General features: G+C 51.6%; 4 protein-coding genes across 4 annotated transcripts; 1 reads left to right on the top strand and 3 right to left on the bottom strand.

The window, feature by feature from the left end:
- Positions 1–14693: 14693 nt before the first annotated feature.
- Positions 14694–30616, bottom strand: GP2 (glycoprotein 2). Its single transcript, XM_033101067.1, has 10 exons — positions 30509–30616; positions 28064–28504; positions 26590–26700; positions 24381–24592; positions 23771–23919; positions 22430–22675; positions 21403–21565; positions 20431–20515; positions 19125–19169; positions 14694–16399 (listed from the first exon to the last, which is right to left on the bottom strand). The coding sequence occupies exons 1-10, from the start codon at positions 30579–30581 to the stop codon at positions 16341–16343; spliced, it is 1584 nt and encodes a 527-aa protein (XP_032956958.1). The 5' UTR covers positions 30582–30616; the 3' UTR covers positions 14694–16340.
- A 6969-nt stretch (positions 30617–37585) lies between these two features.
- Positions 37586–49867, bottom strand: UMOD (uromodulin). The gene is made up of 11 exons (XM_033101060.1): positions 49647–49867; positions 47994–48185; positions 46097–46873; positions 45902–46015; positions 45046–45254; positions 44001–44149; positions 42014–42259; positions 40603–40765; positions 39969–40050; positions 39016–39057; positions 37586–37906 (listed from the first exon to the last, which is right to left on the bottom strand). Exons 2-11 carry the CDS (start codon positions 48088–48090, stop codon positions 37845–37847), a joined length of 1941 nt encoding a protein of 646 aa, XP_032956951.1. The 5' UTR covers positions 48091–48185; positions 49647–49867; the 3' UTR covers positions 37586–37844.
- Positions 49868–52983: 3116 nt separating this feature from the next.
- Positions 52984–86679, bottom strand: PDILT (protein disulfide isomerase like, testis expressed). Its single transcript, XM_033101072.1, has 13 exons — positions 86476–86679; positions 82792–83022; positions 82083–82300; positions 71121–71327; positions 65672–65805; positions 64204–64341; positions 63080–63190; positions 62870–62995; positions 61096–61293; positions 57862–57982; positions 55581–55759; positions 54172–54261; positions 52984–53329 (listed from the first exon to the last, which is right to left on the bottom strand). Exons 1-13 carry the CDS (start codon positions 86643–86645, stop codon positions 53096–53098), a joined length of 2157 nt encoding a protein of 718 aa, XP_032956963.1. The 5' UTR covers positions 86646–86679; the 3' UTR covers positions 52984–53095.
- LOC117019413 (acyl-coenzyme A synthetase ACSM5, mitochondrial-like) lies at positions 85598–100705 on the top strand. The gene is made up of 15 exons (XM_033101073.1): positions 85598–85719; positions 86011–86072; positions 87416–87634; positions 89227–89437; positions 90037–90244; positions 92188–92331; positions 94391–94544; positions 94717–94796; positions 95394–95517; positions 96080–96160; positions 96289–96390; positions 97076–97203; positions 97289–97388; positions 99542–99661; positions 100056–100705. Exons 3-15 carry the CDS (start codon positions 87431–87433, stop codon positions 100170–100172), a joined length of 1773 nt encoding a protein of 590 aa, XP_032956964.1. The 5' UTR covers positions 85598–85719; positions 86011–86072; positions 87416–87430; the 3' UTR covers positions 100173–100705.
- The last annotated feature ends 5184 nt before the right edge of the window (positions 100706–105889 follow it).

The raw sequence follows: 105889 nt of genomic DNA on the forward strand, positions 1-105889 counted from the left end.
AGCAGGGTGACTGAGGTTCATCATTGCCCCTTCCTGGTCCCTTTTCTCCTCGTCTGTACGGTGGCACCTTCAGTGGAACCTACTTTACAGAGCTGTTGTGAGACGTCAAAAAGCACCATGCCCAGGATAGACTACTCCATAAAAGGGTAACGTCGGTATTTTTCTTTAATTAAAGTTTATTGGGGTGACAATGGTTAGTAAAGTTACATAGGTTTCAGGTGTACAATCCAGTAATCCATTATCTATATCTCACAATGTGTGTTCACCACCCAGAGTCAGGTCTCTTTCCATCACCATGTATTTGCGTCGGTATTTTTCTTGTCAGCTCAGTTACACAGGAACCCCGGGGGGAAGGCATAGTCAGTACCCTTTGGAGAAATCGGGAAAAGTTTCATGATGGTGGTGAGACTCCTGCAAAATCTTGGGATGGCTGTTTGCCAGGCAGTCCAGGGAGGACAGGTCACTTAAGGCAAAGGATTCAGCTGGAGCGAAGGCATGGAGACGGTCTAGCGTGTGTGTGTGTGTGAGGAAGGACGCACAGCCAGAACCGCAGTAACTGGCATGGACAGAGTATTTACTGTGTGCCTGGCAGTGATTTAGGGCAGTGCTTCTCCCTCCTGGCTGCACAGGAGAAAACCCTGCGGAGGTTTGTGTTTGATCTGTTTCAATATGAATGCCGGGCCCTACCCTCAGACATTCTTATTTAATTGGTCTGCGGTGGCCCAGCCATCAGCATTTTTCAAAGCTCCTCAGGTGACCCAGGATTGCGAAGCCCTTGTCTAGGTGTTTCAGAAATATTAACTCATTTCCTCACCATGGCAACGCCGTGAAGTTGGTACCATGGCTCAGAGAGATTAAGTAACTTGTCAAAGACCACACAGCTCAGATTGTCAAGGTGAATCAAGGCAGATCGGACTCTGGGACTCACTTACCCGCAGCATGGTGGGTGGGTGGGTGGGTAGTAGATGCCCCTGAGGGCAGCTACTCGGATTTTCAGCGTTGTCTCCCGTCTGCTCTGGCACCAGGCGTGGTACCATCTTCCCACACATATCCCCCGCACGTGCCTCCAGGGATCAGGACCTGGGCCACCTCATCCCTGGCCCCCACCCTTCACTGAGTTGTGCACTCAAATTTTAACATATGCATAAACCATGCAGGGGGGGAGCTCAAGAAAATGCAGATTCTGAGTTGTAGGTCTGGGGTGGGGCCTGAGATTCTGCATTTCGAACAAGCTCTCAGGTGAAGCCAGCACTGCTGGTGCATTAATACAAACCACACTCGAGTAGCAGGTAGATGAAAAGGCAAGTGTGACATGCCCACTCTGTCTGTGGGGGCCCGTGTATTCTTGAACTTGGACAGAGCTCCCTTCCTTCTGCCCTCCGAGTGACTTCTGCCCCTGGCTGTAGAAATGACCTGCTTTGTTCATGCTTCCCTGAAGTGACCTCAGTAGTGGTTCTCAAACTTCAGTGTGCAGTAGAATCATCTGAAAGGTTTGTGAAAATGCAGATGGCTGGGCTTCATCCCAGGCTTCCTGATTCAGGAGGTCTGGCTTGGGGCCTGAGAATTTGCATTTTAAGCAAGTTCCTGGAGGTGCTGAGGTTGCTGGCCTGGGGACCCCAATTTGAGAAGGGCTGTCTTAGAGTAATATCTCCAGGACAGCGTTTCCTTAACCATGCTGATCCTAGCTTGCTTGTTTTCCCAGTAAAAGGGACATTCGATGTGGACCCAGGATCCCTGACGTCAAATCCTGGCTGTGCCACTCGCTCCATTAGTGACCATATCCCTCACGGATTGAGTTGGCTGTATGTAACAGAAAATCCAAATAACAATGGCTTATACAAAACGGGTTTATTTTCGTCTCATGTGACACAAAATGCAGAAGTAGGGGATCCAGGTCTAATGTGGTAGGTCCCGTATGTCGTCAATATTCCAGACTCCTAACTTGCTGCTATTCTCTTCCTAACCTGTGGCTTCTATCATTGAGATTGCCTCACGGGCACAAACTAGCCACCTCAGCTCTGGCTTTCATGCTTGCGTTCCAGAAAAGGAAAGTGGAAAAGCCCAAAGGGTAGGCCTGCTAAGTCAGACCCTTTTGTAAGATTTTCTAAAAGTCACACCTAACGACTTCTGCTTACACCTCATTGGCCAAAATGTAGTTACATGACCATTCCTCCCTGCAAAAGAGGCTGGGAAATGTAGTGTGTCTTTGTTTTGTTTTTTGTGCCTGGGCTAATCACCACCACCAACAAAATCTGGGTTCTGCTCGTGAGGACAAAGAAGAGAGTGGTTGTTGCTCAGCGACTCAGCCGTCTCTTCCACAGTGACCTTGGGCAAACGACTTCTACTCTTGGGCTCCATCTCTGCAAATATAAAATGAAGTTGGACTTAATGATCAGAGCGATCCCATTCACCTCCAAGGTTACATGATTCTGTACCTAAACGTACTTATTCGTGAAGCTCAGCGAAAAAGAAAGAGGCTCAGTTATAACCCTCATGCAGTACCCCAAGTGACGAAATGTCAGAACATATCCTGTGCCTGTCCATTCATCCATGCATCCAGACACCTATTAAATATATTGTTGAGTGCCTGCTATCTGCTAAGTACGAAGGCCAGAGCAGTGAATAAGACGGATGTCATCCCTGCTCTCCTGGCCCTCTTAGAGCTCGCAGTTTAGCAGAGGAGACAGACATTAACAAATAAAGCTGCATACATTATACAAAGTGCAATCATGAAAGTGGACGTACTACATGAGTGCTGTAACGAAGACGAGGGGGTGTGATTTCCCCGGGGGAGGCAGAGAAAAATCTCCCTGAGGACTTAGTTTGAAAATGAGACCTGAAGAAGGAGCCAGCTCTGCAAAGTCAGAGGAAGTGCATTCCAGGCACAGAGAACAGTAAGTTCAGACACCGGCCCCAACGCAGGAAAGAGCTGACTCCTTCTAGGAAGTGAAAGATGGTCAGGGTGTCCAACTGTCGTTGGGAGGAGGAAGCTGATGTAGAGCGAGGATGGAGTGGTCAGCAGATACCACGGCTGGCAGGCCCATGTATGCCCTGGGAAGAAATTTAGATTTTATTCTAAGGGCAGTGGGAAGTCCCTGGTGTGTTTTAGGCAGAGGTGGGGCAAGGCTGACATGATCAGATCTCCATCTTTACAGCATTCCGATGCAGGCTGTATGGATAACGTATTTGAGGGGGGTACAGAGTGGAGATGAAGGGCCCTTCAGGAGGCTGTGACATCTGTCTGAGTAGCAGCTAAACAGGGCTTGGATAGGGGTGGTGATGAAAAGTGGTAACTCTCGTTGAGAGGTATCTGGTACATTCACCCATCCATCCATGCATCCGTCCATCCATCTCTCCTCCATCCATCCACCCACCCATCCATCCATCCATCCATCCATCCATCCATTCACCCACCCACCCACCCAACCACCCATCTATCCATCCATCATCCATCAATCCACCCACCCAGCCAACCACCCATCCCTCTATCCATCAACCTGTCCATCCATCCATGCATCCATCCATGCATCCCTCCATCATATATCCATCCATCCATCCATCTATCCACCCACCCACTCACCTACTCATCCTACAAACATTTATAAAGCATCTTTAAGTGCCAGGTCCTACCCTAGTTATGTTGGGTGAATACGATGATTCATTCCCTCTAGGAGTTCACAAGTTAGAGGAGTAGAGGGAGACACAGAAACACATCCTCACAGTTCAGCACAGGCCATAATGACCGTGAGCTGCAAGAGGTGTGGGAAGAGAGACTGTTACCAGTGGTGATCTGTTTCCCTCATGCCGATGGGAGGTGAAAAGCCACAGTGTCATTCACTACTCTGGCTGCCAAGGGTGAGGATGTCTGTGGGCCCCAGTGAAGTAAACACATTGGAAGGCAACAGCCAGATGACAGCCTTGGCAGCAGCCATTGACAGCCTTGGGATTTAGCTTGGAGATAGGTGAAATCCCAGAAGATTCTCGGGAGGAGACACATCCACTTGGTCAGATGTAGCTGTCCCATGGCTCTGTCCTATAGGGTCTTCCTGCTTGAGTGTGAAGTCTCCTTGATGACAGCCCATTGGTAATCTATTGGCCGGACTCTCACAGCTCTCAGTGAGAGCAGGACTGGCTGTCTCTGCTCCAGGCACCTAGCGAACTGGTCAAACCAGGATGCCACGGCTCTGGGAGCAGAGGAGCCATGGGGCCAAGACAGGTGGGCTCAGACAGCATGACGGTCACGGAGGCAGGCTCTGGACCCAAGTGCCAGGGTTCAAATCCTGTCTCCGCTGCCTGCTAGCTGTGTGACTTGGCGAGTTATTTAACGTGTCTGTGACTTTGTTTCCCATCTTACAGGCAAGTACAATTGCCTGCAACCTAATTGACATTGTATGTGTGTTTGTTAGTAGAATCTGCCCTGTTGAGGGCCAGAAAGGCATAGAACATAATGGCTGAGAGTGTGGACGCAGGAATCTCGTCTCCTGGGCTTGAATCTTCCAGTTTTCTCTTCTCCTGTCTTCCATTTGCCCAAAGTCGTGACTCCACAGCCGGGCCAGTGCCAGCGGGTTCTCTGTGGACCATTGCTCTCCGACCTTCGGAGCGTGTGGTCAGGCTCTTCTCTCCGACAGACGAAGGACTGTCATCCTCCCTTAGAGTTGGTAACTGGGGCGCAAAGGAGGTAAGAACTTGGGCCAAGCAGGTCCAGCTGGTGCGTTCTGCCACAAAGTCGGCTGCTCACACAGGCCCACTCTGGGAAAGTGCCAGAATATTGGGGTTCACATCCCTTTGTCTAGTTTGTCTCGGGTACCTGGGTGGTAAGACGGAGCAGTGGGGCGCTCTGGGCAGCCGTGTCTGCACAGGTCTGAGTTTGAACACACCCCCTGCCCTCCTTTCACTATCTTGTCTTCTCAGCTGCTTCCCCCAAGACGGAATGACTCTTCTCTCCAGAAATGGGGGGTGTGCGATGGGCTGTGGGGGTCAGGCAAACCTGAATTCAAATATTGCCCGCGGCACCTACTCGCACATCTCATTGACGCTACGATAACTTTGATTATAAAACGCACCATTATTTTCAGTATCAACCAAGAATAAAAAGATGCTGCCTCCAGACTGTACCATGCCATCAATTATAAAACACGTAACATCTTCAGATATCATTAAATGTGGAAAGAAAAAGTGCTTTTAGAGTCGTGTTCCCTTTCTGAGGAACAAGGTGAGGAAACGAACATTTAGTAAGCACCTACCATGTGAAAGCCCCTGACGTCACATGTAATCTCACTTCATCTTCATCGCAATCCTGCGAGGTGAGTGTTCCCATCACCATGTCCACTTCACAGAATAAGAAATTGAGGCCCAGAAAAGTTGCGACTTTCCCAAAGTCACTTACAACCGACTGACCCAGATGTGCTACCTTCCTGGGCTGCCTTGTAGTGAGATCTCCATCACTGGAGGTAATCAAATGTAGGGTGGGTGGCCACACGGTGGCGATGTTGACAAGGACATCTAATCCACAGATGACTGGCACAGCCGTCTATATACTTGTAAAGTACAAGCGTGAATGAATCACTATTTTACACAGGGAGAAGCGGTCTCACACAATTTAAATAACTAAAGCCAGGTTATAACGCTAGTAAGTGGACCAGCTGGGACTCAAACCCGGCTCCAAAATCCTTCCTTTCACAGAGTTCTCCTGGGAGGCGGGGAGGCGTTGAAGCAGAAAATAAGTAAGTGGACAAGTAAATAAGCCGAATTACTATCAACATAATTATAAGAGCTGTTAGAGGAAATAAACTGGGTGCTGTGACAGGAAATGGGTGGAGAGAAGTCTCGTTCAATGGGGTGATTAGGAGAGGACTCCCAGAAGAGACGGAACAGTTGGACCCTCTCGGCCTCGCGGGTTTCAGGATTCAAGCTGACAATGCTTGCAATGCACGTAGCCTAGTATTTGGCACTAGGAGGTTGCCAGTGATTGGTAGCTCTTATTACGAAAAGTGAAATGCTTCCTCAAAGATCATTGCAGAATCAAAAGGACAATGTGTGCTTTGTCCGACCTCCAAAATCGAGATCCTTTCTCTCCTGGTGTAGGAAGACAGAAGGGGAAAACTCAGGGCAGGGAGGGGCTTGGCAAACATGGACCTTGGCAGAATCAAGGCTACAGCCCCTCCACTCCCTCTGGCAGCTGGCTCATTAGTGCTTGGCAACACCCCCGCAGAGTGGAGAATGCCAGGGGCTGAGAGTCGTCTCAGCGCGCCACGCACGCAGTCGCTGTGTGACCTTGGGCAAGTCACGTCTCCTGTCTGGGCATCTGTTTGCTCGCCTGTATAATGAAGGTTTGGGTGTTAAAAATGAAGATCCCTCCCGGCCCTAACTTTTCTGATTCTGACTGACCGGCTCCCTCCGTCTTTGGACATGTTCCCACAGCGCCCTCTATTGGCCATTCAGTAGAGAGCCGGGACCGCACAACCTCAGGACGATAGGCCCCTAAGGAAACCGGGCCTGCTAACTGCCCATCTCCCGACGGGGAATTTAGAACCCTTGGGGACATCTATGGATCAGCACACCAGGATAAGAGTCAGGAAATCCGACTTCCAGAATCACAGAATTTTGGAAAGAGCAACTTAAAGACTATTTATTGCGACAGCAGCGATATTAGCCAACATCTATTTAGTGCTAACCACGTCCGGGGCATGGGCTAGATGCTATGCGCGAAGGGGTAGCATAACAGGCGGGGAGGCCTTCTTGAAAGAGGCAGCACCTGCCCTGAGGCCTACAAGATGAGCACGTGCCCATCCTTCTGTTGGAAAGATTACGACCGGCCAAGAGAACATCCTGTGCAAAAGCCCTGACAGAGGACACGACCTTGGCATCCTTGAGGAAGCAGAGAGCCCTTAGTTACTAGGTACTGGGGGATGAAGAACCTTGGAATGTTAAAACCATGTGTCCGGTACAAGAACAACCACCTTGGAAAACTGCTTGGCTGTATCTACTGAAGCTGCATGGGCACACTTCCCCAGAACCTGCAGTCAACAAAAGCGTGTACGAGAAGGCAGCGTGCGTCACAGTAGCTGAACACTGGGAACAAGGTCGACCAATTAGGTCGTCTTCTTCCAGTAGAATAAGGTCAGCAAGTAGAATGATTCAACTATAATTAAACACACCGCGTGGATCAAGTTCAGAGAGAGAACACTGACAAGAAGCTGGGCTCAAAGGATAGATATCTTAAGATTCCTGTTATATCAAGTCCAAAACCAAAGAGAAGGGCTCCGTGGTGCTAGAAGCTGGGCCAGCGGTTGCCTTTGGGAGGTGTTGTAACTGGAGGGGCACCAAGGGAGCTGCTGGGGAGGGGCTGCCGTTGTGTTTCTTGAAGTGTGTGCTGATTGCACGGGAATGTTCATTTTGTTAAAAAGTCATCAACTCCTCTCGTAGATGTGAGATATGTGCATGATCTGTCGATAATATGCCCATAAAGCACCGTAAAAGCATTGTGTGGCTACAAAGGGATATCACCTTTTTCATCTCAGTTGCATTAATGTCATCATGCGCAGGACGACACAGCCATGACTGTTTTGAGGACGAGGCCCTACATGCTGCTTTTGCACCTGAGAAGTTGTAAGACGAGGGGAACACTTGATAAGGTCACCAGTTCCACTGAGTCCCCGAGGAGCAAGAAAGAGCTGGTGGAGGAGCTGGCTCGCCCGGGCTTTCCAGAAAACTCCAGAAGGAATCAAGGGAGGGAGAGTTTTCTCCCAATTCATCTCAGTTCCCAACTGCCCCTCTGCTTGCATTTCAGGGCCAGAGGCGCTGTCCTAGGTGCTGAACCATTGGAAGTTTCCGAGGCCAAGTTTACCAGTGGAAATCTGTCTTGAGACAGCCCCAGGCTGGGTACAAGAGGGCCACGCTGTGGCCGGAAGGTTTGACAGTCATAGATAACATTAAGTATTGTGGAGGGGTTGTCATTATCTTAATTTACAGATGGCCTGAGGGAAGCTAAGTGGCGTTCTCGAACTCGCACATCAGCAGCTGTCAGACTGAAATATGAATTTCTTGATTCCTGGTCCGGTGCACTCTGGGTGTCAGTTTCCTGTGGACACAGAGAGAGGGCAGGATTAGGTCATCTGTAAACCTCCGCTGGGCTTCCCACGTCCTCTGACTCCTCTGAGTTCCTTCTGGGTGTGAAAGGATCTTGAGGCTGTCTCAGTAAGAGTGGTTTTTATATCATTTAGCCTTGCCACAGTTAACTAGTGGCTGCCACCACACACACACACACACACGCAAACACCTGCACATGTCTTGCCACAATTCTGACGTAGGTTTTTAGTTGTCTTAAATTTAAGCAAACCTGAGGTCCAGCCTTGGTTTCTACCACTTCCTCACTGTTGTTGACCTTAAATACACAGCCAGCCAGGTACTCCTCCAGCAAAAATGGGTTTATTCAGGAACAACAAAGAATTGCAGTTTGGGAAATGTGATCTAAGGGTGAACCACATGTACTTTCTGGGAAACAGAGGAGAGGCTGCTTTTTTATGGAGAAGAGGAAGTTGGGACAGGGTTCTTCGTGTTGGGCTCGGACATCTCCGTAAGGCAGGAGAGCACCCCCTGCAGTAAACGATATTTCTGTTCATTGATTTTTTCGCGGTGCGACCTTAAGCAAGTCACCTGTTCCCGAATCTCAGCTTCCTCGTCTGTAAAATGTGGAAACTGAAGTGTTGACTTACCCAGAGGCACTAAATCAACAACAGACATGTGCTCTCTCACTGTGCCTCAGTTTCTCCGTCTGTGAAGTGGGACTAACAGCCCGTATCTCAAAGGATTTCTCTGAGGATGAAGTTAGATGGTAAATGCAGTGTTTGGCCCACGGGTTTGGACATAGCAAGTGTTCATAAAGCATTATTCCATGTGTTCAGGGAGGGGAAGCTTCCATTTTCTAGCAAATACAAGATACTGAAAAACGGTCTCCTTTTGGTCACATCTCGGAGGTAAGAGGGCAAATAAAGAGATGTGAGAAGCAGCTTAATACATTCCAATGGGAATAATAGCAGTAGTGATTATGCTTCAGGTGTCATCTGTACGATGTTTTATACACTGCAAAGTGACTTCATGTCCTGTATCTCTTTCCCTTCTCTCACAACCCTACTACTCCCATTTTACACACAGAAGACGGGAATGCTTGCATGGTGGTCTGGGACCCAGAAACCAAGGGTTCTACGCTTTACAATTGTAGCTCTTCCCAAGGAATTTGGAGCCAGTTTTAGGCATTGAAATAAAATATGTACCACCAGGCCTCTCCCACTTCCTCCCTGCCAACCCAAGTAAACATTCAAAAAATTCTAGGAAACAGAGCTAGTTCCTCTTTCAGACCCAGGCTCCCAGAATCCAGTGTTTTGGCTGAACTCCACAATAAATGCTTTCTCTAATTGGTGTGTGTTTGAAAGTTCCTCTTTGTGACTTTCTAAGATTTGATTGCTAGTTGACTGAAAAGAAGCAGAACTGGCCACCCCAAAACAGGCCTCTTTGACATAAGGATTATTTTGAGCTTGTTATTTTTTTTTTAAAGATTTTATTGGGGTAAGGGGAACAGGACTTTATTGGGGAACAGTGTGTACTTCCAGGATTTTTTCCAAGTCAAGTTGTTGTCCTTTCAATTGTAGTTGTGGAGGGTGCAGTTCAGCTCAAGTCTAGTTGCCATTGTTAGTTGCAGGGAGCACAGCCCACCGTCCCTTGCAGGAGTCGAACCAGCAACCTTGTGGTTGAGAGGACGCGCTCCAACCAACTGAGCCATCCGGGAGCTCAGCAGCAGCTCAGCTCAAGGTGCCGTGTTCAATCTTAGTTGCAGGGGGCGGAGCCCACCATCCCTTGTGGGACTCGAGGAGTAGAACCCGCAACCTTGTGGTTGAGAGCCCACTGGCCCATGTGGGAATGGAACCGGCAGCCTTCGGAGTTAGGAGCACGGAGCTCCAACCGCCTAAGCCACCGGGCCGGCCCGAGCTGGTTATTTTTAAGAAATAGCAGACATAGGAGAAACCCTGAAAATTGAGTAGAAGCTCTCCTTTTGTAAGAGACGTTTTAATTTGTAAGGGAAACCTCCATTTGTAAGGTGTCTCCCTCTCTGTACTAGGAAAAGGAGGATGACTGAATCTCTAGAAACTCCTATCCATGGAGATGGCAACAACTGAAATCTTTGTAACCGCCTTATCCGTGTTGACTGTGCTTTTCCTGGCCACCTCCTAGAACTGGCCTCTCTCGTCCGCCAACATCTTCTTTTGTCTTTAGCTGAAGATGGTATTTCAGGTGGTGGCTTGGGCCGTTTCCGGGAGCGTCTCCATTTTCCTGGGTCTCTCCCATGTATACAGGAGGGATACATGTCATTAAACATAGTATTAAAGTTCTGTTTGTGTTTCTCCTGTTACTCTTTTCTTTTTAATTACGCAGTGTTCTCAGCCTCTTGGGTGGAGGGAAAATTATTTTTCCTCCTCTACAGCTGCTACATTCATTTAATCTCCCAAACATTCTGCAGGCTTTGATTTTTGCTGCCGCCCCCGCCCGCCCCCCACCCCTGTTAAGTAGTAACAGCTCTTCAGCTCTCTCAATTTGTTCTCCACAAGTAACCACTCCATCAGTTGCATTACAGCTTTCCTCAATGAGTAAAAGGGGGGGAAAAAAGCACTCAAATTTCCAACCAACCTCCCAGAAGCCACAGAAGATGGGAACTAAGGGGGAAAGCAAGTGGCTTTCTGTAAGGTCAGCTGACAGTAGGGGAGGTGTGAGCATTTGGGGTAGAGCCCAGAATTCCTGTTTCACATTCTGACTTGGCTCTTTTACGTAACTACCCAAGTGAGACGGTCTCCTTTATTTCTGATATTAGGCTGTTTCTTTCCCTCCTGGTAGACACAGTACGGTGATTTAGAAAGTCAAGGAATAAAGAAGAAAGGATGCGGCTTATATCTTCATGTATTCAGCCAGTAATGTTTGTGTACGGCAAAGCCCCTGCCCGCAAGGAACTAACTGACACGTGTGACAATAAGGTGTTGTAGAGAAGGGGTCACCAAGGAGTGTGGTCAGCTCTAGACCAGGGAGGACGGTCAGGACAGCTTCACAGCAGACGTGACCCTAAAGCTGGTCAGAGTCGGTACAGGGGTGGAAGGGTCCTGCAGGTGGCAGTGCAGGGTGACATGGAACAGAGCAGGGAACTAACTGGGGGGAATTCAGAGCAGCCGGAATGTGGAGTGGGAAGGGCATGAGTATAAGATCTAAGGTGGAAGAGACAGGCAGGGCTTAGATGGGGGAGGATTTTATCTACCAGCTAGCAGGCCAACCTCATGCCAGAAAGGTGCTGGAGGGATTGAGAGAGACAATGAGTCTGCTTTAAATGCTCACTACCTGCAGAGCAGAGAATGGATTGGGAGTGGTGAGACTGGAGAAACACCAGTTGGCAAGCTATTATGCGGGTCCAAGTAAGATAGGACAGGAGATTAGAAAAGATCAAGGTCCGTGGGATTGAAGAAAATGCATCTTTTTAGTAGAGTTTTAGGTGGGAGAATCTACTGTGATAGAAGATAAACGGGCATTTCCAGCCCTTTATGGGAGAAAGAAGTTGGAGAAGAAGGAGGGGACGAGGAGAGATTATGAAATGCATCAGGTTAGCTGGAATTGATACTTTGGGGTCCCCATTCCAAATTTCCTTCAGGTGACCAGCTTTCGGGGACCACTTCCTCCCTGCCTCCTCTGGTTACAACACGTCTTATGGAATCCCTTATAGGGTGAAGAATGGACATCCCACCTCTCTTTTCCGGACTCCTTTTCCATCTGGAAAATAGAGGGGCCAAACTGCCTGGACGGACTCCTTCCCTCTGCCCCCCTCCACCCGGGCTGGGCTGTGCTCGCCCATCTCTGCATCCTGCCGTGGCATCTGTCTCGTCTTACACTGCGTAGCTTTGGCTGCCGGGTTTCCCAAGCAGACTCGAAGCTTCTGGAGGGCCAGGCTGCCCTACCTTCTCTGCATCCCCTACCCTCTGCTTCTAGATGCCCCTCTGAGTGGAGACGCCAGTTTTCCTGTGTGTGGGTCAGGTTCCTTCTCACATCTCCATCAGCTTTCTACCCCAGAACTTCCAGCCACTGGGTCCAGAGGCCATTTTCACAGTGGCCCCTCGGTTGGGATTCCTGTCCCAGTGCCCACTGGGCAGGACTTGGGGTGGAGGAGACGCAAGCTAACGGGAGAGAAGACGTGGCTGGAGTCCTGGCCTTGGGAACATGGCTGGGTCCTGTGTCTTGTAGGTATGGATGCATATGATTATATGTCCACAGGAGTCTGTGGACATATAGTGTGTGTGTGTGTGTGTGTGTGTGTGTGTGTGTGTGTGGCATAGGATGTCACGGAACTCACTGAAGTATACCTTCTGCATCTAACAGCCATGCAGAAGGCAGTGTGCAGCTGTTAGCATCTGTGTGTCATGAACATCATTGCCTGTGTGTGGGCGAGGGCCTGTGATGTGTGTCCACGTGTCGGTGCATAGGTGTTCCCACATGCTTTGTCTGCAGGTATGCATGATGGTACGTGTGTGAACATACAAGTGTCTCTGTGTGTGTGTGTTGTGTATAGACAGAGGCAGAATACGCCGTCCAGTTAGGAGCATGTGCTCCAAATTCAGGCTACCTGGAAGCAAGCTTTGAACTCAGCACTTCAAAGCTATAGCCCGTTGGGTGAGGAATTGACTTCTTTAAGGCTTGGTTTGCTCGTCTCTAAGCTGGGGGCTATAATGGTATACCTCCCTCAATAATAGCTAATGTGAGGGTGTGTGGGGACAGAGCGCCAAAAAGCAGTTTCCAGGCTCTCGGCCTCACGTGGAAAGGTGCTGGCTCAGGTAGTAAATGGCCATCGACTGTGATCAAATGGCCGTCAGCTGTGGCTAGTTGGCCGTCAGCTGTAACCAGTGAGCCGTTGGGCACTAATATAACTGCCGTGGCTAGGCTAGCAGAAAATGGGAGCTAGCAAGAAGATGGTGGCTGAGTCTGCAAGCGGCACAGTGAGGGGTGAGAATTGTGTTGCTCCTGGTTCCTGTGTCTCCAACCCAGCCGCCAGCGAGAGCATAGAGATATGACTCCCCTACTTATAGCTCCGTGGGTGTTCCTGTTTGGCTTCGCCATATCCTGCGTTCTTATGTGGGGAGCGGGTGCTGAGACCCCGCCGGCCACCCCACATGACAAATGGTGCAGCGAGCAGGGTCTCCTGCACGACAGGGTGGGATGGTATAATGCCCACAATCACGCCGGGCGCACAGGCTGTGTTTAAAATGTTAGCTGTTACTGAGTTATTCGTGGCAATAAACATGTAAGTGGTTGGGCTTGTGGGCCCAGGGGAGCTTCTCTGTGTGGAGAGGGGTCACTGGGCACATGGGCTGACAGGCCTGCCTGTTAGAGTGTGGCTCGTGGTGGCATGTGGGTTCGGGTCCTGTGTCCAGTGGGGTCTGCTTGGAAGTCTCTCTGTTCGTCTTCCACCAGATTGAACCTCTAAGGGCAGGTACAAGGGTGAACTTCAGGGAGTCAGGAACACAGACTTCGCTAGTTTGCAGTTTGACTCACCGCATACCTCGCTATCTCGCCACCTGAAATTAGACTTTGTTTGCAGTTTGATGAATATCAGGATGGATCGATTTTTCTGTTTCTCCCTCACTGAGAACTGAAGAACTGTTCCCTTTCTCAAGTAAACCCATACCTCGTTAATTAACAACATCCTAACCTGGGAAAGAGCCATTTCTTCTTAATCCTCAGGCGCCCGGACACTGGAATCCAATTTACAACTTCTGGCAGTTTTTACTGGTGATGCATTAAAGTCCCAGGCCTGGAGGGCCGAGGCCGAGTCTGGAGTCCGGACATAACATCATCTTCAAACAGACCAGACCCCAGGAAGGATGTCAGTCCCCAAACCTGCCTGCCTGACTCCCCCTTTCCCATACAAGAAAAAGCTAAGCTGAAGTTAGTGCAGCCATCAGACTCTGCTCCAGCCACCCCCACCCCTACCCCCACCGGTGTTTCTCTCCTTACTACCTGCAGCAGCTGTCCGCTCTCAGATTCTGGATTCTGCCCCCGTAACCCCTCGGTTTCTCTCCTTACTACCCAAGGCAGCCGTCTTCTTTAAACAGTGCCGTGGGCATTTTCTCTCTTCCTAACTTGAATAAACCCTCTTCTCTCTCTCCCACTTTGTGGAGTGTGTGAATGCTTTCACCTGTTGTGAGTGACCGGGGTTAATTCCGCGCCCCGGCAGCAGGGCCTGTTTCTCATTCATTACTTGAGCCAGGCCCTCGGACCTGGGATGTGACAACTGCTCAGCCGGTTAGTGTTTATCGAATGAATGAAGCAGACTGGACGTCCAGAGACTGTTCCTCACATAGCTGCCCATTTGTAGAAAATAAAAAGCTGTAACGAGCCAAATGATATATGTATAGGTAGATAGATGGAGCAAATAGGAACGAGAGATAGATAGCAGACAGACAGGCTTGCCCCTAGTTAAGTAGAAAGTCATGTATTTACACTGGAAGAGACAGTAGAGGCCGTGTATCCCGGGTTCGAGTAAAGCTTTGCCCTTGGTGACCCTGTGGGTTATCACGGAGTTTCTCTGAGGCCGGAGGCGACGGGAATCACAGAATGTGAGAGCTCAGCTTCCTACCCGACATCAAGAGTATTTGCTTTTAATCTCTGCATATGGGGTGTTCATGTAGAAGTGTATCTGAAGAAAGGATTCCCTGTAACTGGCAATCCGGTTCTAGCCCACCCCTGAGCCTTTCCCAGGAAGGAAGAAGGTTCGGACCTGCTGCCATCTCGTCCAGCCCCCTTCCCAGCTCACTGCCTCCCTTGGAATGTGGTAGGTGTGAATCCTCTAACCTACTGGGAAACTGGAAGTAGTTCTTCCCAGGGGCCTCTTTTTTACAGAAGCCACCCTCGCAGGGGCCTTTGGGAATGTGTACCCTCAGGTCAGACCCCTCGAGATGAGCCCACCCACCTGGCCTCAGACACCTGGACCAGGAGAAACACTTGGGCCCAAGCAGGGAAATCCGACTCCCCCAGGGGCAGTTTGGATGCCAGTTGGTCTCTGTGGTCCCCCAATTAGGAAGTGAATGTGCAGCTGCCATGCCCATATTCAATCAAGGGGTGATGAATAAACAGGAAAAGCGAGTTTCAGAGAGACAAGCACACGTGAAGGCTGTGTGGTTTCAGGAAGAGTGACAGATACACCGTGGTCTCCGGTGGTTTGTTTTGTGCATCCAGGCTGTCTTCTGTCCTGGGACTTGGTGCCCCTGTGTGATTTGGAATCCAGTTTTTGCCTAATTGGAGTGGGTTTCTGTTTCTTGCAACCACACCCTCTCTGAACAAGGCAGCAGGTTGGCAAGTTAGAAAGCGCCCTCCAGCAGATAAACAGGCTCTGTCCCCTCTACCCCCCCCCAGTGGCCTGACCCTGATCAGGTCATTTTCCTGAGGCTAACGTGGGGGGGGGCCAGGTATAGCTGTGGGAAAGGGAATATGCTCCGTATTTGGCATCTTTGCAGAGTGCTTTGCGAGGGCTCCTTAGCAGTTTCCAGAAAGGACCTTCACCCATCTCCCAGGCTCTGTTGCTGCATCCCCTGCGGAAACGATGCGGCATTTCTGCTGGGATTCCCTGTTGGGCCCTTCGGCGCAAGCACACCATTATTTACAGCTAGAGGTGTGCTCTGGGGGGACAATGTCTTTGTACCCAAATCGAGAGTTTCTCCCGCATCCAGGTCCCAGGGTAGGAGTTTGTATGGTTCTGGGCACATCAGAGCATGTCTGTGGTGTGGTGGGGGATGGGGGAGCAATGGGGACCAGTGTTTCCTGGAGCCGGGTCTCCGAAAGTGGCCCCTTTACAACGTGTACCCATGGCGATTATTGAGACCATGATGGAAATACGCCAGAGGAAGCCGGATGAAAGCAAGAGTCAATCTGTTCAATTCATCAGCAGTCAGACAGGGGTGCTTGGGAAGGAGCTGTGAGAGGGCCTCTCTGACGACCTCATCCCACTCCTTTCCCCCAGTGACATGGTCCTTCTTCCCTGGAGTTACAGAGGCACCTACCAAGTTTGCTTTCACGAAGCTGCTAAGGAATGAGAAAGTCAGCCCAGGCCAGGCCGACGGGGCCCCCACCATGAGACAAAGAGGCAAACAACAGCACGGAGAGTGTAAAGGGAAAGCTCTTTCCTTCCCCCAAACCTAGCTCAGCCTGGAGTCTGTTTATACCAAGGCTGAGTGGGAGGGAGCTCCAACACAGCTGAAGGGTGACTGGAAGCCATCGCCAGAGAAAGGACACGAGCTGCAAGGCCAGATGTCCAGCTGAGCTCAGAACAGCTCAGCCAGGAGAACAGGCAGGAGAAGCATAGGCCAGGCCACCAGGAACCCTGAAATGCAAGGGAGGTGACTGTCAGGTGTTGGGCTTTGGAACTGGGCAGCCAAAGTGAGCTGGCCTCTCTGTTTTCTGTGGCACAAAGATGACAAACGTAGGGTGCCCTTAATATCTCGTTTGGGTTGCAGCCCCTGCAAAGTGGCACAGGGGTCAGGGGGTAGAGGCAAAGCTATCTAATCACCAAACACTTTTTCATGGGTTTGGCACACTGAAAGACACTTTTCCCCAGCCTCCTTTGCAGGTAGGTGGGGTCCTGTGACTGAATCTGGCCAGTGAGACGTGGGTAGAAGTCATACATGCCATTTCTAGGATGTTCCGTGCTCTGTGATCCGCCATCTAGGGACCCAATACAGAGGACCCAGGAAAGAACTTGCAAGGGATAGTGGAGGTGCCAGAAGTTACCAGAAGGTAGGAACCCGAATTCCTAATGACTGCAAGGCACAGAACTCTACCGCCCCCAACCGCCCCCCCCACCACCAGTGACTAAGTGGGAAATAAACTACTGTGTAAGGGCACAGGAAGCTGGGGATTGTTTGTCACAGCAGCTAGCATTACTGACTCTGACTAATACCGAAGAGGCAGAAAGACAAAGAAGTTAATAAGCACCACCTCCCAGGCCCTATCTCGTAGCTTAGTATCCCAGCTCTACAACCAGCTGTGCAGGCCCAGGCAAGTTACTGAACCTCTCTGAGTTTCCCTGGGTGCAGACAGAAATGTTACTAGCAGCTGTTACCTTATGAGAGTAACATAACTTAACTTAAAAGTAACTTAAGTGAGCAAATTCCTATCACTTTGCATTTAGAACAGTGCATGGCACATGGTAAACACCACCAAGGGTTGCTTTTGAAAATCAGACTCTAAGATCTGGAAGGGTTGGGATTGTATCTCTTCTGGACATTACTGTATCCTCAGGGTAAATGGAGGACATGCATCATGGGTCATAGGTGCCTTGTATCCGGGGGCCTGGGAGAGGAATGTGCACCCTCTCCTGTCATACTACCAGAACGTCTTCCCAGCCCTCAAATTTCAAAGTCACTTGCTGATGTCATAAAAGGGAGGGGGAGAAGAATACCATAATTCTTAGAAATATTAGCGTATGACAACCAGGTTATAATTACGAAACAGAGGTTGATGTTCAGTTAATTCTCAAAGATCAAAGGCAGCCGTGGGCGCTACCAGCAAACAGTGAAAACTGTTAAGTGCCCACTTGGGGTGCCCTACTGGCATATAGGACTTCTGTGCATGTCCCAGTAGCCAGATTGATCCCCTCCTCTTCCAGAAGGCTCTAACGCCCATCCTAGAAATTAGTCAGTTGGGCACACTCTCCTGGGAAGCCAGGCTGTTCCAGGCTCTGTAGGAACCTGAAGTACTGGAAATAAATGGATGAGACTTGAGGTCCCTGCTCTCAAGCTGCCTTTAGTCTTTGCTTCATCTACCATCTACCCTCTTTGACGACCACTACTTTTCTCACCATTGTTCGAGCATTAGCACGGAGCATGGAGAGGCCATCTTGAGCTCAACTGGAAACTTTTAGACTGTTTTCTTGTTGGGGATTTGAAGGTGGGTAGAACTTTTTCATGGCCGAGTTCACCAATATAGGTCATTTGGGGGACGGGGTAGTAAAATCTTAATAGCATTGCTTTCCCTTTGGTCCAAAGTACATTTCTTGGATTTGTCTCCCCGTGGAACTCCAGTTCTTTCATCGAAACCCCATTCAGATGTTACCAGTTGCCGAAATTCTTTCCTGACCTTATCCAGTACAGTTAACTTCAGTGTGCTCCTTCTACGCTATCTACTTACTTGTGATTTATTTGTTTATGTGCCTGTCTCATTTTTGCAATTGTTCATTCTGCCAATAGGGCTTGTTCCTGTAATATTTGCACACGTGGCTCCTTTTTCTCATTGGACTCCAATATCACCGCCTATGAAATTTTTTCTGGCCATTGATCCATTCCGGTGTTCCTTCCTACTTTGTTAATAGAACCATCAAACATTGGCTGGAGATACAGCCACCTAGAATAAAGACTACATTTCCCAGCGTCCTTTGCGGCCAGGTGTGGCCATGTGACTGAGCACTGGCCAATGAGATGTAAGGAGAAGTATAAGACATTAGCTTCTGGGGATGTTCCCTAACACTCAGTGACTTCTCCCTTGTTCTCTCCATCCTGCTGCCTAGATGTGAAGATTGGTGCTCTGGCTGGCACCCTGGACCACGAGTGGTGGAGGAGTGAGCCTGGATTCTTGGTGACTGTGGTGCTGCCCTACTAGCTAGCCCTGGATTGCTCGCCTCTAGCCTTCATTTCTGTGTGAGACAGACACACTTCGATCTTCTTTAAGGTATTATTACCCGTGCTGGTAGTTTTCTATCCCATCACCCTCTCTCCTTTCTAAATTACCTCGTTACCTCGTGATTCCCACAATGGAACATAAGCTCCGTGAGGGCGGCCCCTGAACCATGTCCTTCATCCTTCCTTCTTTAGTGCCTAGAACAGTGCCTGGCACACAGCAGGCACTCGATAAATACTTGTTGTTAAATGACTGGCTCCCCTGCTAGACTGTGGGCCTCTCCAGAGCCAATCTTGGAACGGCTTCATTGCAGGGTCCGCCGTTCCCAGCCCAGGGCCGGCCCACCGAAGGGGCTGAATGAAGGTGCACGAATTGCAAGGAGAAAAGAGAGAGAGTTGGGAGGGAGGCTGTGGGAAAGGCAGGAGGAGAGGTACCTGCAGTACTGGGGGTTCCGTTCACGATACCAGCAGACGGGGCACCTGGAGACAAGAGCAGAAGGTGAGGGTTTCGTCAGCCATGCTCCAGTGGCTGTAGCATGGTGGCCTCAGTTGCTCCGAGTCCTTCTGGACCTGGCCACCACTGCTGGTGACCGTCCACATTGTGGAGGCATCTAGTATCTGACAGGTACCTTGCTAAACCCATTTCATGCGTTGGAAACGCATACATTTCATGCGTTAATCCTCCTAACAGACTCGTGAGGAAATTATTCTCATCCCCATTTGACAGATGAAAAGACTGAGGCTCAGCGACGTTAAGGGACTCGCCAAGTTGACCTTGCTAGTAAGGAGCAGAGCTCGGATTCGAACCCCCATCTGTCTGACTCCGAAATGGAGGTTCCTAACCCCTAGCTACCCTGTGACACCACATGAGGCTTCCAGCTGAGGGCTCAGTAAAGGGGCAGGGCAACTCAGGGCGAGAGCCTTCTTTATGAGACAGCCTCAGTTTACTTATCTGGAGAATGGAAGTGGTCATAGGGCTTAACTTCCTGAGGCTGTTGTGAGCACTCCATGTGATAATACATATAGATGTGTTTGGCACGCTGCCAGCCACAAAGTATGACTGTTGTTGCTGGTAACACTGTTACTATTACAACATTGCGGTATCCTTATTTTGGGGGGACCAAAAAAAATACTTTCATTCTTTTGGGTTTCTTAACTCGTCCAGCGGGAATAAAAACCACGACATAACTGCTAACCCATGGGGAGGATGGATGAAAATCTGAGGGGCAGTTGGAAAGCTTCCCCTCCGTCCTGCCCCACAGTGCTGTCGCCGGATTTTGAGAAACACAATCCATCACCAGAAAACAAAGTTGGGTTAGGATTTAGCCTTCCCCGCAGAGGGACTGTGTTGTGGGGACCTGGCAGGAGAAATAAGGAAAAGGACACTGCTTTGGAATCAGACCGAGATGCATTCAATATTAACGCCAGCCGCTCACGAGCCCGGCAATCTTGGGTGAGTCACTTAAACTCGCTGAGCTTTGGTTTCTCATCTGTATAATGGACACAGTCTGGGGAGGGTGAAGTGAGCCGATGGGTCCTGGGGTTTAGCCTGGTCCCCAGCACACAGGTGTCCCAGTACAGATAACAAATGCTGTTATTAGTACCCAGAGCACCTCATGGAAAGATTCATTCACTGAGGAGGCAGAAAAGGTTCCACCTTGTTAGGTTGGGGACCCCAGACATCTGTCATTATCTGTCAGCACTCAGCCACTGGGTTTGTCTCCAGGACTTGGCCACATACCTCTCCGAGTGATGGGTCCCAAATCCAGAACCAGGGCTGGGTCGATCTCCGCGGCTTCACTGCGGACTTCGCTTCTTGAGCAAGACTGGGGAGGGTAGAGAATTCTCACGCTGCCACAGTTCACAGGCACGTTTCCTTTCCACGTCTGGCCCGAGAATGAGGCCCACCCACTCAACGGCCCTAACTCTGAGGCTGCGGTTATCTCAGTCTAGAATATTCTCACTGTCCATGTCCAACAAACCTGGCTTAGAATCGCATTTCCGCTCTCTTTCAGCTGACTAACTTAAAACAAATGTCCTCACCTCTCCACTGTTATTAAATAGTACCTTCCTGGTTGGGAGGGTTAAAATGAGATCTGCAGCACGTAGGCACACAGCAAACACTCGGGAAGTGCCAACTCTTCGCAGGCAGTGCCAAAAAGGGGGCAAGAGCCACAGCCGGGCCACATCCAGGCCCTGAGACTTGCCAGCTGTGTGGCCCCGGGGCAAGAGACTTCTCTGAGCCTCGGTTTCCTCATCTGTGCAATGAGAGCGATCAAAGAATCTACAAGGGTTGTTGTGAGAAGTAAATTAGAGAAGGCACACGAATGCTTATCGTTCAGTGCTTGATGCAGATGGAGCATTGAAAAGGGCAACTATGATTATAATGATCTAAGATAAAGTCTTGTGCCAAGGAAACCTCGTGGGCAGCCTCCTTCAGCAGATCTGCCTCCTGGGACACAGCGATTGCTCATACGTACGTAGGCTTTTGGGAGGCTTAACGTCCATCCATTCATCCTTCTTTCTTTCTTTTCTTCCTCCCTTTGTCCTTCCCACCCTCCCATCCATCTCTTCATCCATCCAGCTTGCTTTCCCCTCCCTCCCTCCCAACCTCTTTCCCTTTCCCCCTTCCTTCTTTCCACCTGCTCATAATTCCGATAAATATATGTGGAGAGCCCACCAGGTCCCAAGGCCCATGCAAAGGCATACTCACCGGCTGGCACTGCTCATTAACCAAATCACAGAGGTGAACCTCACAGTGCAGGAAAACTAGGTCGTAGTTTCCGGCAAACATAAACATCTGAACTGAGAACCGGCCTTCGGCGGACACCCCATTCTCCTCCACGTAGATAGTGGAATCACGTTTGTTTGGGCAGCTGGGAGGGTGACAGGGGCAAGGAGCTAACTTCTAGAACAGCTCCGGGGCCTGAGGCCCTTGGCTGCACCTTTAATCTGTATCCGGTAGAAAACCAGCGTCAGAATTAAAGGGCCCCTCGGGTCCCCTCCATCCTGACAGCAGCGACTTTTCTTCCTCTGGGGTCCTCCGTGATATTATCCATTCGCCCACATGGCTTTGAGTTTTGGGGAGTGAGACAGACTGGTTTCAGATTCCAGCCGGACCCACGTCCCGGCCAAGTAAGCATGCGTGGATTACTTAAGCCCCACTTACTGAGCCCCACTTTTCCTGTCTGTACAGTGGAGATGGGAACATGCACTCCCCGGGGTTGGTGTGTACGTTTGACGTGATAACCCGTGTGCTCTGCTCAGCACACTGCCTGGCATGTGGCCAAACTCAGTGGTCAGTATTAGCTAATATTAATACCACGATCTGAATCACGATCTTCAGATCCACATGTTCCCTTTATGATGGCTAGTTATCGACGGTCAATAATGTTTGCCCCAGAACACTTGTCATAGTGACAAGTGTCACACGTGTCACAGCCCATCATTACTTAGCAGAGCCCCATTTTAAACAATGAACCCCCTGCCAAAGCCAGAAGGACACTGAAGTGGAAAATAATCGCCATTTCTTTCCCCTGCCCACCTACTCCGTATTAATGCTTTAGGCTAAAGTTCCAGGACTGATGTTCCCGGGTCAGTGGGTGTGCTTATGACATGTCACGCCCAGTTGTTGTCCAAAAGAGGCAAGTCAATTCACAGAGCTGCCAGGCAGGGGTGCGGTGATCCTTTTCTCCCCAAACCTCACTTCGGCCAAAAAGTAACCCAGAGCCGTCCGATACCTGTTTCTGATGATGAAGTATTTCACAGGGTCGGTCTTGTCTCTAGTGGGGGTGGCATAGCAGTTCCTCAGCAGCAGGTTAAACCGGGAGGTGTCCCCTCTCTCCAAGATGGCACCCACATAGAGCATGGACTCAACGGACAGCACGGCTGTGTCCCCTTCGTAAGGCCGCGTGTAGTTCTGGTCTTGGAAGAGGGCCATCCGGATGGTAAACTCGCCCTCCCCACCCAGACTGATGTTCAGGGAACTGAGACAAGAAAAAGCACAAGAGTGGAACCGTCAGGGGTCGATCCGGGAGAACAAAATGCATCAAACTCCCTTCCTGTGTGAAGTTGGGAAGGCAAATGTGCCTCTTTGAGCCCTAAGGAAGGTCTTGGAGCATTCCTGGAAATCAGCGTTGACTATCTTCTAGGCACTGCTCCTGACAGATAGACCAGCCTGCCCCCGGGGTTCCCACCCTCTTCCCCGGCGTCACGGATCCCCCCACGTGTGCACCTCCATCTTCTCACCTGCTGGGGACCAGGTCAGTGGGCTCCCAATTTTTATAGAACACCAATATTAACAAGATGAACGGCTTTCATTTTTATTTGTGATGAACCTTGGGCCCCAACACAGTACATTCTGAAAACCACCGAACGAGAAAATGTGAAATCCTTCTAATCCTGCCATTCTGGGAGCTCGGGAGGCAACGGGCGGATGGGAAGGGCACCCTGGATTTCTGACACCCTCAGAACGTCCCCTGGCACGACGAAGAGTGTGGAGGGCCTCGTTGCCAGCATGGCGGTACGGCAGGGGACAGCAGACAAAAGCCACTGCCCAGATGGAACCCCACCCAAAATGCTATTTGGTTCTATTTCTGATGAATTGAGGGGAGCTGTGGACCCAATCAAAGCCGACCCAGCTTAAATGCTTCATCTGCAGGGAAGCCTTCCTGCTCCCACCGTCCCCTCGCCCGCACAATGAGGTCAGGGACCTTGCTCTCCGACCCCACAGCACCCCCCCGTGTCCCTACATGGCATTCATCTCACTCGTAACTATTGATGGCATCAGTCGTTTGGTGCCTTTCTTCCTCAAAATAAGTGAGATTGGCATGCTTTTGTCCCTTAGCGTATTTCGTGCACCCTGTTTTCCCGTGGCTGCATTGCTTCGGAATACTAATCCTTACGACCCACAAAGGATTCTGCGTCTGCTTGGATGTTAATACACAATGGACACCTTTGTGGAATGAACGATCAAAAGAACGGAAGCTCCTGAAGGAGGCAGGCGGCGTCCTTGGACATCGTAAGTGAGTGTGACCAGTGTCGGATTAGGGTCAGAGGGCAAGGGTCAGTCAGTGCCGTACCTTACAATGGGCTGCAGGGCAGTTTGGAGACTGATTTTCATGTCCAGCGGGTAGGCACACTGGAAGTTGATGCTGAGTTTGGTGTCTCTGATGATGAAATCGTTGACCAGGGAGAGGGTGTTTTTGTAGATGGCATGGGTTCTGTTTCTCTTTGGCATAAAAACAAGACCACGTATATGTTTATGGGGACACACGCGTAGGTGTGCCCGGAAGCCAGGTGTGTCTGACTCACCTGCCTTCTGCTGTCAAGGTGGCAATTGGGCCCTCCGCCCCCGCCGCCCCTTCCCCCCCGCCCCAGGCACTGACACTTTACGGGAAGGGGAGCAAAACCTAGATCGAAAACTTCCCCTTGGGAAGAGTTAGGAGCCACTGTGCTTGCTCCTCTGTCGGCCCCTCCCTCCTCACCCCTAATGAACCGTAAGCACAGCTCACGTTTATTGAGCTCAAGCGTCAGACCTGTTCTGAGTTCTTGACGTGACCTAACAGGTAATGTCACATACGCCTAGAGACCCAGAGAGGTACGTGACTTGGCCACGGTCTCACAGCCCCTGACAGGGGCCCCTCCAGCCCGGCTCCCCACTCTGGCAGCGGTGGAGTGAACGCCTCTCACCTCCAGAACATTCCCGCAGGCGTGAGCCTGAGCGGGGCTGCTCACGGACATCCGGTTCTGCCCGTCTCTCTGCATGAAGTTGCTGCAGTTCCGGTCCCTCAGGTAAGCAATGACCTCGTCCCCAAAGCCCAGGCCTGCCAGCTGACACCTGTCCAGTGACACCGTGATCTCCCTGTCCCCACAGTCCAGCTGCGGCTGCAAACTGTGGATGTCTGGAAAGTCAAGAGGGGGTAGGTGGGGTGGCTAGGGGTCCAGAGGCACTGGGAAGAGTCCATGTTTCCTGCCCTTTGGAAGAACCGCCGTGCCCGCCACGAAGTAGGGTAGACACGAAGGTTCTAGGACCAGGTGGGATTCTCGCCCAGGCTTGCGGTAGGCGACGTTGGCAAAGAAGCCCCTGGCCTGAGATTGTCGGGTATCCTACGTGTGGGTTTGGCCGGGGCTTCCAGGTCTGGTTTCCCTCGGGGATTAGGGCGTCAGGACTGCAGCACATTCGGGCCAGAATCCAAGCTAGACACACACGACTCCTGCTTCCTGGTTTTGCCAGGCCCCACGTTGGACCTGGTTCAGAGGCACTGCATTCATCCATCCATCCATCCAATGTTCATTCAACAAATACTTCTTTAGCATCTGCTGTCTGCCAGGTACCGTTCTAGGCACCGGGGAGACAATGATTATAAAAGCGGACAAAATTCCCACCCTTCCAGAGCTAACCCTCCGATAAGGGTGATGGATAATCAGTTAAGAGAAATACAATTTCTATTCATGATTCAACATACATTCTTACTAGCTACCTTCTCCGTGTGTTGGGCACATTTAACCCCCAAATAAAGGAACCATGGACTCAGCTCACGAGGGTCTTGTGTAAAACCAACATGCCAGCGGCTTATTCTGATGCAATAGGATGGACGTGCTAACAGCTGTGTGTTGTATCGAGGTGCAGAGGAAGCACGTCAGAAGGGCTGTCCACGTGTCAGGTGAGCCACGGAAGAATGCACAGCGGGCGAAAGCTTGACGGGTGGGAGTTTTGCAGGTCAGCAAAGCAAGTGAGGGCACCCAGGCTAAGGGAGAGCAGAGGCAGAGTGTGGGATGGGGCTTCTGGAGAGGCACAGAGGTCAAAGGCTCAGGAACTTAGGAGGGGAGGGGAGCTGGGGGAGCCGGAGAAGCAAGCAAAGCCAGATCATGAAGGGATTGTGTCTGGGAGCGATGGGGACCCACTGAATAGCCGCTGATAAAGACATGCAGGGCCGCTGTCCACCTCGTCAGCCAAGAGGACCTGCCAAGGATGCCCTTAAAGCCCATCCAGGTCCAGGGAGGATGTCCTCAAAGCCGTGATGGCCCAGACCCCAAGAAACCACCCAGCTTCGAGGTGGGGCTCATCCACCCCACGGGCAGAGTCTCCGCAGGGAACAGGGCTGCTCCCTTCCTGTTCCTGCCCCTCATCCCCACGCCGTTCCTGCCAGGCACACACACTCCAGCCCCATTGTCCAAATGCATCCTGCCCCTCTGCCTAGAACACTCCTTCGTAAGGAATGGGAGTTTGCTCAGACGGCGGCAGCTTGTACCAAAAGCAAGAGCAGAGGCCCTCGTTAGAGTCGTAGGAGGGAAGGAAAGTCTCAGCGGGAAGCTCATCCACCACTCACCCAGGGCTTAGGGCCTGTCTATGGCCTTCCCACGGGTCATCTGTCTCTCCTTGCTTACCTCCTGGGACGAGAAGCTCCTCACCTGCAGAGCCTGCCCCTTCGGACTGCTCTGATTTAAGTCTCACAATAGCCCTGTACAGTGGTGATTTTTATTAATAGCTTCTCCCCATTTTATAGATGAGGACAGTAAGGTTCAGAGAAGTTAGGTGACCTGTCCCAGGCCCCAGGACTGGCCCAGGAGTCTGCCCATCCATCCTATGTCGCCTCTGCAGGTATTTGAACACAGTCCCCACGCTGGCAGAGTTCTCACCCTCAATACCTCTCCCTCGTGGGTCATGCCCACCCATGCCAGAGCCGCAACGTGAGGCGTGGTCCAGCGGCTGACCTGGACATTGGGTGCATCTCTGCCCTCCCATGCTTGCAAACCCATTGGCTTCGAGAAGTCACATTCCTGACCTCAGTTGCATCCCCACTGACTCTGGTCCACCATGTCCTGACCCCCGACACCCCCTCCCTCCTGCTGTGCCTGCTCAGGCCAGCTCCCACCCAGCACCGTCCCAATTGCTCACCAGACCCATTGACGTTCTGTCTGCAGATACATCTCCAGGTCCCGTCGACAAAGCTGCACTCCTCCTCTGGGCGGCAGGTCTTCTCACACCTGTCCTCCACAGTGGAGGGGTCTGGGGGTGAGGCACGGAGGAGGGGGATCAGGATGCAGAGCGGGGGGACCCCCTGGGCCAACCTGGTCACTCTGTCCGAGGTTGTGCAGTTCTTAGTGGAAGGATCAGGCCTCCACCTTGGATGTGCTGACTCCCCATCCAGGGAAGTGAAAAGCCTGAGGTCGCCATGTTAGTCCTCACCGCATGGCAGACCCCGTTCTGAGCACTCTCACTGTGTTAGTGCCTTCAGTTGTCATGGTAACTGTGTGAGACAGGGTAGCCTGGAGGTTAGGCGTATAGATCAGGGAGGTAGGCTGCTGGCTTCAAATCCCAGCTGTGTGATATTGGGAGCACTGCTGAACCTCTCTGTGCCCCAGACCCGGCATCCGAGTGATGATACAGTCCTCATCTCACAAAGTGGGCGAGAGGACCAAATGAGTCAGCAGTCTTGCGTGCTTAGGATGGAGGCAAGCACGTCACAAGCACCATCCGTTAGTCATTTTTACCATTCTCCTTTTTTTTTTTTGCAGATCAGCAGACTGAAGCTCAGAGAGGTCGAGCTAGCTGCCCCAATGGAACCGAAATCCGAAGGAGCCTGAGGTCTTCGTGTTACGCCGCACACGGGGAGCTATGCAGGTACCCCCCGCTTTTTGAAAGTTCGCGTTTCGCCACTTTTACGAAAGACCTACCTTAGTACCTGTTTTTGCTAACCGTGAGAAATCCGCTTCCTTTCGCCAAGGCGAAAAATCACAGATAGCACTGACATTTGTTTAGCTGCCAACAGTTAGGGAGGCAGCGGGCAGCGGGGCAGCACCTCCCGCCTCCCAGGGGGAACTACACTAGCATCTCAGCATATGAGGCCGCCATCGCTCTGAGCTGTGTCTGAACAACTGTGTTTTCTCTGCATCTGTTTTGTGCGTCCGTTAGCAAGATGTGTCCTAAGGTGTCAGGAGCGCCTACGGGAAGCCCATAAGGGTGTCCAGTTTAGCACAAAACTGGACGCCATGAAGTGCATTGGGTACGACGAGGTTGGTTACTTTTGGGGTCTGGGAACGCTCCCCAAATTTCCATATAAATAAAGGCAGTTGCTTCTGGGCTTTATGTCAGTTCAGCTTATGGAAGGTTTCCTAGGAACACTCTCCTTTTGGATAGCAGGGCATCCTGTGTATGTGAGGAGGTGTCGCCCTCGAATCTGAATGTCTGGCTTTCCTCTGGGGGATTGAAAGAGCTGGCAACCCCTGGGCGCGTTTCCCACTGGGCAGTCACTGGCAGGAGTGGGGGTGGCTGTTCCGCTTAGTGTCCTGCTCCACTTACTCTACTGAGCCCTGGGCGTTTCCCCGGGTAGGCCTGCCCCGCCGTTGCCTCCAGCGTCTCTGCCACTCACCTGTGCAGTATCGCAGGTTACACGAGGGGCTGCCATTCAGCTGGTACACGTGGTACCCTCCCGGGCAGGCCTTCACCCGCACCTCCGTCTTCCAGTAGCAGCAGTTGCCTGACCAGTGAGCACAAGCAGTGCGGGTGACACTGGCCTCCCCCAGGACCGGGTGGGTCCCATTCAGCCACATGGGGGCGTCCGTGTGGCAGCGGAACCCCGGCACACAGGTGTCCGACATCCTCACGCCACCTTCGCCCACAAAGCGGAACCAGCCACGCAGGTCCCTGTCACACTGATGGGCTTTTTCTGTGTTCTCTGAGCTCCGGGTGGGGTCGTCCAGGCGGGTATAATTCTGGCACGGATCAAAACAGCGTGGGGGTTCCGGGGCCCCAGGGGCTCCACACTCCAAGTCCAGCCCATAGGAGCTGGCGTCGCGGGGGTTCCTGTGACCTGGAAAGCGACAGTGTGCTTGGGTTACTGAGCGACCCAGAGCCTGCAGGATTTTTATGCCCTCACACACTGTTTCAGGTGTGCTAAGGAGCCTGGTGAGGCACGTAACCATGAAGCAAACATCAGCCCTCGTCCCCTCGGGGTCAGAATAATAATGAGGCTGCGGTGTGGTATTTTGAGGGCACTAAGAACATCACCTCTCCATCCTTCACATCCCCAGGGGGCACCGTTCACACTAAACTCAATCGCCCGCCCCCCTGCCCTGGACTTGTGCAGTGCTCCCCTGTGCAACCGTACATTGGGGTCCCGTCGGACCGGGATTTGTTTTGCTCATTATAAATGTGATTCAGACTCATTGGGAAAACCTCAAACGTCATTCCAATGAGTAAAGTAAGTGAAAGTTGCCGTAAGCCCGGTCCATCCTCAGAAGTAGCCATCAGTTTGCTGTGGAATCTTCAGACCCTTCCTACGCGTAGGTTTAAATATGGGGCTTTTTAAAAAATGCAAAAGGGTTTAATGCTGTACAGCACTTTTTCTCTGCCTGCATTTTTTTTCCTAATACCACAGACTTTTTTTTCCATTATCAGCCAATGCAGATCGACCACAAAAGTTCTCCACCTCGGCTAGTTTTGGGCTGGATGGTTGTATGCCGTGAGGACCGTCCTGTGTTTTGTAGGGTGTTTGGCAGCGTCCCTGGGCTCTTCTCACTAGCTGCCGGGAGCACCTTTCTCCCTGTACTTGGCTCCAGACATTTCCAAAGGGCCGGTGGGCGGCAAAATCACACCCCCCCCAACCCAGTCAAGAACCGCTGATCTAACAGGTCCCTTTCTGATGATGGAGCTCATGGTTTTTAACAGAATCAGGGACTGTGATGTGTGAAGAGACAGATGTGAAGGGGAGGGGACCAGAAGCTGGTCAGTCGGGGTGTAAATCCAACTTGACACCTGCTGGCTAGACGAGCTTGGCCGGTGGTTCATCTCCCCTGAGCCTCATCTACCTGTGCAGTGCTCCCCTGTGCAACAGCTCACACCACCTGTGAGCTGCCGGGGTTCCCAAACTTCATCCCTTCCCACGCCTGGGGTCGTGATGCCCACCACCCCGGTGCCCTCCTGTCATTTACTTAATATGTTTCTTTCAATGACTCTCTTTATAAATTCGTTGCATCCCAAGGAATAATACCAGTGATGCCATAGGTACGATGTACTAGTTATGTTTTTAATACACGTAACAAAACAGAGAGAGCGCCGCCAAAAAATTCTCTAAGCGTTTGCCACGCACCCCCACGGTCATCCTGGCACATGTAGGCCCCCATGTGGGGACATAAAGCCCTAAAGGATTGTTGGAGAATTAAATGAGCTAACGCCAAGCACAGTCCCTGGGTCCTCAGTGGGAGATCACATGCATATAGTACACAGGAGAGGGACTTTTCGAAAAAGAAATTTCCCAGCCTTGCTTACGTGTGTGCTCGTTTTAAGGAGTCGGCACACTTGTTCTTGGAGTATTTCCTTCACACGCTTCACTTTCCCAGGAGAGGCCCTCCCTCCCCGCCACTCCCGCCCACCGCTCCACAGGTGACATGGGCAGAAATTTTCACCCCAGTGTTGAGCCTGAGAACCCTTCCTACAAGCATCTAAGATGCCCGGCCGTGGATCTTTAGGACCACAGAGAGATCATAACATCTAGTCCTCTCCCTTTGCAAATGTGCAAACTGATAAGGGGAAAGGAGGCCAGAGCACGGGTCTGGGTGACTCGTGTCGTCATGCTCGTCCCTGTCTGGACGTGGGGGTACCTCACCGGCCCCATTGTCCTTGCAGGGGAATTTCTGTGTGGCTCTCTGAGGGCTAAAGATTGGACTCCAGTTTCTCTTCTTGTTCCCCTTGACTCTGGACTTCGGAGTCTTTGCTTTACACTATCCTCGCGCCTCCCGTTGACGTAGAACCACCTTCTCTGCACTTGCCCAGTCACTGAGACGCACCCGAGATGCCAGAAGAACAGAGCACTTACCTTCCGGCTCTGTAGAAGCCAGGGTCAGAAGGCAGGAGGCCACGACCAGCCATAGGACAGGAGCGCCGGCCATGGTTTGCAGAAGCTGAGACGTGCAGCTCACTGAGCATGCAGCTGGGGGGAGGGAAGGACCCAGGTACAGGTCAGAGGTCGTCCCCCTGGGTGCGAGGGTCAGAAGGGAACTCAGAGCAGCCCTAAGCCCCTTGCATACCTTAGCTCATTTAAGGCCTTGAACCCCCTCCAGGGAAGGTCCCGTCATTGCTCCCATTTTACAGATGAAGAAACTGAGATTCAGAGAACATTAACCACAGAAATACTGACTGAGCCCCTCCTGCGTTCCAGCATATGCAGGAAGTTAAATAGTTTGCTTAAAGCCACAGAAAGGCCGGGGAACTCCTTCATGAAGAGCTGTATTGTTCTAAAGCAGGTGTGACTCGCAGAAAGGTGATGGGATACTAGGAAAAGGAGACTTGCCAAGAGGAGGAAGTGGGCAGCAAGAAAGCAGAGGCCAGCTTCGAGCCAGCTGGCACTGCAGTGTCCTAGGAGGTGTCAGGCTGGTTCCTACTCAGGTGAAGGGAGAGGCTCTGGGAGATGGGTGGAGGGGAGCTGGCGGTGCTGTGAGAACCGACGGCCAAAGGTAACGCCTCGCCTTTCTTGGTTCTGGGAGGCAGGCGCTGTGCTAAGAGCCCCTGAGTGTTCTCTGCGTGTGGAGATTTCTGAGGGTGGGACCATGTCAGACTTGAGCCCATCGCTTGCTCTTAGCACAGGGTCTGTCACACGAGGGGTGCCCCCCAAGGTCTGGGGGAGGAATGAATACTAGGAGGGGCGGGGGTAGGACAGAGAGCTGTGAAGAGCCTGTCCACACTCCAGTTCATAACATTTTCTCTCCTGGGAAACCTTTCCTCCAATGGGCAGATCTTTGGATGGCTCCTCAGCCTGGGAAGACTTCAGTTAGATAGAGACCTGTTTCTGGAAGGGGGCTCGTGCTATCGGGATATGTCGAGAGAGCACTCAGGACTTAATTCTTAAAGATGAGACCCCAGGAGAGACCTGGCTTCCCAATGGGGTGCCCAGGGGCCGGGGTGAGGGGCCTCATTAGGTCCGGAGCAGCCAGCTGGTGCCTGGAGTCATGGTTGAGCCGGGCATGGTTGAGTGTATCTGGAGCATTTGACAAGGGTCGGGGTCCAAAGTGCTGGCTGGGTTCTGGAATTTTCCAGAAACAAATGACCCTAGCAGGTGCAGTGGGTCCAGGGTCGGGGGAGGCCTCCAGGCACTGGAGAAGCCGGGTGGGGCTTGCAGCAGGGCCTACCTGGTGGTGAGAACACAAAGCGTTTGTCGTCCTCTGGCCAGCCGTGGAATTGCAAGCCTGCTGTGGACCGTCCCTTTATTGCAGTGTCCTACCCATGTGGCTGTCCACGATTGGTGCTGAGGTATGCCTGGAGTTAATCTCCTGGGCATACACGGGGCTTGTTGGCTGTAGGAAAGATAAGCACTTTACCACAATGGATGGTGAAAGAAGGGCCCTTTGCCAGCCACCCTCCCTAGTGCAAACCCTTTCAGAAGCTTCTCCTTCATGCAAATGCTTCTCTGTCAGCAATGCAGCGAGTCCCTCATTATCCGCAGAGAATACGGTCCAAGACCCCCGGTGGATGCCTGAAACCGCGGATACTACTGGGCCCTGTACATACTATGTTTTTCCTACACGTACATGCCTGCGATCGAATTTAATTAGGCACCGTACGAGATTAGCAATAACTGTTTAATAATACAAAGAACAATTATAACAAGGTACTGTAATTAAAGTTACGCAAATAGGGTCTCTCTCTCTCCCTGTCTCAGAATACCTTATTGGACTGTACTCACTCCTCTCGTGATGGTAGGAGATGATACACTGCCGACGTGATGAGACGAAGCGAGGGAGTGACGTAGGCAGTGTGACGAGGCGTTCGGCTGCTCCTGACCTGCGGACACCCTGTCAGGAGGAGGACCGCTGAGCTATGGCAGTGTCATGTCTTCGTCCCACAAACTGAATCCCTTTTCCATAGTCCCTAAGCGCTTCTCACGCACGGTGGCCGTAACTTTTGCAGCTTGAGGTGTGACGGCAAAACTAGCATGGATTTCTTTTATCCTTTTCCATCATTTTACAGAGAGAAGATTTGTGCTGACCGTACGTAGATCGTGGCAACCCCAGCGTGCTAATTTTTTTGTTGTTTCTTTGCTTGTGAAGTCAAGAATTTGCCCTTTTGCACTTCAGGGAAGCACCTTAGCGATTCTCTTGGGCATATGTGAATCGCCAGCGTCACGACTCCTGCGCTTTGGGGCCATTCCTAAGGAAAATAAGGGTCACAAGCTTTGCGATGCTGCGACAGCTGACCGTAGCCAGATGGCTGCTAAGTATTAACTGGTGGTAGCACGGACACACTGGACAAAGGGATGAGTCACGTCCTGGGCCGGATGGAGCAGGATGGCGCAAGATTTCATCACGCTCCTCCGAATGGTGCAAAACTGACCCATTGTTTATTTCTGGAATTTTCCATGTAACGTTCCTGGGTCGTGGTTGACTGTGGGTGACTGAAACCTCGGAAAGCAAAACCGTAGATGAGGAGGGACTGCTGACCGTCGTAAATGCTGGACGCTGGGTACACCGGAGTGCTTTGCCCCCGTTCCTTCTCAGGTTTAATCCTCACAATAGACCAGTGAAGTTGCTGCCATGCTTATTACCGGAAACCAAACATTAGTCAAAAGGAAGCTTAATACCCAAGGGGAAGTGGAGAGAAATCAAACAGGCACTTGTTTGCACAGTGGACTTCCCACTGTACCTTTTGTTTCCAGCTAACCACCTTAGAACACTCCTGCTTCTGTCTGGATGCCTCTCAGCGCGGAGCCAGAGACAGCCAGGGGCTAAATAAAAAAGGGGGGGATGCGTGCTTCCCATTTGGGACCCTTCGAATCTTCCCAACTTCGGATACTCACTGTTGAGGCGTCTGGGAAGGGCGAATGGGATGTCAGTGAATCACAGGATGCAGAGGGTAGACACAGAGCCCCTGGACAAAGTAAGCATCACAACGCCCCCACCCCCTCCAATTCCTTTTGATATGTGGGCAACCCTAGCGACTGGCAGGTATGGAACTGAGAGGAGGCTGGCTGTCCATGCACTTTTAAATTCCAAGCTTGGACCTGACTTTTCATAAGAGAGTCCAAGCTTCTGCAGAGCAAATGGCCACTGCCTCTTCTGTGTCACGCTAGGGCTGTTGATGGAGCCAAGGCTCCTGGCGGTGGGGAGCCCTGGCATTCGTAGCAGCTTCTAGCAAAACCTCAACCTGGACAAAGAAAAGGTGCTACAAGGGGCCGGCCCGGTGGCTCAGGCGGGCCAGTGGGCTCTCAACCACAAGGTTGCAACTAAGATTGAACACGGCACCTTGAGCTGAGCTGTCGCTGAGCTCCCGGATGGCTCAGTTGGTTGGAGTGCGTCCTCTCAACCACAAGGTTGCCGGTTTGACTCCCGCAAGGGATAGTGGGCTGTGCCCCCTGCAACTAGAAAACGGCAACTGGACCTGGAGCTGAGCTGTGCCCTCCACAACTAAGACTGAAAGGACAACAACTTGACTTGGAAAAAAGGCCTGGAAGTACACACTGTTCCCCGATAAAGTCCTGTTCCCCTTCCCCAATAAAATCTTCAAAAAAAAAAAAAAAAAAAGGAAAACACAGAAAAGGTGCTACAAGCCATCTGCTCTACTCTTAGCACATTTGGAGAAAAATCCCCTAAATGCGGAACTTGTAACAGTCACAAATGCAGGATTCCAAAATTCCTGAGCCCACAAAATCGCCCAGTGATCCATTCACTTTGGCCAGGTGCCTACCCTCCTTTCCCCAGTGGCCCCGTCCTTGTAAAGTCTCTGCGGCCATCACTGCCCACTCACTCTGCCCCTCCCCCATTCTCAGCCAGTATCTGGCTTCCTGCTTCAAGATGTAGGCCACCACCCCTGCCCTCCCTCAGCTGTGTGTCTCCTTCCCCTAAAACGCCTCCATCCTCCACTTCGCCCCCCAACTTCTGATGAGGTGAGCTGCTACCTTCTCAAAGTCAGTTCCCGCGTCCCGCTTCTGACCTCTGCACCCCCCAGTCTGAGCCATGTGGCTACAGCTGCCCTGCTGAGGTCGCCACATAAGGAAGTGCACTGGGCGCGTTTTCTGGCCCCTTGTCACTGGACTGTTCTGGCTGCTTCTGCTCTGCATGTCCTGGACTCCCCTTTCCATGACTTTCCTGATTCTCCTCTACCCATTTTTATCCTCCCACTCCATCCTTAGCTTTCTTCTCCTCTGCCTCCAGCGAGCCTCGAGAATGCTGGTAGGTCCCATTTTTCTTGTCACCCCGTATACGCTCCCTGGGAAGCAAATCCCAGGGATTATCTCATGGTTTCCAGCACCATCCACAGGCTGGTGGGTTCCAGATCTGCAACCCCCTCCCTTGAACTTCGGGTCCATCTACCCAGCTGCCTGCTGGACCTGGGCGTGAGCTGTGATGCTGGTGGCACCTTAGCTCATCAGTTCCCCGAGTCTCTCCCTCATCGTCGCATCACGCCCTAATCGGTGGCTCCACTGCTTTTGTGAGCAAGGCTGCCCGGTCAGCTGGTCAGCCAAGCTGGAAACCTGGCCGCTTCCTTCCTCCCTCAGCCTCCCACTTCCCATAATCACCACAGCTTGCCACTCAGCCTTTCAGAGACTTCTGGAATCTATTTATCCTTCTTCACACCCACTTCACTGACCCTAGCTCAGGCCACCATCATCTCCTACGAGGGTGATTTCACAGTTGCCTAGTAGGTTTCCCTCCTTTCATTCTTGTCCCCTGCGAGTCCATTGTGTCCCCTGCAGCCAGATGCCACAGTGTCATCCGTCAGCGTCACCCCCCTCCCCTCCTATCCCTGGCTTCCTGGGACCTGACTGTCGTTCCCAGCTCCTACCTCATCCATAGCTTCTCCCCGCCACATTCTATGCTCCAGCCAATCTGTGGTTCTCTGCTCTCCTCCCACCTCCAAACCTTTGCATGTGTTATTCCCGCGGCCTGGATCACGCTACTCCCGGCCACCACGACTTATCCTTGATCCTTCAGGTTCGCCTCCTCCAAGAAGTCTTTCCTAAATCCCACAGGCTTGCCGGGCTTCTCTTCTCTGCTCCTGTGCCCCGCTGAAGGCTGTTTAAGATCTCTGTGGGCAGGGAGACCGTCTTTGCAGTTCTAAGCAGCACCTAGAAATTCTTGTTGAGTCAACAAATGGACAGAATCGCAGTACGCACGCCCCAGAACCTCTCCTGTGAGCAATGTCAAGCCTTGGGGGAAAGATACCCGGGTGCTGCCCCAGGGCCTTTGCACCTGCTGCTCCCACTGCCATTTCTGGTAATGTTCTTCCTCAGCTACCCCCCTGGTTCATTCTCTTACTTCTCTCAGTCTGTGCTTATCAGAGGGACCTTTCCCAGCCATCCTATATAAAATCATGCCCCATCACTCTGTCACCCGTGTGTTTTTAATCCCCAAAGTGCTCGTCGCCATCTGCCATGTCACAAGCGTATCCCCCTTTTAAACACAAGCTCCTCCGCAGCAGCAGCTCTGTTTGGCTTATTTGCTGTTTTCTCGCTGCCTATACAAGTGTCTGGCCTTGAATTGATGCTTAACATATCTAGTGACTCCTGAGCTGAATAACTGAGAGAAAACAGGGGGAAGAAAAGAAAGGAAAAGGAACAGAGAGACCAAAGGATTGATTCTGATGTGCTTTCTTCTCCCTGGCTCTTGTCTTTGGCCCTTCTTTTTATTTTCCTTTATGGTGTGTTGTACCTGAGTCAGAGGAGAGATGAGGCTGCATGTGGTCCAGACAGGCTCAGCTGACCCTAGATTGACCATGAACCGGACTGGGCTCAGCTTTACGTCCTCCGACGTAAAGCTCTTACGTAAACCTGTTACGCAAAGGCAGCAGGCATGGGGGTTCGGCCGTGTCTGCATGTGATAAGAGTTCCTAACTGTAGATAAGCTGTCCCTGCAGGCTCCGTTTGCTGATACACACGTGTGGTTTTCCCTGGCGACAGAAGGTTCTAGTAATGTGACAGGGCCTTGGGCTCCCCTGGAAAGCCACAGCTGGAGTCCAGGGAAGCACCTGGCGCCGGGGCAGACATTTCCCATTGGCACCGGCTTCCTTTGGCCCACTTGGGTAAAGACGCACAGAGAGACCTTTTGGATGCCTGGGTCTCCTGGCCCAGCAGCCCCTGGGTTTCTGGTGGTCCCTCCAAGAAGCCTCCTGGAGGGCCCCCTGGCAAAGCATCCCCTCCCGGTGGAGGTAATGGGTCTGCTCTCCGCCGCTGCTGCTTCTGTGGCTGTAGAAAGAGGTCTGCATCTTCCGGATCGGGAGGGAGACGTGCCGTGGAGGGCGGGGGCCCCGAGTATGTGCCAGGCACACCACCTGCAAGGGAGTGAGCCTCCCGAAGGCAGGAACTCGTCCTGTTCCCCAGTGTTTGCCCAGCAGCTAGCACCGTGCCTGGCACATACTGGGTGCTCAAATGTTTCTGGAAACCCGAATGAAGCCTGTGAGGGCGTCATGATTATCCCCATAATGCAGCGGCAGCAGCCCCTGCTGTACCTTCCGTTCCTGCAGTACCTGACACACTTGTAAATACCTGTTTGAGTTCTCCTTCCCCTGCCAGACCTTAAGCTCCAAGAAAGCAGGGAGTGTGTCTGATTTGTTCATTCTGTACCCCCGCTAGCACTGTGCCTGGCACATAGTTGGTGCTCAGCAAGTATTTCTTGAATGAATGAATGAATGAATGAATGAATGAATGAATGAATGGATGGATGGATGCTGGGATGATTACATGGATGGTTGAAGCTCAGAGACACTGTGTATTTTATCTAAGGTCACACAGCAGAATGAGAGTTGAACCTCATCTCTGTGACCAGACGGTGGGCTCCACAAGGGCAGGGAGGAAGCCTGGTTTTTCTCACCAGGGGAACCTCAGCACCACGAACAGTGCCTGCGTAGAGTAGCAGAGCAAATACTTGCTGAATGAATGAATGAATGACTTCACAGAATGAGCTTTTAAAATTACTATTATTTTGCCACCGTCTTTAAGGAGACAGGGGCCTCGTGTGCAGACACATCACAAGCCCCGTTTTGAGAGAAGGCAGCATTTAAAAGGACAGGCTGCTTTGGAGGAGCGGGAATGAAAGGGGAGAAAACAGGAGCAGGTTGATTCCAGTGTGAGCCCCCTTTCTGTGGCTGCAGCCCTGGCCTGCGTCGCCTCCCCAGCCAGTAGGAAGTGACTCACAGCCACGGAGCACAGGGTTTCCGTCTGCCGATCACTGCGCCATCAGGGGCAGGGTCGCCGAGAGCAGCAGAGGCAGCCAGACCTTCAGGAGCCCTGAAAGGAAAGCAATGACAGGGCCGCTGCTGGCACTGATGGCCCTTTGTGCAAAGCTCACATAAGATGCCTCCTCTGGAGTGACCAGTTAGGAAAGGACACCCTCTCTGCGTTGATCAGTTAGAAAAAGGAAACTTTGTCTTTATCTGCCCTGAAAACCAATTAGAAAAAGGTGCCACTGTGGGTGCAAGAATAGAAAAAGGTGCCTTCCCAGGTGGACCAATTTGAAGAAGACAGCCTTTGCCTCTGGTACTAGGCCTGGTGTCCCCTCAAAAGGGCCCTCTTGTGCAGTGCCCAACCTGCTCTACCATCCTTGGCACTTCGGGATATTCACAGAGGACAAGCCTCTCAGGAACCCTTGAGTCTCACTGGTGCTGGTTGAACTAGCTCAGGTCAAACTCTGGGTTGGTGGAAGAGCCCCCTTGGATCTAGGTGCCAGGAGCCAGAAAGGCCACCAGTCACATGGATTCACTTTTCATCCACATTTCCAGACAATCCCGCGGCCAGGAAAATCAAGGGCCATAGAGATGCCACCAGTCTGGCCTTTGAGGTCCGAGCAGAGAAGCAGAGGGACAGGTTTCTGTTTGCCTGTTGTGTTCAGCCCGGAACTAAGCGTGGTGCGTGACTTGTAGTAACACCAGCATGTATGTGTCACTTGTGGGGTGGACCCCAAAAACAGTGTTAGACCTGAGCCATGAGGTTTCAGGACGTATCTGAGCTGCAGATCTAGAGTATATGCATATCTGTTGTGTACAGATCTGTAACGAGTGTGAGTGTGTCTGTACGTGCAAATACGCACGCAACACTAGCTGTCTGTGCATCTGAGTTAGCAAATATGAATGTATGCATGTAATCCGTGTGTGTGCGCGTGTGCAAACATGTCGGATGATGTGTTCCCTCGTGTGCACATTGGTGCAGGCCTGTATCGTATACGCTACGGTGGGACAATGTGGGGGTATGAGCATATGTCCTGCCCCAGGCCCAGTCCTTTCCGCAGATGCTGTCACCTCTTCAGAGCTCAGGCCAAGCCGGCCGGCACTCCCTGGGCCCACAGATAAAAGCCCCAGAAGGTTCTGGCACAGGTCCTTCTCAAGGGGCCGTCAACTCACCCAGACTGGTGGAAGCAGCGCTCGAGACTGTGGCCTGGACACCTGTAGGGGAGAGAGAAGGTTCCGTGCGAGGAGAGGGCATGCAAGCCTGGGAGAGGCCCGAGTCTGCTCTTCTCCTTGCAGCCAGAGTGGTCTTTCTGAAACCCCGATCTGAGCAGGTCACGCTCCTGCTTTGGACCCTTGAGGGCTCCCCACTGTTTTCAGGAGAAGGACCTAAAACCTTAGCAAGAACTACCAGGCCCCACGTGGCCTGGGCCCACCTGCATCCGCCCACCCCCCACCGATCTCCTCCTCCTCCTCCTCCTCCCAGCCTGCCTGGTCTTCTCGCAGCTACTGTAGCAGGCTGGGCTCCCCTCCGCAGGCCCTTCGCCTGGGCTGTACCCTCTGCCTGGGATTCCCGCCCTTTCACCCCCTTTCCCTACCCCTCTTAGTTAATCCCTCGTCAGCTTCCAGGTCTCAGCTCCATTCTGCCCCAGTCCTCCCGACAGCGTCTGGTTCCTCTGTTGTAAGAGCTCAGAGTTCCTAATATATTGTCTTGATGACACTTGTCCCAATATCTCCTTATCTCCCATCTATCTATCTATCTATCATCTATCTATCATCTATCTATCTATGATTCTTTGAATGATGCCCCCCCGACACACACACACACACACACACACACACACACACACAGGTCCATAAGCGCCATGCAAGCTGGGCTTGTGTCTGTTTTGCTCATTGTGCGATCCCCACAGGGCCTGGCCCCCAGTAGGCACAAGAACATATGTGTGGAATGAATGACTGAATGAGGAAATGGGAACTAAATGCTAAAAAGCAGGCAGCTTATAGTCCATGTTGCCCCACAGAATCCACGTGCTCCAGCTCCTCAGACCCCAAGCGCCAGGTTCTGTCCCTCCTCGTCCCAGGAGAACGTGGCCCACCTGCAACGTGGTGGGGAGTGACCCTCTTACCTTTCCGCATGATGGGACCCAAGTTCAGGACATGGGTTTGGTCTGTGACGCCCCTACTTTGGGATCTGGTCCTGGAGCAGGTCTGCAGGGAGAGGGCGACAAACCCTTCTGTGAGGGGCCCTGTGGTCCCGCCCTGTGGAGGGGGCTGCACCCCTCAGAGGAGCGGCCTCCTGCCTCAGACTGGGGCTGGAGGGTGGGGGTGGCAGGAGTCGTTAGGGTCCCTGGGTTCCCGCCCGTCGCCACCACTTCTCAGACATCTGATCTTAGGAACGTCACTTAAGTTCTCTGAGCGTCTCTCCCCATATAGAAAAGGGGATTAGCGAAATAAGGACCTTACTGAGTTGCTGTGCAGAGTTAAAAAGGTGACACAGATAAGGTGTGCACGCACAGTGCTTTAAAATGTCAGCCTCTGCTAGGAGAACGCAGCCCCAGGTACGCCAGCGCACTGCAGGGATCCCCCCTGAGCTCCCGGCATCTTAGGTCTCCTTCTGCACCCCACCCCCCACCCCACTGCTCAGAGAAACAGCAGAACCACCTGTTCAGTTTTTCAGATCTGGTGGCCGGATGTCTTTGGTCTGGAGAGCTGGGCAAGGGAAGGCCAAGTAAGCAGGCTGAGGGAGGGGAGGCGACTCACGGGTTTGCACTTTTCATTCCTGGTGTCACAGAGATATACTTCACAGTGTAGGTAGACCAGGTCGTGGTTCCCCGCAAATCGGAACATTTGGACTGCAAACCGGCCCTGAGGAGACTCCCCGTTCTCTACCACCTGGATGGTGGCGTCCTCAGCACGTGGACAACTGAGAGGGTTATGTCAGATGAGGGGGTGGGTTAAGCAAGCACGCGGGGGCCTGACTTCCTGGGTTCAAATCTCATTCCACCACCCACTGGCTGTGTGACCTTGGGTAACTTAGTTGATCTCTCTGTGCCCCAGTTCCCCCATTTGTGTACAGGGAATAACAACTGTAAACCATATCATAGGACAGTTGTGAGGATTAAGCGAGTTCATTTTTCAAAGTGCCACTACAGTACGTGACACACAGTAGGTACTGCATACTTATGGTGCTAGAGTAAAAATGTCATGAGCACTTAGTTGAAACTATCCTGAAGTGAGCATTTTCTGATTTCCCAGGAAACGGCATTTGGGAATCATTAGCTATGTTTATTGGCACCCAGCATGGCCCTTGGCAGCCCCACGCACTCAAGCACAGCAGGGCTCCCAAGTCCCCTCTGGCCACTCTCATTGTCTCCTTAAGCGTCCGGTGACATTCTGGCACCTACCCTAGACGGGTGGTCCTCGACCCAGCTCCCACACACGCCCAGATAGAAGAACACAAGCATTTCTGCCTGCTTCCTTTGCAAAACTCTCCAAGCTTTCCACACTGTACACGCTACACTTTTTCACCCAGAAAAAAGAAAGTTTAAAAATCCCCACACAGTTGGTAGTATTTATGTCCATTTCACGTGGTGAGAGCATGAATGTTCAGATAGATGAGCTGACTTGTGTTTCAGAACTCGGAGATAGCAAAGCCAAGATCTGAACCCAAATCTCCATGCCCCCCCCATCACGATCATGCCAGCCTTCTCCAAATTTCCGTTCTTCTTTGTCTTAGCTAGACACTACCTTTGCGAATGCTGTCCTGTGGTTCCCAAATAATTGACTTAATAATAATGTTTTAAGTGCCTACAATAAAGTACATCAGGTTATAAAGGAAACCAATTAAATCAAAGCAGAGTTCTCAAAGTATGAAAACCTCCGGTATGTGCATCATACATGTCCATATCTGTTATATATAAATGTATGTATTTACCAGTACGCATACTAGATAATACGTTACATGAGGCGAAGCAGTAGAAATTCTAATAGTGTCGTAACTGAAAAGCACTGAGGAGTGTAAATGTTGTCACGTGTCCTGCTAATACTTCTGTGGTGGGTTGTCCATCCCTAACAGATGGCTCGATTTCAGCCGGAGGTTAGTGAATATAAAGATGGGCTTTTCCCGCGTCCAAGCCCAGAGACCCCCGTGAGTTCCGTCAGTGGGCCTTACCTGTCCTGGATGATGAAGTACTTCAGGGGGTCAGTAGAGACGCCGCTGGGCGTGGCGTAGCAGTTGGTCAGCCGCAGTGCGAAGCGAGACAGGTCGCCCCCATCCAGCACGGCGCCCACATAGAGAAAGGCCTCGGTGGACAGGGTCACGGAGGAGCCTTCGTAGGGCCGCGTGTAGGCGGGGCCCTGGAAGAGCGCCATCCGCACGGTGAACAGGCCGGTCCCGCCCACGCTGATGTTCAGGGTGCTGGGGAGGGAGGGGGTGGGCGCTGGTGAGGGGACCAGAGCTGAGAGTAGCGACAGATGGGCCCCCCTCTCTGGTCTGGTTCCTGGGCGACCCCTGGCAGCGGTTTGCATTTCTATCCAGCAGTCACACTGGAACCTACCAACCACTGCTTTGTCGCTGCCATGGGCACCCAGGGGACACCTCAGGATCTTGTGGAAACGGCAGGTTCTGAGTCAGCAGGTCTGGGGTGGGGCTCCAGGTTCTGCATTGCTAACTGGGCTCCCAGGGGGGCTGTTGCTGCCGTTCCACAGACTCCATTTTTGGGACCGTGTCTATCCCCTCACTTAGTGGCTCTCACTTTCAAGAGGTGCAGCACACAAATTCCCGAGGGAATCACCTAGATTTCTCCTTTGGTCTCAACCTGGAACAGTTCAAAGGGATGGGTTGAGGGGAGGCAGGCCTTGGTCAGAGTTCGGGTTCACGGACAAGAGAAGATGGGGGCTTTGAAGCGACTGATTTTTAACCCCATTGAAAACAGCCATACTGACGTGGACTTCCCGGGATGATCCCACAAAGGCCCCGGGAAATAAGAAATGCTCAGTGATGTGGAAGTCCATTGAACAGGTGACACTGGGTTTGAACTCAGAGTTGGACAGGGCAAGACGTCCAGCTCCAACCAGAGAGAGGTTTGCACACAGATGTGTTGTTCCCTGGAGCCTACCCGGTCTGGGACGTGGCCAAATCGGGGCCAGGGCACAGCCTGGCCAGGCGCGGCTCCACAAAGGCAGACTTCTTCCCCCGAGTCAGCCATGCGCCCTCATCAGGGCCCAGCGCCCTTTCCTGAGTCTGGTTGGCCCAGAGAACACAAAAGTCATGGGCACGTTTGACAGTGAAGGTCAGGGTGGAGTGGGGGCTCTGGGCCTGAGGGCCTAGGTTTGCATCCCAGCTCTGCCACTTACTAGACTCTGTAACTTTGGGCAAGTTAATCAACCTTCTCGAGCCTCAGTTTCCATATCTGTACAATGGGAATAATAATCATACCGACACCTCCCAGATGCTCTAAGATTTCAAGGAGATGTTCTGTTGTGCATTTAGCACAATGTCTGACATGTCATCAGCTCATCAGCCTGTGATTCATCCTATTCGGAGATTTTCAGTTTCATTTAGCAGCAGAACCCTTGAATATTTTTAAACATGAAAACCTCATGTGGCACTAATATGGGTGGAACCTCTCTGGCTCAACCCACAGGCATCCCCAGGGGTCCTCCTTAAAGACCCTCCGACTCCAAGAAGCATAATTTGTGACTCCTTCTCTAATCAAACTCCTACTTACAGAGAAGGAAGGAGACTGAAGTCCAAATGTGGGATGTGATTTGCCCAAAGTCCCACAGCAGCTCTGAGTGAGAGCTTCCCACTTCCCTCCAGCCCAACCACCCCACCCTCCTGATAAGCCAGCGACCCTGATATTCGCGTCACATCTGCAGAGCTGTCGTGCTGCTAGGAAAGGCAGCACAGCACCGCTAAACCCATTTCACAGATGAGAAGACCCCAGGGCGGGGCTATTAGCTTCCCAAAGCCACCTTTATGTGACAGAGCCTGGATCTGAATCCGGACGCCAGGCTTCCTGGCTGGGATCCCCCCAGCCCCACCCACCCAGCTCCTGATGGGAGGCAGCTGACAGGGAAGCTGAGGGCCTGGTGGTTGAGGGATTGAGGGGTGGAGCTGGCCAGGGGCGCCGGCTGGGGCCCCTCCCTGGCCACACCTGACCATCGGCTGCAGGGAGCTCTGCAGGCTGACTTTCATGTCCAGCGGGTAGGAGCACCCGAAGTTGATGTGGGTGTCCACGTCACGGACGATGATGTCATCTGCCAGGTAGAGGGTGTTGCTGTACGTGGCATGCGTTTCATTCTTCTGCGTTGGGGGGCGGGGTGGGGCGGAGAGAAAGGGCATGAGAAGCTGAGTAGGGCTCAAATCCAAAGGGGTTTTCTCCAGTCACCGGGGAGCTGCCCTCCTAGTTTCCTCGATCAAAAGTTACAACAGCAACCTTTTATGAGCACATGTCCCGTGCAAGGCCCTGAGTTAAACGCTCGTCCTGCGTCCCTGCCTTAGGCCTGTCACTGACCCTAAGAGGGCAGCCCCCTGCCTCGTGATGAGACAGAGGTTCACAGAAACTGAGTGACTCGGGACCTGGCCCACAGCTCGCGGGACCTATGAGCCTTACGCCGTGCTTCCTCTGCCAAATAGTAGTGATACTGGTCATTCGTGGTGGAACTTCAAAGCAGTTCATTTCTTCTTCCTTTCTTTGCCTTCTGTCCTTTGAGGGGCAGGAGGTGAAGGAGTGGGAGGAAGCACCTCTCCACTTACACGCTGAGCTCTGGGTCCCTATTCGGGGGGCTTCTGTAGGTGAGATCCAGGTTCTCCCCACACCCGCCTCCCAGGACCTGCTTCTGAACCCCGCGTGGTATCTACTGGCCTAGAACAATCTAGGCCTTGTCTGGGCCCTACTCTTCCCATCTGTCAAATGGGAGACTGTCAGCAGGGAGCGCCCGCTTTATCTGAAGCGAACTTTCACTGAGCACCTACTATGTGCCAGGCACTGCCCCACTCATTCCACACGCGTTATCTCATTTAACCCTCTGCTGACCCTACACAGTAGGTACGATTGTTACTCCATTTTACAGTTGAGGTTACTGAGGCACCACCCGGCTAACCAGATAACTTGCCCAAGCTCTACGACTAGTAAGTGGCAGAGCTGGGGCTTGAGGCAGGCAGTGCCGCAGCCCTGTCACACGCTAGCCAGCACGTACCGTCATCACTGTCCCACAGGGGCCATCCCTGGCCGGGGTCACCACAGACATCCACACCCGGTCACCCCTCTCAGTGAAGCCTGAGCACTGGCTGTCACGCAGGTACATGAAGACCTTCTCAAAGTGCAGGCTCTTCAGCTGGCACTTGCTCAGGGACACTTTGATGTCGTTGGCCCCACACTCCAGCCTGTACTCCAGGAGGGAGAGCTCTGAAACGGACAGGGAAGGCAGGATTGGAGACCTGTGCCCACCATTCAGGGGTCCAGCACGTGCCCCAGCTCAGAGCAGCCCCACTCTGGTCTCACTGGGGTACCCCCTTCAGAGTGATGCCTCCAAGACTGGCTTGTGAGCTTCCCTGGATGGACCCAAGGGGCAATCATTAGCCCCCGTTACCCGAAGTGTGGGATGTGTACGAAAAATAAGATGATTTGGGGTCTTCACGATCAAATCGTTAAAGAACATCGCATCCAAGTTTTTTGTTTGTTTTTAAATTCGAGCTCCTCAGTTAATCGCAGTTTCTTTCCACCCCTTCTACATGGAGGAGACAGCCCTTACTAACCCTTACTAGCAGCTCATGCTTCGAATGCTTTTAATGTCCCTCCTAAAACAACAGAGCTCAGACCCAGAGCTGCATTTGAAGCATGCAGCGAAGTCGGCGGGGTTGTTTTCAACCTCTGAAAGAAGGCTGGGGGTGAGGAGGTCCCCAAGCTCTGGCAGTTTGGGGTCCACTAAGGGGGGACTCTGGGAGCCCAGAGAGCGTGCTGGTTTTAATGCAGGTTGCTGGCCTGGCCCCTGTGTGCCCCGCACACAGGAATGTCTGACATCTCTCCACGCCTGCCCTCCCCACCGGCCTCACCGGTGCTGGTACGGTTGGAGTCCTCTTTGCACTGGCAGCGCCACCTGCCGTTGTCCGAGATGCATTCCTCTTCTACACTGCACTCGTCACACGTCCCGTCCACGGAGCTGGGGTCTGCAGGGTCACAGACAGTCAGCGAGGGTGCGCCCCAGTCGCCCGCAGTGTCCATCAGGGTTGCGGGGATCCCCTGCTCACCTGTGCAGTACCCCAGATGGCACTCGGGCGGCGGCGTCACGTTGTAGACGTAGTAGCCGCCGGCACAGGCCTTCACCTGGACGGGCGCATCCCACAGGCAGCAGTCGCCATTCCAGTGCGCGCAGGCCCTGCGGTTCACGATGCCCTCGTCGCTGGACGGATGCGTGCCGTTGAGCCACATGGGCGCGGCCGTGTTGCAGTGCAGGGTGGGCACGCAGGTCTCGGCCAGGCGCACGCCGCCACGGCCCACGAAGCGGTACCAGCCGAGCAGGTCCGTGTCGCAGGTGTAGCCCACCCCGTGCTCGGAGCTGCGCCAGTACTGGTCCAGGGTGCGGTGCGCCTGGCACGGATCGGTACACACGAGCGCCTCGCCCTGGGCCATGCAGTCCAGCCCGGGCCCACAGGAGCCCGGGGAGCACTCACAGAGCCACCCGTCCCCCCAGTAGCCCGCGGGGCACACGCACGAGTAGTTGCCGTGGCCATTGATGCAGGTGGCCAGAGGATGACAGCCGCTGAGCCCCGGCTCCGCGCACTCGTCCACGTCGGTACAGCCGAGCTCGGGTGTCAGGCGGAAGCCCTGGGCACATGCGCACACGTAGGAGCCCGGCATGTTCACGCAACGGCTGTCCCCCGAGCAGTTGTGCGCCTCCGGGTTGGCGCATTCGTCCAGGTCCACGCACTCCAGGCCGTCACCAGTGAAGCCCTCTTTGCAGGAGCACGTGGTAGCAGCCCCTGCCTCCATGCAAGTGGCGTTGCTGTGGCATTCAGAGCAACTTCCTGCAGACAGAGGAGCCCAGCCTCAGAGTGGGGGCAGCTGGGCCAAAAGTCACCCAGAGATTCCTCTGTGTCCCGTAAGGGACCCATGTTGCCACCCTCCCTAATGATGTCTGCACTTCCCCCATTCATTCCTGTGTCTTAGGCGTTGCCTTCAAGCTGTCTTAAATATCCCCGTTGCCACCTCGAGAGGAAAGATGCAGAGGTCTGGACACGCGTAGGATTTCCGTGACCCTGTCGACCCTGTGACCACCTTTGCACATTTTACGCTTTCTATCCCCATTTCCTTCCCTTCCTGGTAAACCTTCCCCAAGACTCTGATCAGTGTGGCGTCCTCTCTGGAAACTCCCCCAGAGGCTGTGGGGGTCACACGCTGTGTGCGCGCCCCGACAATAATAAGAATAGTGAACTGTCTGTCGTTCATTAGGCAGGAACTGTATGCCAGACCCCGGGAGGTGCACGTTCATTCTTTCTACGTTGAATTCCCCCCACACACAGGCCCTAAGATCATTTACACCTTGACTCTTATTTTAAAGATGAGGACCCTGAAGTTAGAGGTTTAAGCCACTTGTCTGTACGCAGCAGCGTCAGGACACAAAGCCAGGTGGCACGGCTGCGGACTGTGCGCTCTTCGTCACTAGTTACTGCGCCTCCAGCTCCTGGGGGGGCACGGTGCCCGGCTCCCTTCCCCAGGGAGAAGCTGAAAGCAGAGTGAGGGCCACACCCCCCCCAATGGAATGACCTCTTAAGTGTGAACGCCCCCGGGGTGTGTTTAAATCTCCTGTGTGGCTGAGTGTGTTCCTGGCCTTGCAGTCAAGTGCCAGGGCCCTTGGTGCTGCGCTAGACCCTGGCGTCTCTGTGTGTGGCCCAAGGACCACAGCGTCAGCGTCACCTGGGAGCTTGTCCAAAATGCAGTCTCAGGCCCCACTATTCCTGGGTGAGTTCTGTGTACGTGACATGTAAGAAACGGATTCAGAATAAAGGCTCTGCAAATCCTAAGCGTCAAAGAAGAGGAATGGAGCCTCCTCTGCTAAGGGCAGCACTGCCCCCTACACGCATGTGCGCACACAACACATACATATGCACACACATGCACACACACCACGCACACACCACCACTTACTAGCTTCTGAGGTGTCTTTGGCTGCAGCTGTGATGACCCAGAAGGTCACCACCACCACCACCATCGGCACTGAGGTCAGAGCAAAGAGCCGCGCCATCCTTTCAGCTTTTCACAGCTACTGGTTCCGAGAAGACCTGCCCAAAGGTCAGGCCAAGCTGGCCCCTTGGGCTTTCCTTCCTGATGCCTGAAGTTCTGTGAATAGAGACGGGCAGGATAAATGCACGCTCTCACCCCCCTCCGCAGAGCCAGGAGCCTGTCAATCATTCGCTGCTCAGCTGCGGGAGACGCCTTGTGTCTGAACTACAAAAGTGGTGCAGTGCTGCAGCCCTGGCTTTGGTGGGATTTCCCCTCTGTGATCCCACCCTTACTCCCACCCACATCCCAGCCTCGGCACCCCCCCATCTCCCTGCATTTAAAAGAACCGAGTCTCTTGTAGCTCGGGAAGCAGCAGCAGGATGAGGTGGGTCCCGCACTCACCACCTTACAGGAGGCAGCTTCGGGTTTCAACAGCCAACTCCTGGAAACTTTCAACATGCCCAGATCCATTATTCACTCAACAAACATTTTACTGAGTCGCTATTATGTGCCAAAGGGAACAACACACCAAGGAAAACAATGACCAGGACAGAGTCCATGACTTCACGCAACTCAGACATTGTAAAGAAGTGGCTGGAGATAAGCAGTCTGAGAGGTGATTAACTCGCATCGTGCATTTGAATGTTTCCAGAGTGGTCACTTCTTATTTCACCCAATGGGTGAAATAACCTCTTAGGTGGGTACTACTATGACCCGTTTTTACAGCAGCAAGAGTGGGTCGCATGGTGGTTGTGTGTGTGACTTGGAGCTGCCACCAGATTCCCATCCGTTCTCCCGGTCACTAACTGTGTGACATCACGCAACGTATTTCAATTCACTAAGACTTAGTTTCCCCGTCCATGAAACGGGGGCCACTGCTTCCAGAAATCAAGTGCCTGTGACATGCCAGGCTGCGTGTGAAGAAGTCTTCAAAAGAACTTGTATTCTAGAACAGTGTTTTCCCAGCTTTTGTAACCATGATCTGCTAGAGGGAAAATGTCTTCTGCCGTGACTCAGTGCCATTGCTTGTGCAAGAGTGTGTGTGTGTGTGCCATTCAGGGAAGCTGAATGGCACCCTCCACAACTAAGATTGAAAGGACAACAACTTGACTTGGAAAACAGGCCTGGAAGTACACACTGTTCCCCAGTAAAGTCCTGTTCCCGTTCCCCTTCCCCAATAAAATCTTAAAAAAAAAAAAATTAAAATCAGAACTATAATATGACCCAGCAATTTCACAGACACACACACGAAATAAAAGTTTTTATAAAACAATTCTTATGTACCCTATTGTATTAAAAGACAGTTTTAGATACTAATAGAATCTACAAATGATTCCATGACCCCCTGGATGGTTTGACCTATCGTTTGAAAACCACTCTGGTGGGTAATGGCCAACTGTATATTGTCGTCATGGGGATTAACTACGGTGATATATGCAAAGCAGGGCCTGGCACAGCGCAAGTGCTCACTGCTGCATCACCAGGGCCTGGAACATAGTAGGCACTTCATTAATATTCTTTGAACGTGTGAAAAAATAGTAGCTATTGCTATAGGACCTAAGGGGAAGATTGACTTACCAAGAATCCCGAAGGAAGCCACTGTCCGCAGAGTAGTGACTCAATCTAGGTTTGAGCCAAGTTCCAATCTCTTAATTTCCTCTCCCCCTCCCCTTCCTCCAACAGAATGGAAACCAGCAGAAAACTGGGTGGCGGAGAAGCGGCTGGGAGAAGAGACGGCTGCCTCCCCTTCAGGTAGGCTTTACCTGAAGCCAGAGAGGTAGAATTCATCCATTTCCAAGTATGTGCCCCGTAAGTGGGTGTCTGCCCCTGCCTGGCGTTCTGTCCTCCTTTTATTCTCTGGTTCTGTTTCTTGAGATTTTTTTTTTCTCTTGGGGGTGGAGTATTTTGCCCTTTGGGCACAGTGTTTTTCCTTTCCTTTCCTAGGCTGTGAGGTTGTTCTTTTTCCTAATAGGTAGAGACCCAATGAATGACACTGGGGGTCACACTTGTGCCTGCATGTACGAGGCCACTGTTTTGCACCTTTTAGTATCCAGAGATTCCTTAGTTAGAAATTAACTGGAAAAGCAGTGCCAAGGGACCGAGCTTTTTCTTGGGCATTCACGAGGACAAGGTGGGCCCAAGGAGCCAGGCAGAGGCCAGTGTCTGACGCCAGGCTGCACCAGCACAAGAGGGGATGTCATTGCCCCTACCAGGACCACTCAAGTTTCCTGTCCTGGAGATGGCACCCTCTAAAGCATCCCCTCCCCACGGGCTCAGCCAGCTCTCCTGGGGTCCAACCCTGAGCAGGAGAGGAGCTGAGAATGCTTCAAGGTCAGAGGCATGGGACCAGGCCCACCCTGTAAAACAAAAAGTCGGAGTTCCCCTGAGGGCAGGTCCCTTGGGAGGTGGGTAGCTCTGTGATTGAATGGCCTTTGGAGTCAGTCCATCTGAATCCATCAGCTATTTCTTGTCTGCCAGGAGACTCGTTTCTTAACCTTCTTGGGGTCACTTTTGTGGCCTATAAAATGAGACTACCCGTCTCCTAGAGTCACTGTGATGGTTAAAGGAGATGACGCAAGGAAAGACACGTAGTAATGGTTCTGTCCATGGAATTCATTGCCAATGGCGCTTTGCCAAGGTGCAGCTGCAGGGGCAGAGAATGACAGAGCCTGGGCTATGCCTCGTGGCACTTGACCCCGTCCCATGGAGATGGCAATCCAACGTAAGCGTGGGCGCGTTGGGAAAAACCAAATGTGTGTGAAGTTGGCCTGAGCAGTGACAAGACCTTCTCCATTGTCTGTTAGTGGTAGGAACCATCAGGCTGGTGCGCCCAGTCCACCTGGAGGACCTGTAGGCGGCATACACAGTCTCTGGCTCGTAGCCAGTCAGGGACTCTGTTCCACATGATTTGGTCCTAGCAGCCCCCAGACCCCTCCTTCCACCAGAAGTCACACGGCCTGAGGGTGAGGCAGGGGAGCCTGCATGTCCTGAATACTAACTAACATGTGCCCCTGTGGGGACATCTGGGTCAGGTGAGGTCCGGGCCCCCAGGCTGGAGTGGGGGGAGGCGTGGGAGCTGGTCCTGCAGACCTGAAGCAGCACAAACAGCCTTTGCCTGCCTGACGGGTGGGAAGTGGCGAGGCTCAGACGCTTTGTGCAGACTTTGGTTCCTGCTTTTCCCAAGAGACGGTCTATTATGAGCTGGCTGAAAAGAATGTCACACATGAGCAGCGTGCGTCTGCGGTCAGCTGAGTAATGACCTCCGACTATGTCCACATCCCAATCCCCAGCACCTGCGAATGGTACACGGCAAAAGGGACTTTGCAGGTGTGATTTAAGTTCAGGATCTGGAGATAGAGAGGACATGCGCGCAGGCCTGGTGCAATCGCAGTGGTGCTTATAAAAGGGGGGAGGGATTAGAGTCAGAGGAAGTAGATGTGAGGATGGAAACAAGAGGTTAGCGTGATTCAAGGAAGGGACCAGGGGCCGAGGAACGCAGGCGGCCTCCAGAAGCTGGAAAAGGCCAGTCAGGAGATTCTGTGACCCCTTGACTGTAGCCCAGAGCTGGACGAGGATAAATGTATGTTGTTTTAAGCCACTAGATTTATGGTAATTTGTCAGAGCGATCATAGGACATGAATACGGGATCTAATTTGGGCCTTGGGACAACGCTGTCAGCACCTCCCCCTTTTGGGGTGACTGGAAAATCATGTAGCTCAGAGACGGTGCTGCCTGGGAGGAAATTTCATTTGACCCATGGATACTTACTTATCGAGCACCTGCTCTGTCCAGCCACAGTTCTAGGCATGGGGAGTATAGGGGGGAAGGAGGTACACCCCAGTGCAGGAAGCAGGCAGTCGGCTAGCGTACAACAAAGAAGACGCTTTCAAATACTGGTGTCTAGGAAGGCCTCTTTGAGGTGGTGACATTTGAGCTGAGATTTGAAGGGTGATGTTGCATGAAAATCTGGGGGAGGATGTATTCTGTGTTCATGTAAGGAGACCAAACAGCCATGAAGAGAGAGAAAAAGTTTGAATTGTTCAAAGAATAGGCTGGAGCCTAGAAAATGAGCAGGAGAAGGAGGTGAGATCTGTAGAACCAGAGCTTCCCGGGCCTTGACGGCCTGGTAAGCAGAATGGATTTCACTGTAAAAGCAACAAAGATGCCATTTGGGCTGAAAGCAAGGTGGTTCCGAGCCTTCACGGCTATGGCTTTTTAAGAGGTCACTTCACTTTGGCAGCTTTGTGGGGTAGGGATTTGGGCAGGGGAGGTACAGAGTGGCAGTGGGGCAACCAATCGGAGACTTCTGCAGCTGAGACTGGCGAGTGGAGCAGGGAAGTGGGTGGAGTCACGTGGAGACAAATGGGTGGGGTCAGAGGAAGGAAAAGGATGGCGTCCTATGGGTTGGTGGCGTTCACCTTGATGGTATTAGAAGGAAAAAGGGACTTGAGGATTGTCCTAGGGCATTGCCGTTTAAGAGACTGGGTCACTTGTTGAGATGTGAAAGAACGGGGACAGGTTTGGTGCTGGATCTTTCTCACTGTGCCCAACTGCAGTGTAAACAAATCAATTCACCTCATTTGAAAGTCGTAGGCAAACTCTGGGGACCTGGTGGTGTGCGCATAGTGGTTAAATGCAGAGTCTGTGGCCTGAGTGGGCCAGGGACCACATCTCAAGGGCCTCCTAGCTGTGTGAGCCTGACTGGGTGCTTTGCCTGTTTCCTCGTCTGTGAAATGGGCGTAATGAAAGCTAGTAGTGATGTTGTGAGAACTAGAAAATGTACTGCATGCTGTAAATACTCATGAAGTGTTGCTATTATGGCTTCCCTTGTAGCCCTGTCTGAATTCCAGGCCAAACAGGCAGCACCAGCCAGGAAAAATGAGTAACACAAGGCTGAAGACATTCAGGGGTTTTCTTATCCAGCCGCCACCCAGCCAGCACAATGATATATAACTTTACTGGAGTAGATCACTCAGAAAATGGTGCCAGCAGCTGGCAAACGGCACCCGCCCTCCTGGATGGAGAAGCTAGAGTTCGTCCTTCACTGCTGGTGTCTTCTCCTGTCTTGGTCCTCCCTTTGGCTTTGCCACTTTTTCCTCCTCGGCTGTTGCCTTCTGCCCAGCGGGCTCTTCCAGCTCGGTCACATTCTCCAGCTCAGGCAACTTCTGCGCGGGTAACTCTTTCTTCACTAAAGGTACTGCCTCCTCTTCCTCAGCTAATACCGCCTTTTCTTTCTCTTCACTTTGCTCAACAGACATTAGCTATTCAAGAAAAGAAGGGAGGAAAGGAAGGAGGATAAAGGAATATGTGATCATTGGGATGGTACTTGCCAGGCCCTCTTTTTCTGGAAGCCCCCAGAGACGGTCATCTGGAGAACTCTAATAGGTGCAAAGGTCCATTTGGCTCAGGTGGGTTTTCCCCTCCAATAAGAGGACCTTTGCGGAAGCATCCTGCCTCCACTGCTTCAGTCCCCGAGTGTGGCTGCCCCGGGCCCCCCTCGGGGGCTGGGCTTGTGACCCAGGCCTCGCTAATGAGACACTGGCTAGCACTTCTGAGAAGTAGGTGCTTTGTAAGCTGGGAGGATATTAATTTAGAGCCGTGGGACGATCTTTGACCCTCCATGGGGAAGGCACTGCTCAGGGATGAAGCCACCACAGGAAAACCGATGGGGAGACAGAAAACCAGTTAGCGGTCCTGGATACACCCAGGTCTGAGGTCCCACCAGCTCTGTGGGGTCACATCCCATCGTTGTCGGAGCCAAGGAGAGCATCTCTGACCCTTGCAAGGACAGGGTCCTAACACCTTCCAGCAGGTGGCCTCACGGAAGCATGACTGGATTAGGAGACGGTAGGGATGGCTGTCCACCCACCAGGAGCATGACATCAGAGGGCCGGGTCCCCACTCAGGGACAGAGGACGCAGGGGCAGCCTGAGAGCGGGGCCCGTCCCAGTGTTCGCATATCGGCCATAAGTGCCCTGAAGCAAAGCCACCCAGACTGGATGGTGGCCCTTCCACAGCTGTCTCCGGAGGAAGTCGTGGCACCCGCTCTCCTCGTCCTCTGAGTCCTGGGAGAGAACAACGCAGGGACTGCCGTCTCACCTACCTCATCTCCAGCCTCAGCCCTGGTCTGGATCTGACTTTCCAGGAAGGCAGAAAAGGCCCTCACGGTATGTTCTCCCTCGTACAGGACCGCCTGGGAGGAAGAGAGTGCAGTCACAACGGCAGCCTCTGCCTGCACATACGTGGGGACAGCCAGGGTCCAATTCCTGACAACTGAAGCTCTCCGAGCCGCCCTTACCACGGCCCGACACTGAGGATAATAAACCCGTCACGGGGCTGTGAGGTCAGTTAGAGCACAGACGACGGGGCCACACTGTCGGGGGCGCACCCCCAGGTGTCAGCACTTAGCGGGTGGTCCGGCTGCTGAACCTGGGACCCAGTTTCCTTACCTGTAATATGGAGGGCCTAACAGTACCTACCTGCCAGCAGTGTTAGAAGGATTTAAGGAGTTACTGTGTGAAAAGCACCTAAAACAGTGCCTGACTCCTAGCGCCGTACGTGTTATTATTATTATTACCATTATTATTACTATTGCAAGAAGACTAAGAACAGCTGTTGTTTCCCAGAGCGTCTGGTACGTGGCTGTGGCTCAGCCGTCACTCGTCCCAGCACCTCTCTCAGCCTTTCAGAGGAGCAGGGAGCCGCCTCCTGCCTGCTGGTTGTCTAAAGCCCCCCAGGTACGGGAAGGTGGCGGCAGCCCCACCCCCTCCATCCAGCCTCCTTTCCCACAACTGCCCACAGTTGTATGCGGAGGGCGGCACGTCCGTCAGAGGACCGTGGCCACCCTGTGTCCACCTCCTTGTTCTTACATCTCCGAGCTAGAATTCACAGCGCTCTCCTCTCGGGTTTAAATCCCCACTGCCATGTGCCTGAAGACTGCCAGCCATGTCTGCCCTGCACAATCTGGCCGGTTCCCATTGCATGTGGAGATGGGCCCGGCTCGGCCACTGCCCCAGTTTCGTTCAGACTCTTCCTGGAAGCAGGGCCCTTGGCTTGTTATTCTTTGTTCAACACCCTCCCCACATGCCAAAGCGGCGTGGAGAGTGCTCCAGGAACACTGCGGGTGTTTGCTGGCTATCACGCCGACGTGTCTAAGGCAGTGCTTGTTTGCTGTCGTGCGTCCTTCTTTCTTCCGCCAGCATCCCACCCCAGTCTCCACACGGCGACTTCCCCCACCGTAGCCCATGTAGTCTGGGTTCCCCAGGGAACCATGTGCCTATTTGGTACCTGACCCATCCAAACACCCACGTGCACTGGGCCACAGCGATGGGTGAGGGGTGGCCAGCGGACTTCAGCTGGACCCGATTCCAGTGAGTCTGGGACCGTGCACAAGGGACCGGAGCTGAGCGTGAAGCTGGTTGGGAAGGAGGCAGAGCTGGAGTGGGGACAAACCGCATTCGTGATCATGACGTAAGTAATGCTCCAGTTGCGCGAGTCCCGAGGGCCGCTTACCTGCTGGGAGTCGGTGGGGAAGAGCCGGAAGAAGGGGGACCGGTCCAGGTACATCAGCTGGATGTCGTTGGCTGTGATGTCGATCTTGGCGATGGTGACGGTGGAGTGGTTCTGGTACTTGATGCCCAACTCCTCCAACAGCGGGAAGAGCGCCCTGCATCGGCTGGACCAGGGGGCGTCTGCAGGACAAGCGCCGGGGCTCAGCTCCCACCCAGAGGTTCTGGCAGCCACGGCCCCCCAGAAACACCGCTCTCTGTCCTGCTAACGGTCCGCTGCTTTGCAGAGGGCACCCCCTTTCCTTTCATAGGGTGTCAGGTTACTCTACATTCCTAATGTAGTGCCTGGTCGTGATTAAACACATCAGAAAAAAGTGAACCTCCCACCCCTCCCACCCAGGCACCGACACTTTTAGCACGCTGGGACATTTCCCTCTGTTCTTCGTGTTCCTTTAACATAGTGGCCCACTCCAGTCGAAGAAGACAAACGCTAGGTGACGCCTCATGTTCTGCCAGACAGCATGTGCGTGTGCGTGTGTGCGTGTGTGTACACGTACAAGAGTCTCCAACAAAGGTTAAGCTCGACGCCCAAGGTCAGCCAGCTAATTAAGCAGAGGAAATGCAGTTTGAAGACCGGCTGCTTTGGCTTGTGACGGGTACGACACAGCGCTTTCCAGGCAGGTGTGGGGACTGTGCCGCAGAAGTGAACAGGAGGTCGTGACCAGGTGTCATCGACCCCTGGAAAGGGCACATGCTGCAGGGCGTCCTTAGGCCCAGGCACGCAGCCCTCTGGGGAGACTTGGGGACCAGCTTGGGTGGAGGGGGAGCTGAACCGTGCCTCTGGCCTTCCGTTAAAGTGGCCTTTCTCTGTGGGACGAGTGGCCTCCAAGGCCCAGACTCTCCACAGCCGGATGACCATCCCTCCATTTAGAAACCAAGTGCCTCCAGGGCCAGCTGCTCTCCCAGCAGCACCCCGCAGCGCCCCTGGAGCCCAGTGGGCCCCGGCTTGGAGCAGGAGGGGACATAATGGCTGCTGTCCCAGGGGGCCAGTCTGACAGCCCTGCTTCCCGGAAAATGAGGCTGTTTTTGCTTTTTTCCAGAACCAAATGGGATTCTTGTAACTCTGGGCGCCAAGTAAGTACAGAAAGGCAGCAGATTACAGTTAGTCAGCCACACAGACCTTAAACACCTCACCCTGTGACTGAGTCCATTTCAGAGAGATCTTAAAAGGACTGCCTGATGCCATCCAGCCCCTGTGTCACCCTGCAGGAAGTGATGGCATCAGAGTCGCCTTGAACTTTTTACCCTACATCTCACTGTGTGACCTGGGGTAAGGTAATTAACCTCTCTGAGCCTGGGTTCCCTGATCTGTATCATGGGGAAATCCACTGGACCTGCCTACAAGGCTTGTTTTAAGGAGGAAATGAGAGCAGGTATGTCAACAGCAAACCCATGCCTGGCTCATTGTAAGCACCTGATAAATGTTCCCCCAGCTCTTAACTAAAAGAGAAGTAACGTCACTGAATCTCAGGGTGGGAGAGAAGGTCCCTAGCTTTGGCTCGGCCGTGCAAGTCAGAAATGGTGGGGGAAGGGCAAGAGTCCGCAGGTGAGCGCTGGAAATCGTTCTCACAAAAGGAATGATACCAGCAATGACAGCCGTCATTTATCAAGTGCTCATGATATGCCAGACACTGCTAAGTCCTTTACAGGCAGAATTGGGGTCCCCAGTTTGGCCACGCCAACTCGGGGGGGGGGGGTGGGGTTAAGTGTGGGCCCTTTGGTAAGTTACAGAAAACCGGAGCTGCTGTTCAACACACCAGGTACCGGCACAGGCGCGGGCCAGATTGCCGGGGTCCGATCCCAGTGCCAGCATTTCCGAGCGGCCTGGCTTGGGGACAGTGTCTTACGTCCCTGGGTCTCTGGTGAGTCATCTGTAAAGTGGGTGCAATAACAGTACCTACATTCAAAAGTGAGGATTACATGAGCCAGTGCACAGGACAGCTTGGCACGAGGCCTGGCATCCCGTTGGCATTCGGAGCCAGCCATCAGTGTAGGGACTCAAGCCACAGGCCTGGACTATGTGGGTGGCATTCCACGGGTCCAAGAAGCCCAAGGAGGGGCACTCACTCTGTCGCCAGGGGCATCTTGAGCTAAACTCTGTGGCCGTCTGAAGACCACACTTGGCGTGCTGCTTAGATAGATTCTGGTGCCCAAGAAGGCAGGGGCAACGCCTGAGAAGGCATGTGGGGGCCATGGCCGCCTGTGGCCTCTGTGGAGATACTCACAGAACATCACGAACACGTCCCTTTCCTTGTCAAAGACGACGCGGTTGAAATTCTTCCCCACGAGCTGCTTAACTGGCCCCTGGTCCCAATGTGCTGGGATCTCCTCACTGGATTGATGTATCTAGAAAGCAAATTGGAGAGGTCTCACAGTCTCCAGAAAAGAGCTGGCAGTGGGGCCCTCCACCCCGGCCCTGACTGCAAACCAAGGAAAGGTTTTTCTCGTTTTTACAGCAAGAGCCTAAGGGAAGAGTTTGAAATGCTGAACTGGATCATAAACTCGATGTCCAGCCGGGATTGTCCAGAGTAAACTGCGTGATGCCATCCAGCCCCTGTGTCACCCTCCGGGAAGTGATGGCATCAGAGTCACCTTGAACTTTTTGCCCTACAACTTACTGTGTGACCTGGGGTGAGGTAATTAACCTCTCTGAGCCTGGTTCCCTGATCTGTATCATGGGGAAATCCACTGGACCTGCCTACCAGGCTTGTTTTTAAGGAGGAAATGAGAGCAGGTATGTCAACAGCAAACCCATGCCTGGCTCATTGTAAGCACCTGATAAATGGTCCCCTAGCTGTTAAATAAAAGAGAAGTAACATCACTGTCACCCTTCCCTGAGTCTCAGGGTGGGAGAGAAGGTCCCTGGCTTTGGCTCGGCCGTGCAAGTCAGAAACAGTGGGGGAAGGGCAAGAGTCTGCAGGGGGCGGGGATCCAAACTGGGATGGAGTTGCGTTTCCAACACATGATTCCTGGAATTCTTAGGTGAGGGAGGAGCTTCCGTCTTGAACACCTTAACACGTTCCCCCTACACACACACAAATCAGCTCTCCCTGTCCCTAATTATACCAAGAATCAAAACCAAGGTAATGAACATGACCTGTAAACACTTATCACACCATGGTTCCTGCCAGCCTCTCCGCGCTCATCACCATTCTTCCGCCATACTGGTCCTCTGTTGACCCAAAGGGCTAGCCTTCCTCCCACCTCAGACCTTGGCTTTGCTGTTGCTCGGCCTGGAGACCCTCCCTTTCATTCCTACCCTGCCTTCTCTAACTAGGTAATTCAGATCTGCCCTTTGCAGCGACTGCAACGGAAAACCTCCCGGACTGCCCCCAGACTAGGTCAGATCTCGCTACCACACATTTTCATAACACTTGCTACTTGTCCTGGTACCGTTGTTTCCCCGAAAAGAAGACCTAGCCGGACCATCAGCTCTAATGTGTCTTTTGGAGCAAAAATTAATACGAGACCCGGTCTTATTTTACTATCAGACCAGGTCTTTAATATAATTACAATATAGTAATATAATATAATTAATATGATACCAGGTATATAATATAATGACCAGGTCTTATATAACATATAATGTAATATAATATTGGGTCTTATATTAATTTCTGAATGTGGGGACCTTCAGAAAAGGACTTGGAGAGTCTTCCCGAAGGAGTACAAAGGGTGTGGGAGGCTGGAAATGGTGAAAATGATGGGGAAGCAGGAATGGCCCGATCAGGCAGCTCTCGGGGCACAGAAGGACGTCCCCCTCTACTAGCACAGGAGGACCTGCTAGCCCTTGACACGGAGACAGACACCTCCGGAGGGGAGCCGGACGGAGGAGGGACAGGATGGGCAGAGCTCCCGCTAGGTCTGTAGATGTGCTGATGGCAAATGAGGCGGCCCCCGTCTGAAGCCTTCTGTTCTTCTTAATGATACATGAGCCGAGTCGTCAGCCGAGACTGAACGTGGGAAAGGGGTACGAGGAGAAACAGGCTCGGACACTAAGAGAAGGGACACACTGAGACATTCTTATCCAGATAGATGTCAGGACGTTTCGGAGCCCGTGGGAGGTTTAATTTGTGACCCCCGAAGCCAGGCTGCCTCACGCTGGTGGTTTTGTTCCTGGCATCGGCCTGGCAGCAATAGGAGAGTTAAGCGGCTTCCACCAGGTTGGGTCTGCGACGTAAAGGCCACAGGGTGTCGAGGAGGTGGAAAGTGGAGGAGACAAAGGAGTTAAGGAACTCGTCAGCATGATGAGCCGTGAGTCCAAGCTCACGAAGGAGGGCACTCAAGAGCTTGCCAAATGGGATCAGGAGAGAGATGGGAGGCCACGACCAGGGCGAGGGTCTGGGGCCACCTGGGCACTGAAGAACGGAACCGAGGGCATGAGGAGCTTGAATCAGGCTTTTGGGGGGGCGGCTGCCATTCCAGAGTCTCACAGCACAGGGGGCTGCGCTGGCATGGACACAAGAGTTACGGGAGGAGAGAGACCGGAGTTGGGACAGACTCCCTGGCCGTGATAGCAGGGCAGGGTGGAGGGCACGTCTGCCACGAGGGCTTAGGTCCTAGAAAGTGAAAGGGACAGATGAGAGGACAGCAGGGGGCAGGAGCAGAGGAAGGCCAAAGGCCTGGCACCCAAGCATGGGGTGGGGAGGGGAGGTCCCTGAAGGCAGAAGGGGAGACACGGGCATGGAGGACACCAGCTCCCACTCGGCCGGGACAATGGGCCTAAAAGAAACAACAGCTGTCCCTTGAGAAGGTGGCGGGGACGCAGTGTCTGTGGGGAATGGACAGACGTGCACAGAAGCCCTCAGAGGTAAAGTGACCACACATCCTGCTTTGCCTGGAGAATCCCTAGCAGTGTATTCCTGTTCCAGAATACTTTAAAAGACTGTTCCCATTACTCTCAATCAATCAAAAGTGTCCCCGTTTAGAAAATAAAAACCACCTAACTCAGCAGGGGGCTTGAGGATACAGCAAGTGCTAAACAAACAGCGGGTGACGTTGGGTTGTGTAGCCATCCTTCTGCAATCTCTCCTCCCTTTTAGCAAAATAGACTCCCTCCTAACCGCCCCAAACAGAAGGTCTCTAAAGCAGGTTCAATCCTGATTGCTTAATACATTCCACGCCATCTCCTCCTGCAAAGCAAGGATCTACCCGTAAGCCAAGAAAATCCTTCACATGAGAGTCTAACAGGAGGGTATTAGCCCTGGGTGGCCTGCATTTCAATTGGAAATTCCTGCAAAAGAAATGCCTTTAAGAATAAATAATGAATTAGTGGAATTACTGGGTCTGGACAGGTCAGAAGTGGAATAGATTGGAGGGCGGGAGATGGGGTATTTCCCCACACTGAACAGGAGGTAGGTCGACCCTTGTTCTGTACCCCCATTCAGATGACCAAAGCCAGCAACACTACGCTTTTGAGATTCTGGATGAAACTTGTCCAAGAGCGAAAACAAACTTACCTTGGCATTTCTATTCAGGAAACTGCGGCCAAATTTCTTGAGGTTTTGGAAGGTTATGTCCTCAAATGGCATTTTGTACCTCGCATCAGAGCTTAAGTTTAGGATTTGGACAGATGGGATGTCAACCTCCGTGATCCGGAAGTGTTCGAAGATACGCCCGTTTCTGGGCTCGTCGGCGTCCACGAGGATGAAAAGAATCTGTCAAATCAAATGAAGCCTGTGGGTCTGGGTCGGAAGCCATGAAGAGAAACTGAAATTGGGTCAGGAATCTATTAGGGGGGAGAGCAGCTGTTGGGAGGGCCTGGGGAGGGGGTGGGCACTGATGGAATACAAAGAGCAGGTCTGCAGAGCTGCTGTTTAAGACGCACTGAAGGCTCCTTTCCATCAGGCGGGGGCACCCCAGCACCCCAGCACAGACGGGCATTGGTCTTTAGCCTGGTACCACCATCCTCATGCCGTCGGGAGGTCCTGAGCTTCCACCCAGCTCTCTGAGCCTCGGTGTCCTTATCTGTAAAGGGGTGATTGTAACAGTGCCCACCTTACAGGGTGCCCGCGAGAATGACACAGGGCCATGTGTGTAAAGGCTCAGTTCACTGACCGGGAGTCAGAAACATGCTCAGTGCTTGTCAGCTCTTATTATTCTAAGTTATTCTCCCGTCAAGGAAATCCGGGACTTCGTGCATTCACTCAACACATCGGGGCGTGCCAACTAGGTGGTTTGTTAAGCTGGGGGCTCCGACACTGCCCGAGGCAGACAAAACCCACACCCTCCTGCAGCTCAGGTTCCAGCAATTGAGCAAACAAATGGATTTGGAGGAAAGCGATAGGATTGTGTGCACAGCAAACACCTTCGAGTTTAAAATGGACTAAACCAGGAAACCTGTCTACAAGAGGTATTGCGGTGATTAGAGCGTTATCCTGAGGCTAATGACGTGGAATGAAGCCTGGACACTGAACCTATTCATGCTCTAGTGGCTTTTCTCTGTGTGTGTGTTTTGGGTTTCAAAGTTTTTAATTGTTTTGCTTGAACTGCAGAGTCATTTTCTCCAAAAGGAAACAACCTGCCATTGAAAAATAAAATAGAGAAAAATGAAGTAAATAACCCCCAGAGCCCAGGGGATGGTTTAACCACAGAAACACAAGTGTATGCTTAGGAGACACGGATTTGTTTCTAGTGATGATAATACAACAATAATTAGCACCGTTTATCTTCCGTGTGCCCATCCCTTTACACCTAGCCCCCTTCTAATTCTTACCACAAGTCTTCCTTTTACACATGAGGTGACTGAAACTCACCTAAGACAAACCCACTTGGAAGAGGGAGAGAATGTGAGACGCTGGCTCCTAGCAGCTGGCAGTCAGTCACCTACCTGGCAGTCAGGGGAGCTGTGCCATTCACACCTCCGGGCTTCACACCCCCTGACCTCAGGCAGCACCGGTCTTGCCTCCCTCTCACCTCCAGGCCCAACACCACCCACCCTGCAGCCACCCACTCTTAGTGGAGCGAGGTCCAGCACAAACGCAGCCGAACCACCGTGCTCCCGGGGAGGCTTAGCAAGAGGAGGGAAGGGGCATAGGTTTGGCAAGAAAGGGGGAGGCACTTGGCAGGAAGACTGGAGGAGGCTGGTTTAAAATTAAATGGTAAACAGTATATAGCACCCATATGCAAATCGGGAAGTCGGTACCCAAATGCATATGCAAATCCGCAAGGCAGGCCAAGGGCGGCAGAGTCTACAGGGGCTGGTCCTCAGAAGGGATGGCGCCTCCCACAAACCTTGTCCTGGAACTCCTGCGCGGCCGCCCTGTAATGCTGCATTACCCTTCCGAACGACGTGGAGCTTTTGGAGGCAAAGAGGAGCATGTGGTTCGGGATTTGCAGTTCGTAAATCAGATCCTTACTCTGGAACGACAAGGGAGGCCGGTCGCGCGGCGCCCGGTGCGCGCGCACGGCCGCCCTCCCCCGGGGACCCCTCTGCTCCCCCACCTCGCTGTTGTATTCAATTACGAAGCCGGTGAGCTGCTGTTTTAGGATTTGATTGAGGACGTGTTTGTTGGTGCTGTCATTGATCAGCTCCTGGCGGGTCACCATTTTCCCCTTGAACAAAAGAAGAAAAGCATCGGCGGGCTGTAGCTTCTGTGATGTAGGCACATAATAAATATAAATTCCCCTTGGAGAAAAAGGGAACACGGTGGTGACCATGTAACCCATAACCTCGGCACCCCGTAAGTGTGGGCGGATTAGCCTGTGGGTCTGTGGCAGCCATGACAGTCTCCGTCTACAAGGGGTGGGGGAAGGGTGGGGGAGGGGCGGGGGGGCGTGTGTAACTGACTGACAGCCCCGTGACCGTGACCGAACGTGTCAGGGAAAAGCAAGACCGTTTCTCCCAGATGCAGGACTTCTCTGCTTAGTGACTTCCAGGAACTTTCTAAGGACTCCATTGCAGTCAAGGACTGTCTCCCTCCCTCCTTCCCTCCTTCCCTTCCTCCTTCCCTTCCCTCTTCCCTCCCTCTCTTCCTTCCTAAATGTCAGGCCTACATCCTCCTCTTATGAGTCTCCCCAGCTCCCTCCGTTTTCCTTCACAGGCATTGTCCCTAATCTCTGCATGTCTAATCCTGCTTAAGGACTTCTCAGAAGGACCTGGATTGACAGGACAGGCTACAGCTCTCTGTAGCCCAGGGTCAAAGCCCGTGGGGGAAGGAGAAAGAGCAGGACGGGAGATTACGACTTCACGCTTGACCATGTTGAGACACCCGGTGACGGTGACGGATATAAAGGTCTGGAGGCAGAGAAGTCTGGCTGGGGGTGGAGACTGTAAATCATGGGTGTCTGGAGAGTAATTGGAAGAGCACGGACCGGAAGAAAACAGCACAGAGGATGGAGACTTGGGGACATTTACTGGTTCGGGAAAGGAGGAGGCGCTTACAGTTGGAGAATGGCTAAAAAGGCCGGGAAACACCGCGAATCTGATTTTGCAAAAGCCACTGAGTCCAATGCCACTGAACTGACAAGTGGCAGACACAGCATTTGCACACAAAGCCCACACATACGTGCATAGTCCACTCTTTTGAACTAGAGACCCCTCTCCAGCAGTAGGATCCAAGACCTACCTTTCTGAACACCAGAATGCTGTCAAGAGTGACGTGGAAACGCCCAGCGGCCTGGGGGATGGATATCACTCCAAACGTGAGCTCGGGGAAGTCTTTGATGACATCGTAGAACAGTTCTGCCACTTCCTCCTCTAAATCCTGTTTGGGGAAGGCTGTTCGGTAAGGCTTTGGTAGAAAGCAAAATGCCGGGCTCATATAAGGACAACGTGGCAATGGTAACCAGTTTGTCTCCTTCCTTTTCCAAATTCTGCGGTTTTGCTGAGTCACCTAACCCCCCTTTCCTGGCTGTTTCATACCCACAATACTTTTGTGGCTATGACTACGGCCCAAATAGGCAAATCCACACAGATGAATGGAGAGATAATTTGACCTTTCATTAAACTTGACCTTTTCCAAGTATTAGAGTAGGTTGAGACTTTTTAACATTTACTCTTTACTAGCTTTCAGAAGAGGCAGTTGGTTTGACCACATGTAGTACCAAATATGAACTTGGTATTAAGATATGGCTGTAGCTTCAGCCTTACTCTTTAGCTTATGAGGAAAACGGGGGCAAAGACACTGTCAAAGAGTGGGACAGGAGAGAAAGAAGTACACACTGTCCCCATGTGTATATATAGCACCAACGTTCTCACTTCCACTGGGTGAAGGCAAGAGTCATCCAAGTTACAGGAAATGAGTGAAGACAGGTGTCATGCAGGGTGCCATGCGGGGTCTCAGCTCCCGCTCCCCACATTAGAACACAGGATATGGGGAGGCCAAAAAGGAACAGCCACGGAGCCATAGATAGGGGAGTCACACCACTATATTCTCGCTGGCGGCTGAGTTGGTGACACAGGAAGCAGGAGCCACACGATCTGCAACCTGCCGTCCACTTCTCTGTCAACCACCCTCACTTGCTAATGGCAGTCTGCGCTTGCTAGCTCAGCCACCATCTCCTTGCTAGCCCCCATTTGCTGCTAGCGTAGCCACGGCAGTTATATTCGTGCCCAATGGCTCACTGGTTACAGCTGACGGCCAACTAGCCACAGCTGATGGCCATCCAATCACAGTTGATGGCCATTTACTACCCGAGCCAGCACCTTTCCACGTGAGGCCGAGAGCCTGGAAACTGCAGTCCTGCCTCTGTACCCACAACAGGTAAGAAACTCATCCTCCAAAAGCAAAAACAGTTAGCAAATAATTGATTATTTGGTGGACTCCAAAGAGATTATACTGTCAACTCAATAAATACATCATCAATGTCCTCTCCCCATTTTTGTCCTCCGTTCTAGTCAGATTCGCCTACCACGCTCAGCTTCCCTTTTTTCTCTCCTCATTTTGACCCTGCAGTTCCCCCAAAAACCAGCTCACTGGGTAAAGAAGAATGGGTACGGAATGGACCCAAGTGGAGGATGTCCCCTCCCAGACACACGACACCTCACCAGTCAAAAAGCCACCCCCCAAATCCCCTGCCTCTTGAAAGCAGTACCTGGAAGAAACCAACGATGACCAACGGCCTGGCTTTCACAAACTCGACCACCTGCTGGATGTCAGTGAACAAAAACGCTTTCTGGCTAATTTGTCTTCTCAACCAGACGACCAAGGCAGCAGATTCAACCACTCCTGGAGAGAGAGAGACAGTTAAGTGGATCCCACGGGAGCTTCCTCCCGATTGCAGCAAGGCCCGTCTCTCCCAGGTGGAGTAAGTAGACGCATCTTGTCTCAGGCTCCCTCCCCGGAAGGCCACGGTCCCTTCTCCCACGCCTCCCCACGGAGCCCCAAGGGCGAACATTAACAGCTAAACTTGCCTGAGCTCTTACCGGGGACCCGGCGCTGTGGGGAGCAGTGAGCGTGCTGCGTACATCACAGCCCCACGGCCACCCTCCTTCTGACTCTCCCCATTTTGCAGATGAGGAGATTGAGGTTCAACTTGCCAGTGGCCACCCCACTAGTGAAGCTGGGCATCAAATCCAGGGTATGCGAGCCCAGCCTTCTTTTCTTATCCACCCTCCAAAGGGACAGTGAGATGGGTGTATTAAAATATATATATGTGCGTATATATATATATATATATGAATAAATAAAACATAAGTCGAAAGACCACCGAGCTCTGTGACCTTGGGAACATTCCCTCGTCTCCCTGTGTCCAGTTCCTCAGCTGAGACACTCAGGTCTGCTAAAGTTCTCTATCCCGACTTCCCTTTCTCAGCTATAGAGTGGGAGGGGCCACGCACACAAACATCTTAGCTTCTGAAATTGGGGGACATATCCCATATCTGGGGAGACATACAGTGGGCCAGAATGTGCACAAGGCTACAAACGGACATGCGTTGGCTGGAGTCACCAATTTCCCACGATGGCAGATAATATAAAATACTATTTTCTATCAAAGCCTGCTATGGAACAGACTGGAACATTTAAAATGAGCTGATGAGAGAAAGCAAGTCTGTTGTGAGTAGCTTTGGGCTAAGGCCTAACTCTGTGGGCAGTTATTCCGTCGCTCACTCATTTACTCCTTCACTCTTCATTTATTCGATGACTGTGCATTCAGCACCTATTATGTGATCAAGTGCTGTGCTTAGTCCTGGGCATGTGCCGATGAAGCGCTCGGTCTGCTAAGGACAGAGACGATAATCATACAAACGAGTGTACCCGCACAACCAGATAAGTATCCAAAAGCCAAGTCCTATGAGCCTGTAGCAAAAAACGCATGACCTATACTGTGAAGTCAAGGAGGGCTTCCTGGAGGAAACTCCTTAGGCGCTGAAAACTGCAGGCTGCAAGGTATCGCCAGGAGGCAGCAGGGAGAGGGAATGGCTTCCGGGCAGAGCCGACAGGCTATGCAAAGGCCCCACAACAGGGCAAACTGCTCACAGGGCTTGAATGCGCACGGAGTTGCTAGACCACCCGGAAAGGACTATTTTCAGTATCTTCGCTTGCACTTCCTAAGAACATTGGGCCTTTTAAAAAACTTGGAATAAAGTAGATTTACATGCAGAGAGGAGTACAAATTATACTGTATCGTTTGACGGATTTTCACAAGTGAACACACCTGAGTAACTCCCACCGGGATCAAAACTAGCACACGGCCAGCCTCTCAGAGGCCCAGACATGCACCACCCCAGCCCACACCCCACCGTCACCTGCGGGTAACTTCCATCCTGACTTCTAGCAGCAATGCTTTATCTAGTCTGCCTGCTCTGGAACTTCGTTATCGATGAAGAACCACACACACAGTGTGTTTTCAGGTCTGGTTGCCTCATGTTTGTGAGATGTACATGGTACATGTGCACATTCTACAATTTATTTACCCAGTCTCTGTTGATGGGCATTTGGGTTGTTTCCAGTTTGGGGCCATTAAGACTTAATTCTCATGCATGTCCCTGGGGGCACATTGTGGCGCTTCTGTGGGGTACAAGCCCGGGAGTATAATTTCTGGTCATAGGGGATGCTGTGTTCAGCTTCAGTAAATACAGATGAGGTCATTTTAAAAGTCAGGGAGTCAAGCCTATGGGAGTTCACAGAAGGAGGATTTGGTGGTCTCGAGGGAGAGGTGGCTTCCTGCCACCCTCAGACCACGGTGCTCCACCGGCTGCAGGCTCCCCCTCTGCCTGGATTCAACCCTGAGGTTGAGGTTCTTTTGTCAGTTGAGGTTCTGTTTCAGGAAGAAACAGTTGAGGTTGAGGTTCTGTTTCAGGAAGAAACAGGCTCATCTCTTGGAAATCAATTTTCTCTTATAGGCTTTTGCCTGAAAAACGTTATGTGGTAAAAAAAAATTATGTCCTGAAAGCAATCAGCTTAAAAATTCTGAAAAGACCAAAACAGAGGAACAAAAACGTTCCGAATGGGTTTAAATTTCAGGTCCCCGGAACCGTCACCCTGACCGCCCCTTTGCCACGCTCTCCTGCTGCCCACGCTCCGGCCGCGCCTTTGCCCCCAACATACCAGGCTTTGGCGGCTGTCCTTTCCTCAGCTCTCAAGGGCACCTCTTCCCACTTGTTCAGTTCTCAGTTTGCTCCTTTCTGAGCCCTCCCTGCCATTTCCCTCTATTTTGTGACTTGTCGTAGTCTCTTTATTGAGTCGATCTCTTCCTGCCATTTTCGTTCTTGGCGCACTTGTACAACAGCTCTTGTAAGGTCTGGCTCATACGAGGTGCTCAGGAAATACTTGTAGGATAAATGAGTGAGGTGAATGAATCACTGGATAAGCTGGCTGGAGGGAACTTGATCTCGGGCCCTCCTCTCTGGGATGTGTGAGCTCCGTTTGCCCTTCTGGACCCCATGGGACTCAGGCAAATCGGGCACTGCCCCTGGCATTGGCTCTGGGCCAGAGGACAGGGTGACAGCCGAGGTGTGAATGCTGTGTCAATGATTGACTGAGACTGTCGCAGTGCTGCATATTTCCAGGTACAAGCTGTGACTGCATCACTAATTGAAGCCCCGGAGGGAACCTGAGTCTCCCTCCAGAAAGACGGCCAAGGCCAAGTCTCCCACCATCAATCCCTGGAGACTACAGCAGAAGTGGGCTGGGGCTTTGACCCATCGAGGCCTAAACCCCACCTGCCTGCCTCTTAGAGAGGTTTTCATGCAAGTCACGGAGCAGGAGACCAGTAAAGCACTGGCGCTCCCTTAACCCAGGGAAGCCCTGTCAAGTCGACAGAACTGGCACCCACTTCTCGTCCTTTCTAGGAAATGAGAAGATGGGAGGCTGGGTCACGTTCCCATAGCTAGTGCCTGTCCTGGAAGCCAGACCTTGGCTCCATCCTGGCATCCCACTACCTCTTTCCCCCAGGAAGAAGGCGGTGGGTACGCCCAGCGGGAACGTGGACTGGCTCCTTTCCCCAAGGCTGCCTGCAGCAGGCCCTTGCAGTCCCATCCCATTCAAACTCGAAAACGATTCATTAAGAACCCAAGGGTTCCAGCACTGGACTAGGGTCAGGAAACGGATAGTTTGCTAATAAAAAAAACCACATCAGCCATTTACTGAGAGTGCAGCAGAATGTGGGGCAGGGGTTGGTTAACTATAGCCCAGGGGGGCCAAACCTGGCCTGCCAATTGATTTTATAAATAAAGTTTTATTGGAACACGGCCACACCCATTTGCTTCTGCTCTCTCCTGGCCTCAGCACAGTTAAGCAGGTGTAACAGAGAGTGGCTGGCTGGTAAGGCCTGAGATATCACCAGGCTCTTTACAGAAAACATGGGTGGATGCCACAGAGCCTTGACGTTATTCCACTGCCGAGCCTCAGTTTCCCCATCTGTAAAAGCACCCCCTCCATTGGGTTGTTGTGAGCTGTGAGAAGAGACTAGAACAGTGCCTGAAGCACAGTAAATGCTTCTGATACGTGTCAGGGTTCGACGAGGAGGCCCAGGCGCTGTGGAACCCCACAAGAGGGGCAGGCACCCCGGCTGGAAGCCGAGCGAGACTTCCTGGGGAGGTGATGGTGAAGTTTCCTGCCGGGCAGAGGGGGTCCCAGGCACTGGCTTCCACCACAAAGGAGCTCAGACAGTCTGGAAGTCCCCACATCGTCACCTCGAAGCGGGGTCAGAAGCCCTGGGTCTTCTCATCTCTTCACAGCACCCGCCCTCCCCCCCAAAGCTAACACAAGGAAGGGCTTCTGCTTGGGATCAGGGGGTCACCACTGTTGAAGGCTGTCAGTCAGCATCCACAGGAAGCAGCCGTCTCTGGTCTCTAGCTGTCACTGCTCCTGCCCTTCCTCCCCATCTCATCTCTTCCCTCCATCACATGCCACCTCCCGCAAGCCGGCTGGAAGCCACAGCACCCCGGGCCAGGTCTTTACGTAACCGGAACCGGCCTGGAGACGAGCCTTTTCGCCGCACCTTCCTCTGCGAGTCCGGCCTGTGTGTCTCGTGCCCCCTGGTGTCCATTCTGAGAACTGCAAGGCCCTCATTCTCTTGGTTCTTGAAACAACAGTCCAACGGGCTTCCCCGCAGACCTGCTGGAACAAGCGGCCCAGCGGAAGGCAGTCTGTTTCCTGGTCAGTCGTTCAGCGCACATATGGGAGCGTCAGGCTGTGCTGGGCACACCTGCGCGTCAGTGTTGTTCCCTCCGTTACGTACACATTTATGCATTCACATATTCAATTTTTTTAATTAGGACCTACTATGTGCCCCACTGAGGCACATAATTCTTCACTCATCCCCGACATCGAGATAGGGCTTGACGCCAGAAAGCTCTCAGTAAAAGAGCGTCAAGCAAGTGAACGAATGAGTTCATGAAATGACGACGACAGAACGGACGTGCTTGGTGGTCACCCTGTCCCAAACCTGCCTTGTTCCATCATCGCCCAGTCTCCCTTTTGGTCAACCCATGCTTTCTTGGCCTGGGGCCCTGTCACAACGATTCTGAAGTAGAAGACTGCGAGGGGAAGCGGTGAGGTGGAGTTGGGAACTCACTCGGGTCGCTGGGAGTTTATAAACCACGCACCTCACTCTCCCACCTCACACTGCTTCTAGGGCCCACCAGCTGTGGTGAGATCCAGCTACCTGCGCACCAAAATCCACTCTCTTTTCCTTATGGACACAAAGCAAGGCCATCCTTCTCAGCCTTTTGTTGGGTGGAGCCGTGCGACAGAATTTTGGTCAATGCAGTGCAAACAGAAGCCCTGTTTGCCAGGCCCAGGCCACCAACACCAGGAGGGGCCACCCTCTGCCTCCTCACTCCAGCTGCTGGCACGATACAGAGGAAACAGGAGTTGGCTCAGGGCCCCTGTGGGAAGCCAGAGCCCCGGAGGGGAGGGTCCTGGGTCCCTTGAAGACGCTGTGGAGCCCAGCCCCCCTTCTCCACCCTCTGGCTGCCAACCGGACCGCTCAGTACGCCAGCAAGCACTGAGCCCGAAATTCGGTCAAACCGCCGAAGGCTGGTGTTTCTGTGACTCCACAGCTCGCATCCCCTTGACTGACACACAAGCACGGTTACCTTCGCAGCTGATGGGCTCCAGCCTGTTGCCCTCAAAAAACAGCTTCAACTCCGGGGCCTTCTGCACGCCAAACTCCTTCCGTAGTCCTTTCTCCACCGTGACGTCCACTTTGCCAAAGCCGACCCCGTTCTTGCCTTTGCCCATCATCTCTGCGGCTCTGCCCAGCTCTTCAGCGAGACTCCTGGACTGCTTTGAGGACGGGTTGTCTGCAAGAGCCAAGGGGAAGCAGGGCCGGTTAGAGCGGCCCCCGCCTCCCGACTCACGAGGAGGAGGCTGAATTTGGTCTGCTCAGCTCCCGGGCCGCTCCTGCTCTGCTGCGAGTGGGTGAATTCCCAGAAAGGTGACACATAGCTCGTGAAATTGGCCAATTTGGGACACACGTCAGGGTTTTCTTGGGAGGAAGGGGTTTCAGCAACACTGAAAAGAATGCAACTCCGGGCAATTTAAGCTGCACTTGCTGTAAGGTCCACTTTCCTCATGGGTAAAGTGGGGGAAATAGCAGCTACCTCATGGAGCTGTCAGAGTCCAAGGGTTTGTTTAACAGTCAGTTTTACAGTGTGTGTTACCTTCTAAGAGCTTTCCATGGATGAAACCATTTAATCCTCCCCTTATCCATAAGGGGTAGGTATTATTACCATCTTCATTTTACAGATGAGGAAACTCATGATGCTCAAGGTCAAATGGCCAAGATCTGGCCCCACTGGTCAACTCTCTAACCTCCACTAGGCCTGTTAAACCCTTAGCACAATGCCTGGTACGGAATAAGTACAAAAAGCCCTTATTGTTATACAATAACAGTGTATACGAATTTATCCTATAATTATATATACATGTATAAATATATAATATAAAAATATGTAAATATTAACATGTTATATATTATAATATATATATATAATAGCTACTGTTGTTATTGTAAAATTTCTAGGTCAGAAATTAGAGACCATAGAAATGGGGAGAGAGAAGAGAGTATGAGCGCCATCTGGTGGAAAGTCCCGGAGCTAACAGGCCACATGGAGCCTATTAGGGAGAAAGAACAAGGGAGTGTGAGCGCCATCTGGTGGAAAATCCCGGAGCTAACAGGCCAAACTGGGTCCCTCCAGTAGCCCGACAGCTGCATAAAATGTGGCAGGGGACTCACAAATAAGGAAGGCCAGGAGTGGGAAGGGTGGGCGTAGGGAGAGGTTATGGAGCCCGCCCCCTTTGGGGGGATGTCCAAGAGACTTCACACTCAGGATTAAGATTTGTATGGTGACAGGTGGTGACTAGACTTATCCTGGTGAACCCAGACAGGGTGTACAAATGTTGAATCTCTATGTTGTGCACTCGAAACTAATATTATATGCCAACTATACTTTAGTAAAATATTTTAATTAGAAAAGAAGATTCCTTGGCCCCTCACGAATCTCACTGGGCAGTGCGTGGAGGTAGGAGGTGGGGCCCTTTTCTGGAAACAGCCTCAGGGAGCTGGCATGAGATCCCTGCGGCCTAAAAGGGGAGGGGGAGTAAAAAGCAGGCAGGTTTGCCTGCCTCCCTCCTGACAGCACTATGAGATGTCCAGTCCCTCAGCTGGACCCTCGCCGCCTGGATGTCTGTGGCAGGTAAGGCCGAGACAGGGCACGGGTCACTCACTCCCTTTCCAGCCAAACCTCTTTTCCAGTCTAAGCCCCCTTGTCCGTCTAGAGCATGTGGAGAAAGTGCAAATACCTCCACTGCCGTGGGCAAGTTCCAAGTGCAACAGAGAGGGCTTTTGTAAAGCAAAAGGCAGACAGCCGGGCCTAGGACCGCTGGCGTACCTGCTCCTGGGACGGAACCTGAAAGTGAGGGATTGTTTTCATTAAAGGCCTAGTCAGTGGACAGGAAGTGGGGCTGTTCTCTCCCTCCTGGATCGATGCTTTGCCACGGTCACTATCATTGCCTTCAATAACCTCACCCACCACCAGCAGCTGCCCTGGCCTGCGGGCAGGCCTTCCCCCTGGCTTCTTTGGGATTCAGCCCTGCCTGGCTCAGCGCTGCTGATTGACATAGCGTCCAGATCTGAGTTTCTATGGGAAGAAGCTCAGAGCAAGAGAAACACATGGAATGACTGCCCACATGGTGGCGCTTGCAGAGATTCCACACACAGCCCAGCCCTCCCGAGTGCCCAACATGGAAGTGAGAAAGGTCGTGACAGCTGGGAGGCTGTGATCTGAGAGCTGGATGGATGGGACAGGATACTAATTGTAATAGGGATTCATCCATCTATCCGTCTGTCCATCCATCCGTCCATCTACCCGTCCACTCATTTGACAAATCTCTGTTAGCATCTGCCCTGTGCCAGGCATTGTTCTAGGTACAGATAAACATCCCTGCTCTCGCTGGGGAAGGCAGAAAACAAAATAAGGACGCTGCTAAGTGCTGTGGAGAAAGAAGCAGCAGAGCTGGATCTTGGGAGTGCTGGGGGTTGAATCTGAGCAGGGAGGCTGAAGGAGACCTCCCCGAGGAGGGACGCGTTAGTAAAGACCGAAGGAAGCGAAGGCGCAAACTCCGTGGATGTCTGGAGGGAGAACGCTCCAGGCAGAGGAACGGGAAGTGCAAAGGCCCTGGGGTAGGGCCTAGCAGGCCACTGAATAGAATTTGGCCTTTCTGCTGAGGGTGGTGGAAGGTTTGGGGCAGAATTAGATGTGATCTGGCTTACTTTTTAACTGGATTGTTCTAAATGTTGTATAGAGATTAGACCAAAGGGAAAAAGGGGGGTGTCCAGGAGGACCAGCTGGAGGCCCTGGTCATAATGCAGGAGAGAGATGGCAACAGCTTGAACTGGGGCAGCCGCGATGGGGCAGGTGACACGTGCTCAGAGCCCGGAGCCACAGGAGCAGCACTGGGTTTACGGATAGACCGGAGGTGGAGTGTGGACGAAAGAGGAAGTGAAGGTGACGGAGATTCTGATGTGAGCAACCAGGAGGAGAATGAAGACGATGACATTTACTGAGCAGGTACGATGGGAGGTACTGGCTAAGTACATGCGTGATCCCTCGGGTTCTGCCCCGTCCCAGGCAGAGGCTGCTACAGGCCAGGAGACAGACCCCGGAGGCCTCACTGCCCGGGAGCTGGGCTGTGGTTCAGCTCCAGTGTCCAGGCTCCAGCTGACCTTACAGGTGAGCTGGTCTGAAAATGCTCCTTTCTCCCAGAGGGGCATATCGGGGTGCGTTTCCCACCTCCCCACTCAGGGAGGTTCCCATCAGAGCAGAGAGAACCTCTAGAGCTAGGTCTCGTCCGTTTTCTGGTTTCTGTCCTCTGAAAAAATTGTGTTTTGGTCTTGCCCTCACTCAGCTCAGATCACCTCACTGTGTGTTCCCAAGTGTTTTTCCACGGTTTCCACTGTGGAGACAGCCAACACACAATACAAACAAACAAAAGGAGAAGTTCCAGCACTAGGCAAATCTGAGGTTTCAGGGGTTGGTGGCACTTTTCTTGGGGGGCGGGGAGAGGTAGAGGGTTTCAGGAAGGACTCTCAGCCAAACCCTTGGGGACTCAGCATTATGTGGCAAGTGTCAGGGAACAAACGACCCGCCATTAGAAACACACCCACTAAGATGCATCTTTAAAGAAACGGTGGGGACAGACGGCAGTCAGGGAGGGACAGGGGCTTTCCAGGGGGTCCTCCTCCCCCAGGAGCCCAAGGTTACTGTCCTGGAGTGCTCAGCAGGCAGCCCTGGTAGGCAAACAGGTGCCTTGGGGAGAGGGGAGCCCTCTCTCTGCCCTGGTCTCCCCAGGGGATGGGGGACCCCCTCCAGCCCGGGGACACTGGCCACATGCAGTTGATACGGGCCACGCGAGTAGCCCCTCCCCCTTTCCTACAGGGATTTTAAGTTTCCTTTTTTTAAGTTGTCTTCTCCCCAGTTTCTTAGCTCCTACCCCCCTGCTGCTTTATTATTTAGCCTGAATCACAACAAGTGTTTTTACCCCCTGCTTTAGATAATTACCCCGAAACTTGTGACTTATACTTGTTAATTGTAAATCACTGAAGCCTAATGTTCTTTCCAACCCACTCTGGGCCCAGCTCCTGGACAATCAGTGCCACCTGAGTGACCAGTTGAATGGCCACAGGCTCCGTAGAGCGGATGGATTTCCCTCACGTAGCCACCCCGCATCAAAAGCTTTGAGCTCTGCTTTTTAAGAAATTTATTAATCAAAATCTATTTTTCCTCATTCTGGGGCCTTGGGGATACAGAGGATATCCCAGCAAGATCTCCAGTCCCGACCAAAGAAGCCAACACAGTCTTCCAGGCGGATCTCGAGACCACTCCTCTCATCTAAGATCAGACAGGGCAAGAGTTCCACGAATCCCCACTAGGTCTGGACAGCTCCACGCTCCTGCCCAGCAGGAAGCAGATACAGAAGAAAAGACCTCCTGTCCCTCAACTTCCCACAGAGATTTTACAGGGATCACGTCTCTCAGGGGGAAAACAAGGCAGGCAGCTAGAGACACGCATGGGGTCTCTGCATTCCTGCACGCCCAACACAACCCACAGAAGGCGACCGCCCAGAAGACCACCCCTCTCTGTCCCAAACTCCCCCTGTTCGTTATAATTATTTACCCCTATGAGGAAACAAATAGGTACAAAATACCCAACTAGATTAGACCAGTCACTCACACCTGGGCAGGAAAGGCCACAGCGACCTTCATTTCACCGGGGCCTCATTATACCATCATTATAATATTATGCATATGCCCGGAAGTTCATTAATATCATTATAACAGGCTGAATTCTGGGAAGGAACATGCGCAGTCTAAAAAGACGAGGTAATACCCTGTCAATCACAGCTGTCAATCAAGTGGTCCTACGCAGGAGAGGACCAGCCCATTCTAGAGGAAAACAAGGGATAAAAAGGGATAAAAACTCCAAGTCCTCCCCAGTCAGCGCCTTTTGAGCCTTTTGAGCCACTGCCTTCTGCTCAGGCCTGCTCCTACCTCTTTGGAGTGAACTAGCTCTTCTGATAAACTGCTCTTTCACGACTTTTCCTCTGTGTCTCGTTCAATTCTTTGCTGGAGACACCAAGAACCTGGACACTGCGCCGAGAAGGGCCCACATGATGGCAACGCAGGGGCTAGGAGTCCCGGTTTTTATTTAGAAACGCTGCCCGACCCCACCGGGTTGGACCCCACTGTGGGAACGCAGCCCGGGCACCGTGCGGAGAAGGGTCCTCTCTCTCCAGTAACACAGTGACAGTCCGCACTGCTCCCTCCAGGTGGCTGGCCAGGCCCTGAGCTCCTGCAGGCTGGGAAAAAGCCGGCCAGGAGCTCAGAGGAGCGTGGCTCCCGGGAACCAAGGAGCCTTCCTAAAATTTACAAATTGGTTCAGCTCCACAGCTCTGGAACCTGAATTCTGCGTTTGTAAAGGTGAAATGAATACATACACTGCTCGGTCTGGATGCCGACGCCCTTCCCTACCCAGACTGAAATGCCAGTTTGGTCAGGCCGTGAGACGCTACTTGGGCAGAGCAGTGCCCAGCACAGCCCTTTGCTAGGAGTCCAAGAGCTTATCTGGGCACAGCCTTCCTGAGCCACACGAGCTCACTGTCTGGCACGTCCTGGGCACTCAATGAATGTGAATTCCTTAGGGGGTCTCGTAAAACAGTGATGGCGATTTGCAGCACTTGTGGCCTGTGCCTCAGTTTCTCCATCAGGATGATGGAGATAGCAATAGATCCTACCCCTTAGGACGGTCCTACACGGTGAGACCGGTGTCCAAAGCTCTGGCACAGGAGTGCCCGTAAACATGCGCCATTACGATGGCACAGGTGGCAGTCCTGGGTCCCGCTCCGACGGGACTGTCTCTGGGAAGGGGGGGTGGCCCTATGGAGATGTCAGGACCCTCAGCGGGTCTTCAGGCTCCTGGGGAAAGGAAGAGCAGGGCGACCAGCACCAAGTCACCCAACCCGAGGCCGAGGCCTGTTGTGCAGTTCGTCTGGGGGCTTGGGGGTGACGCAAATGGGACCCAGGGTCATGTTAGAACAGGCTGTGCTCTGTCTGGTGTGTAGACACGGTAATGGCTAATGGGCCTAGGATCAATGTTTGCCTGGGTCTTTAGAAGATAACCTTTTATCACTGGAAAAGTAGTTCCCTTTTCTGAGCAGCCAATGTGAGTCAGGGGAGGGGCTGGCGGGAGGGGGAGGTGTGCATGCAGGTGTGGAGATTCCTCCCAGTACAGGGAGCTGAGGTCTGCTTGTCTTTAGACTCCGGTTCTCAACGGGGACACGTGGCCACGTCTGGAGACATTTCTAGTTGTCACAACTGGAGTGCTGTTGGCATCTACTGGGAAGGGGCCGGGATGCTGCTAAACATCCCAGGGTGCCCAGGACGGCCCCCAACACACACCCACACACCAACACACACCCACCAATACACACAACAAAGAATCATCCAGCCAAAAGGTCAGTATTGCTGAGGATGAGAAAGCCTCCTTTCGGCCAAGCGCTAGATCGAGTATTCTGAGAATAACCCTCTCCGGTTCCGTAGGGCTATTTACAATATCCAGAGGCGCTCGCCAGTGATGGTGACATCAGGATGCTGGTCAGCCCCCTCCAGGACCTCGGGGGACCAGCCAACACATGTCTCTGACCGTCGTAATGGCCTGCAAGGCCTGGAAGGGTCTGCTGTTCTTCCTTCTCGACTTATTTCTCACTACTCTCTTCAGCAACCCAATTTCAGCCACCCTGCCACTCTCGCGCCTCAGGGCCTTTGCACTTGCTGTTCCTGCTGCCTGAAATGCTCTCCTCCCAGATATCTGCCTTACTGCCTGCAGGTCTTTGCTGCCTTGTCACCTTCCTAGGAAGGCCTTCCCTGGCCACCCTATTCAAGATTGCAACCCCACCTCACCCACTCCTGCACCCCTATGGCCCTTCGCTGGTTTTCTCCATAAGACGCGCTATATTTTCCACTTATTTATCTATTTATCTTGAGTGTCCCCTCTCCAGGATGTAAGTTCCATAAAGCACGAACTTCCGTCTGTTTTGTTCACCACTCAGCGCCTAAAATATATTTGTCACGTAATAGATATTCAATCAATATTTAATGAATGAATGATGTACACAGAAATAGATAAATAAATAAGTAAATACCCCCGTTATCAGCATAGCTCTGTCAGATGGATGGAGCACCAGTCTTAGAGTCTTTGGGGTTTTTAAATCAGGGAGTGACCCAATCAGCTTTGCTTTTTAGAGAAAAAAAAATATCTCTGGGCCCATTGCAGACACAGAACCCTGAGGGAGAAGGGAGACCACCTAGGAAGGTGCTGCAGTGATTCAGGTGGGCAAAGGTGACGCCAGGGCCGAGGCCGTGGCAGAGAGGACAGGAAGAACAGGACACTGCGTGGGCTTTAGCAGGTGGTATCAACAGGAAGCAAATGACCTTGAGGTTTCTGTCCTTGACACTGAGTGGGTAGCCGTGCTGTCAGTTAAGGCAGGACGTGAGAAGCGGAGGTCTGTTTTGGACGCGTGGCATGTGAGGTGTGCAGGGCAAGGAAAGACCCCCTAACCCGAGAGATGAGAAACGGGGCAGCAGCTAAGGGGCTGAGAGGTCCCGGGGTGGTATTTCCCTGGGGACAACATTGGGAAAATCCTTTTCGTAAAGACCCCATTTAGCCCCGGGAAAAAAAGCTTTTAAAGTGTGTTTGCAGAGTGATTAGTTTCTCCAAAGTTCCCTTTAGAAGGCCTGCCAGTGTTTGAGATTCACTTTGATTTGAACTGTATTGAAAGGAATCAAATCTTCAGATGTAATGAGTTTGAGTGTGTCTTTCAGATAACAAAATCTCAGCTGGTGTTCGCTGCTTTGAAATACTGGCTGGTGGGAAAGCTTTAAAGTATTCAAATTGCTGGTTATCAAAAGTAACTAAAGAATGTCAAATTGATAGGCTCTCTCTGTAGCCCCAGGTTCAGTGTCAATCTGTAAGTTACAAGAAGTCAGTTAGAGCCCCGAAGAGTCATGAACTTGCCCCTCTGCCCTGATTAAAACAGAGCAGGCAGTGAGCGTCTTGCATTTTCATGTAGAGGGGGCAGGACCCCCAGTCTTCCACCTACTGTGCCGTTTTCGGAAGGGTAAATGTGTGTTGAGATATGTGTCGGGTCGTACAAAGTGTGTGGCCCTAAATCCTTCAACACCTCCACTGAGGGTCCAGGACTCAGAAATTAGAACCTAGGTTTGGGGGCTCAGAAAGGCTAGCTTTCCCTGCTAGCACAGTGATCTTTAAAATATCTAGTCAGAGTCAGAACAAAGGAGGAGTGTGAGTGTGCAGACAGGCGATCAGTGTTAGAATCCAGCTCTTTAAAGGACTTCATCCAGCGTTAATTCACTGAGCCCACAAAAGGCAAAGTACTGATAAGACAGTTGATGCATTCCAGGTAGCCCACAGCCTTGGATCTTGGGGCAGATATGGTGAGTCAGCCACTCACAGACCACTTTTCCTCTTGCTTTTCCTCTTGCTCTCTCAACCGCAGAGGTTGGGAACCGAAAACACTGACCTGTGCTGACCAGTGAGGAACAGCTCGCGCCAATGAGATGATAGAAGCAGAGTCACCAGTGGTGCTCCTGGAAAAGCTCTTTTCTAATGGGCCATGACGTGGCCGGCATGCGTTTTGTCCCTTGGCTACTTGCCTGTCACCCTATTTTTCCCAGCTAGGATGTGCAGTGGTGCAGGAGACACTGCTGCCATCTTGGGACCCAGAGCTGCAGAATGTCAAGGATGATGGAGCCGGAGACGGAGCCTGGGTCCTTGACACCGTGGGAGCTGCTATGCTGCTCACTGACCGCCCATCGGTGGCCCACGGAGTATAGGAGGTAAACTCTTAAACCTAAGCCATTATTAGCAGATTCTCGATTACCTGGGCCCCGTCCTAGGAAGCTGATGACCGCGTCTGTTTAGGTGCCAAGGGCGGGGGGGTGGGGTGGGGAGCTCGTGCTTTGCGAGCACCTTCCAGGCTGTGGGGACAGAGCCCCGAAAGCAGTTTCCAGGCTCTCGGCCTCACATAGAAAGGTGCTGGCTCAGGTAGTAAATGGCCATCAACTGTGATCAAATGGCCATCAGCTGTGGCTAGTTGGCCGTCAGCTGTAACCAGTGAGCCATTGGCCACTAATATAACTGCCGTGGCTACGCTAGCAGAAAATGGGGGGCTAGCAAGGAGATGGTGGCTGAGTCTGCAAGCGGCGCAGTGAGGGTTGAGAATTGTGTTGCTCCTGTTTCCTGTGTCTCCAACCCAGCCGCCAGTGAGAGTATAGTGGTCTGACTCCCCTACCTATGGCTCCGTGGGTGCTCCTTTTCGGCCTCACCATGTCCTGCGTTCTTGTGTGGGGAGTGGGACCAGAGACCCCGCCTGACACCCCACACAACACTTGGCGTAGTCGGCAGGATCCCCTGCATGACAAATGGCGCTGTGAGCAGGGTCTCCTGCATGACACAGGCTTTCAAAGACACTCGGCAAATCCCTGTGACGACTCTACCACCTTCATTATTCCCACTGTACAGAGGAAGAAGGTGACACACAGGGATGTACCCGTGCCGCACGTTTAGTTCACACCACATCAGGCTTGCCTGGCGCCCAAACCCACGTCCTTCACAGCAAACCCGGGTGGCACTTAAGGACCAAAGTGTGCGGACGACTCAGGTTGAGCGGGACTCTCTACCAGGGCGTGGCCTGGGGTCTCTCATGAAGATAGGTGCCAGCACTCGTAGGTTCCAAGGACTTCCGTTCACTCTCCTGCTCTGGCTAAAGGTCGGCCACTCGGTCAGCACTGGATGTCTCTCACTTGGAGCCAAATCCAGGCCTCGAGATGCATTTGCATCGTCAAGCCCCAGGGATGCAGGAGCTGCACTGAGGGAAGCTGCTCAACTGGTTGCAGGTGGGAGAGCCGTGTCCGAGGACATCCCCAACCTGTCACTCCCCTGGGGGCACCCAAGAGTCTAGACTATTCTGATGGCTTGACTAACACTCTGAAGAGCTCACACCTTGTGAACTGTAACCTCTCGGAGAGCAGAAAGCAAGGCCCCTTTTGTTCTGCCCCCCAGCCCCCCCAGGGCCTGCAGCCTGCGTGCATCAGAATACAATAGCAACAGCTGTGCCCAATGGCTGATCAACCCGAGCTAATGACTGCCTATCTGAACCCATTTTCAGCACCCCGACAACCTGCAATGGAGAAATTATTAACCCTTTTGTACAGACGATACAGAGAGCGGCATCCCGTATATTCTTAAGCTTTTAGTATGTAGCAGGCACTTATGCTCAGCACCCCAGGAGTTATATGACGCTATTAAATTCCCCATTTCACAGCCAAGTAAACAGAGGCTCAGAGGGATCAAGTCACTTGCCCAACTCACCCCATTAGTAAGTGAGGGAGCCCAGCACAGCTGTGTGCCAGTGCCTTCGGATAAAGAAGCCTGTTCTCTCCCCCAAATGTCTGCTGATGCCAAGTACAGCACCCCCAAAGAATAAAAGTAGCCACGCAACTCACATGACAAAAATGATGGTCTAAAAATCTTTTCTCGAGAGCTGGCCCGTAACTGCCATCACGTATTGCTGTCTGGTTGTGTTCCAGCAGCTTCACATATCCCATTTAGTCTTCACAACAAGTCAGTGTGGCCATTACGTTCACGCCCATTTTACAGAGGAGAAGACTGAGGTACAGAGTGGTACAGACCCTGAAGGATACAGCCTGGCTCCTTGTAAACCCTCGGTGGTACAGAGAAGCCACATACAAATCAAGACTAAAGGGGCATCGTAGCATCTTGAACACCGTTTCACCTCCCCGGGCCTCAGTATTCCCACCTGGAAATTGGTGATGTTAATTAAATATGCATTCTTTTAAAAAACACTAACAATTTGTGTTCTCGTGTGTTCGGTAACATATAAAACTCCTCTGGCCCCAGGAGCAAGGAGGACGGTCTCACCCCTCCCACCCCCCACCCCCGGGCCTGGGGGGCACTCACGGAAAAGCACCACGAGGAAGCGGGTCTGGTTTAGCATCTGGGTCAGGCCAGCGGGTGTCAGCACCATCAAGTTGCGTTCCTCCATGATGTGCAACGGCGGGGACATATCGATGCTCACGTCCTCCTTCTCGCCGTCCCCTGGCGAGCCCCGGACAGCGGACACACACGAGGCCACCAGCAGCAGCAGCGATATCCAGAGCAGCCCCATGGCTGTCATGCTGCAGGGCCAGGAGGAGGTACAGGAGCCCTTATCAGCCCAGGTGGCTGGCGGCCCACGTCATCACTCCCTCCCCTTCGTCCCCGCCCGCCCGCCAGTCCGTGTATGGAGAACGAGGCCTGAGCACGGCCCACTGTCCCCCTAGCAGTGCCCACAGCTCAGCAGCGGCCCCCGGAGGAGAGGCAAAGCGGCAGGTTAAGCTCAGGGCCCTTGTAAAGGGCGCAGGGGTAGCTCAGAGAGCAGGGCCCCCCTAGGAGCAGCAGGAAGCCCAGTGCCGTGCCAGCCACTGAGCCCACTGGCTCCCCAGATACAGGCGACAGCCTGGACTTCACAAGTGGCATCTGACATGGGGGGCAGACTTGGGCTGAGCCTTTAACCTGTGGGATCTGACGCTGTCTCCGGGGTGGACAGTGTCAGGAATGAGCTGACACCTGGCAGAAGGACGGTGGCCCGCCAGGGCCCTTTAACATCAGTTTTCACTCCAGCTCGTACCTGCCGGAAGCCCGGTTACTCTCAGGCCCGTGGGGGCCGAGCTGGGTCAGGACAGACAACTCTGGGGCGCCCGAGATGGGGAGTCGTGGTCCAAAGGGCAGGCCTGGCTTCCGTCGGTGATCAAAGCAGGACCCACGGCAGCCGGGAAGTACCTTCTTGGACACGCTGAGGCCACAGCAGCCTTTGTAGCAAAGTTCTGAGTGTTGGGGTTCTGGAGGACCAGAGGGGGGCCTGGAGAAGAATGAGCGATTGTTGAGTAAGAGGGGGCCCGGCCCCACCCTTGCTGAGAGGGGCTTGGACAGGAGGGGGGGCCAGAGGTCACAGGAAGGGCCAGAAACAAAACACTATGCGGTGTTGACTGTGGCACAGAAGGTTCCTGAACTCGGTGGCTACAGATCGGCACTGGAACTCCAGCCTTGTCCCTAAGCAGTTGTGTGGTCTTAGGCACGTCATTTGGGGGTTCTGAGGCTCAGTTTCCTCACCCGTAAAAAGAGGTACAAATCCCAGGGGTGTCGTAAGTGTTAGACAAGATGAAATGGGCCAAGTGAGCAGCACCTGGAAGACCAGGAGCCCTGCCCGGGCCATACCTCCTGGCGCCCTCTCTGCCTCACTCTTCTCCGGCCTCCCTGGCCTTGCCCTCTCTCCAATGTGACAGTGACACTTGCAGTTCTCTGCCTGGCAGCCCTTTGCCCGGGGGTACTGCTTCACTCTCACCTCCTTCAAATCTTTGCCCAAATGTCAGGCCTTTCCTGCCCACTTCGTTTGACAAGGTAACTCCACTCCCCATTCTCTTTCTAGGCTTTATTTTTCTTCAAAGCACCAATCCCTTTCTAAATTCCATATAATTTGCTTTGCCTAACAGGTAATGGGTGCTCGGAAATGTTGGTTGAATGAATAAGTGAAAGGTAGCTGTCATTAGCATCATCACGATTATGGTCAGAGTTTGCAGCGTCCAGCTCTGCATGGCCCAGCTTTTATCACACACTGAGGGAGAGAGTGATAGATAGTGGGAACAGACGGCCCGAAGAACAGCGTGTCAGTCCATCCACCTCGCCGAGGGCAGAGAGGGTAACTTCAGATTTGGCTGGAAACTCGGCGATGAGGATGGTTGCCTGGACCCTGTAAGAGGACTGGGCATAGTAGAAGTGGAATCTGAGGGCCAAGGAGGTGACAAGCTTGGCAAGAGGGAGGGGAGCTGCCCACGTGGAAACGGGCCAGCCTGATCTGGCCAGAAAATGAGACAGAGCCTCGGGGAACAAGACACGTGAAGCATGAACACCAAGTGTGCTGTGGAATTCCCGAAAGGATGGGCGCTCCCTGCCTGTGGATCCCCTCTATAGGCCCCCCAGAGCCCTCTTCCATCAGGGGCTTCAGCCAGTTCCAGGCGTAAGGGACATAGAAGCTCTGAAGCTTAACTGAGCCTGGGTTCCCACAGGTCCTGGAGCTTGGGAGCGTGCACCATGCTTGATTTGATTCTGGGGGAAAAGAAAAAAAAAAAAAAAAGCCAAAAACTTTGCGCCTAGAGTTTCAGAGGTCATTTTACACCTGCCACACGCGCGGAAAGTCTCAGCACAACACCTAGCAGATAGATATTTGCTCAATATTAATGATCATTTCACTCAACAATGTTTACTGGACTCTCGCAACGTGGCAGGCGCTGCCCTAACTGCTGGGGATACAGTGGGCCCCACGATCTGTGTCTTTGTGGGGTTTCTGGTCTCGTGTGTGTACATATGGTGGGGAGAGGTGACAGACAGAGTGAGTAGGTAGAAAAAGCTGAAGGGTAACCATGGGAGGTGCAGGGATATCCAGTCGTCACATTTACCCTTCAGTAAAGCTGGAAACAATGTATATATTTTACAAATATACTGAATGTTCGAAAGTGATAAAAGCTAAGGAGGAAAATCAAACAGAGAATGGAGAAGGGAAGTGTCAGATGGGAGAGGGTTCCAATTTGGGGGAGGAGGGTCACCAAGGATCGCTGGGCCGACACCTGTGGGTGGCAAGACAATGACCCACGTCAGAGGAACGGTCTGGCAGAACACCCAGCAAACACGAAGACACCTCAAGGTGCTGGCCGGGCCCAGCTTGCAGGGGCCTGGGAGCGACTGTAAATGTTCAGGAACTCTGCGAGCCAGTTGTGAAAACTCAGGTGTTTTGAAACTGGCCAGGGTGGAAATATTTAACCATAGACACTGGCAAACGCTAGGGGTCAAGACATTTTTGCTGCTGTTCTCAGAGCCAGCCAGAGTTTCAAAGAACAGATGGCAGACAGAGCAGCGCGGCTTCTCATACAGTTGTTGTACTATTGTTACTGCTGTTATTATTTGTAGTAAATGTACAGAGCTGGGCAGCCGTGACCACAGCCCAAACACAGACCACCCGCTTCCGTCACCTCACAGAGATCCCATGTGCCCATCTGCTGTCATTTCCTGTCCACACACCCAGGTCCCAGCTGCCACTAATCCACTCTCTGTGTACTGGAGGGTTTGGAGCAGAAAAGGGGCCGTGGTTTGACTTGTATTATTGTCACTATTGAATTCCTCCTGTTAAACCACATCAAAGTTTCTGCTGTGTTTTCAGATTAGCTCGTGACCCGACTTTTCAGTGAAATCATCCACCACGTCCAGGGCACCCTCCAGAAACTCGGGCTGGACTTTATAATCCCCCAGCCACTGAGCTGTGAAAAGCGCTCGACGGGGCCGCTCTCACTGGCTCCAAGCGTGCTGGCCAGATGAAGCCACCCTGGCCCCTGCCAGTTTTGGGCTCTGACCTCTTTTGGCTGCATCTGGGGGCAAAGGTCCCTGTGGGAAGCTCAGTCAGCAGGTTGGCTACACCAGTGACCCATGAGCTCGAATGCCACAGGCACCGGGGCCAGCAGTCCACGGAAGCAGAACAGAGAAGCCATTTCCTGGGTTCACGAACCAGGTACTGTGGGGAGATATCCTTCCGTGACAGGCAAGGAGTGGCCCTGGGCCCTGGGAAAGCAGCCTGGGGGATTCTCACGACCAACTGTCCAGGGGCCCGAGGAATCCAGGGGTGGGAGGCAGAGGAGAAGACTTGGGCCAGTGGAGAGGCGGTCAGGGCGGGGGGTCTGAGGCCGCAGAGGCAGGGCTGGGGGCCACAGCCACGGCTGAGGTTGGGCCTGCCTGGGAGGGGCGCCCTGCCAGTCACCTGTCTCCTCCAAGCCTCACTTTCTATTTCTGTGACATGGAGAAGATGACACATCATAGAGTTGTCGTAAGGACTTAAGGAAATAATACTGAGAAAGCTCTTTCCAGGTAAGCCTTCAGTGGATGACAATTCCTGTCTTTCTTATTGGGACACGTTATTGTTTGAGTCCATTTGGGTTGCTAAACCCAAAGTTCCACAGACTGGGTGGTTCATACAAGCCTGATTTCTCACAGTTTGGGAGGCTGGAAGTCCAAGAGCAGGACACCGTGGGCAGACGTTGTGTCTGGTGAGGACCCACTTCCTGCTCCATGAACAGCTATCGTTTCTCTGTGTCCTCACCGGGCAGAAGGGACAAGGGAACTTTCCGGGGTCCCTTTTATAAGGGCTCTACCCTCATGACCTCATCACCTCCCCCAAGTCCCTACCTCCTGATACCGTCACACTAGGGGTGAGGCCTGCACCCATGCATTTTGGAGGAACAGATATTCAGTCCCTGGCGGTTCCCATTACCCTATTGGGTTCCTGTTAGTGTCACCGGCTTTGTGGGGGTGAACTAAAACTGGGGACACAGCCACAAGGCCGCCGCTGCTCCAACTCCTGGGCACACAGCCCACCTGGGGTCCCGCTGAAGGGCAGAGTCTCACTCGACGGCCCCAGGGCAGCGCCAGAGGCCCTGCCATTGTCACTGGCTCCCGGGTGACGCTGATGTTACTGGTGCACAGACCGCACTCCGAGTCGCAAAGCACCAGGGCTGCGTGGCCGGTGCAGTGGCCACTGGGAGCTCTTGACCTTGGCATGTGGCTCGTCCACACTGATAGGTGCTGGTAAGTAAAAAATACACCTTGGATGTCGAGGACTCAGTACCAAAAAAAAAAAAAAAAGAACGTAAAATGTCTCTTTAAGAATTTATTTTTAACACCTGAAATCTATGTAATTTTACTAACAATTGTCACCCCAATAAATTAAAAATAAATTTTAAAAAAAAGAATTTATTTTTACATCGATTCCATGTTGAAATTATAGGATAGAGCCAGTTACATAACGTGTATTATTATCGCTGATTTCACCTGTTTCTCTTTACTTTTTGAATGACGCCACGAGAAAGGTGAGCATGACACGGGTAGCTCCCATTATATTTCTGTTGGCCAGCGGTGCCCTCGAGGTTTCCTCAGCTTTATCAGGCCAGTTCGGGAATCACCAAAGGCTTTTTCCCTTGGAAGGGCGGAGCCTGGGTGCTGGCCTCAGACCCACGGAGACCCATGGGCAGGGTGAGGCAGAGGGACCTCAGGCTCAGAGAGGAAGAGTGACCCAAACCACCTGGCGGAATTAAAAGCGAAGCCCAGGTCCATCCACAAGTGCATGTGTACTACAGTCTCCATCAGGTCCGACCACGTCCCTCCCCAAATCCCAGAATTCGGGACAGTGCTCTCTCTCCTCTCTTTGGTGACAGGCAGAGGACAGCAGCATGAGGCTGTGGCTGAGAGGCCTGGTCCGCCCGGCGCTGACGTGTGCCCGGGGACTCAGCAGGTCTCCTGGGCAGTCACCACCTCTACCCGTCCCTCAGAAGATGGTGGCCACCTGGGAAGCCATCTGTCTGGGGACGAGGCCGGTGCCTGAGTACTTCAACTTTGCCCAGGACGTGCTGGACGCGTGGAGTCAGCTGGAAAAGGTAACGTCCACTGTGTCCTACCATCCGTTTGGGACATCACAGGCTGCCCTCGGTTACCCCAGGGAGGCCGGAGGTTACAGGACATGTCGATGTGGACATTTTGACCGGACAATTCAGGGAGCCCTACAATGTGGGGGGAAATGATGTGAGCCTTAGAATCCCTTGGCCAGTCCTGGCTGTCTCATGCCTGAGCCCAAATCCCACAGTGAGACAGTTACGCCCCTCTTAGTTACGCTGATCGAGGGAAGGAGAAAGTTCTTTTTTGTTGTTTTTGTTGTTTTGCTGTGACTCTGCCGTTACTCTCTCTGTCCATGTCACTTCTCTTTTAAATAAGGAAAGAGCAGGGCTCAAGCTCAGAGCTTTCCACAGACCACAGCAGATACACACACAGCAGCATGTGCGTCTGTGTGTATCCTTCTTTATTTTCCTTCCCTTACGGGTCCTTTGTGTCTCTCTCTATGTTTTATAACCATCTTTTACTTATGTTAATGATGCTAACTTTTTCTAAATAGTCGAGGAATATAAACTTTATTTCAAAATAATGTATTTATGTGCATTTTAAGACGAGCTTGTTGAAAGAAAAATTATGAGGTAAGTAATACTGTTAACAGGTACGGTAAAATTAGTGGAGAATGACTGAGACATAAACGCAGGCATTGCAGTCAGATGGGCGTGGTTCATCCACCTCAAGTGTGACCTTGAACAAGTGCCCTAAGCTCCTTGGAGCTCAGTGTTCTCATCTGTAAAATGGGAGTTGTACCATATGTCCCCCGGAGTAGTTGTGAGAATTAAATGAGGAGAGTTAGCCCAACACGTGGAAGCAACACGAACACCTGTCGGCTGAGGAACGGATGTGAACACATATGGTCCGTTCATACGATGGAATATTGTTCAGCCCTTAAAAGGAATGCAGCACTGACGCATGCTATCACATAGATAAACCTTGAAAACAGTATGCGGGGTGAAAGAAACCAGACACAAAAGGCCACGGATTGGCCTTCATGTGAGATGTGTGAAGCAGGCAAATCCATAGGGACAGAAAGGAACTTAGTGGTGGCCGGGGGCTGGGGAAGCAGAGGCTAGAGAGTGACAGCTAATCTGTACAGTATTTCTTTTTAGGATCATGCGAAATGTTCTGGGATTAGATAAACGGTGATGGTTACCCAACTTTGTGAACAAGCTAAAAACCACTGAATTGTGCACTTCAAAATGGTGAATTTTATGAAGACCTGTACCTCAGTAAAAAGGGGAAGACACAGGACAGTGTAAATCCATCTTATGCATTAAAACAGTGGTATGGGAAAAAAAGAGTATACTTATTATGTTTGCCTAAAGAAACATAATAAACTGGGAAAACAGGCAAGAAACTAAAATTACCAGTTATTCACTGAGGGAGCTGAAGTGGGGAAAAGGGTAGACGGGCAAAAGGATGAAAACAAGGCGAGTCAGTGCGTATTTTTTCATATTGTTTTGGTTTTTGAACCCTGTGACTGTCATAACTCTGATAAAAACTGAAGTTAAAAACAACAACGCGCAAACAAACATCCTCACCAAGTGGTTTCTGTTTCTTTTCTGCCTGCTTTCCTGTCCAGGCTGGGCACCGGCCCCCGAACCCCGCGTTCTGGTGGGTCAGTGGCGACGGAGCCGAGGTCAAGTGGAGCTTTGAAGAGCTGGGGACGCTGTCCAGGAAGGCAGCTAACGTGCTGGTGGGCGCGTGCGGCCTGCAGCCTGGGGACAGAATGCTGCTGGTCCTCCCGAGGATCCCGGAGTGGTGGCTGGCCAGCGTGGCCTGCATGCGGGCAGGTCAGTGAGCAGGGCAGAGGCAACCCGGTGGGGCCCACACAGCCTGCCAGGCTGTGGTGTCCACGAGGCTTGGGAGATGGAGCAAGCGGAAGTCTGTGTGCAGTTGTGTTGCCTTCCCTTTGCTCCAAATCACAAAGTGGACTGTGTCCCGGGGTCCGACAATGACGTAAGCGATGAAAGCAGGCCAGTAGGGGGCAGTAGGGAGCGCTGAGGTCGGCGGGTACCTGAAGGTCATGCGCCTCATTCCACAGGGGCAGCTGCTTCTCAACTCCAACCACGTTTCCCCGTGGGAACGAGGGCCAGTGTCTCCAGAACTTCTGACTTTGTCATAGAAAATTCTGGGTTTCTATTCAAAAAACTCAGTCTTTGAATGTTGACGACTAAATACATTTTTTAAAGTGCTGAGGTTGGACCAAGCAAACGTATTTTCTGCTGGTTGTGGTTTGGGAGCTCCCAGCGTGCGGAGAACAAGGCAGGGATGGGTGAGAGACCTTGCCTCTTAGACTTTATGGCTCTCTGATGGGGATTTCTGGCCTGGCCCTCGTCCCCGGGGTCTGCCCCTGATGTCCAGTCACCAGCCTTTCTCTGTGTGCTCGCAGGGGTTGTCATGGTTCCGGGCACCTCTCAGCTGATGGAGAAGGACCTCAAGTACCGGCTGCAGGAGTCCAGGGCCAAGTCCATTATCACCAGTGGCCCCCTGGCTCCGAGGGTGGACGCCATTAGAGCCGACTGCCCTTCCCTGCAGACCAAGCTGCTGGTGTCTGATAGCAGTCGGCCAGGCTGGATGAACTTCAGGGAACTCTTCCGGTAAGCTGGGGCTCTCCAGATGAAGCATAGAAATGAGGCCGCAGCATTTATTTCCCCTTGAAATGACAGAACTGACTGCAGGCCAAGGGAGGGAACCGGAGAGGGACACTCACTATGGAAGCCAGAGGGACCTGACCACCTAAGATCTTTCAAAGTCACTCAGTCAATCAGTACTGGAACTGTCACTCGCTTTTCTGTGTATTTGCCTCTATTATGGTGAGAGTAGTTATACAGCTATTAGCCAGAGTAATGAGATAACCCCTCTGCTGCATTTAGCGCCTAGCAGGTGCTCAATTAGTGATATAATAGTAGCTGCCACGTTGAGAGTGCTTAGTGTTTGCCAGGTATGGTGCTAGACAAGCATTCGCCTACACTCATTCAGGCAACACAAGTTTAATGAACATCTGTTTTGTCCCAAGCTTTGCGTGTGGGGCGCAAAATGCACAAATGAATTAGGCACTGTTTTGTTTCATCCTTGGGACAACTCTAAGAAATGCACTTCCTCCCAGCTTCACAGAGGAGGAAAGTGAGCCCTGGAAAAGTGAAGTGACTTGCTCGAGAGGATAGCAAGTCGTCAGGTCAGAGGTGGGACAGAACCGAAGCCATTTGCTTTCGAACAAGGTCCTGGTGGAAACCTATCTGGGAATCTGAGACTTTGTACTGACCAGAGGCCGGAAGCAGCAAGAGGCACCCCCTCGGGGGCCTGCACCGTTCAGTAACAAACGCCCAGGCCCCAGAACGACTGCCTCAGACTCACCTGCGCGCTGTTTTACTTTATTTTGTGACTCCTGTCAGCATTTGTCTCTCGTCCCTAGCTCTATTTAAAAGAGAACTATGTGCTACGTTTACTTAAATGTGCCATCATTTTTAGGAATATAGGACCTGTAATAAATCATAAATAACGTGTTTATTTATGGATCACAAATAACGTATCCCGTATTTTCCAAAATACTAGCTTTCCAACCTATGAGGTTTTCCTCTAATGTGTTTTCATTATGTTTCGATATAATGATTAGCAGCAGAAACCTGAACAGAAAATACTCAGCATGTGTGCGTATTAAGCGCAAAATGTGTATTTAAAAGTTTGAGGACATGGGAAATACGTCTAGGTGGTTCTTTCCTGCACTGGAATGAAAACCTTCAACCATAAAATGATAGGAAGTTATCTTTTAAATTATTAATTAATTTATTTATGTGTGCTGTTTTAAAGACAGATTCCAGGGCCCCGCGTCTGACCTACTTAACCAGACACAATAACCTGACCTACTTAACCTGAGCAAGGGCCCCAGGAATCTGTATTTTAAGAGATCTGCGGTTTTGATGAGCTGCCAGTTGGATCTAGAGCAGTGGCTCTCCGTTTTGGCTGTCATGACAATTACCTAAGGAGCTTTAAAAAAAAAGAAAACAAAAATCACCACTGGCCAGACCCAACGTCAAAGATTCTGATTTCATTTTCTCTAGGCTGGGGACTGGGCAGTGGTATTTCTTTGAAAAATGTACCCGCTGACCCAAAGGGACAGCCAGAGTTGAGACCCAGGGGGCGAGACGATTCAGCAGATCACAGAATTTTAGGAATGACCCAGATCTCAAAACTCCAAGTTTAGGGAACCCGGTGAGTGACCAGGAATCGAGGTCGGGGGTGCGGCTGTGCTGAAATGACGTCTGGACGTGGATGTGTGTGTGTGCGTTCCCCCAGGAAGGGCTCGTGCCCTGGGCGCGTGTGAGTGAGTCTGTTGGCCACGTCTGAGACTCCTGCACGGGGTTCTACGGATGACACCTACAGTGCGGTGACTGTAGAAGTCAGAGACAGAGCCAGCTAGGGCGTCCAGCACACGGCCTCCCACGCAGTGTGTAGTGAAACGTGACCAGTGCCGCTATAAATACCTTTGTAGCGAAGACTCTTCCTACGACCAGTAACCACCTAGTGGTTTTGTATTTTCCAGGGAGGCGTCCGCAGAACACAGCTGTGTGAGGACCAAGAGTCGGGACCCGATGTCCATCTTCTTCACAAGTGGCACTACAGGGACCCCCAAGATGGTTGAGCACTCCCACGCCAGCCACGGACTGGGTCTTGTGGCCTGTTCAAGGTACCCGGGGATCACGCGTCTGGTGGGTCCAAGAAACAGAAAGTAGGGGAGTGAGCTGGAGGAAAGTGGCAGGAGTGGGGGTCAGAGCGCTAACAAGGGGACAAACCAGGTAGGATCTGAAAGCTCTGGGGCTTTACTCTGAGTCAGGTGAGAAGCCATCAGAGGTGTTTTTAAAAATCGGGGTAACATATACATAACGTAAAACTTACCGTTGTAAATTCTTACGTGTACAGTTCAGGGGCGTTAAACACATTCCTCATCCCCACCACCACCCATCTTCAGAACCTTTCGTATCACAAGTCTGAAATCCTGTCCTTGGGACACAGTAAGGCGCCATTCCCCACCCCCGCCCGGCCAGGCCCTGACAACCACTGTCTACGTCCTGTCTACGAATTTGTCTCCTCCGGGAACCTTGTGTAAGTGGGATCACACAATATTGGTCTTCTTGTGACCGGTTTATTTCGCCTCGCGTAATGTCCTCCAGGTTCATCCGTGTGTGGCCTGTGTCAGAACTGCCTTCTTTTTCAAGGCTGAATACTTTTCCATTGCATGCAAATGCCAGTTTTGTTTATCTAGGGACACTGGGGTCGCTTCCGCCTTCGGCTGCTGTGACTGCTGCTGCTGCTGCTGAGAAATGAGTGTCCAAACACCTGTCTGCGTCCCTGCTTTTAATTCTTCTGGGTGTATGCCCGGAAGGGAAATTGCTGCGTCATATCCTAATTCTATTGCTTAATGCTTTTTGAGGGACATTGTAGTATTTTGAGCAGGGGAGTGACATGAGCTGATTTGTTTTTTCAAAGGATCACTGAGGATATTGGACTGAGGATAAACTATAGAGGGCAAGGGATGGAGCAGAGGTCCCCCGAAGAGGCCAGTGCTTTAAGAGGCAAGGGGAGAGGCTCGCCCGGTAGCCAGCGGGGGAAAGGGCAAGAGGGGGTGAGATTCCGAATGCGTTTTGAATGTCGGCCTCATAAGATTCGCTGACAGGTTTGATAGGAGGTGAGAGAGAAAATCAAGGGGGACCCCAAGTTTGATGGCCTGCACAACCAAAAACATTCACTGACGGGGTGACCGTGGGATGAACTGTCCGGCCGGAGGAAAAAGAGGCGTTCTTTTGGGGCATTGTAAGTTTCAGATGCTTTTTAGCCATCTCCCTACCCCAAGTCCAACGTGGAGCTGTTGAGTAGGCGGTTGGAAATACGTGTCTAGAGTTCACGAGAAAGGTTTGTGCTGGAGTTGTCAGCATGGAAGTGGCACCGAAGGCCACGAGATTGGAGGAGATCAGCGAAGAGTAACATGACTTGAAAAGAGAAGAGGTTCAGAGCCACGCCCCTGAGGCATTTCTGCAGTAAAGGGGGAGCAGCCAGAGAATAGGACAAGGACCAGGGGAGTGTGTGTCTTAAGTGGGGACATGAACACTTTTCTATCTTCCATGCTTGCAGGCCCTGTGCCAGGCTCCCTTCTCTGCTGCACCTGTGTAATCTCCACGCATTGTTTACCTCTAGCTCAGGTGTCACTTCCTCTATGGAAGGATTTCTCAGACCCACCTCCGTCCTTTCTCTGGGTTAGGTGCCCATTCTCTCTGTAACGGCATTCTCTCTGTAAGGAAGCTCTGTGTTTAACTCTGTGAAAGCATGCTCTCCAGGGCCTTCGTAGAAACATCTACTTCCTAGAAAGACGCATCATTCATTCCTATACCCTCATGCTAAGTCCAGAATACGTGCTGAATAAATGTTGGATGAATGAATAACGAGCCCTTGCCACATTGTATTGGGATCATTTGTTCCCTTATCTATCATCCCCAGTGGACTACAAACTACTTGAAGGCATGGAATCTGTCTTTTGACTTCTGTGTCATTAGCCTGTGGCACAGAGATATAGAAGATGCTCAATAAATGCTTGCTGAGACAAAGGTAGACTTTCTGGTTCTTTGACCTGCATACGGGACTACCCAGTTGTGGGCAAAGCTGCAAAGAAGGCAACATGGAGAATGGAATCCTCTTTCAAGGGTTGCTAGAAGCACCTGCTTAGGGTTCAGACTGTCTCTAATTGTTGGCAGGCAGTTCATGGCCTTGACCGAATCGGACATCTTCTGGAACGCAACTGACACTGGCTGGGTGAAAGCAGCCTGGACCCTCTTCTGTGCCTGGCATAACGGCGCTTGCGTTTTTGTGCATGAACTGCCCCAAGTTGAAGCCAAGGTCATTCTGCACGTAAGAGTTTTGCCAAACACCTCTGACGGGTGGGGTGTGAACGAGAGGAGTGGGATACAGGTTGTGAGTTTGCGGGAGAAAAGGCCTCTGTCAGTGGCCAGTGCACCTGTGCCATCTCCCTGAAGCCCCGCCCCAGTGCCTCTAAGATCTTCCGCCCTTTGTTTTGGTTCAGACTCTCTCCAGGTTCCCGATCACCACCTACTGCTCCGTCCCCACGATCTACCGGCTGCTTGTGCAGGAGGATCTGACTAGGTACCGCGCACCTGTTTGGTGTTTCGGGGACCTAAGTGTGTGAATATACAGCAACAAGTACCCGCGTGCACCCCCACCCTCTCATCTCTCTCTCTCTCTCTCTCTCTCTCTCTCTCTCTCTCTCTCTCTCTCTGTTTCTCGCAAACACACACACACACACACACACACACACACACACACACTCAAGCATACACACCATATCCTTTGCAGACGCCCCTCAAGAATGAACTTCTGGCCCCAGGAGTTTGCACCCAGATGGAACCAAATAGATTTAAAACAGTCTGAAACTTCTACATCTGAGCTGGGCTGTCTTTCCACCATACACCCACAGGCCGTTCCCGTAGCAACGTCTACTTCTGTGAGATTAGAGAAAGTGTTGATTTTATTCCAAACTCAGATAGGATTGATTTGTTTAAAAAGTTTATCTGTCCACGGGGCACCTGCCTGCAAAGAGGATGGGGCGCTTGGAACAGACTAGAAAGCCTAGGAGATGACACTCTAGCGTCTTTCGGTGCCTGGACTCAGGCAGCAGAGCTGGAGGAAGAGGTGGGGCTGGGGGTCCCCACACAGGTGACCTTGTTTTCCCCGATGAGAAAGGTACCAGTTTCAGAGCCTGAAGCATTGTGTGACTGGAGGAGAAGCCCTCAATCCCGACGTGAGGGAGAAATGGAAGAACCAGACAGGCCTGGAGGTGCACGAAGGCTATGGCCAGTCTGAAACGGTGAGTGCCGCTCGCCTCCATCTGCACCTCAGCCAGGCAGTGGGAACGTCGTCCTCACAGCCTCCTGCCTTTCCGGCTGCCATCTCTGTGACACCTGTCAGGGACCGCCCTGCCCCACAGGCAGGACACCCTGATGACAAAACTCCACCAGCTTTTCTTCCCTTTTGGTTTCAAGGTGTGATCATTTCACCATGGCTGCAGAGGCAGCAAACCAACTCCCACGGCCACGGGTGGCGTCTGGTCTCCACCAGGAGAGCCAACGTCTGTCCCTAGTCACAGCCCATGATATTACACAGTGTCCTCTACAGCCGTCTGAGCAGAGACGCGGCCATCAGCTGCGTCTCCTGACTCAGGGACACACTCGTGCCTTATGTCTTTTGCCCACCAGAGTGCTCAGGAAATGTTTGGTCACTGTGGAAAGAAGAGAGGGAAGAAGAAGAGAAGCAAGAGGGCGGGAGAGAAGAAAGGAGGAGGGAGAAAGAGCTTGAAGGCACAGTGAGAGGAAGGCAGAGCCAGGAAAGACGAGGCTCCTGCTAATTTATCCGTCCTGGTTTCTCGCCAGATCCTAATCTGTGCCAATCTGAAAGGTACCACCATCAAGCCTGGCTCCATGGGGAAAGCGTGCGCACCTTACGACGTGCAGGTAGGCGGCCTCTCCCAGCCCTTGGCGAGGAGGGCCAAACCCACGTCCGGGTGCGCCACAGCAGGCGCGGCCGGCAGCCTGGCGGGTGGCCTGACTGAGCCCACACACCCCCTGCCCTTCCCCACCAGATTGTGGACGACGATGGCAACATCCTGCCTCCGGGAGAAGAGGGGAATGTGGCTATCCGCATCAGACCCAAGCGGCCCTTCTGCTTCTTTAGTTGCTATTTGGTAAGTGGCAGGAAGAGCCATTTCACAGTGATTGTTTTGTGCCAAGCGTTGTGCTCCACGCTTTGCAAATGCCTGTCTCCTTAACCCGTCAATACTTGTGTGAGAGGTCGGCTGAAACCATTGTTGATAAAGTGCCATTATCGATAAGGAAGCTAGAAAGATGGAGTGATGTGTCCGATGTCAATCAACTAGCATGGACAGACGCAGGATCTAAAGGTGGGTGTGTCTGAGCATGCAAACTGATGACGTCATCTTAATTACCAATCCTGCATCCGGCATCTGTTTCTTTCTCTTGCTGAATAGTAGCTTTGTTTTTAAAATTTGGGGATCAGAGTTTGATTTTTTTTTCCCTTTCCCCTACCCTTGCATTTTGACCAGAGCCCCCGGTTCTCTACCTGACCACAGGGTATCAGTACATTCCCTAGGGTGAGAAAACAGAGCCGGTGGCCCTGTGCCCGCCTGCCTCCTTCCTCTGACCCATCTAAGGACGGTCACGGGTTGCCATCCTTGGTCATTTTCTGCCATTAAGAGGGAAAACCCATCAGCTCATGGTCCCTTGTCCAGTGGGAAACTCTGGCTAGCTTGGTCTTCGGGAATGGCGAGACGTCCCGCTGAGGGCAGCTCGCGCTCAGCTGGCCTGAGTCACTGCCCAGATGGGTCTACCCAGGTTTTCTTTGTCTTTCAGGACAATCCTAAGAAGACAGCCGAGTCAGAACGGGGGGACTTTTACATCACGGGGGACCGCGCCCACATGGACACAGACGGCTACTTCTGGTTCCTGGGAAGAAATGACGACGTGATCAATTCCTCAAGGTCAAGCTGTCTGCTCTTTCCTTCTCCCTCCGAAGCGTCCTGGGAGAGGGGATGTGTCTTGGAAGACTTTGTTTTGCTCTTCCAGCTACCGGATCGGGCCCTTTGAAGTGGAAAGCGCCCTTGCTGAACACCCAGCTGTGGTGGAGTCTGCCGTGGTTGGCAGCCCAGACCCCATCCGAGGGGAGGTAATAGTCCCACCAAGAACACCGCCTCCAGTTTCTGTGCTTCTTTGCACCCAGCAGAGCAAGCTGCAAGGCCCAAATCCCTGCATATTTTACCCGGCTCCGGGTACCCGAGAGTCTGAAGGCCACCATGAGACACACATACTCCTCCTGGTCAAGCACTGACCTCACGTCCTTAGAGATGTAAATACTCTCTAGAGGGACACCGTGAGAAGATACCAACACAAGGGGACACAGAACTGGGTCCAAACACCCTGACTCCCAAACAGGGAGATACTGGTGACAGGTGCAGAGGTTGTCATCCATCCTCTCCGGTAAAAGGTCCGTTTCTACTTGCAGATGAGTGTACAGCAAGCACGCCAGACGTGCTTGTTAATTTGAAGGATGACAGAATAAGTATTCAAAGCGGGCCAAATTTAATCGGCTGGCCTTTCTCAGGAGAAACGCCAATCCCTTCCCATGGATCCCAGAGGAGTCGACAGAATAGGAGGTTTAGCTCATTCATAGGCCTGTACACTTTTTTTTTTTTAAGATTTTATTTGGGAAGGGGAACAGGACTTTATTGGGGAACAGTGTGTACTTCCAGGCCTTTTTTCCAAGTCAAGTTGTTGTCCTTTCAGTCTTAGTTGTGGAGGGCGCAGCTCAGCTCCAGGTGCAGTTGCCGTTACTAGTTGCAGGGGGCGCAGCCCACCATCCCTTGTGGGAGTCGAGGAGTTGAACCGGCAACCTTGTGGTTGAGAGCCCACTGGCCCATGTGGGAATCGAACCGGCAGCCTTCGGAGTTAGGAGCATGGAGCTCCAACCGCCTGAGCCACCGGGCCGGTCCGGCCTGTACAGCCAACATAATCCCAAAGTGTAATGCAGTTATCTTATGAAAGTTAGTTCAATGTCAAGTTGCATTCTGAGAAGCGCCAGGGCCAGAGGAGTGATTCCCAAGTCCGGGACCTGGACTGCTCAGAGCTGCATTATTTGGGCTTCTTGTCTAAAATGCAGGTTTCCAGACTTCAAGGCAGATGCTGAATATGAGTGACTGGGGAGGCAGCCTAAGGAATCTTCATTTTGAGCAGAAGCCCCTCGCCATAATTTGAGGCCACTAGTCTAGAATGAGGAGGGTGAGAGTCCCATCTTTGTGCTGAAGAAATTACACCTGGAAAAGTATGTCTAGCTCTGCTTGGCGGAGTAACAGGCTGTGACACGTGGCTGTGTGCTCAAAGTCAATCCATGTATCGTGCTCAGAAAAACAGAGACTGGCACATGGCAAGTACTTGATAAACATTTGGTAGTTTTAGCAGTAAGAGAAAGCCCTTCTCACAAACCAGATCTGTCTGAACAATGAATGGTAGTGAGCTGCCCACCTCCGGAAGTATGCAAGGCCACGGAGCCACGACTTAAAAGTTGTTGACAGAATTGTATGCAACCTACTGGCGTTTGAACTCGTCCATTCCTACCGGAAGACATGTTCTGTTGTGCCCGAGCTTGGGACTCTTCCTCTGCCTGGGCGGCAGGCAGCCTGCAGGAAAAACATGGTCAGAGAGAGCCGAGGGGCAGAGGGCCCTTGAGGACACCTGCGACAGAAGCTGCGCAGCAAAATGTGTGCTGATCGGAAGCGCTTTCACCTGCCGTCTCGGAAAGACCTACTGCCCCCTGAAAGTGGTCTGCGTTTTTCCCCAGTCCAGTGTGTCCGAAACTACATGTAGCTCCCATGTTTCCCTGAAAAGAAGACCGGGTTTTCTCTTAACTTTTGCTCCAAAAGACACATTAGGGTTCAGGGGATGTCATCCTGAAAAATCATGCTAGGTCTTCTTTTCTGGTTCGGGCTTATTTTCAGGGAAACATGGTACCTTCCTCGTCAGGAAAACCTGGAAGGGATGAGCCTGGAGGAGTTGGTGGCGTTCCTCTCCCCAGAGTATTTGCATCTTAAGAGAAGCACGTGGGTTCCTCACGGTGTCATTTCGGGTCTGGAGAGTAATCTGGGAAATAGGGGGGAGTCCAACATCATTCCCCCAAGAATGCTCCCAATAGTTGATCAGGAAAGGCAGGCGACAGGAGGAAAACAAATGGTGGTTGGTGTTCCTTCCTCCGGCTGAACCCAAGGAACCGGGAGAGCTTTCTTGTCATACAAGGCCTGTTTCTGTTTTGGTTTTGGTTTCCGGCAGGTGGTAAAGGCATTTATAGTCCTTTCTCCAGCCTACTCCTCTCGTGATCCAGAGGAACTGACCCGCGAACTGCAGGAGCACGTGAAGAGGGTGACCGCGCCATACAAGTACCCCAGGAAGGTAAACGCCTGGGGTTTCAGGACACGATACGCTGGGACACCAGGGGGGCACACACATAGGTCCAGGCACTGGGGAGACTGTGACACTCATTACCTTCCCTGCTGCTTCAGCCACGTCTCTGTTTCCTTACTGGGTCCTCCCCAAAGCACATTTTGTTCCCACTCTAAGAGGTGGCCATAAATCAGATTTTTTAAAGGGGGGCGGGGTGCTAACACCACCCCGTTGGAAGGATCGTGTGCTGTGGGCCCTCTGTGTATTGACTGTTGTTTTGGGAGAAAACCATGAATCGTGGAGGCCTTCCGATGACGTGGCAGAGAGTAAGGGCTCTTTCAAGACAAAAGTCTTCCTGGGAAATGATGACGTCTAAATGTTGTTTCTGTGTCACGGTCACTAGGTGGCCTTCGTTTCAGAACTGCCAAAGACAGTCTCGGGAAAGATCCAAAGGGTGCAATTGAGAAACCAGGAATGGAGAGATAAGAGGCAACCCCAAAAGGGCCCCGCAGGCCTCTGAAGGTGTTGAGAGGAATTGATGGGATCACGGGTTAGCCCCCACTTGGAGCATCACCCCTTCAGCCCTCAGGGGGCCCTGGAAAGAAGAAGCAGCAGAGTATCATGGACCCAGAAAGCACAGTCACGGCCCAGCCAGCGAGTGCGTGGTGGCCTGACCTTCCCCTCTGTCTGGAGGCGTCTTTAGCAGCTGACCACTGCCTTATTAATACTTCCTGAGAGCTGCAGCTGGCTTTCCGAAGGACGGGTCATGGGGCACTTGGGGTCTCAGTGACAACCACTTGAGCCTTTTCATAAAGCCATTTGGTGATCATATCCAGGGCCACAAAAAATTGGTCATACCCTTTAGCTCAGAAATTCCATCTTTGGGAATCATTACAAAAGAATGGACTTAAAATATATTGACTGTAGCGTTATTTTTAACCATCCAAAAAATAAAAAATAAAAAATCAATGTCCACACAATAAAGCCATAATTAATTAAATCGTAGTAAATGAACTCCCTGTATTCCACAAACATTAAAAACATGCCTTGGGGGAAATCTTGAGCTCGATGAATTTTGATTCAGAATAAAAATAATATATGCATCGTGGAGAACCACAGCTTTGAAAGATGAAAAACTATAGATGAAAACAAGACTGGAAGAAATATATTAAAATGTTAATAGTGATTTTCCTGTGTATCAAAAAGAATGGATGAGGCTTTTTTTTCCTTTCTTCTATATTTCTCTGTTTTCCAAGTTGCCTCAGTGAGTATATGTAACTATTTTAATGAAAAAATTATTTTAAAGAAACAATTCCCCAAACCACACTCTGTCTCACGTCTACTTCTTCCTCCACACAAAATGCATCATCCCCAAATGCTAGTGTAGGACGTGGTACCCAGGACGGAGATAGGATTTAAAGCCACGTTCCAGGCCCAGAAACGGAAAGGGGTGGCTGGGCAGCTGACACCAGCCATGTGCAGAAGCAGCCGATGGAAACCAGAGGGACCGCAGTGCCACTTCCGTAACGGCCAGTACCTCCATTCCCACCAATCAATACTTATTGAGCACTGACTCCGTGCTGGGCTCTGGGAATACAAGCCAACCCAGCCTCTACTTGTCTTCGTCTGCTCAGGCTGGAAAAAAAGTACCACAGACTGGGGGGCTCAAACAGCAGAAATGTATTTCCTCGGTTCTGGAGGCTGAAGTCCAACATCACGGTGTCGCAGCGTCGGTTTCATTCTGAGGCCTCTGTCCTTGGCTTTCTGAGATGGCCATCATGTCCCTATGTTCTCTGTGCTTGTCTGTTTCCTAGTCTCTTCTTGTACGCACACCACTCACATTGGATGAGGGCGCACACGAATGGACTCATTTTAACTCACCACCTTTTGAAGGCCCATCTCCAAATATAGCCACATTCTGAGATCCTGGGGGTTAGGACTTCCGCATATGAATTTTGAGGGGACACAATTCGGTCTATGACACCACCCTTGTGGAATTTACAGTTGAGTGGGGTGGTTGATATTATCCATCAAGGAATAATGCACAACGGAAAACCTGAATGGACTGATTACCACCAGGAAAATTGAATCAGTAATCAACAGGCTCCCAACAAACAAAAGCTCTGAACCAGATGGCTTTACAGGTGAATTTTACAAAACATTCCAAAAAAGAATTATCACCTAATTCTTTTTTGGAATGTTTTGTAAAATTCAAAATAGGTGTATTCTCCTCAAACTATTCCAAAAAATCCAGAAGGAGGGAAGCCTCCCAAACACTTTCTACAAGGCCACTATCACCCTGATTCCAAAATCAGACAAAGACACCACAAAAAAGGAAAACTACAGGCCGATATCCCTAATGAACATAGATGCAAAAAACCTCCACAAAATATTAGTGAACAGAATTCAGCAATACATTAAAAAGATCACACACCACGATCAAGTGGGATTCATCCTTGGTATGCAAGGGTGGTTCAACATCCGCAAATCAATTAATGTGATACACCACATTAACAAAATGAAAAATAAAAATCATATAATCATACCAATAGATGCAGAAAAAGCATTTGACAAAATCCTGCAGCCATTTATGATAAGAACTCTTAAGAAAGTGGGAACAGAGGGACCATATCTCAACATAATAAAGGCCATATATGATAAACCCACAGCTAACATCATACTCAATGGGGAAAAGCTAAAACCATTCCCCTTAAGATCAGGAACAAGGCAAGGTTGCCCACTTTCTGCATTTCTATTCAACATAGTTCTGGAAGTTCTAGCCACAGCAATCAGACAAGAAAAAGAAATAAATGGTATCCAAATTGGTAAGGGGGAAGTAAAATTGTCGTTATATGCAGATGACATGATACTATATATAGAGAACCCTAAAAGACTCCACCAAAAACTATTAGAACTGATCAATGAATTTAGTAAAGTAGCAGGATACAAAATTAATATTCAGAAATCAGTTGCATTTGTATATACCAATAATAAAATATCAGAAGGAGAAATTAAGAAAACAATCTCATTTACAATTGCTTCAAAGACTATAAAATACCTAGGAATAAATTTAACCAAAGAAGTAAAAGATCTGTACTCAGAAAATTATAAGACACATAAGAGAGAAATTAAGGAGATACAAATAGATGGAAACACATACTATGCTCATGGATAGGAAGAATTAATATCATTAAAATGTCCATACTGCCTAAGGTAATATACAAATTCAATGCAATTCCTATCAAACTACCAAGGACATTTTTCACAGAAATACAACATATAATCCTAAAATTTATATGGAACCATAAAAGACCCCGAATAGCCTCAGCAACTTTGAGAAATAAGAACAAAGTGGGAGGTATAATGATACCTGACATCAAATTATGCTACAAGTCTACAGTAATCAAAACAGCATGGTACTGGCATAAAAACAGAGACATAGATCAATGGAACAGAATAGAGAGCCCAGAAATAAATCCATGCATATATGGTCATTTAATCTATGACAATGGAAGCAAGAATTTACAGTGGGATAAAGACAGTCTATTCAATAAATGGTGCTGGGAAACCTGGACAGACGCATGCCAGAAAATGAAGCTGGACCACCTCCTTATACCATATACAAGAATAAATTCAAAGTGGATTAAAGACTTAAATGTAAGATCTGAAACCATAAAACTCCTAGAAGAAAATATAAAAAGAAAGTTTACAGACATTACCCAGAGTAAGATTTTTACTGATATATCCCGTCGGGCAAGGGAAGTAAGAGAAAAAACAAACATGTGGGATTACATCCAACTAAAAAGTTTTTTCATAGCAAAGGAAACCATCAATAAAACAAAAAGGGATCCTACTGAATGGGAGAAGATATTTGCCAATGGTATGTCCAATAAGGGGTTAATATCCAAAATTTATGAAAAACTCACTCGACTCAACTCCAAAAAAAAAAAAAACAACCCAATTTAAAAAATGGGCAGAGGACATGAAGAGACATTTTTCTAAAGAGGACATACAGATGGCAAACAGACATATGAAAAAAATGCTCAACCTCACTAATCATTAGAGAAATGCAAATAAAAACCACAATGAGATACCACGTCACCCCAGTCAAAATGGCTATCATCAATAAATCAACACACAACAAGTGCTGGCGATGACGTGGAGAAAAGGGAACCCTTGTGCACTGTTGGTGGGATTGCCGATTGGTGCAGCCACTACAGAAAACAGTATGGAGGTATCTCAAAAATCTGAAAATGGAACTACCTTATGACCCAGCAATTCCACTCCTAGGTATCTATCCGGAGAAATCCAAAATTCTAATTCGAAAAAATTTATGCACCCCTATGTTTATTGCAGCACTATACACAATAGCCAAGACATGGAAACAACCGAAATGCCCATCGGTAGATGACTGGATTAAGAAACTGTGGTACATTTATACAATGGAGTATAACGCAGCCATAAAGAAGAATGAAGTATTACCATTTGCAACAATATGGATGGACCTAGAGAACATTATGCTAAGTGAAATAAGTCAGACAGAGAAAGACAAATACCATATAGTCTCACTTATATGTGGAATCTAAAGAAAAGAATAAAGGAACAAACTAATCAGAAACAGTCTCAGAGACATAGAGGAAAAACAGGGTTGCTAGATGGGGTGGGGGGTGGGGACAAAGGGGAAGGTGAGGGGATTAGAAAGCACAATCGGTAACCACAAGATTGCCGTGGGGATACGAAAGTTAATTTGGGGAATGTAATCAATAATGTTTTCAAGATTTTGTAGGGTATCCGATGGACACTTGTCCCATTAGGGAGACCACCTCAGGGATGGTGTAGATGTCTGATCACTGCATTGTACACCTGAAGCTGAGGCTGAACAATAATGAATGTCAACTACAACTTTATATATATATATATGTGTGTGTGTATATATATATATATATATATATATATATATATATATATGTATGTGTGTGTGTGTATATATATATGTATGTGTGTGTGTGTATATATATATATATGTATATATATATATATATATATATATATATACATATGTATATATATATTGAGAGGTGTAAGAAAGAGCCTCAAGAAACTCCAGCACAATCTATCCTCGTTCACAACACACCCTCCCTGGCCTTCCTCACACACAGCAGGTATTCTCATCAGGAAGGAGGAAGACGTAAATATGGTCAAGAAGAAGGGGTCGTTGGAGGAAGCTGAGCACAGGGGAAGAGTGAACAGGCCACGAGAGAAAGGTGACACACGGAGAGGATGGGGTCTGAGGAAAGAACTCAGACTCCGTAGGGTCGTCATGATGGGGACACATTTGAGGTAGTTAACAGGTCTGTGGGGTGGGTCCTGAAGTGTTGGGGTGGAAAGAAAGAGAGCCAGGGGTAAAAGCTTTCAACAGGAGGAGCATGTGAAGTCGGCTTCCTGAGAGGTGAAACATAAGTCTAGTTATTCTCCAGAAGAATAAAACAAATCCACAAGTCTCATCAAGACAGAAATCAAAAACCAAGAAAAACTAAGGGTGCTCTTGCCCAAGCAAATGTACCCACTGTCCCTGATTTGGGAGAAAAAGCCAGGACCTAAGTCCCTGTGCTAGTGCGGGACCGTGGACAGCTCCAAGTGCCGTTCCTCCTTACTCACTACCGTGTTTCCCCAGAAGTGAGACCTACCGGACCATCAGCTCAATGCGTCTTCTGGAGCAAACATCAGTATAAGACCTGGTCTTATTTTACTATAATATAAGGCCAGGTCTTTATAATATGATATAGTATAGTATAATGTAGTATAGTATAGTATAGTATAGTATAGTATAACATAATATAATATCCGATCTTATTTTACTATTATATAAGACCAGGTCTAATATAATATAATACCCGCTCTTATTTTACTATTATATATACAATATACTATTATATATTTTACTACTAATATAATACCTGGTCTTATTTTACTATAATAATATAAGACTGGGTCTTTAATATAATATCATATCATATCATATAGTATAAGTATAATATAGTATACTATAGTATAATATAATACCTGGTCATATATTAGTTTTTGCTCCAAAAGACACATTAGAGCTGATTGTCCAGCTAAGTCTTATTTTCGGGGAAACATGGTATTATATTCTTCATTGAAGAAAAATAATGGAAAGTAGAGATGTTAAAATACTATGAAGATGGAGAGAGGAAGGGAAGAAGAGAAGAACGAAGG

Source organism: Rhinolophus ferrumequinum (assembly GCF_004115265.2).
Source record: "Rhinolophus ferrumequinum isolate MPI-CBG mRhiFer1 chromosome 15 unlocalized genomic scaffold, mRhiFer1_v1.p scaffold_54_arrow_ctg1_1, whole genome shotgun sequence".
Taxonomy (NCBI): Eukaryota; Metazoa; Chordata; class Mammalia; order Chiroptera; family Rhinolophidae; genus Rhinolophus; species Rhinolophus ferrumequinum.

Bases quoted from the DNA above. Each gene is read 5' to 3' on its own strand.
- PDILT (XM_033101072.1), bottom strand. From the start codon at position 86,645: ATGGCAGGGCCTCTGGCGCTGCCCTGGGGCCGTCGAGTGAGACTCTGC. The intron at 62,996-63,079 runs GTGGGGGAGCAG...TTGTCGTTCCAG, and splicing joins TAATTGAATACAACAGCGAG to AGTAAGGATCTGATTTACGA. The intron at 61,294-62,869 runs GTTTGTGGGAGG...TTGATTTGACAG, and splicing joins CGCAGGAGTTCCAGGACAAG to ATTCTTTTCATCCTCGTGGA.
- GP2 (XM_033101067.1), bottom strand. From the start codon at position 30,581: ATGGCCGGCGCTCCTGTCCTATGGCTGGTCGTGGCCTCCTGCCTTCTG. The intron at 20,516-21,402 runs GTGAGTATGCCT...TACCCTCCCCAG, and splicing joins TTAATGAGCAGTGCCAGCCG to TCTTGCTCAAGAAGCGAAGT. The intron at 16,400-19,124 runs GTACCTCTCCTC...CTTGCATTTCAG, and splicing joins CGGAACCCCCAGTACTGCAG to GGTTCCTGGTGGCCTGGCCT.
- LOC117019413 (XM_033101073.1), top strand. From the start codon at position 87,431: ATGAGGCTGTGGCTGAGAGGCCTGGTCCGCCCGGCGCTGACGTGTGCC. The intron at 90,245-92,187 runs GTAAGCTGGGGC...TGTATTTTCCAG, and splicing joins AACTTCAGGGAACTCTTCCG to GGAGGCGTCCGCAGAACACA. The intron at 92,332-94,390 runs GTACCCGGGGAT...AATTGTTGGCAG, and splicing joins GGTCTTGTGGCCTGTTCAAG to GCAGTTCATGGCCTTGACCG.
- UMOD (XM_033101060.1), bottom strand. From the start codon at position 48,090: ATGGCGCGGCTCTTTGCTCTGACCTCAGTGCCGATGGTGGTGGTGGTG. The intron at 42,260-44,000 runs GTGTGGCCAGGG...CTCCCTCCCCAG, and splicing joins TCCCTGCAGCCGATGGTCAG to CACCCTGAACATCAGCGTGG. The intron at 37,907-39,015 runs GTGAGTTGACGG...CTTTCCTTTCAG, and splicing joins CGCTGCTTCCACCAGTCTGG to GGCTCCTGAAGGTCTGGCTG.